The sequence below is a fragment of the Oratosquilla oratoria genome, chromosome 44 (genome assembly GCF_046742065.1).
Source record: "Oratosquilla oratoria isolate Oo_2021 chromosome 44, ASM4674206v1, whole genome shotgun sequence".
Lineage (NCBI taxonomy): Eukaryota > Metazoa > Arthropoda > Malacostraca > Stomatopoda > Squillidae > Oratosquilla > Oratosquilla oratoria.
The window spans coordinates 8596526-8740704 of NC_134820.1; the positions used below are offsets into that span (position 1 = coordinate 8596526).

General features: G+C 42.7%; 1 protein-coding gene and 1 long non-coding RNA gene across 2 annotated transcripts; both read right to left on the minus strand.

The window, feature by feature from the left end:
* Window positions 1–62782: 62782 nt before the first annotated feature.
* On the minus strand, window positions 62783–68305 carry LOC143022448 (uncharacterized). Its single transcript, XR_012966059.1, has 3 exons — window positions 68112–68305; window positions 67870–67984; window positions 62783–62835 (listed from the first exon to the last, which is right to left on the minus strand). It is a non-coding gene; the product is annotated as an uncharacterized LOC143022448 (long non-coding RNA).
* A 4612-nt stretch (window positions 68306–72917) lies between these two features.
* On the minus strand, window positions 72918–97241 carry LOC143022447 (uncharacterized). Its single transcript, XM_076180679.1, has 4 exons — window positions 97109–97241; window positions 87541–87855; window positions 84318–84410; window positions 72918–73714 (listed from the first exon to the last, which is right to left on the minus strand). Exons 1-4 carry the CDS (start codon window positions 97172–97174, stop codon window positions 73031–73033), a joined length of 1158 nt encoding a protein of 385 aa, XP_076036794.1. The 5' UTR covers window positions 97175–97241; the 3' UTR covers window positions 72918–73030.
* Window positions 97242–144179: the final 46938 nt, after the last annotated feature.

The following is a 144179-nucleotide window of genomic DNA, read 5'->3' on the forward strand; positions in this document are numbered from 1 at the left end:
GTTGTAGTTGAATAGTTTAACTGTGTGTTTACCTATTGAATTGAGTAATATGATGTCCGGTGTGTGTGTTGTGTAGTGGTTACTTAGTTGGTGTCGTCTAGGTATATTCCAGGATCTTACGTTGTGTTGTAGAATGTGTATTGTGTTCATGTGTGTTCGGTTTATTGGCAGTTGACAGTCCATTGTGGTGTATCTGTTGGTTTGTGTTTGCGTATGTCGTAGTATCCTTGTTTTGTTCTCTTGTATTTGGTTTCTGTTAGTCTTTGTATCGGTGCTTTAGTCAGGTAAATTAGTCCTTGTTCAATCATTGTCTCTATGGTCTCTTCAGGCATTTCTTTATTGTAAATGTATTTAATTTTGCCGTTTTGTAGCAGTGTGTGTGCGTTTTCATGTATTGTTTTGTCTGTTATGTCTGTGTCAGATGTCATTAGTTGTATTGTTACTGTGTTGTAGTCTGTTTTCTTTGTCTTCGTGGGTTGCTCAGTTTCAGTTGTTTGTTCAGTGTTGTGTGGCCTTTTGTTTCTTTGTTCTTCTGTTTCCATGGCTTCTGGTTGTGGTTGGCGGGGTGTTGTATTGTTTATCATGTTCAGTGTGGCTGTGGGGTTGATGACTGAAGATGGAATTATCACTGTAGGGAGTCCGTTTGCCTTGTAAATTGCGTCTAATGTGGTCTGGAATGTTCCTGGTGTTGCAGCTTCGGAGATGTTGGCATGTACAATGGCTGTGTTTATGATTGTCAAGTGTTTTAGGTTTATTGGATTGGGAGTCGGTGTGTGAGTTGACTGAGCAGGAGTTCTTGTGGTTATGTTGGCGTATGTTGTGTTCGTGTTTGTGGCTGTGTTCTGTTCTCTGGTTTCTTGAGTCTTCTTCTTAATCAGGTTCTTTCTGATAGGACATCTTGCTGCGTAAGTGGGGTGGTTTTGTCCGCAGGATATACATTTTTTTATGACATTGTGGCAATTGTTTATTCTATGTTCTCTTGAACTGCATCCGCAGCAGATTGTGTAGGTGTCTGGTTGCGTGCATTGTCTGAGCGTGTGTTCGTACGAGTAGCAGCGTGTGCATTGTGGCAGGTGTATGTAAGTTTCTTGGCAGAGTGTGTGTGGGGGGGAAGGATTGACTTAAGATGAGGATTCCGTTTTCCATACTTCGCTTGACCATTGTGGATGTCTCCATCTTGACTTTGATTATAGTCTTTGTGTTGGGAAGCTTGATGACGTTGGTTATCTTCATGTATGTGTTTAGCCTTTCCATTTCTGCTTTTATATCTTCTGTGTCTTCATTATAAATGTGTTCATCCACTTGTTTAATGATGAGTGTACGTTTGGCATTTAATTCCGGGGGGTCTACGATGTCGAGTCCTTCTTTGGCGAATGCGGCTTTGGTGGTTTTCTTGGCTATTTCCTCGATGACTTTATCTTCGGCTATGGCGGTGTGTTGGTGGCCGTTTGAGTGGAGTTTTTGAATGGGAATTTCCAGTTTAGATAGTAGTTTCCAAATAGTTGTCCTTTTGGGTTCGGTGGCCGAGGGCCGGTTCTCTCATATGGTTATTCTGCCCATTGCGCCGAGGCGCACTGGGCTCTTGAGTGTGTGTGTGTGTGTTCTGTAATGCGTGTGTGTTGGGGTTAAGAAGTGAGAGAGAAGGAAGAGGGAAATTGGTATAGCAGAGGGGGGGGGGGTCGTAGAGGTACGGTCTAGTTCTCGCGTGGTGTGATGGCCTAACGGTGGTTAAGGGAAAGCGGCAGCGCGGGCTGGTACCCGCGTGTCTATTGGCAGAGTCAGGAATGACTCGGTCGTCGGGGATTATTGGCCTATGCCGGGTCCGCTAGGTGCGGGAAAGGCCCGGGAGGGGGTTCCCTCCCCCACCAGTCGGCTGCACAAGTTTTAAGACCAGCAAGGGCAATGTGCAGTCGAAAGGGGGGTTAACGAGGGCATACACCGTCAGAGCGAGAAGGCGAGAGATGCCCTTAGCTCGGGTAACGGTTTCAGTGGTATTGGCGTCGATCGTTGGTCACTTCGTTGGAGGAGGTTCTTCTTCACACGTCCTTTCACGGTGGTGTCCAGTAGCGCTCTATGTTGCATGAAGCAATAATAATTAAAGATAGGTAAGAATGAAAGTGGGGGAGCAAGGGGGGGGGGAGGGGATGATAGGGGAAGGTAAAGTTTGTAAAGTGAAGGGAGTGTAAGAGTGAAAGTGTGGGGCGGACCCACTTGCATGGTGTATTATTGTTTCATACGGTCATCCTATCTATGCTCTAAATCAAAATAATTTCCCTATCTAGCTAATCATATATATATATTTAGTAAGAAGGAAGGACTTATTTCTGTTGTGCATTTTTCATTGACTTTAAGTTTAAATATTTATTTTATTATATTGTGATGTTATTTATGATTTAATATAGGTCCTTCCTCCATTATGCACATAATAATAAATATGTACATGAAGCAAGCATCTGGGTGTGGGCCTTATAAAGGAGGTATAAGGCTCAGGCTGATTGGCCCGGGAGGAGTGCTGAACGCTGATTGGTCGCTGGGGTCTCCTTCTGATCCCGACCTGAGCGAACCTATCACACAGCTCTGGTGACCCGGCTCAGGGGTAATGCTGGCTGCTGACTGGCTGAGCGGTGTCGCTCGTGATCCTGGGCGAGAGGAATGAGCTCTGGTTTGTCTCCTAGTCACGCAACGTGTTGGCCGAGGTTCTTGATCTAGTGGAACCGACTCACCTGAGCTAGGAAGAGGGGCTCGAATTTCTTGTGGTGGTTGCTCGTGGTGGGGCTGGAGTCCATGGTGCTCATAGGGGCGGGCTGAGGGAAGGATGTAGTCGGAAGAGAGATGCACATTAATGTTAGGGTGTCGGGAGGTGATGGCTACGGCTTCTGCGATTTGCATCCTTCTAAAGTTCGATTCTTTGAGGAGGATGGTAGTGGAATCGATCAATTTTTGTAGGGGCGGCTTCTGATCGTGGTGGTCGATGTAATGTTGAAAAATATCTCCCTGGTTTCTATGGTATAGAAGGCGCCTTCTTAAGGTGGTAGAGGTTCTACCGATGTAAATATTGGAGCCGTCACAGCGGCTCTCCTGACAAGAAAACTCGTAATATATAAATATATGTATATATATATATATATATATATATATATATATATATATATATATATATATATATATATATAAATGTGCACCCTATCCGACTCTCCTTCTGGGACAACTTTCCACCAAATCGCTCACCTTCGGATTTTCACTCAAATTCATGGGCCCCTTTGAGATTTTGGCCATTTTGGGCCATTTTGGTCAACTCCACCCATTTACCCGCTAGCACACCCACAGGTCCAGGGAGGCCTGGGATGCCCTCCAGTCCAATTGCACATCAGTCAGGCCAACGGTGTCCCTGCCACAGGCCTAAACGACCTTACTGGGCCAAAAGGCCCAACTTTGGAGGCCTGTCACCGCCACACCCTTGGTCTCAGCATTCTGATGTCTACGTTGATGTGCACTGTATCCGACTCTCTCCTTGTGGGAGAAGTTTGGACCAAATCGGTGACATTGGGATTTCCACTGAAATCCATGGGGTCCCTTTGAGATTTTGGCCCTTTTTGGGCCATTTTGGTCAACTCCACCCATTTACCCGCTAGCACACCCAGAGGTCCAGGGCGGCCTGGGATGCCCTCCAGTCCAATTGCACATCAGTCAGGCCAAGGGTATCCCTGCCACAGGCCTAAACGACCCTACTGGGCCAAAAGGCCGAATTTTGGAGGGCTGTCACCGCCACACCCTTGGTCTCAGAATTCAGAATCCTGAGACCAAGGGTGTGGCGGTGACAGGCCTCCAAAGTTCGGCCTTTTGGCCCAGTAAGGTCGTTTAGGCCTGTGGCAGGGATACCCTTGGCCTGACTGATGTGCAATTGGACTGGAGGGCATCCCAGGCCGCCCTGGACCTCTGGGTGTGCTAGCGGGTAAATGGGTGGAGTTGACCAAAATGGCCCAAAAAGGGCCAAAATCTCAAAGGGGGTACCCCATGGATTTCAGTGGAAATCCCAAGGTCACCGATTTGGTCCAAACTTCTCCCACAAGGAGAGAGTCGGATACAGTGCACATCAACGTAAAATTCACAATCCTGAGACCAAGGGTAGGGCGGGGCCCCATGGATTTCAGTGGAAATCCGAATATCACCGATTTGGTCCAAACTTCTCCCACAAGGAGAGAGTCGGATACAATGCACATCAACGTAGACATCACAATCCTGAGACCAAGGGTGTGGCGGTGACAGCCCTCCAAATTTCGGCCTTTTGGCCCAGTAAAGTCGTTTAGGCCTGTGGCAGGGATACCGTCTGCCTGACTGGTGTGCCATTGCACTGCAGGGCATCCCAGGCCGCCCCGTACCTGTGAGTGTCATAGCGGCTAAATCGGTGGAGGTGACCAGAATGACCCCAAATGGTCAAAATCTCAAAGGGGGCCATGGAATTTGGGGGGAAATCCGAAGGTCAGCGATTTGGTCCAAACTTGCGCCACAAGTAGAGAGTGGGATAGGGTGCACACCAGCGTAGGCAGCAGAATCCTGAGACCAAGGGTGTGGCGGTGAGAGCCCTCCAAAATTCGGCCTTTTGACGTTGATGCCTGTGGCAGGGATACCGTCTGCCTGACTGTTGTGCCATTGCACTGCAGGGCATCCCAGGCCGCCCCGGACCTGTGGGTGTCATAGCGGCTAAATCGGTGGAGGTGACCAAATTGCCCCCAAATGGAATTTGGGGGGAAATCCGAAGGTCACCGATTTGGTCCAAACTTGCGCCACTACGTGTGGGCACACGTTTGGAAGGCTCTGGGATGGCCGGGGAAGGAAGGTGCGAGTGAGTTTGCCTGTTACTTTGGCGGTGTTCTTTGTCCTTGGAGTGCTTGCTCTCAGTTTGCGTTTCAATGGTTCTGTAGGTTTTTTTTACTGCCGAAGCATAGGAAGTTGCTCCGGAGGTACTAGTTGGGGTAACTAGTCTTTCCATCACACGCTTCCTTGCTTCGTAAAAGGATATGCCACAAGTTGCTTTCTCGGTACAAATTTGTTTCTCTATATTGAAAGTGGGACAGTCTCGGGAGGTGGATGCATGGTTGTTATTGGAGGGACAGTTAACACATTGAAACACCTTGGCAGAGCAAGCATCCATAGGATGTTCGCCTGCACATTTACCGCATACGACTGTTTGCTTGCTGCAGAATTTGGCTAGGTGACCATATTTAAAGCATTTGTTGCAGCGCAAAGGGTTGGGGACATATGGTCGTGTTGGGACATGGATATATCCAATTTTGACATGATCAGGGAGGGTTGTGGAATTGAACGTGAGGATTATGAGAGGCGTGTTCACTCGCATGTTCTTTTCCCGGTCCAGTCGCGTGATAAACTTAACATCTAGAATGCCTTCAGATTTCATCTCTTCAAGGATGTCACACTCGTCCATGGTCATCAAATCTCTGCAGTGGATTACTCCTCTGCAGGAGTTGAGTGACCTAGGGAGGGATGTAACAACATCGAAGGAATGAAACTTCCTGGCCTTGAGAAGATCGCGTGTAGCTTTCCCAGAGTTGGTGGTAACTTGGAGGTCTCCGCTTCTAAGTTTTTTAACTTGGCTAATATCATTGGTAAATTGAGACAGACATTTTTTAAGCATAAATGGATTGAGGTCAGCTAATCGGGTTTGGTCGGAATGTAGAAACACATGTCTAGCCTTGTCCGGGTCGAAATTAGGGTCGTCAAAATTATTATTCAACAGTACGCATACAAGAAAATGGCGTACCACAGGGAAGTGTGTTAAGTCCCACATTATTTATGTTGCTGATAAACGATATTCTACCCGCTCCACCTCGGAACCTTAAATACTCATTATACGCTGACGACGTCGGAATCTGGCATTCCTCACCGAACGCCAAGTTTTCCGGCTCTCGCGTACAACTGGCCCTGGACTCGCTCCAGGACTGGTCTGACAAATGGGGATTTAAGTTTTCGGAATTAAAGTCAACAGTAATTGTATTTTCACGCAGAGCCCAGGCAGAAATAAATCTGCAATTACATGGTACTCCCATTCCAGTACAAAATTCAACCTTTTTCCTTAGCCTGAAACTGGACTCCAGGCTAAACTGGAAGGCCCATGTAAAATATCTAGTTGATGCGTGCAACAAGAGAATTAATTTGCTACGTAAACTAACGGGCACAAATTGGGGAGCAGATAGGAAATCCCTGCTAATGATTTATAAGTCCCTAATCAGATCTAAATTAGACTATGGGTGTCAGATTTATGGTTCGGCAACACCAACCACGTTACAACCCCTGAACATCATCCAAAACAAAGGCCTAAGAATAGCACTTGGAGCATTACGCTGCACAAGAATCGAGAGGCTGGAGGTTGAATCAAACGTACCCCCCCCTCCACTACAGGCGCGAGCACCTCACACTACGATACGCCGCCAAAGTGCTTCGCATCCAATAACATCCCTGCAAGCAAACGATAAAACAGCACGAACACTTCACCAACTCCAGCCTAAATCCCCTTTCCATCAGGATCCGATTCTTGTGCGAACAGTATTCAGTGCCACTGTGGTCAATAGAAAAGATAGAATATACGTACCCACCGCCGTGGAAAAACATCGCCCTGAATGTCAACACCAACCAGGACCTCAGGAAGAAATCATCTTCAATAGAAGAAACACGACAGAAGACCCTAGAAATGATCAACAAGTACAATGACCACAGGGCACTGTACACGGATGGCTCCAAGTGCGGCCACAAAACTGGGACAGGGTTATACAGCAACAAAACCCGGATGATGTTCAGATTGCCGGACCATACGAGCATATATATCGCAGAACTCTTCGGCATATACAAAGCCATAGAAAACGCTCAATCTGACACACATAGTAAGTTCGTCATATTCACAGACTCTCTGAGCGCACTTCAAACAATTAAGATAGGTAACCATATGGAAAATTTCCTCCTGGGCAAAATCATTAGCACATTGTCGACGACTAACAAGTCCATTATTCTCTCTTGGGTTCCCAGCCACATTGGGATCTTCGGGAATGAGAAAGCGGACACCTTAGCCAAATCTGCCTTAGAAAAAGACACTATTACAGACATACCCCTGGACAAAGGTACCTTCAATTCCATACTAAGAAAACAATTACACACCCACTGGCAACTCCAGTGGAACAACCTTCACATCTTGCACAAACAAAAGGAAAACATAACAGATTGGTCGACATCATACAGAAACAACAGACTCGAGGAAATTGCCATAGCAAGACTGAGGATGAACTCGACCCGCCTCACCCACCTAAACCCATACATAAACGGCGTATTTCCTCCCCAATGCAATACCTGCAACACCATACTATCCATAAGACACATACTCCTACACTGCTCAAAGTACAACACACAGCGCAAAGCGCTTATACAATATTGTAAACTTAAAAAAATTCAACTAAGCACTACAAATCTTTTGACCGATGACTGTTTACTTATTGACAAAGTAGTATTTTATTTGCGCACAACAGGACTATTGTGGAAATTATAATGGTAGATTAAAAAGGATCGCAGGTTCACACCGGGCTTAATGACCTCATTATAGGTCGATAGCCTTAAAGATCCAACAATAAAAAAAAAAAAAAAAAAAAAAAAATGTCCACCCTCTCTCATACCTTCACACCACCCTGGGTCCCACCGCTTCGACGCTGTACATTGGTGCATTGCTGTTTTGTACGCAAGTATTATTAGTGTAGGCCAACTTGGAATTGTATATCTGTGTTAGGTGTTTTCGATGTATTGAACTTTTATTTGTCTTGTATGTATTTGTCTGTTTAATGTCCCAGTGTTCGTTAAGTGTACGTAAATGATAATCAAAACTTTATTTTGTTTGTTTGTGTAAAATATAATTAGTTAAGTTTCGTGCAGACGTCTATCTTACCTCAACCATAATCCTCACCATTTCTACTCACATTCAGTCTCAAAAATAGAACTTTTTCTCGGAACGTATTTTACCTATACGTTCCACTTTTATTGTTGTGGGTTCGCTTCTTATCTGGAACTCGACTTACCCCTAGATTTCGACTGAAGTTCCACTCATTACGTTAACTCAGGCCAAACCCAGCGAGCAACCCATGACAATTTGGGGGCCTGCCAAGGGATATATGGTATTCTATATCTATGTGAAATAGATTAGTGACCCGTAGGTAAGATCGAAGTCTGCTAACCTCTTAACGTCAAATATCAGTAACACGTGCGATTGTCACTTTGTCTATTACCGTACACTCACTGTCACTGAATTATTTATGCTTTATTTAAATTTTCAATATTACGTTAGGTTAGATGGTAGGATATAAACTCATAAGTGTTCAATTTGTATCTGATATAAAAGAGTCATTTATCTTCAGAATGGGTAAAGGAGATGGAGTAAACTTTCCTTGTAATTTTCGAATCCTATTCCATACTAAGGTAGGGGAAGAGTTATATTTCAATTCGCTAATATATTTAATGAAGGATTCCCTCCTTGCTCTCTTGAAGATTTTCTTCTGCTTTGCTCGAGCTCTTCTATACGTTATCTTATTGACTAAACAAGGATATCTCCGATATCTCTTATAGCAGGTTCTTGTAATCTTTCTGCTTAAAGCACATTCATCGTTCCACCAGGGGACTACTGGGCGTTGAGGTTTACCAGCTGTCCTAGGAATGGAAGGGAAAGCACCAGAAAGTATCATGTCTACCAGGTAGTCATATGCATCAGAGTTACTGCCAAAAGCACTAGTCTTATAGTTAATCTCTGTGGATCTCCTAAATAATTCCCAATTAGCCTCTCCTGTCTTCCATTTAGGTAAGCAAGGGGATGGAGTGTTCTTTAAATATTTGATATGGATAGGCCAGTGGTCGCTACCATGTAGATCTTCATCTATTGACCAGCTGTAGTCTAGTCTTAAGGCTGATGAACAAATAGTTAGGTCTATAGCAAAACTTGAGTTGTGAAAGACATCAAACCAAGTTTTGGAACAGTCATTCATCAAAATGACATCGTTATTATCAATAAATTCTTCAATTATATTGCCCCAGGGGTCACACCTTGATTCACCCCATAGAGGATGCTTGGCGTTAAAGTCATCCATTATAATAAAAGGCTCAGGGTCGACCAAAGATTGTAAGTCATTTAACTCAAACTGACGGGGGTGGTTATATATGTCTACGAGTCGATCTTCCAGTTCAGGTTGCAAATATAAAGAACATACAGTGATCCATTTAGTGGTAAAGATTTGTATTGCACAAGCCTGCAACACCGAATGTAGGTGGACACTTCTATGGTTTACAGATTTCTTAACAAAGATACCAGTACCTCCATGGGCACGGCCCCCAATCATAGGAGGAGATCTGTAAAATTTATAATTAAGTCCAACATTAGGGGATAAATTGCCAAGCATAGTTTCTTGCAGACAAATAGCAGACATATCATGTTCTTTAAAGAAAATCCCAATATGTTCTCGATGAGAGTTAAAACCTTGAATATTCCATTGTGTTATGGACATTATACTGTTTTCTTTTTCTTTTTTGGGTCTACTGGTCTGGAAAGAGAAGTCTGGGAGAGAGAGGGTCTACAAGATGGGTTCTTTTCTAATTTTTTTTGCTTTCGCGGGTGGCATCCTCCTCTCTGACAATGGTCCGACCGACGATGTAGAGTCTGGGTTATTAGTTCCTTTCTTAGATTGTTTATCACGATTTGGGGAAGAATATGGAGATGAGGGTGGACTGTGGAGTCTTTTACTGCGCACAGCTTCAGACTCCATAGCTTTGCTTCTGTGTGCCTCAACTGAGTGAGGCACATCAGTTCGTGATCCCTTTATTGGGGAGCCCCCCAAGTTTGGAACGTTGACTGATTGAGAGGAGGCTTTATTGAAAGAACCCTGTGGGGTTTCAGCAATGGGAACTTTAGGTGCCCCTTTAGGTGGGTCAGGAGATATTTCCTCAACTGGGGATGGGAGAACCTCTGCAGAGGAGGGTTGATGAGTACTACAATTTCCAGCTTGTGGAGAAGAATGATTAGGTCTGGCAATGACTCTTTCACGCTGAGGTTTGGGTTCAGCTTTTGTTTGATCCTCATTGCTTCTATGTACCTCTACCGAGTGAGGCACACTAGTCAGCAATCCCTCTACTGGGGAGTCCCCCAAGTCTGGAAGAGAGATTGCCTGAGAGGAGGCTTCTTTACAAGAAGCCTGTGAGGTTTCTACAATAGAAACCTTAGGTGCCCCTCCAGATGGGGCAGGGGACACCCCTTCAACTAGGGGTGAGGAAACCTCCGCACAGAAGGCTTCAGAAGTACTTGAAATTCCTACTTGAGAAGAAGAAAGACCATTCGGTTTAGTAACACTTTTACACTGAGGCTTGGGTTCAGTGTTAACAGAAGAATTCATGTGGTCATTTTTATTTCTATTGCCTTCTACAGTTGGCTGATCCACTTTACTATTTGTTTTAACAACATCACTGTATCTTTTGAAATTACTTAACAGTCTTTTAGCATGTCCTACACTTATATGTTCTGCATGAGCTTTTAGTAGTATTTCCTGTTCCTTCTTATAAATTACACAGTTCTTATCTCTGGCATCATGCTCTTCTTTACAATTTATACAAACTCTTGGGCGAGAACAATCCCCATGTTCAAGCTGAGCACATATCAGACACACTTTGTCCCTTGCACATCTGCGGGAGGGATGGCCAAAACCATAGCAGTTAAAGCATTGAAGGGGACGGGGCTTAAACTGCTTCACATAAACAATTTCTTTTTCTATCTCTACATAATGAGGTAGATCTTCACCACAAAAACTTAGGATAATCATAGAAGAACGAGGGATTTTAGCAACCTTCCAAACATTAGTTGGGCACATTTCTAAAATTTCTTCTTCATCAAAGTCATACAGATCTCTATTGAAAATTACCCCTTTGGCATAACTAAAGGTATAGTGGGGTTTAACTTCCTATGTCCGATTTCTGTTTCAAGTTAAGCACCATGGCAGCTTGTTCATAAGATTTTACATGAATTAAGAAGGAATTTCTTCCAAATCGTGATACCTGTGAGTTAGTCAAATTAACAGAGCCAAGTGACTCATCAGGAATCTTCTAAACTCGAACAAGTTAGCACGTTCTTTTGCAAGAGTGATAATGAGCCATTTAGCTGGATTGGGAGGCCTCTGCACACTTTCCTTTCTTTCCTCTACCGGGATTTCTGGATAAAAGATATCCAAGTTAGGTGGCACTCTAGCAACAAGTTGGGCTGATGATTCATTCTCATTACAATTATTATAATCTAAGCAGGCAGCAGCTGCATCCTGATTAGAGAGATATGATATCCAGACTAGCCAAGCTTTAAAGTTGTCAGTTAGTTTTATTTTTGTTGGGTCAATATTGTCAACATTGTGATTGACAATATTAGGAGGGGGATCGGGGGGTTGAGGAAGAGGATCAGGTAGTGGTGGAGGTTTAGAATGTTCAGTTTGTACAGCCGCCATCATCGTGTATACTTATAAGGTCACACCATATATTGAGAAAGAAAGAGTAATGCATGGAAGATGATACTGCAGTTCCTTGAATGCCGCAAGCAATAAAAGAAAAGTCTCTGCAGAGTCGGAAAGTTCCAGAAACGACTATTTACACATGCAGGGCCTCGGAGGTGAGTTAGAGACTTTGTCAACCCGGGGTTTGTCCTCTTTTGTTTTGTCCCATTTAGGATGGGTCCGGCGTAGTCACTCTGCATGTGTACTGGATAGGGAGAAAGGAAGTCAGCAGCCTAGTGCCCACCTCACAAACATGCATTCCCCAGTCGGTGGGCTTTCGGCCCTCGCAGGGAGTAGTGACCTCTCTGTATACATCCCCACTTGACTGGGTTCAGACATGTAGCTTGGAAGGCACCAAGATACCAGAACCTTCCTTATGGAGTCCAATTGGACATCAGTCAGGACAACGGTGTGGGTGCCACAGGCCAAAATGTGATTACTGGGTGAAAAGGCCCAACTTTGGAGGGGTGTTACCGCCACACCCTTGGTCTCAGGCTTCTCATGTCTACCTTGATGTGCACTGTATCCGACTCTCTCCTTGTGGGACAAGTTTGGACAAAATCGGTCACCTTCGGATTTTCGGTCAAATTCATTGGGTAACTGAGATTTTTTGGATTTTGTGTCATTTTGGTCACCTGCACCGATTTACCCGCTATGATACCCACAGGTCGAGGGCGGCCAGGGCTGCCGTGGAGTCCAATTGGACATCAGTCAGGCCAACGGTATGGGTGCCACAGGCCTAAACGTGATTACTGGGTGAAAAGGCCCAAATTTGGAGGGGTGTCACCGCCACACCCTTGGTCTCAGGCTTCTCATGTCTACCTTGATGTGCACTGTATACGACTCTCTCCTTGTGGGACAAGTTTGGACCAAATCGGTCTCCTTAGGTCAGGTCTGGGTCACGGAAGGTAATACGCATACCTTAGGTCAGGTCAATTGGGGGCGAGGGCCCAACAATCACGTCAGTAATTTAGATGAAATGTATAACAATCTAACTGATCTAATTGCTAATGCACAAAACATATTTATCCCCTTAAAGTCAATACGGAAAAATAGTAATACTCCCAAATGGATGACGGACAGATTGAAACATGAGATCGGAATGAAAAGAGGACTTTACGTAAAAATGAAAAACGGGGAATCACGCCTTAGATCAAGATATAACGAAATGGCAAAGCTGGTTAAAAGGAATACACGTTCAGTGAAACGTAATTATGAAATCAAGGATCCCAGTCAAGTAAAATCCAACCCAAAGGGTTTCTTTCACCTCTATAGAACAAAAAATAAAGAATAGGACCAATTAAAAACGATGAAAATGTCATGATAGAATCGGAAGAAAAAATGAGTGAGGAATTTAACAATTATTTTCTATCGGTGTTTACTAATGAGAGGTTAGATAAAGTACCTGACTGCGATCCGATTTTCAGAGGGGATGAAGAAAGTAGTCTAACTAATATCAGCATTAGTAAAGAAATAGTCAAGCAGATTGACAGACTTAAAGCTACAAAATCTCCGGGTCCAGACGAAATTTTTCCAAGAATGCTTAAAGAGTGTAAATTTGAAATCTGCGACCAGTTAACTGAAATATTCAATAAATCGGTAGACACTGGTTCTGTTCCAACTGCTTGGAGGCAGGCAAACGTTGTTCCTGTTTTTAAGAAAGGAGATAGATCGTCTATATGCAACTACAGGCCAATCAGTTTGACATCGGTTATAGGAAAAATGCTTGAATCAATAATAGTAAATAGACTCAGAGAACACATTGAAGGGCATAATTCAATTCGTGATTCACAGCATGGTTTCTCCAAGGGTAAGTCATGTGTGACTAATCTTCTATCCTTTTACACTAAGGTATATAAGGCGGCAGACAACAATGAAAATTACGATGTTATTTACCTTGACTTTAGCAAAACGTTCGACAAAGTGCCACACCAGAGACTACTAAATAAAATCAAAGCCCATGAAATAGGAGGAAAAGTGTTAGAATGGATTAGAGCTTGGATTAGTAACAGAAAACAGCGGGTCACCATAAATGGAATAAAACCTAGGTGGGGCAATATTACTAGCGGGGTCCCCCAGGGCTCGGTTTTGGGTCCCTTGTTGTTCATTATGTATATAAACGACTTAGACGATGGGTTCAATAGTGATGTTAGTAAGTTTGCGGACGACACTAAAATAGGACGCCTCATTAGGTCAGGAGACAAGCAGGATGATCTTGATAAACTGTTAACATGGTCGGTGAAATGGCAAATGAACTTCAATATCTCTAAGTGTAGCGTGTTAAACGTAGGGCTACACAACCCCGAAAATAGATACAACTTAGATAACACGTTTTTAGAAAAATCAGAGTGCGAGAGGGATTTGGAGGGGTGCCACCGCCACGCCCTTCGGCTCAGGCTGCTCATGTCTACCTTGCTGTGCATTGTGTCCGACTCTCTCCCTGTGGGGCAAGTTTGGATCAAATCGGTCACCTTCGTATTTTCGTCTAAATTCATGGAGTCCTTGGAATTTTGGGGGATTTTGGGTCATTTTGGTCACCTGCTCTGATTTACCCGCCATCTTACCGACAGGTCGAGGGCGGCCAGGGCTGCCGTGGAGTCCAATGTGACACCACTCAGGCCAACGGTATGGGTACCAGAGGCCCAGGAGTGATTACTTGGTGAAAAGGCCCAAATTTGGAGGGGTGCCACCGCCACGCCCTTTGGCTCAGGCTGCTTATGTGTACCTTGTTGTGCATTGTGTTCGACTCTCTCCCTGTGGGGCAAGTTTAGACCAAATCGGTCACCTTCGGATTTTCGTCTAAATTCATGGTGTTTCCTTGGAATTTTGGGGGATTTTGGGTCATTTTGGTCACCTGCTCCGATTTACCCGCCATCTAATCGACAGGTCGAGGACGGCCAGGGCTGCCGTGGAGTCCAATCTGACACCACTCAGGCCATTGGTATGGGTACCAGAGGCCCAGGAGTGATTACTTGTTGGAAAGGCCCAACTTTGGAGGGGTGCCACCGCCACGCCCTTCGGCTCAGGCTGCTCATGTCTACCTTGCTGTGTATTGTGTCCGACTCTCTTCCTATGGGGCAAGTTTGGACCAAATCGGTCACCTTCGAATTTTCGTCTAAATTCATGGAGTTCCTTGGAATTTGGGGGATTTTGGGTCATTTTGGTCACCTGCTCCGATTTGCCCGCCATCTCACCGACAGGTCGAGGGCAGCCAGGGCTGCCATGGAGTCCAATCTGACACCACTCAGGCCAACGGTATGGGTACCAGAGGCCCAAAAGTGATTACTTGGTGAAAAGGCCCAACTTTGGAATTGAATTTAATTGAATTTATGAAGTTTGTGGCTATTTGCCACGCGCCGGAGCCAAAGGCCAATCAGCGCATATATATTGACTAGTTATCTATACATTAAAATACTAATATATAATCTATTTTAGTTATAAAATCATAAAAGTTATTATATATTGTAAGAGGCCGGTAGTGTACGAATGGAAATGAGCTAGGGCATTAGAATAATTCAGACTCGACGCCTGTGAGGGCGACGTTATGTCTATGTGAGGACGACGTTATGTCTATGTAAACACACCGACGGTGGTGACTGTTTTATAATCGATGATGTAATCAAAACTCTGTAAGCGCAGATTAGCTTCGTTTGACTAATGCTGAGGTAAACAATTTTGCTAGTGGCATTGGAATGGCTTTCCGGTTTGGTGCAAGGTGGAGAAGGAGAAAAAAACTATTGGTGCATGAATTCAAAGTCACGCCCATAAGGAGTGACATTTATTTGAAAAGTCACTGGAGATTGGATTAGAAAAATTAGTGACGTCAGACGAAGGTAGCTTAGCGTAGGATACGGGATCTCGAAGAGAGAGGATCAAGAGAGGATCAAGAGAGGATCAAGAGAGGATCGAGAGACGATCTAGGGAGACGATGTAGAGACGAGAGAAAGAGATCCTGAGTGTAACCAGAAGGTGAAATTACAGTGAAGAAGAAAGAAAATTCACCACCCTTTTATTAACCCAAAGGACGAGAGAACTAGGCACGGGGCCTAGAAAATAGTGAGACTACTGCTTAAGAGGAACTTGAATATTTAGGGAAACTCACTTAACGAAGGCAAGGGGCCTTGAGACGAGTGATATTACAAGTCAAATTTAAGTGTAATGATCGAGAACCGACATTTCCAATAAAGATGTTAAGGATAGCGGCCCCTATTGCATCCTGTCGACATCGTGATCCTTGGCGCCAAAGGTGGACGCCACCTGGAAGCACGTGACGTCGAGCAGCGACTGTGATTGGTCGAGGCGTGCTTGGCGAGACTGCGTGGGCACGCTATCCCGAGGAGGAGGAAGACGAGCAGCAGCAGGTGACGGGAGAAGGCGTCGTGGTTCTCGTTCGTATTAGTATCGCGTTTGTAAGCTGTAGCGAAGCTTCAAGTAGCCTTTCGAGGGTTGGCAAGTGACCCGAGGTGCCTCCTACAGCCCAGTATTCTTTTTGTAGTGATTCTGTGTAAATAGAAGATATAAATAAACTTGGCGTTTTCGTCGCCTTGGGAACTCACCACGGGACGAGGTGGCGGGCAGCGGGGCGAACCTCGAAACATTACCGTCACGTTGCTTGAATGCAACGGACCTCTGAATTGAAATCGGGTGACAAACCTCCAGTCTCTGGGGAGGTTTGTTACAATATGTAGATGCTATTTTTACATTCATAACAAGTAAGGTTTACTTCTCTACTCATCTACAACAAACAGAGGTATATCCTAATCATTCACAACAAACTATATAATTGAATATCATAAAATAAATTCGTCTCTTTTAAAATTTTGCAAACCTTTCCTAGAGGGGCATCCATTCCTAAAATACTTGTTAGCGGTTTATTGGCTAAATTGAATTTTCTTCTTTGATCAGAATAGAGAGGACATTCGGTAAGTATATGCCTCACTGTGATGTTAACATTACAATTGGAGCACTGGGGGACCTGTCTCTCTGCTCCACTAATTAGGAGGTACCTGTGGGTTAGGTATGTGTGCCCTATACGTAGGCATGTTAAAACTATGTTGGACCTTCTGTCCATCCCTGTATAGGTCCAGGGGCTGACAGAAGGTCTGATTGACTTTAGTTTAAGATTGTTGTTCGTGTTGGACCATTGGTCCTGCCACCTGATCCTACAGTATGATCTAATAAGAAAATTTAAGTCTTCGCAGGGAACCTTTAAAGAGCGGGAACCTGGAGTGGAAGCTGCCTGTTTGGCAGCTGTATCAGCTTGCTCATTTCCACAAATTCCCACATGTGAAGGAACCCAGCAGAACTTTATGTCAACTTGTTTTCGAGAGTGCAGGAGGACCAGCCAATTCTGCACCTCTTGGATAAGTTGATTAGAGGGTACCAATCCTTCTAGCGCTGTCAATGTACTTTGGGAATAAAAATAAATAATATATGAATCCTCATTTCTGCTTGTGTTAAAAATAAGTTTTAGACAGCTATAGATAGCATAAATTTCTGCACTGAAAATTGAGAATTGATTGGGAAGGCTCTTTTTAATTATTTTTTCTCCAAGGATGATAGCACATCCAGTTCCAGTAGCCGTTTTTGACCCATCAGTGTATACAGCAATTTAGTTTTTGTGTTCAGAAATATGGGCTAAGAAGTTACTTTTCAGTTGAGCACTTGAGTTGATCTTTTTGCTTTCTTTCATTTGGCAAATGTTTATAGGTGGCCTACACCACGGAGGGTATTTTGCAAAAGTGATTTCTATAACTAGAGGAGGAATAAGGCCTACTTCTCTTGTACTGTTGTTTAATCTCACTTCAAGGGGCTTAGGCAAAGTAGGTTTAGTGGGTGATCTGCCGATAGGTTGTTATATATACTTGTAGTTTGAATTAGAATGTGTAGTTAGTGCTCTTGACATATATCTGAGACCCTGTTCTTCCCTTCGAATGGAAAGGGGGAAAACCAGAGTCCACATAAAGACTTTCAACAGAAGTCTTAAAAGCCCCAGTACAAATACGTAGCGCCATGTTGTGTACTACATCCAGTTTTTTCAATATGGTCTTACATGCTGAGGCATAAACCTGAGAGCCATAATCAATTTTACTTAGGCATATGGCTTGGTATAATCTTAATAGTGTAGTACGGTCAGCTCCAAAATTCATACCACTGACAACTTTAAGAATGTTACATCGTTGTTTGACATTAACTGCTGTCTCATTTATATGGTCAGCAAAAGTTAATTTTTTTGTAAAAAACAATTCCTAAATGTTTAACTTTGTCTTCATATATTATAATTGAGTTTTCTAAAAATGTTGGGATTACTTCCCTTTTTTTTTTTTTTTGTTCTACAAAAGCGTATAGCTTTAGTTTTTTCGGAAGAGAATTAAAAATCCTGTATTATTTGCCCATTTAGTAGCAGCACTAATTGCATTCTAAATTTTGATACAGGCTTCAACTGCAGTAGATTTACTACATAAAAAAACAATATCATCTGCGAATGCTTGGCCAATTACTCCGACAGGGAGTTGTTCAAGTAATCCATTAATGGCAACACTAAAGAAGGCTGGGCTAAGGACACTTCCTTGTGGAAAACCTACTTCCTGTAGATATTCTGATGATAGGGTAGAGCCTATTCGCACTTTTAAATATAGATTTGATAAAAAATCTTTGGCAAAGTTAAACATATTGCCACCGATATTCCAATCTGCTAGCTGTTTTAATATACCGGCTCTCCAGGTTGTGTCAAAAGCTTTTTCCAAATCGAAGAACACTGCAATGGTCTGATTTCGAATTGCAATAGCATTTTGTATCTCACGTGTGAGATATAATAGGGGATCCAAAGTACTTCTGTTTTTGCGGAAGCCATATTGCCTCTCTGATAATAAATTCTTTGATTCTAGGAGCCATACCAAACGAGTATTTACCATTCGTTCATAGATCTCAAAAATACAGCTGGTAAGAGCTATAGGCCTGTAACTTTTGGGATCACTAGGGTCTTTTCCAGGTTACAAAAATGGAACTATAACAGAGTTTTTCCACAACTTATATGAGGTTCCTGAACACCAAAATTCATTAAAAACATCAATAAAGAATTTTTTGACTCCCAAGGTAGATGGGAAATCATTGCATATGTGATATCATCTTCTCCAGGTGCTGTTGGTGAAGATAAAGATAAGGCATGTTCAAATTCGATGATATTAAATGGAGTGTTATATGCCTCAGCATTAGTGCAAGCAGGCAGAATAACTACTGTTGTGTTCCTTATACTGTGGAATTCAGGGGAGTAGTGACTGGCACTTGAGATATTTGAGTAGTGCTGTGCAAATGTCTCTGCCACTTCTCTTGTATCTGATATAACAACTGAGTTGATTTTTAGAATGGGCAAGGGGAGGGGGAAAATTTTCCTGATAGTTTGCGTATTCTGTCCCAAACTAAAATAAGTGGGGAATTATACTTTAGTTCTGATATGTATCTTATGAACGTCTCTCTCCTTGCTTCTTTGAAAATCTGCTTTTGTTTAGCAAGGTTTCTCTTGTATATCAACCTGTTTATCAGGATTGGACGTCTTCGATAACGTTTGCAACAGGCTCTAGTAATTTTTCTACTCAAGGCACAATTACTATTCCACCATGGTATCAGTGGACGTCGAGGTTTCCCTGTTGTTGTGGGAATTGATAGCATAGCTCCTCCAGTCATTATACTAGTTAGATATTCGTATGCAGCTCAAGGACTAGGGAAATCATTAGCTTTACGAGTGACTTTGGTGGATCTTTCATAGTGTTGCCAATTTGCTTCCTTTGTCTTCCATTTGGGCAAACATGGAAGGGTATATTTTGGACATACTTTGTATGGGAAAGTGGTCACTTCCATAGGGATTATCATCCACTGACCACAGATAATCTAATCTTAAAGATGATGAACATATTGTAAGATCAATTGCAGAATTGGAGTTGTGGACTGCATCAAACCTTGTGGGGGAACCATCGTTCATTAAAACTACATCATTACAGTCTAGTAGTTCTTCAATTAGAAGTCCACGATGGTCGCATCTATTTTCTCCCCATAATGTATGCTTTGCATTAAAATCCCCCATTAAAATGAAAGGTCGAGGTAGTTGGTTTAAAAGTGATTGTAAATCGTTAACTTCTAATTGCCTTGGATTACCATCTCTGTCTACTAATCGAGATTCTAAGTCAGGTTCTAAATATAGGGAGCACAAAGTGATCCATTTATTAATGAAGATTTGTGTTGCACAAGCTTGTAGTATTGTGTTTAATTGTACAGCTTTTTGTGGTAATGACTTGGTCAAAATAATACTTGTGCCACCATGAGCACGTTCACCTACAGGAGGTGGAGATTTGTACAATGTAAAGTTGTGTCAACAGTTGGGTATAACATTGCCCATTTTAATTTCTTGCAGACAAATGGCGGCTAAAGTATGTTCTTTAAAAAGAACCCGGATCTGTTCTCTATTTGAATGGAAACCTCGCATGTTCCATTGACATAGGGCCATTATTTGTTATTGGATGTTTTTTTATTTGGTTTTCCAGGTATGGAATGGTTTGTTTTGGGAAGATTCGGTTTATGTTTTGCAGAGGAATATGACAGGTTCTCAAGAGTTCTGCTATTTCCTTTCTTTGGTGTCCTACCATGATGTGAAGATTTAGTTGATGGTGAGGGAGTACGGGGTCCCTTTTGTCTTTGAGGCTCCATCTCCACATCTTGCACCTGGTTTTGATCAAGGTGTCATTCTAGGAATCACCCAGATCAGGCAGTATAGCTGCCTGAGTGATGTGAAGATTTAGTTGATGGTGAGGGAGTACGGGGTCTCTTTTGTCTTTGAGGCTCCATCTCCACATCTTGCACCCGAGATGTACGAGCTGCTTTGATCAAGGTGTCATTCTGGGAGTTATCCAGATCAGGTGGTAAATCTGTCTTTCGTGAGGTCTGAGAAGTTCCCTGGAGGGGGTTTTGGTCAAGGGGTTATTCTGGGAATTACCCAGATCAGGCGGCAAAGCTGCCTGGGAGGTCTTTAGTGAGGTCTGAGAAGTTCCCTGGAGAGGGGTTTTGATCAATGGGTCATTCTAGGAATTACCCAGATCAGGCGGTAAAGCTGCCTGGGAGGTCTTTAGTAAGGCCTGAGAAGTCCCCCGGAGAGGGGTTTTGATCAAGGTGTCATTCTGGGAATTACCCAGATCAGGCAGTATAGCTGCCTGAGTGGCCTTCTGAGAGGCCTTTGGAGTCCCCTGGAGAGGGAACGAAGGAGCTTTCCGAGATGAGGTCTGGGAAGTTGAATGCACTTCAAGCTCAGAGGGGGAAGGCTGAAGTTTGGATTGGGATTGGATTTTATAGGTTGATTCTTAATTGAATTTCCACTTTTTAGAACATCACTATATTGAGGTCTACTGAACAGAAGTCTTTTTGCCTGGCCAATGCTTAGATGTTCTGCTTGAGCTTTCTCTATAGCTGCTTTTTCCTTTTTAAATGACTCACATTCTTTATATCTAGCACTATGATTTCCCTTACAATTTATACATAATGTAGGATTAGAACAATCATCTTCATATTTTTGCAATGAACAGGTTGCATATAGCTGATCTTTTGTGCATACCTTTGATGAGTGACCATAGCCAAAACACTTGAAGCATTGTAGTGGTCTATGCTTAAAAGTTCTGACATGAAATCTTTCTCTGTCAATGTATATATATTCTGGAAGTTGATCATTTTTAAATGTAAAGATAATCATTTTTGACTTTGGTACCTTGAAAATTTTCCAAATTTTATCATCACACATTTCAAGTAGTTCCTCATCAGACAGGTCATATAAATCTTGACTGAAAACTACTCCCTTGGCATAACTAAAATTAGAGTGTGGTTTGACCTCTTTTATTATATCTGTGTTTTTAAGTTTAGAAATCATGTGCCTTTGTCTATAAGACCTTGTAGAAACCAAAAATCTGTTCTTTCCGAACCTGGTAATATCAGAGATGTTAATTGTTCCTACCATTGATCTCAAATGTTTTTTGAAATGGAAGATATTACAAAATTCTAAATTTGTTGAAACAATTAGCCACCTGGCAGGTAGAGATGTCCTTTCAGCATTTCTTTCTGTTGTCTCCTCATTATTTCTATCTGGATAAAATAAGTCCACATTAATATTGTGGGAATTTTTTTAATTAAATTGCATTTTAAGCTCTCCGAAGATGTATGCTTAAAAGCATTAACAGCATCCTTATGAGAAGCAAATTCTATCCATATTCTTCAAGATTCAAAATTTCTAGTTTCACAATACTTTATAACTTTAATTTCTCCGAACTTTCCAAACATCTCCATAAATTTGGAACAATTCAAGTCTGAGGAGAGAGAATTAATATAAAGAATTCTCTCATCTCCATTTGGTACAGTACATGGCAGGTTATCTTCAGGTTTTTTAGGAGCTCCTACTCCTGGGGTGGCAATGTTAGGAGAGGGATCGGGGGGTTTAGGAGGAGGATCAGGTAGTGGTGGGGGTTTAGAATGTGTAGCGTTGACAGCCGCCATAATCGTATATATCTATAAGCCACACCATATATTGAGAAGGAAGAGTCAGTACATAGAAGATACTGCAGTTGCCTGATGTCGCAGACAATGAAAGAAAAGTCTCTGCAGAGTCAGGAGGTTCCAGAAATGACTATTTACACATGCAGGGCCTTGGAGGTGAGTTAGAGACTTTGTCAACCCGGGGTTTGTCCTCTTTTGTTTTGTCCCATTTAGGATGGGTCCAGCGTAGTGACTCTGCATGTGTACTGGATAGGGAGAAAGGAAGTCGGTAGCCTAGTACCTGCCTCGCAAACATGCATTCCCCAGTCGGTGAGCTTTCGGCCCTCGCAGGGAGTAGTGACTTCGCGGTATACATCCCCACTTCACTGGGTTCAGACATGTAGCTTGGGAGGCACCAAGATACCAGAACCTTCCTTAACAAATATTAGAGAAAGATGGTGAAAAAGGAGAGTAGGGTAGCGGATATGAAGGATAGGAATAGGGGAGTTCACAAAGTTCACTACCAAAAAAAAAAAAAAAAAAAAAAAAAAAAAAAATATTTTGGCACAGTTTTCGTCTGGTAGCTCGGGGCTGACCTCTCCAGTATGGTTGCACCTGGCTGGCACAGCTCAGCCCGTCCTTACTACACGGAAGCCCCCCCACTACATCAAAGTACTGGGCCTCGGGGGGGGGGGGCACGCCCTTGGGCTCAGGCTACTCATGTCTACCTTGCTGTGCATTGTGTCCGACTCTCTCCCTGTGGGGCAAGTTTCGATCAAATCGGTCACCTTCGGATTTTCGTCTAAAATCTATCCTTGGAATTTTGGGGGATTTTGGGTCATTTTGGTCACCTGCTCCGATTTATCTGCCATCTCACCGACAGGTCGAGGGCAGCCAGGGCTGCCGTGGAGTCCAATCTGACACCACTCAGGCCATTGGTATGGGTACCAGAGGCCCAGGAGTGATTACTTGGTGAAAAGGCCCAAATTTGGAGGGGTGCCATCGCCACGCCCTTGAGCTCAGGCTGCTCATGTCTACCTTGCTGTGCGTTGTGTCCGACTCTCTCCCTGTGGGGCAAGTTTCGATCAAATCGGTCACCTTCGGATTTTCGTCTAAATTCATGCATTCCTTGGAATTTTGGGGAATTTTGATCACCTGCTCCGATTTACCCGCCATCTCACCGACAGGTCGAGGTCGGCCAGGGCTGCCGTGGAGTCCAATCTGACACCACTCAGGCCAACGGTATGGGTACCAGAGGCCCATGAGGGATTACTTGGTGAAAAAGCCCAACTTTGGAGGAGTGCCACCGCCACGCCCTTGAGCTCAGGCTGCTCATGTCTACTTTGCTGTACATTGTGTCCGACTCGCATCCGGATTTTGGTCTATATTCATGGAATTTTGGGGGATTTTGTGTCATTTTGGTCACCTGCTCCGATTCACCCGCCATCTCACCGACAGGTCGATGGCGGCCAGGCTGCCGTGGAGTCCAATCTCACACCACTCACGCCAACAATATGGGTACCAGAGGCCCAGAAGTGATAACTTGGTGAAAAGGCCCAAATTTGGAAGGGCGCCACCGCCACGCCCTTGGGCTCAGGCTGCTCATGTCTACCTTGCTGTGCATTGTGTCCGACTCTCTCCCTGTGGGGCAGGTTTGGACCAAATCGGTCACATTCGGATTTTTGTCTAAATTCATGGAGTTAATCCTTGGAATTTTTGGGGGGATTTTGGGTCATTTTGGTCACCTGCTCCGATCTATCCGCCATCTCACCGACAGGTCGAGGGCGGCCAGGGCTGCCGTGGAGTCCAATCTGACACCACTCAGGCCAACGGTATGGGTTCGAGAGGTCAAAAAATGATTACTTGGTGAAGTGGCCCAACATTGGAGGGGTGCCACCGCCACGTACTTGGGCTTAGTCTGCTCATGTCTACCTTGCTGTGCATTGTGTCCGACTCTCTCCCTGTGGGGCAAGTTTGGACCAAATCGGTCACCTTCGGATTTTCGTCTAAATTCATTGAGTCACAATCCTTGGAATTTTGGGGGATTATGGGTCATTTTGGTCACCTGCTCCGATTTACCCGCCATCTCACCGACAGGTCGAAGGCGGTCAGGGCTGCCGTGGAGTCCAATCTGACACCACTCAGGCCAACGGTATGGGTGCCAGAGGCCCAGAAGTGATAACTTGGTGAAAAGGCCCAACTTTGGAGGGGTGCCACCGCCACGCCCTTGGGCTCAGACTGCTCATGTCTACTTTGCTGTGCATTGTGTCCGACTCTCTCCCTGTGGGGCAAGTTTGGGCCAAATCGGTCACCTTTGGATTTTCGTCTAAATTCATTGGAATTTTGGGTCATTTTGGTCACCTGCTCCGATTTACCCGCCATCTCACCGACAGGTCGAGGGCGGCCAGGGCTGCCGTGGAGACCAATCTGACACCACTCAGGCCCACGGTATGGGTGCCAGAGGCCCAGGAGTGATTACTTGGTGAAAAGGCCCAATTTCTGAGGGGTGCCACCGCCACGCCCTTGGGCTCAGACTGCTCACGTCTACCTTGCTGTGCATTGTGTCCGACTCTCTCCCTGTGGGGCAAGTTTGGACCAAATCGGTCACCTTCGAATTTTCGTCTAAATTTGAATTTTTGGGGATTTTGGGTCATTTTGGTCACCTGCTCCGATTTACCCGCCATCTCACCGACAGGTCGATGGCGGCCAGGGCTGCCGTGGAGTCCAATCTGACACCACTCAGGCCCACGGTATGGGTGCCAGAGGCCCCAATGTGATTACTTGGTGAAAAGGCCCAATATTAGAGGGGTGCCACCTCTACTCCCTTGGGCTTATGCTACTGATATCTACCTTGCTGTGTATTGTGTCCGACTCTCTCCCTGTGGGGCAAGTTTGGACCAAATTAGTCACCTTCGCATTTTCGGCACTTCGGCCGGAAGGTGCGCGCTAACCCCGCCCACCGTGGACCAGTAGTCGGCCGACATCACTTAGTCCGTCCGCCGTGTCTTCCGCCGGGTCGGGCGGGGTTGGGGGGCACCCACCCCCTATACTATACGCGAGATGCCAGAGTTGCGGATGTCGGGTCCAGGATTTCCCTTGCCGACCTCATATGAACGGGAAATTCGCCTTTGCCTCATCCTCCGTCACGCCGAGAAGTTGGGCTTAGCCGGGCCTCCATGTCCCAACCTTGGTCAACGGTCCCAAAATCTGGCCCAACGAGGCTAACCCCGCCTACCGTGGACCAGCAGTCGGCCGACATAATTTAGCCTGTCCGCGGGGCACGTCGGCCGGAAGATGCGGGCTAACTCCGCCCACCGTGGACCAGCAGTCGACCATCACTTAGTCCGTCCGCGGGGTTTTCCGCATCGATCAGCGGCAGGCCCGGGGCACGTCGGCCGGAAGTTGTGGACAACTCCGCCCACCATGGACCAGCAGTCGGCCGACATTACTTATCCCGTCCGCGGGGTGCTCCGACACAGTCAGCGGCCAGGCCGAGGCACGTCTGCCAAAAAGAGTGGGCAACCACGCCCACCGTGGACCTGTAGTCGGCCGACATCACTTAGCCCGTTCGCGGGATCCTACACCACGGTCAGCGACCTGGTTGGGACACGTCGGCCGGAAGGCGCGGGATAACCCGCCCATCGTGGACCAGCAGTCGGTCGACATCATTTAGCCCGTTCGCCGGATCCTACACCACGGTCAGCGACCTGGCCGGGGCACGTCGGCCGGAAGGCGCGGGCTAACCCGCTCACCGTGGACCAGCAGTCGGCCGACATCACTTAGTCCGTTTACGGGGTCCTACACCACGGTCAGCGGCGGGCTGGGGCACGTCGGCCGGAAGGTGCGCGCTAACCCCGCCCACCGTGGACCAGCAGTCGGCCAACATCACTTAGTCCGTCCGCGGTGTCCTAAGCAGGGTCGGGCGTTGTTGATCAAAATGTTGTTAAATTTAACATTTGAAGTGGATATTTTGCCCTCAATTAACTCGTTCTTTCCACCGTTTCAGGGCGTCTTTCACTTGCAACTTGTTAGCCTGGTTGGTTGCCATGATCATTTTTTATGTGGGTCACTCCACACTGAACTGTATTAATGTGTTACATAAGGTGTAGAATTGTAATCTGAGTTTACCAAAATTTTTAGTTTCAAGTTAAGATAAATCAAGTCATCATTTTGTGTTGATCACCTCTCGAACACTGGTGGAAACTCCACATTGTGAGTGTAACATGGATACCAAAATAGGCTCGGTTAATAGGTATTTAAAAAAAATTTCAAGGCCAAATCTTTCTGATGACTTGATTTTGACCTAAGAATGATATACAAAAATACATCCAATTTATGATGAGGACTTAACCAGTCAGGGAAGTTATCTATCCTTTGTCCATTTTCTTCCAGTGATACTGAATATTCTATTATCGGCTGAAAGAAACCTGCACAGCGAAGCTATAGCGATAATCCATCTGGTCATATGGCTATTTCCCGAAGGTTGAGTGTGGTTGAATTTTCCGCCAAAATCATCGGAAAATTAAAATTCCCGGCTCTGTGCAGGCATGCGCATTGTCAACCCCACCTCCCCCTCCCTTCTCAGCCGGCTGCCCGGCTTGCTGAGCCACTTTACTGCGCGGAACGGACAGAGCAATACGCCAGCAGCTGGCCTAGGGGCCAGTAAGTCCGTTCCTGCTGGTTATTCGACTGATAGTTTTCAGCGCTTTCTGCATGATTGCCGGTTTGTCCCATTCTTCGACTACCCTATTAGTGATCCTGTCGTTGCCTTCTTTGTGCTCCGGCTTGTGCCCTTTGCTGCGCTCGGAGGACAGGGGACGTATCTTCTGGTACGGAAGGCCCTATCTATATACGCGCAGTCCGCCTCCGTCTCAGAGTCGTCCCTGGTATACAACCCGGGTCCTCTCGGAGGACAGGGGGGCGTATCTTATGGTACGGAAGGGGGCGCCCTGAGGGTCATCAGGCCTCTCGGCAGCCCACTTCCGACCATCAATGGCCTTTTAATGCCTCACGGTCTGCTTCGCCAGGCCCTAGGCGTAAACTTTGTCCTTTATACGCGCGCAATCCGCACCCGTCTCCAAGTCGTCCCTGGTAATCAACCCGGGTCACCTCGGAGGACAGGGGGACGTGTCTTATGGTATGGAAAGGGGCGCCCCGAGGGTCATCAGGCCTCTCGGCAGCCCCATACCTGCAAACCATCAATGGTCCCCTCACGTCTCACAGCCTGCATAGTCAGGCCCTAGGCGTAGACTTTGGCCTTAACCACTCGTAACCCGTTCCCCATACGTCTTCAGGCCGTCCGTGGTAAGAACCCGGGCCTCTCGGAGGACAGGGGGACGTGTCTTATGATACGGTGGGTGGCGCTCCTTATGACACGGTCGAGCGCTATCTGCCGGGCACGAGGGCTTTACTCGACAACCGGCAATTTCAGCGTCCACACCCTCCACATCCCGGTCACGGCACCACCCTCCTTCCGGGTTTCTTAAGCCGATAATAACAATTCAAGAGGCACTAGCCGCGACAAATAAATATCTTACCATGTTCAAATTGATTTTAACGCTCACTGTGACTCGGGTCGAAATGGACATGACTTTTCCTATTCAACTTAAGCTAATCTACAGTCGTGATGGTCGAGAATTTTACCATGTTAAAATCAATTTCAACGCTCTCTGTGACTCAGGTCGACATGAACATGACTTTTCCTATTCAACTTAAGCTAACCTACAGTCATGATGGTCGAGAAATTTACCGTGTTAAAATTAATTACGACGTTCAATGTGACTCAGGTCGAAATGGACATGACTTTTCCTCTTCAACTTAAACTAATCTATAGTCATGATGGTCAAGAATTTTACCATGTTAAAACTAATTTCAACGCTCACTGTGACTCAGGTCGATATAAACATGACTTTTCATATTCAACTTAAGCTAATCTACAGTCATGATGGTCGAGAATTTTACCATGTTAAAATTAATTTCGACGCTCATTGTGACTCAGGTCGAAAGGAAGATGACTTTTCCTATTCAACTTAAGCTAATCTACAATCATGATGGTCGAGAATTTTACCATGTTTGATTAATTTCAAAGCTCACTGTGACTCTGGACGAAGTGAACATGACTTTTCCTATTCAACTTAAGCTAATCTACAGTCGTGATGGTCGAGAATTTTACCATGTTAAAATCAATTTCAACGCTCTCTGTGACTCAGGTCGACATGAACATGACTTTTCCTATTCAACTTAAGCTAACCTACAGTCATGATGGTCGAGAAATTTACCATGTTTAAATTAATTACGACGTTCACTGTGACTCAGGTCGAAATGGACATGACTTTTCCTATTCAACTTAAACTAATCTATAGTCATGATGGTCAAGAATTTTACCATGTTTGATTAATTTCAACGCTCACTGTGACTCAGGTCGATATAAACATGACTTTTCATATTCAACTTAAGCTAATCTACAGTCATGATGGTCGAGAATTTTACCATGTTAAAATTAATTTCGACGCTCATTGTGACTCAGGTCGAAAGGAACATGACTTTTCCTATTCAACTTAAGCTAATCTACAATCATGATGGTCGAGAATTTTACCATGTTTGATTAATTTCAAAGCTCACTGTGACTCTGGACGAAGTGAACATGACTTTTCCTATTCAACTTGAGCTAATCTACAGTCATGATGGTCGAGAAATTTACCATGTTAAAATTAATTTTGACGCTCACTGTGACTCAGGTCGAAATGGACATGACTTTTCCTATTCAACTTAAACTAATCTATAGTCATGATAGTCAAGAATTTTACCATGTTAAAACTAATTTCAACGCTCACTGTGACTCAGGTCGATATAAACAGGACTTTTCATATTCAACTTAAGCTAATCTACAGTCATGATGGTCGAGAATTTTACCATGTTAAAATTAATTTCGACGCTCATTGTGACTCAGGTCGAAATGAACATGACTTTTCCTATTCAACTTAAGCTAATCTACAATCATGATGGTCGAGAATTTTACCATGTTAAAATTAATTTCGACGCTCATTGTGACTCAGGTCAAAAGGAACATGACTTTTCCTATTCAACTTAAGCTAATCTACAATCATGATGGTCGAGAATTTTACAATGTTTGATTAATTTCAAAGCTCATTGTGACTCTGGACGAAGTGAACATGACTTTTCCTGTTCAACTTGAGCTGATCTACAGTCATGATGGTCGAAAGGAACATGACTTTTCCTATTCAACTTAAGCTAATCTACGGTCATGATGGTCGAGAATTTTACCATGTTTGATTAATTTCAAAGCTCACTGTGACTCTGGACGAAGTGAACATGACTATTCCTGTTCAACTTGAGCTAATCTACAGTCATGATGGTCGAGAATTTTACCATGTTAAAATTAATTTCGACGCTCATTGTGACTCAGGTCGAAAGGAACATGACTTTTCCTATTCAATTTAAGCTAATCTACAATCATGATGGTCGAGAATTTTACCATGTTTGATTAATTTCAAAGCTCACTGTGACTCTGGACGAAGTGAACATGACTTTTCCTGTTCAACTTGAACTAATCTACAGTCATGATGGTCGAGAATTGCACCATGTTAAAATTAATTTCAACGCCCACTGTGACTCAGGTCGAAATGAACATGTCTTTTCCTATTCAACTTAAGCTAATCTACAGTCATGGTGGTCGAGATTTTTACGATGTTAAAATTAATTTTGACGCTCATTTTTACTCAGGTCGAAATGGACATGACTTTCCTATTCAACTTAAGCTAATCTATAGTCATGATGGTCAAGAATTTTACTATGTTAAAACTCACTTCAACGCCCACTGTGACTCAGGTCGACATAAACATGACTTTTCCTATTCAATTTAAGCTAATCTACAGTCATGATGGTCGAGAATTTTACCATGTTGAAATTAATGTCGAAGCTCATTTTGACTCAGGTCGAAATGAACATGACTTTCCCTATTCAACTTAAGCTAATCTACAGTCATGATGGTCGAGAATTTTACCACGTTTAGTTACTTTCAAAGCTCACCGACTCTGGACGAAGTGAACATGACTTTTCCTATTCAACTTAAGCTAATCTACAATCATGATGATCGAGAATTTTACCATGTTAAAATTAATGTCAACGCTCACTGTGACCCAGGTCGAAATGGACATGCCTTTTCCTATTCAACTTAAGCTAATCTATAGTCATGATGGTCAAGAATTTTACCATGTTAAAACTAACTTCAACGCCCACTTTGAATCAGGTTGACATGAACATGACTTTTCCTATTCAACTTAATTTAATCTACAGTCATGATGGTCGAGACGTTTACCATGTTGAAATTTATTTCGACGCTCACTGGGACTCAGGGATGTCACGGTATGATAAGATGACGCCATTGGATAAAATGACGTCACGATGTAGTCCTATGATGTCAGTTGTGTCCCTGTGACGTCACGAGGCGATCCTATGGCGCCATGATTAAATCCGGTGACGTCACAGTATAATCACATGATGTCACTAGGTATTAAACATATGGAAGTCCGCTTGTGGGTGATGAGACGTCACAAACTGCCATAGAACACTATTGGATGAGAACGCTCGCCACGGGCTTCGAGGACTTCCCGCGGGAAGACTTGGGGTGAGTTGGATACATACCGAGGGTCCAGGCCCGTCTTAGCGGGAGACGCTCAGGGAACGTCTTCACCCAGGACGAAGTCTCTTGACTAACGCCCACGGACGAGGTCGCTCGGAAACGACCTCGGCCTCGCATACTCCCTTTCGGTCTCTCGTTTACCCCGAGGATCTTCACGAAACTAGTGAGAGTGGTAGGCGTACGCTGGACGGAAGCAAGCGTCTCCACACTCATGTTCCTAGACGGCTAATTGATGCATTTGCCCACCGGAGAGGGTGCATCGGCCGACATCTCAGTGGCTCCGAGTGTGTTGGCGGACGTGGAGTTCGGGGTGGACTGGGACGGGTCTGCCCTTGCTCTCACACAGAGACTTTATTGGCACGGGATTGAGTGGGACACAGTCAGCGCTCTTCGGGTGCTCCCCTGCGCCAAGAGAGCGTGCTTCTCTCACACGTTCTCCCTCCTTCGGTGGCGGGGGGGCTCAACTTCGCGACCCCGGCCCTTCCACTGAGCCGCTTGGGGCGCCGACGGCTGGTACGGGAGGTCGACAGGAACATACTGCTTCTCCCGCGTGGCCTCTCCGGGCCGATACCCTCAGCACTCCACAGCTTGTTGCGTCCCTGGCTTCGGTCGGGGGCCCTACGCCGGTCGCTCTATCCAGGTTTCAAGAGACCTACGTAGTGTAGCAACTACGCCCACAAGTGTTCGAGTCACTCTCCCTCCGCTACGGCACCCCAGAGGTGGACCTGTTTGCCTCCCCAAACACGACCCAGCTCCCCCTCTACCTCACCTGCATCCAAAGGACACGCACAGGAGGCTCAGACGCCTTCTCGGAGGACTGGAACAGCTGGAAGTACGTATTCATTTTCTTCCTCCAGCGACACTAGTCATCCTGAAGGTGATGCAGACCCTCAGGTCCTTCAAGGGTCAGGTCCTCCTGATAGCTCCCTACTGGCCAACCCAGCCGTGGTTCGGGGAGCTAATGAGATGGGGCCCTTCTCCCCTTCTACTGGGGTCAGCCTGCCTAGCCAACAGCCTTACCGCGCCTCTCCAAGCGTCACTCCAACTTAATACTTGGAGTTTCTACGGGGAGCTCTCAGCCAACTCTTCTCTACAGAGGCAGCAGACAAGATGCTCAGAGCTCACTTTCCGTCCTCAGTGTGGCAGTGTGGGTCCTGCTGACGGTGATTCCGGAACTACCTTCGGAGACACGCGATGGTGACCATCTCCGCCAGCACGGTTCCGGACTTCCTGACTTGGCTGGCTACCTCCACCAACAGGGCACCGGCGACTATCTTGCCTCACTATACAGCCCTCACTGATCCGCTACGCTTTGGCATGAACATCCGTGCCACAGAGGGCGCGAACCCTCCTAATGAAGGGGATCAGCGCCTCGAGAGAGCCGAGACATCAACCGGTCCTGGCCTGGTCCTTGCATCGTCTTCTGCAGTACCTGGCGTTCGAAAGGGCCATTATGGAGGAAGAACACTTCCCTCAACGTGTCGTCTTTCTGCTCGCCTTGACTACGGACTCCAGGGCTTCACAACTGGCGGCAATCACCCGCCACTCGTCCTTCTCCAAACTGGAGGAGGACAGCTCGGCACTAACCCTCTCTCCATCACCAACATTCCTGGGCAGGAACGGCCAAGCGGACGACATGATTGGCCCTCTCAGAATACAATCCTTCTGGGAGGGAGGACGCCCACATCCACTGCGCCCGGTCCGTGCGTTCGAAGACTACGTGGACCACACGAAAGATATTTCTGAGGATCATCTCTTCTACAACTCGAAATTTAGGATTCCCCTAACCCCGAGGTCCCGGGCGCACCTGCCTTTCAGCTTTTTGGGAGAGAGCCGACCCGGGCCATGCCCCGCACGCACGCCCACAGCATCAGGGACTTCGTGGCATCGCTGGCGTTTCTCCGCACCCACTCTGTGGAGCGGGTGCGGGACCTAGGGGCTGGACATCGACGACTCCCTTGGGGACACGGTGTCTCTCCCACTCGGTCGCCCCTGTCCCATGTGTCGCCATGGAAACGGCTCCACCCCTCTCATCTCAAAAAAAAAAAAAAAAAAAAAAAAAAAAAAAAAAAAAAAAAAAAAAAAAAAAAAAAAAAAAAAAAAAAAAAAAAAAAAAAAAAAAAAAAGGATGGAGGGAGCGAAGGGCGACCGAGGGATGGGGAGGGGCCAGGAACCGTTGAACAGGATACGAATTTCGTATAATTTACGCATTGTGTGAACAGTACAATGTTGTGCATGTCACATTCTTCGGCGTGGGTACTTGACGTTTCTTTCTCCCCTCTACTGAGTGATAAAATGAATAAGTCTCCCATAGGAAAGACACACGTAATAACGGTTTGAATCAGGCTTCACCTCTGCTCCCACCTGTGCTCGTCTCATGCATAGCTTCGCTGTGCAGGTTTCTTTCAGCCGATAATATTTCTTTGTCGCGACTCGTGCCGCTTAAATTGTTCTTATCGGCTTAAGAAACCTGCACAGATTTAGGGTCCCTCCCTCCTCCCACAGGCGAAGCCTTCATTTCTCATTAAAGTGGCTCAGCAAGCCGGGCAGCCGGCTGAGAAGGGAGGGGGTAGGGAGGGGGAGGTGGGGTCGACAATGCGCATGCCTGCACAGAGCCGGGAATTTTAATTTTCCGATGATTTTGGCGGAAAATTCAACCACACTCAACCTTCGGGAAATAGCCATATGACCAGATGTGTGGTATGGGATTATCGCTATAGCTTCGCTGTGCAGGTTTCTTAAGCCGATAAGAACAATTTAAGCGGCACGAGCCGCGACAAAGAAATATTCGTGCTTGTGATTGTAAATCAGGTAAATTATGCAATAGTAAATTTGCTCAAGGTCAGAAAAAGGGGCTCATCACTTAATTGTTACTGAATGTTTTGTCATAGAACAAAAGATTATGCATTCTGTATGTAACTTGTATCTTGTTGTGGATGTAACATGGACACATGTCATCATAAATAGACATTTGACTGAAATGTTTATTCTAAATGCTTTACCCTGATGAATCTTGCATTATCCAGTGCAAATGATAGTCAGAATGTAATCCATTATTACCAGTTTTCCCTAGAAATTGCTGGAGAGCTGTATTTTGACTCTCCATAGTTTGATTTCAGGAGAGTGGTCACTCTCCATCAAAGGCAGTGGTTCCCAAACTTTTTTTTTTCAGTTTTACAGCTATACCTACTAAGTTAACCTTAATCCTAAAGCCGGGTACTGCAATGTTTTCTCAATTTATATATATATATATATATATTTTTTCACCCCTCCATTACCCCCGAAAATTTGTTACCCCCCCCCCCTGGGGGTTAATTTACCGACAGTTTGGGAACCACTGATCTAAGGCAAATGCAAAGGAAATTCTGTTAACATGGGGAGGGGTTGACAGCTCTCCCGGGGGCAGTTTAAGGGAGTGATGGGGACTGAGAGTGATCACTCCCTATAAATGTAAAAGCTTAGAAATTGAAACATGTTTCCTTCCTACAAATTTGTAGCCACCAATTGACAAATTGAAGATGCTTTCTATCAATCAAGTCCTTTGCAACATTGACTTTTTCAATGACCAAACAGGTTTAGTTTAATGCACTTGTTTTGTTGATTATTGGATGCAGCAATCATGCATCATTTTCTTATCAGTTATAGTCTTCTGAGAGATTTTGTGGCTGTCATCATATTGACATAAACAATGAGCTGCAGCAGGTCTGTGGAACATAGTCAATTGTAAGAGGCCGGTAGTTGTACGAATGTAAATGAGCCTGCCTGCTCGCCTGCTGTTTTGATAACATTGAGGTGACGCCATGTCTATGTAAACACACCGACGGTGGTGACTGTTTTATAATCGATGATGTAATCAAAACTCTGTAAGCGCAGGTTAGCTTTGTTTGACTAATGCTGAGGTAAACAATATTGCTAGTGGCATTGTAATGGCTTTCCGGTTTGGTGCAAGGTGGAGAAGGAGAAAAAAACTATTGGTGCATGAATTCAAAGTCACGCCCATAAGGAGTGACATTTATTTGAAAAGTCACTGGAGATTGGATTAGAAAAATTAGTGACGTCAGACGAAGGTAGCTTAGCGTAGGATACGGGATCTCGTCAGAGAGAGGATCAAGGGACGATCTAGAGAGAGAGGATCAAGAGACGATCTAGAGAGACGATCTAGGGAGACGATCGAGAGAGACGATGTAGAGATGAGAGAAAGAGATCCCGAGTGTAACCAGAAGGTGAAATTACAGTGAAAGAAGAAAGAAAATTCACCACCCTTTTATTAACCCAAAGGACGAGAGAACTAGGCACGGGGCCTAGAAAATAGTGAGACTACAGGAAATACAAGGCATTGGGCCTACTGCTTAAGAGGAACTTGAATATTTAGTGAAATCCAGGTAACGAAGGCAAGGGGCCTTGAGACGAGTGATATTACAAGTCAAATTTAAGTGTAATGATCGAGGACCGACAGTGGTGGTGACAGTGGTGACAAGGGGTGGCGAAACAATGATCAATATAGGCACACCTCAAGAAACTGCAAGGGACAAATTTTTAGCGAGATTAACGAGTATAATAGGGACTCGGGAATGTTGAACATAACAGAAATGCTGCTATTCTGTGAGTTACTCCACTCTAAACTTTTGATATGCAAGGGTGGAAAAATTATTCTAAGCCGGAATATATTTTCAGTTTTTTTTCAGTAAATTCAGCATTTTCATTCCAAATTTTTCCAAGTTTTCAAACAGCAGGACTCTCTATTTGAATGCTTTTGTGTTGACACTATGTATCTTCGCTAACCACTGAATTGCAGTTGTCGATCATGGCAAGATAAAAAAAAAGCACATTAAATTATACCAATTTTTGAAGGAGTATATTTTTCAGGACCTACACTCCAACCGTAGCTACATGTACAATTAGTATTGAACGTCTCCCCCCAAATATTACCCGGGTTATTACTCTCTTTTCCTGAATCTCCATACTTTTGCATCAAGATATTTGTTGCCAGAACCCTGCTGAATTTGCCAGGAAGTCAGTTTTATTCAATGTAAACAGCCAGATACTCAGGTTTTATAGATTTATACATTTATAGATTTATACATTTATAGATTTATACATTTATACCTTAATTGAATACAGTATATTATGGTGCATGCAATTTCATGTTGTACTGTTTCGAGCAATAAAGTTATATTTTTGTGAAAAATGGTACTTATAGTTTTGTGTTTTAATGCTACCTAGCCCAACAGGAACAATATGAAATTCGCATGAGAATTTTGAGGTGTTCCATGAGCATCAAAAGAGATTGAATTTACATCTGGTTCATGTTGGATTTTTGTTGGAAATATGTTGGATATACATCTACAAAATGAGGGGTTCATGTTGGAAATACGTTGGATATACATCTAAAATGAAGGATTCACATCTGCTAAATGAGGGATATATGTTGGAACGTAGATCCGACATTTGTGCCAACGTTGAATTGACATTGGATCTATGTGCGTTTGCTATCTGGGAAATTATAACAAAACAAATGATATAAGATAAATGATAGTCATTACTATCAACATCCTGGAATGTGTGGGCTTATGAACAATGGGATAATATTGACTGGCATTTTGATTCGTGGGATTTTGATATATGGTTACAAAATTTGATTTTTCAAATTTCCAAACATTATCTTTCCGTCATATGCTGTTGAATATGTCCTTAGAGACGTCTAGATGTCTACAACAGAAGTCGTAGTTATTCAAATGGAGGTTGGAGGTACGAGTACATTTGCTATTGTGTTTGCGAATTTTGATGGTTAACATTACCGTATATCATCTTGATACTTGGTATCTTTATAATTACTTTTGTAAATTAATTTGCAATATCAGGTTCTTTAGGGAAGAAGGAATCAAAGACATTGTATTTAATGTAGATACTTTGCAGTAAATGAAATGCGCCAAAAAGGGTGAGTTTGGAAAATAAATATTTACATTTTGGTGGGAATATGTTGTCAGAAAATCTATGTGTAACAACTACTTAATCATACAACTGTGCTCATGCATAGATGACAAAAAGAAAAAGAAAAACACTAATTTTTAGATTCTCACATTGGGAAAGACGTCATTAATCCCACAATGCACCGCGTTCGATTGACGTCATTATTTTCGTGACGTAGAAAACGCTATTTTGTGTATGTGTGTATATATATATAAAGTTTCCTGATTATCTCCATCGAGTTTTTGGTCCTCAAAATACAGAAATATGTCTTCATCGCCAAAAGTCAAGGAAAAAGTTGCCTACGCGCGATGATACAATAGGACCGAAAATTCTTCCCGCGCTCTGATGCTGAAATTATGCCGTCACGTCGCATCACGCAGAAATGATCTTACTCGAGGGAAAATGTGAGAGTAATTTGTACAAAGAACTTGAAAATTTTAGAATCTGATGCAAGTGCTTGTTTCCAAGTGTAGCACTGGTGTGAATGGTGGCTGTCAAACACACGTTTGTCAAACGTGTTTGAAGCGATGTTTGACCGTGTGAATGGAGTATGTGGTTGTCTAACGCGTTTGTCAATAGATTATCAAACGTATTTGAAGCGATGTTTGACCGTGTGAATGGTCAAACAAGTTTGTCAGACGTGTATGAGGTGGTTTGACTGAATGGTTGTCAAACGCGTTTGAAGTGAAGTTTGATCGTGGGAATGTTTGACAAACATGTTTGAAGTGATGTTTGACCGTGGGAATGTTTGACAAACGTGTTTGAAGTGATGTTTGACCGTGGGAATGTATGACAAACATTGAATCTTCCACAAACATTTCACGTCGACACTTTTGTGAAACATTCCCACGGTCAAACATCAATTCAAACAAGTTTGTCAAACATTACTTCAAACACGTTTGACAAACATGATTGACAAACGGTTTGTCAAACATTCTCACGGTCAAACATCACTTTGTCAAATATTCCCACGGGGTCCATTTTCTATAGCGGGAAATGGACCCCGGGAGGGTCCATATTCTATAGTGGAAAGTGGACCCCAGAGTCCATTTTCTATAGCGGGAAATGGACCTCGGAGGGTCCATATTCTATAGTGGAAAATGGACCCCGGAGTCCATTTTCTATAGCGGGAAATGGACCTCGGAGGGTCCATATTCTATAGTTGAAAGTGGACCCCGGAGTCCATTTTCTATAGCGGGAAATGGACCCCCGGGGGTCCATATTCTATAGTGGAAAGTGGACCCCGGAGTCCATTTTCTATAGCGGGAAATGGACCCCGGGGGTCCATATTCTGTAGTGGAAAGTGGACCCCGGAGTCCACTTTCTATAGCGGAAAATGGACCCCGGGGGGTCCATATTCTATAGTGAAAAGTGGACCCCGGAGTCCATTTTCTATAGCGGGAAATGGACCTCGGAGGGTCCATATTCTATAGTGGAAAGTGGACCCCGGAGTCCATTTTCTATAGTGGGAAATGGACCCCGGGGGTCCATATTCTATAGTGGAAAGTGGACCCCGGAGTCCACTTTCTATAGCGGAAAATGGACCCCGGGGGGTCCATATTCTATAGTGAAAAGTGGACCCCGGAGTCCATTTTCTATAGCGGGAAATGGACCCAGGGGGTCCATATTCTATAGTGGAAAGTGGACCCCCGGAGTCCATTTTCTATAGCGGAAAGTGTATCCCGGAAAAGGAAAGACATTTCTAACCCATCTCTTCAATATTTCCTTGGTAATATTTTTGGATGCAGCATTGATATCTTGTATCATGATATAGAAAAAAAGAAGTAAAATAAAAAAAATAAAAATAAAAATACGGAGTCGGAACACTTATCCCTTCAGTTTAGACGTTTACGAAGACCTTGTTGTCAAGACTTCACATCGAAGAGAGTACGAGGAAGGATGGGTGAGAGATACGACAGGAAATTGCTGTAATAGAACGGGGAGGGGCAAGACGAAGAGGAGAAAATGGAAATAAGGAAGAGAAGAATTTTGAAGTGTTAGAGGGGGACGACGGAAGGGATTTGCTATTGTTACTTGTTACCATGGTAAATGAGTAGTACTGGCTTAAAAGGAGCAACATGGAACCAATTTCCGTAGCTCTATTGTTAGTTTGAGGGCAGGTTATTTAAGATGGGTTAGAGGGAGGGAGAGAGGGATTTGGGGGTTTAGTGTATGGAAAGAAGCGATATGGCAGGAAGTTAGAGTTGCCATAGGTGTGGGGCATTTCCACCTTTTTGGTTATTTTTACAGGCGCGTGGTCTGCTTGGTACGCTTACGGTGCATCAACACGTATATTTCCGCGATCACATAAATAATACACGATGAATACATTAATGTTCTATACAAAATATGCAAATCATGTTATATACAAATAGATTCCATGATACAATGGCCATCTTTGAATATGATATAATATTTACAATATACAGTATTGGTTAAAATTGATGTATACAATGATTTGACAAAGATTACAAATTCTATTTACAATAAAGCTATACGCATTCAGGGGAAACCGTAGCAGTGGCGTCGTGTTGCCACAAAGCAGAGAGGGCAGGGGAGGAGGAGGTGATGAAAAAGAGGAAGTAATGCACATATGGTAAGCGAAACTGTGAGTTCTAATTTGTGTCTGCACATCAGTGACGTATCGATTTAAAAACGGACGGAAGAAAAATAATCCAGGCAGAAAGGACAACAACGCGAGGTGAGGCAGTAGTGGGTAAGACAGACAAGCGATAGAGGTCTGGGTGTCAGTCACGCTGATTTGACTAGTAATAGAAACACATTCACAATCTTAATTCCACTATCCAATCCCCCATCCTCTCCACCTCCCTCCCTTCACCCCCATCCTCTCCTCCTCCTCCATCCCTCCCTCCCAGGCCCAGCCCCCCCATCCAAAAAGCACAAGAACCCTATCTTGAGCACTACGACAAAGTGATAGATTGAGAGTTGTATGGAACACTAGTGTGCTCGTCAGTATGACTATAGCGGTGGTGGAAGGTCGTGCTAGCTGTCGTTTCGTATACGTTGTGAATGTGAATGGAGTGTTTCTGCGTTACTGTGATGATTTGCATTAAGTTGTGACTTTTTGCGCCAATGAACTAACAGTGTGATGTGCAGTCTGGGATTATGAGTGCGACCATAGCAACCACCGCCTGCTTGTAGGCAACATTGGCTGCTGCACAGGATCCGAAAGGTAAGTTAGGAAGATGAAATTTTACAGGACGGTTCCAATTTTTTTTTTTTTCAGAAGTGCACACCTACGCAATTATTTTTTATTTAGATTTTTATGTTGAATTTTACCTCTATACTTATACATTAAATCTTGGTTGTTCCATGTTTTATCTAACTCTCAAATTTAATAACTGATTGTGACATACGTGGGTAGTGCATTCCGATTGTTTGCTGTTCTATTACAAAACGAGTTCTTCCTTTTATCCAATTTTGGTCTTTACTATTTTCATAGGATGTCCTCTGGTTCTGCCATTTTCCCACAGTGCCAAAATGTCTTTGCATACGTCCTCATAGTACACTCCTGTCAGGATCTTAAGTGATTCAATCTTATCGCCTCGTGCACGGTAGCTTCATTTTCTTCAATCTCTCCTCAAAGTTCAGTTTCTTAAGTTTTGGTACCTGCTTAGTCGCTCTCCGCTGCACTCCTTCCTTCGACAGCTTCAGAATCTGTCCTTCATGCTTGGTTTGTTTGCATACTCCAAATGGGGGCCGATTAGCGCCACATAGAGACTTGAAAATTTCTTCATCCAAGGAGACGAAGGTTCTTGTGATAAGTCCTACAAGTCTGTTAGCTTTATTTATCTTTTCTGCAAGATGATTTGAGAACTGGAGCTTACTATCGATTATTACTCCTGTATCCTTTTCTGTACTTATTTCTGTTATCTTTTCATTCATGTTATATCCATAGTTTCTTCCACCAGTTTCCAATGCTCATGAATTTACATTTTTTTTTTTTTTGTCAAACAGGAATGTCCTCCACGGTTTTAATTCGCATGTAAATTTTGGTATTCTCTGCATACAATTATATTTCACTTCCATCTCTTTAAAACTTCTGGCAAATCATTTATATAAGGGACGAACAATAATGGCCCCATCACAGACCCCTGAGGGACACCACTTTCCACATCACGCCATTCTGATTTGTAGATTATGTCCACTGCAGCATTCTCATCTAATATCAGAGTCCATCTGTCCAATACCCTTATTGATTGAAGAACTGTAGATCACTCTGGTAAGAATCCAAATTGCCTGTTACTAAATAGTTTATTTGATTTCATGTGTTTCATAACTTTCTGACTAGTGATTCCATTAGTTTATGCACAATACTTGAAAACTATTGGTCTGTAGTTTGCCTGGTCACAACTGGTTGCTTGTTTAAATATGGCAATTTATTTGCAATTTTCCAGTCCATCGATAATTGTCCAGTATTGTATGACCTTTCAAATAACATTTTAGGAGGTTCTACCAGTTGCTCTCCTTCCTTCCTTCATTATCCTAGGATGTATTCCGTCTGGTCCAGGTGATTTATTCTCTTTCATGGCATTTCTAATGTTCTCTATTGAGAACTCCATATTTGCCATTTCAGGCACATGTTTAAATGGAATATTTAGCACATCTCCATCTGGTTCCTCTGTGAATACTTTGTTGAACTGATTAGCCAGTACATCTGCCTTTTCCTTATCCATCTTAGTTTTGTTCATACTACCATCACCATTCATGTGTAGTTCTGGTATACCAATTCTTTTTGTTAACTTTTCTTGTACATATTTCCAAAATTATTTTGGATTTTCTTTTGCCTTTCTTTCAATTAACTGTTCTCCATTTTTTCTGTTTTCTTGTTTTATTCCTCACCTGGTTGTACACCTGTATTCTTTCTCAACCTCTTGAAATTCCCGACAAGTTGTATTTACACAGGTTTTCAGTTGTATTAGTCGTGACCAAGGCGTTTTTTCTTATTTTTGACCAAAGCTTCCTATTCATTAGTAATTCTTGATTTGTACTTTTTCTCTGACAAAATGTGTCTTTAACTACTTTAATTGACACACATTTATTTATAGTATCTGTGAGTTTAATTCTAAAAAAAAAATCCACATTTCCTCAATATTTGGTTTACCCAGGTATTGCTCCCATTTGATGTCCAATTTATTTCTCAACTCTTTTAAAGTCTGTTCTCTTGTGCAAGAATATTTTCTTTGTACTTGTTTTTGCTTCAGTCTGGGTCTTGCATGTGAAAGTAATGGTAGCATGATCACTTCATCCTATGGGACTTTCTACTTCTATTTCCTCTACTATTTCTTCTTCACTACTAAATATTAAGTCTGACACCCTCTCACCTCTCCTCTGTGCCTTGTGATTTATTGCATATGTTGCATTAGGAAGCAATCTCGCACTGTCTCAATAGAGAGTTGATGATAGCAAATACAGTGTTTAGAAAGAAAGTCAAGCATAAGTACACATGGGAGTGGGTGGTAGATGGAAGGGTGGTAGATGGAGCATTAATGGACTATAGTGGTAACCAGGAGTATATTAGGAAGAGTTAAGGGTGCCGGTTTAGTATGTGGCCTTTTTGAAACTGGTTTAGTATGTGGCCTACCCCATTTGAATGTGTCCTACCTCAGGAAAATTTAAAACAACAATACCTAACCAACCTTGTAGAGATGGGTGCGTTCCTTGGTGCATTGAATAGTTGGGCCACATACTATACCAGAGAAAAAATTCCGTAGGCCACATCATCCAAAAGGTAGGCCACATACTAAACCGGCACCGAGTTAAGGATATACATATTCAAAGGGGGGAGAGTGGGGGAATATCAGATCATTTTTTGGTGGAAGGAAAGTTGAGAGTGGAGGATAGATGGAGAAAGAGGAAAAGGACAGAAGGTAGGGAGGTGTTTAGAGTGAACTGCTTAATTGAGAAAGAAAGGGAGAAGGAGTACAAGAAGAAATTGAGAGAGGAGTGGGAGGGAGTGAAGGATAGAGTAGAGCTAGGAGTGGAGGAGGAATGGGGATGGTTCAAGGAGGGAGTCATAAGGTGTGCAAAGATGGTGTGTGGAACAAGGAGGATGGGAGGAAATAGAAGGAAGGGTAATGAGTGGTGGGATGAGGAAACAAAGAAGGTTGTAGAAGAGAAGAATCGAGCTTTCACAGATTGGTTACAAAATAGGACGAGGGAGTCATATGAGAGATACTATTGTACTCTAAGTTGCTAGCATTATGCTACATGTAGATTCAGATATATTAGAATATCTGTATGTGTGTATGTACATGCGTGTTAGCGTGAATCTTCGAGAACTTACAAATTGCCATTGGTACATCTTAAGTAATTATCAAATTAATTGTAATGCGAAAGTTGAGTGAATGGGATATAGATCCTTATTACTATCAAATTTGAAGTTGTCATGTAACTGAAAGTGTATGAATGTAAATTTCTGTGTGCGAGTGAATAATTAAAATAATTGTATAAATTAGATTTAGCAACTGTTTTTGGATCAGACCACCCGGTGCTTAGTCACGCATGCAGTGAACAGCGTGAGCTCTCGTAGGGTGCATATCAGGTCATTTTTCTTGACTGTGGTGAAAGAGTGTGAAGACGTAGATTGTACTTTTCACGTACAATATATTAACTTTTGACGTGCAGCGTTTTACTCCACCTTATTGTTAACCAAACAATAGTACAAAGAAAAGAGAAGACAAGTAAAGCATAAGATAAAGGAGGTAAAGAGGAGAGCAGATGTGAAATGAGGTAGGAGTACAACAGAAAATTTTGAAAGTAATAAAAAGATGTTTTGCAAAGAAATTAAGACAGGAAGAGAAGGGAAATCAAAGAGAAGAAAAGGTAAAAGGTGCAGATGGAGAGATGATAATGGAAAAGAAGGCAGTAAGAGGAAGATGGGTAGAGTATTTTAGAGAGTTGCTAAATGTGAAGGAGGATAAGGAGGGAAAGGTCGATGCCGTGGTAAGCGCCAAGAAAATGACAGTGATGAGTGAAGAAAATGGAGGAGAAATAAGGAAAGATGAGGTGAAGGCAGTTGTTAAGATGACGAGGGCAGGTAAGGCACCTGGGTTGCATGGGTGTTATGGAGAATGTCTAAAAAAAGGGAGGTACAGTGATGGTGGACTGGGTAGTTGAGGTTATCTAATATTTGTTTAAGAGAGGGTAGAGTACCAGAGGACTGGAGGAGTGCCTGGAAAGTTCCAATTTACAAGGGAAAGGGGGACAAGTGTGAGTGTAGTAGTTTCAGAGGGATCAGCTTGTTGAGTGTAGTTGGGAAGGCTTATGGGAGGGTCTTGATTGAGAGGATTAGGAGAGGAACAGAGGGAGTAATTGGTGAGGAACAGTGTGGGTTTAGGACAGGTAGGGGTTGAGTGGATCAGATTTTTTGTGGTAAGAGAGATGTGAGAAAGCTTTAGAATAAGGTAAGGATGTTTTTTGGGCTTTTATGGATTTGGGAAAGGCTTATGACAGGGTAAACAGGAAGGCACTGTGGGAAGTATTGCAGATATATGAGATAGAAGGAAAACTTTTAAGAGCAGTCAAGAGTTTTTACGAGAGTAGCAGAACTTGTGTTATAATTGGAAATGGGTCAGTGAGTGAATGGTTTGAGGTAAAGGTGGGACTTTGTCAGGTATGTGTTCTGTCACCTTGGCTGTTCAATTTATACAGGGATGGGGTGGTGTGAGAAGTAAATGCAAGGGTAGTGGGTCGGGGATTGGAGATGGTTAAAGAAAATGGGGGAAAGTGGGAGGTAAGCCAGTTATTGTTTGCTGATGACACTGCGCTTGTAGCAGCATCATAGGAGTGATTGAGGAAGTTAGTGACAGAGTTTGGGAAGGTGTGCAAAAGAAGGAAGCTAAAGATAAATGTGGGTAAATGTAAGGTAATGAGATGTACATGAGGAGAAAGTGGCAGCAGACTAGAAGTGAGTATTAAGGGAGAAAGAATGGAGAAAGTGGATGGTTTTAGGTACTTTGGTGTGAATGTGGTAGGAAAGGGAGCAATGGAGGTGATAGTATGTAGATTGAGAGAAGTGAGTAAATGCCTTGGAGGATTAAAAAGTGTAATGTGAAATAGACATTTGGGAATGGATGCTGAAAGGAAATTGTATGAAGGAGTGATTGTTCCAACAGCACTGTAAGGGCCAGAAATATGGAACATAAGAGTAGTTTGAATGTGTTTGAAATGAGCAGTCGTGGGCGTTGCGATAAGTAAAGCGATAATATCGCTTTAACCGGAAAATTTTATCGCTTTCAAATTTCCCGCGATAAATCTAGCGATAAAGTAGAAGACGAAAAACCGTTACGGCGGGAGGTTACAGGTTCATTGTTATGCGGCAAACAGATATGGTGTTTCAAGTGTAAAAAAAGAGGTTTTTAAATGATTAAGTAGCAAAAATAGACTATTTTTTGATTTACCACAGGATTTATCGCTTTAAGGTATCTTGGAAATTTATCGCTTTATCGTTATAGGACTAATTTATCGCTTTACATTATCGCTTCATCGCAAAAATTAACGCTGCCCACCACTGGAAATGAGATCTAGAAGTATGATAGGGGTTACTAGGCTGGATAGTGAGAAATGAGGTAAGGAGAACGGGGGTGGAAAGGGAGGTAGGTAGGGTTAATGAAAGAACATTGGGATGGTTTGGACACATGAAAAGAATGAGTAAAGAAAGATTAGTAAAAGAGGTGTGAAAGGCAGAGGTGGAAGGAGTGAACATGAGGGGGGCAACCAAAGATGAGATGGATGGATGGGGTAAAAGGGGCATTGGGAACATGGGGAATGTCTGTTGGGGAAGGATGGGAGAGGACAGAAGATAGGGGTGAATGGAAAATGGTTGTGTATGGATGATACTGTGATGTATGAGTGGGTGTGGGTGGGAGAGTATGTGTGAAAAATAAATTGACGCAGCCCAAAGTGATTTCTTCCCATCTTCTCCATTTCTGCATGAGGGGGTGGAGAGGAGGGGGTTGTTGATTTAATGAAGTGGCTTTGCTGTGGATGTGCTGCATCTCATGACACCGCTTCTGACCCAGGGCAGTGGGTGAGATACAGGGATGACCCGTTATCCAGAAGCCAAGATAAGAAGGAGGTAAGGGGGTGGATGGTAGTGAAGTATGTGGGGATGGAATGGGTAGGAGTGGATTTTGTAAAGGGGAAAAAAAGCCTTTGGTATATGTATGTATATCTATTCGACACTATTCTAGCAAATGTAGTTTAATTTGTCCACTTTATATTAGAAAGATTAAAATCACCCAGAATCATCTTATAACAAAATTGTTTGTTGCTGATTTCTTGCATCACTTTAAGCAGTTTATCATTTTCTGTCTTATTGCTACTTGGGCTTCTATATATTGAAGCAATTGATATATCTTTGTTCCTACACTTAACTTTAATGCATAGGTTTTCACAACATTGCTGTTCCATATATGGCGCAGCCAAAACTGGGGCTGCGCAGGTCAAATGGCACTTGCATCTAGTATCCGTGACGTAGACAGACTTGGGACTGAAGGTTATAGAATCACGGGGATATTTGATGCGTATTTAATGCAGATCTGATCCATCGTTCGATAAAACTGGGGCTGCGCAGGTCAAATGGCACTTGCATCTAGTATCCGTGACGTAGACAGACTTGGGACTGAAGGTTATAGAATCACGGGGATATTTGATGCGTATTTAATGCAGATCTGATCCATCGTTCGATAATACGTTGGAATTGATGAAAACTGTAAAAAGTACTATAATTACTATAGGCTAAAGGCTACACAAGAAAAAGGTATTACAAAGGATGCACTAGAATACTCTAAACCTCAAATACAAAGAGTTTTAAGACTTACATAGTTTGGCTAGGCGTGGGGTGTGTACATCTTTCTAGATCGGACCAAGACTGGCGCCTAGAGGTGACGTGACATCACACCACAGTAACCGGTTCTTACACACCTTCTTAAGTCTAATTCTTTAAGTGCACGTTGCACAAATAATGAGATGTTATCTTGCAGCACAGCTTGCAGACAACTCACAACGATAGTATTCTTAAGCAGACGAAGCTTCTGCTCGCAGCATACTTAAATTAAAGCATTACAAAAAACAAAATTGAAAACCTCTTCCGAGGGGAAACGAGCCTTACGACAAAAAGATATGTAAACATGGGGATACACGGACGTATAAAAAAGCCCCGTTACCTCTCGTAACGGCACACTCCCTTCCTAATTTTCTAGGGGGAAAAATTACCAAATCTATTGACCTAGCAACACAAGCTCAGAAATGGGTCTTACATATTCATGGGCTTTGTTGTTTACCACAACTCTTACTTGGACCTTCCTGACTAAATCATCCTTGCTAGGGAATACTTTGTTTACAATACCCAAGGGCCACTGTCCTTGGGGACACTCTTGATTTTTTACCAACACTACATCATCCACCTTTACATTTGGAGAGGAATTGACCCACTTTCTTCTGGGTTGCAAAGAGGAAAGATACTCTTTCTTCCATCTCTTCCAGAATTCCTCAGCAAGGTGATGGACATGCTTCCATTGAGATTTGTATACTGCCTTAATATCTATCTCTTCAGGAAGAGTTACAGGAATATCAGTTTTCTGAGTGAGAAGGATGGACGGAGACAAAATGAAAGGACTACTAGGGTCCGAGGAAACAGGAACTAAAGGTCTGGAATTCACGATCTTACATACTTCTGCAAAGAAGGTTACTAACACCTCATGTGTTAATGCCTTGGGGTGATGGTTAGTCAGTATCACATTCATGATGTTGCGGACTATCCCCACCATACGCTCCCATGCTCCACCCATGTGAGAAGCATGAGGAGGGTTAAACAACCAAGTGCAACCTTGACTTGTCAAGAAACTATTGACATCACCACCTTCATCGGTAATGGCAAGCAAGTTCAGTGCTTTGACAGCACCTACAAAGTTCGTGCCTCTGTCAGAACGCATCATCTTAACTGGGCCACGAATACAGATGAATCTCTTTAAGGCATTAATGAAGGAGGAAGTACTCAATTCTTCTACAGTCTCTATGTGGATAGCTCTGGAAACAAGACAGGTGAACAGAACGCCCCATCTTTTACTTTCGAGGAAGGAACTTCTAGTGCGCCGAGTTTTTATATGCCAGGGGCCAAAAAGGTCAACTCCTACATAGGAAAATGGCGGATTGGGAGTAAGTCTATCGACGGGTAAGTCTCCCATCTTCTGAACACACACCTTACCTCTTACCCTTTTACAGGTGACGCATTTGGAAATGACCTTAGAAATGGTACGTTTCCCTCCCAAAATCCAGAAACCACCTGTACGGACGGCTCCTTCTGTAATCACTCTCCCTTGGTGGTGCACTGACTCATGGTAGTGACGGATCAACAACAAGCCTAAATGGGATTCCTTTGGAATAATAATAGGCCTTGCAAGCATACCCAGTACATCACCGCCTTGACTCAACCTGCCTCCTACACGAAGTAGGCCCTTCTGGTCTAAATAAGGAGACAGAGATGCAATGGGACTGGAAGGAGGTAAACAAACTTCACCTTGCAATTTAGTCATGGCAGACGAGAAATAATCCTTTTGGTATGTCTGAACAATGAAATCAGCTGCATCTTCTAGTTGATCGGGTGACTTATGTTTGTTGCACATATGCCAACCTGAACAACACTTGTTACCTTGTTTGAAAGAACGGGCTATATGCTTAAGGAGAGCTACCGCTCTTACAAGTCTCCTCCAACAGGAGAAATTAGAGAACCTCTGAGCTAATGACGCAATTGCAGGCTCTACATTGCTTTTGTTTGCACTAACAAGGGGTTCAGACTCAATTGTGTAGTCTGATACCTTTACTTCTTTATCTGTCTCAGGGCTTACAAGAGGAAAACTTCCACTGGTGGATACAACATCCTCAAATAAGCTTGAGGGACCTGACAACCAATCACTCTGATTTAGGTCGGTTATTTCAAGACCACGGGTAGCCAGGTCTGCTGGATTACAATCTGTAGGTACATAATGCCATTGGTTAGGTTCGGTGGACGACCTAATGTGGTCTACTCTGTTACTCACGTAGACATGAAATCTACGCCTTTCATTATGAATATAGCCCAAGACAATCATGCTGTCAGAATAGAAATGCCTTGCGTCTAAGGGTTTGTCCAAGCAATCCGAGATGGAATTGCTGAGATTAACTGCCATCACTGCAGCACACAACTCTAACCTGGGAATAGTATGACCATGGTTGGGAACTACTTTCGCTTGTCCCCTCACAAAACACACCTGGTAGCTTTTGGTATCACTGAAAACCTTAAGATATGATACAGCTCCTACTGCTACTCTGGAAGCATCTGAAAAGGTATGAAGCTCTATCCTGTGAGCTTGAGACAAAGAAATACTAGCAAACTGACGATTGATGCTTATGTCCTTGAGGTCCCTTAAGGACGTTAGCCATCTGGACCATTTGGTATGGATCTTAGCTGGTATGGGTTCATCCCAACCACACTTTAGATTGGTTATCTCTCTTAGGAGTAGTTTTCCCACTATTATTACTGGAGCTAAGAATCCCATGGGGTCAAACAGACTATTTACAACAGACAGTATCCCTCTTTTTGTCGAAGGCTTGTCTGAATCCATGAACTTATAGACGAAAACGTCTCTTTGGATGTCCCATAAGAGGCCCAGGCTAGACTGCATAGGCATAGAGTCAGAAGTTAGGTTCAGCTCCTGAAGGTTATCGGCCAGCTCACTGGTGGCAAACTTTTCCAGCACTTCCTTACTGTTGGAAGTGATCTTGTGCAAGCGCAGGCGTCCTCCTTCTTGGAGTGCTGACTTAGAGTCTTGGATTAACTTGTAAGCAGTCTCCGCATCTGGCAGAGATGCTAACCCATCATCCACGTAGAAATTGTTCTCTATGAAATAGCGAACTTCAGGAGAGGCATTTTCTACAGACTTACGCAAGCCATAGGTGGCAATGGCGGGAGATGGCGTGTTCCCAAAAACGTGAACAGTCATCCTATACTCAATCAACCTTTCATCAGGGTCATTATTCTTGTACCAGAAGAATCTGAGGTAATCTCTTTGCTCAGTCTTCACTTTGAAATTGTAGAACATCTGTTCTACATCAGCTGCCACTGCTACAGCTTCCTGACGGAAACGTAGAAGAATCCCGAGAATACTGTTTGTCATATCAGGACCTGACATCAGCATATCATTTAGGGAGAACTCTCTGGATTTGGCAGAAGAGTCGAACACAACCCTGATCTTGTCAGGTTTCTTAGGGTGGTACACCCCAAACAATGGAAGATACCAGCACTTCTGATCAGACTTCAATGGTGGTGCAACCTCAGCATGCCCACGATCTAACATCTTTTGCATGAAGGCCATCATATGCTGACGTTTTTCAGGCTTTGTGCTGAGGCTACGATGGAGAGACAGTGTGCGGTGCCACACAAAGTCTCTATTATTACTGGTAGCTACAACATTGGGACGGAAAGGCAGTGGCGCGACCCAATGACCACTTTGATCCTTGCGGAACTCTGAGTTCATAACATCCAAGAACTTCCTGTCTTCAATCGACAGGGCAGCCTTGTCATCATCTTTGGTTACCTTGAACAAATCATCCTTTACTTCAGAAACATGAATCTGGTTACCACGTGGTGCGACTATAGAGGGACGTCTATCATGTACAAAGGATGTTTTGAAACTGCTAATGACAGGAGGCCTACAAGTGCCATGGAGACACACTTCCCCAATGATTGCCCAACCCAGACTGGTCTGTTGAGCTAGAGGGGCATTGACAGGTCCAATTCTCTGGTCAAAAATGTAATGAGCTGAAGGCACATCTCGACCAATGATGAGTAGAATCTCAGCTTCAGGAACCAGAGGTGGAATACATTCGGTCAGATCGGACAGATGGGGATAACCACGAGCTATGGCGGGGGTGGGTATCTCTTCTCTTACATTGGGAATGCTGTCGCATTCCACTAACTGAGGGATATGCACCTCTTGTGAGTTATGGCAAGACACGATGGTGTAATTTTTGGTGGTGCGCCCAGAAGCGCCCGTTACACCTGCACAGGTAGCTAGACGATATGAAACCCGTTTGCTCAGCTTGTCAAACAAATCGAAAAACTCAGACCTTGCTAAAGAGCAATTGCACTGATCGTCTAGGATGGCATAACACCACACTCCGAGCTCTGGCTTACTTTCAGGATAGACCTTTACCAAGAAGGTCTTGGCACAGGACTTACTCGTGGAAGTGGGGTTACTGCATATCAAGGTACATTTGGAATTGACCGCAGCATCCTCCCCTCCCTGAGTCTTTACTACGGGGGTAAGAACATTTGGAAGCGGCACTTGATTGACTACAGGGGAGCGAGGTGTTTTATCTTGAGCAACCTCCCTTCCATGCTGTGTAACCGCTTGAGTCGAACTCCTCTTCGACCTGGGTTCATCGTGATGTAAGGCAGTCACATGAGTATGGGCCTTACAGAGTTTGCAGAAAGTTCTCTCTTTGCAGCTGGAAGGAGGATGGTTAACTTTGCAACATCTGTTGCACACTCCTTTATCGTTTAAGAAAACCTTCCTCTCGCTCACTGACATGGTGCGAAAAGCCCTGCAGAAATCCAAATGGTGTACGTAGGCATCATGGTAGACGCAAAAATCTCCCTTTTCTGCCTTTCTTTGCTCGGTAGGACTAGCGGCGCCAACAAACCTGTCAGCGCCCGTGGTCGACTTACTGCCACTGGACAACATGGTGTCCGTCTTCTTCACACGCACTTGAGGAAACTTAGAGGGAGGTGGCTTCTCTGGTTTCACAAAACCATCGGCTCCAAGGCTTTGATAAGAGAAACATGGATCATTCTCGACCCTTGCCATCTCCTTCACAAACTCAATGAAGAAGGAGAAAGGTGGGTACGGCACACCGTGAGCAGTCTTGTAGTTCATGGCTCTGTCAGTCCACGCTTTCTGTATACAGGGTGGAAGTTTTGCGACAATGGGATTGATACCTGACGAGGCGTCATAATATGCAAACAGAATGTCACACAGGTCGTATAACCTTAAGGTGTCTCTAGGTGAAATCCTAGAGAAGTTGGCGAGCTTCTTTTTAATTGAAGTCTCAATGATCGAAGGGGCAGCAAACCTGTCATCCAAGCGCTCCCAAATTCTACTGCACGCCAGGATTGGATTCTTGGCATTTGAGTTTCTGGTTGTACGGGCCCATTCTTTAGACTCAGGACCTAGGTACTTAACTAACAGGTCTATTTCCTCCTTACATGAGGTGCCTAACTCTTGCACGACTTCCTTGAAACTCTCTTTCCAAACAGCATAGTCTTCCGCAGTATCATCAAACGTAGACAGCCTGCTAAGAAGTAAATCCTTCCGCAAGAAGAACTTGCTCAAATCGGCAGAATTGGAGGTTGTCCCCAATCTAGGAGATGCACTCCGGGGAGGTTTTACTACAGGTGGTGACGCATAAGAAACATGGTTAGCAACAGGTTGCTGCGCAGGTTGCACAGACCTCACCTTTACTTTTTCGATACGAGGTTCAAAACTGAATGGAACATTGTTAGCAGGCTGTGAGTTAACTCTGAAATCAGAACAGGGCTTGAAAACAGGGCTTCCAGGATTCAAGCCTACCGGATCCTTCTGACTAGCGGAAACTTCAACTATACCACCCTGTTGCTCCACATATAGTTGGGTGCGGGTAGCGACTGTACCTTTTAATTGGTCCCAGTCACTGCATGTTTCCCAATCATCGTCGGCTCCTAAGTGCCTAAGTTCGGCTTCGGCTTCTTCTAACTCCTTTTGCTGTGTCATAACTTTGAACTTGGTCTGCAATTCAGCCTTCTCTTGCATAAGCTGACCCTCCTGTTCGGCAAACTTGACTCTGATACGAGCGGTCTCCACCTTGGCTCGTTGCTTCCTTGCAACACTAACACTGGTGCTACTGGAACGACCTGACCTAACCGACCTTCTTGAACTGCCCTTCATGGAAGGGGGCATACAAAACTCAGAGTGGTCGACGAGGGATAAAGGAACTTGACTGGACTTCGGGTCATCTTGTAAAAACGGTTCAGTGTGGTGTTCCTCTTCCGTGACTTCAACTGAGGAAGAGGAAGCATAGTTACTGATTACCTGACGAAAAGATGCCTGAAAATCCCTGTCTTCGTGCTTCACTGATTCAGCACGAGCCAGACTTTCTGAAGTACGTTCACGCATTAAGAATTCCAGATACCTTTTTACAGTATCCTGGTACACAGCATGGGCCTTATACAACCAAGGACTATGATTCGGTTCTTCCAATAAGGCTTGTACTCCTTCTCTACTCGCCTTTACCCTCTCTTCATGCTGATCAGACGCTCTCTGAAAGGCCTCTTGCCCTTCAGCCGTGAGGACTCTGACCCTACCGGAGACGGGTCCTTCATCTATACTGTGGTTGGAAGACATATTGCCAAGCGAGAGAAACAGTGAGAGACAAGACAGTAATATGATAAAGAAGACAATGAAAACTCGAACTTAATCGAAAACCACGGAGTACGTTACCACACTCCTAACTATACGACTACTGAGGTAGACAACAACAGATTAAACCCTACATTTGGTTCAATCTAAAAATGCACATTAGTCGCATGCTTATATTAACATATGACAGGATCTTAGGCAAGGTAGCTTGCCTTCAAAAGGAAAAACACATGCTCAGATACATACGACGAGGTTTGTTATGTAAACACTGTTGGGACTTGGCAACCATACGTTGTGCCACATCACACTCGCGCGCCGATACGATTACTAAGACGACACAAGATCACTACACTTTGGCGCCACTACACTTAACTTGCGCCATTACGCTTAACTTGCGCCACTACACTTAACCTGCGCCACTACACTTAAGTATACACACGCAACTTATGCCAGGAAGGCGGCACATCAAGTTCATGTGGTGACGACGAGGGGAATCTAGACGTGGCAACGGCGTGCAGGGCGTGGTCTGGCCGAAACCTCATTCCTATGCTTTCTTCATCTGTTCGTTTCTATCGAACTATTTTTCATTATGGCGCAGCCAAAACTGGGGCTGCGCAGGTCAAATGGCACTTGCATCTAGTATCCGTGACGTAGACAGACTTGGGACTGAAGGTTATAGAATCACGGGGATATTTGATGCGTATTTAATGCAGATCTGATCCATCGTTCGATAATACGTTGGAATTGATGAAAACTGTAAAAAGTACTATAATTACTATAGGCTAAAGGCTACACAAGAAAAAGGTATTACAAAGGATGCACTAGAATACTCTAAACCTCAAATACAAAGAGTTTTAAGACTTACATAGTTTGGCTAGGCGTGGGGTGTGTACATCTTTCTAGATCGGACCAAGACTGGCGCCTAGAGGTGACGTGACATCACACCACAGTAACCGGTTCTTACACACCTTCCTAAGTCTAATTCTTTAAGTACACGTTGCACAAATAATGAGATGTTATCTTGCAGCACAGCTTGCAGACAACTTACAACGATAGTATTCTTAAGCAGACGAAGCTTCTGCTCGCAGCATACTTAAATTAAAGCATTACAAAAAACAAAATTGAAAACCTCTTCCGAGGGGAAACGAGCCTTACGACAAAAAGATATGTAAACATGGACGTATAACACGGACGTATAAAAAAGCCCCGTTACCTCTCGTAACGGCACACCATAACAGTTTCTCTGTAGGATAAGTTATGAAAGTGGCATTTCCCCACAAAATTTTAAGCCACCACTCCAAAATCCCGCCCTTCTTTCTTTCTTCTTCCTTTTGTTCAACAGTTGTGAGCTGATGTCCTTCACCTAGCCAACTGTTCCATCTTATCCTTAACCTTTCCTGTTCCCAGACATTTGGTCCACCTTCTCCTTAACCTTTCCTAATATTCAGTGACCCCCTACCTCCCTTCCTCTCTCCTTCCCCCAGTTCTTCTTGTTTAATCCCAGTCATGTACATTACAACTATGTACTTGAAAAAAGCGGTAATAACAAGCGAAACGTCATATCAATAAATGCTCCGTCCTTGCTTGTAGTGTTTATTTTGATAGGATAAATCCTCCATCACGTAGACAAGCAGGCCCCTGCCTTCCTCAGCATTATCAACAATTTCCTCTATTATTTCATATCCTCTAATGTTATACTCAACTAACATGCAATCAGTTCTGGGATTTTTAGGCCTGACTTCTTGCAGAGCAATAACAGTGGGACTAGTATTATCTTTTTCCAGCCTCATTACCAGTTGCCTGTGTTTATCTGGGTTGAATACATCCATGTTACTAAACATAAATCAGAGCTTGCTTATTAGCACTTTGTACATTTGGCTTGTTGCTTTGTTCAGCTAAGCCTGCGTGTCCTCCCCCACTGGGTGGTCTCCCTTTGCCATCACCTTGTCCTCTGTCATGATTTTCATTCTGCCTTTGTGGTCGTCCTTTGCCATGTATTGTGCTGCATTTGCTCCTTCTTCCTCTGTCATATTCCTGGTTCTTATCTCTGCATCTTTGTCTCTCCTCAGTCTCAACAGGTACTGGTTCCATGGGTCACCCCTCACTACAAAGAAGTTTCCCGACTCTTGTTCCTTCTTGCATTCATTCCTACGCTTATCTTCTTCCCTGAGTTGCTTGTCTTTCAATCGTTCCTCCTTATCATGTGACAATATTACTCCACTAATTACATCACTGTGCAGAGTATTTAAGTCTTTCAATTTGTAGGCATTTCTTAAGATCTTGTCCTTCATACCTTCTCTGAGCATCACCACTATTGGCCTTCCTTTTAGTCCAGCATCTCCAGCCTCTGTATTTGTTTCCCCGTTATATTTACCTATTCGTCTTATCTCAATTGAATCTTCAAAAATTTCATCAGTTACTTTCCATATTTCCTTAACAATCATTGTATCCTGTTTAGTTTTTTCAGATCTAGTAGTGAGATCATGATCCTTGATTTGTTCAGGTACTCCATATATGACCAAGTTATTCTTTCTGCCTGTCCTCTGTAGCTGCATTGTTGCCTTCTCCACCAAATCCCTTTCTACTACCTGGCTGTTTTCAATGTGTGGCAATCGACAGGACATCTCTATAAGAATCAATATCAACCTTCTTACCTGTGTTAGCTTTCTTCCACCTCTGCTATTTCAATAGACACTGGTATCTTCATTTCTTCTAATTTCTTAATCACTTCCTCATACCTATTTTCTGATTCCTGTGCTAGCACATTTAATCTAGCCTCCATTTCATCCTGCCTTTTTGCCAGAGTAGTAATCAGTGTCACTTATTTACTAGTCACTACATTACACTTGTTACAATACCAATGAAGTGATGCAACATCATGAATCACTGAAAACTTGTAAACATCTTCCACATCTGATATGATGCCACGTTTCACATAAATTACAAAGTAATGCTTCATCCTTAATATTTACATTACCTTTACGGGTACTGCATTTATATTTCAACTGGTTTTGTTTGGGTGTCCCAGTCACCAGGATTGTCACTATCTCCAGTTGATAACAGACACTTTTTATTTGCCTAAAATCTAAGCCAACTTCTACGCTAATTTTACTACACTGGTACTATTACATTAGTACACTATCACACTAGCACTAGTGCACTTGTAGGCAAGTAAACAGCACTAGTAAACTAGTATTAGTTTACTAGTACACTAGTACTAATACACAAATACTAGTACAATAGTATTAGTGTACTAGTATTAGTACAGTAATACTATTATACTGATACATGAGTACAAGTACACTAGTACACTTGTACTAGCACAATAATAATTGCTAGTAAAAAATTACTAGTACACTAGCACTAGTACAAGAGCACCATTACTAGTACACAAAATCACTAGTAAACTAGTAGTTTAGTTCACTAGTAATTTTACACCAGCATGCTACTTGTACAATAGTACTAGTATGATAGTACACTAGTACTATTACACTTATGCTAGTGCACTAGTAGAGTAAAATAATACACTTAGTACATACATACTAAAACACTAGTACATGTGCACTAGTACTACTATATTAGTGCACTAATATACTAGTTCTAGTACACTAGTAAATTATGTTTAACTAATACAAGTACAGTATACTAGAAAATTAGTACACCAGTATTAATACACAAGAACACTAGTACTAATACCCTAGTACACTAGTAGTAGTTCACTAATACTAGTGCACTAGCACTAATGCACTAGTAACAGTTCACTAAAACTAGTACATTAGTACTACTACACTCTGATTGGGAGGAAAATGAGAGTTGTAATTAGAGAACAATTCTCCAACTGGGAAGAAGTAAAAAGCGGGGTCCCGGAAGGATCAGTACTGGCACCGATCATGTTCGCTGTATACGTTAATGACATGAATGAAGGCGTGGAGTGCTATATAATTTTTTTTGCAGATGATGCAAAATTACTTAAGAAGGTAAAAACGGAAGAGGACTGCAACTCATTGCAACAAGATCTGGACACAATATGGAATTGGACTCAAAAATGGGAAGTAAAATTCAATATTAAGAAATGCAGCATAATGGAATTTGGAAAGAGTAAAAATAGAATATCAAAAGATTACAGAATTGGGGAAGAAAAAATAAATAAAACTAACTATGAAAAAGATCTTGGAGTGATGATTGGAAAGGACATGAAACCAGATAAGCATATAAACAAGATGTTCGGAGAAACCTACAACTTATTGAGAGCAATCAAAGTGGCATTTACCTATATGGACGAAGAAATGATAAGGAAAATACTTACTACACTAATAAGACCAAAACTCGAGTACGCAGCATCACTTTGGACACCCAGTACCAAAAAGAATATTAAGAAACTAGAAAGATTACAAAGAGCGACAACAAAACTAGCACCGACACTCGCCGAACTAACATATGAGCAAAGACTATCCAAATTGAACCTACCAACTCTGGAACAAAGAAGAGAAAGAGGAGATTTGCTAACTATCTACAGAATAATGAAAGGAATGGAAGTTTTAGACAGGAACGACCTATTAATGTGGGACAACGGTAAAACAAGAGGACACGGAAAAAAATTGAAAAAGGATAGTTATAGAAAAAACTTGAAAAGGAACAGTTTCCCACACAGAGCGATAAATACATGGAACAAATTAGACAACAAAACAGTATGTGCTAACACTATACAAGATTTTAAGATAAAACTTGATGCGGAGAGATACAAAGAAGGGTCACCACGAGCATAGCTCCCCTCCCGTATATTACAACTAGGTAAATACTTGTACTGCTAGACATGACCATGGAATACACAATGACCCAATGGGTCAGTGAAAACACCAGGTACAGAAACAATGAAGAGCCATCGAAACTAGATTTAATATTTACAACAGAACCTAAAATTGTGGACAAAATCCATTACAAGACACCACTTGAAAAGAGTGACCATATACTCATTGAAACTGTACTAAAGGAAGAAATAGACATGGAGAGAAATGAAAAGCATAGGAAAGGAAGATTGATGTACAACAAAACAGACTTTACAAAAATAAAGATATTCTTCTGGAATGCAAACTGGGATAAATTCTATATGGAAGAGACAACAGTGGAAGAGAAATGGAATATATTGATGGAAAATTACAATGAAGGGGTGAACAGGCATGTACCAAGACGAGAGAGGGAGTACATTAAATGTTGGTTCAACAAAAGTTGCAGTGAGGCAAAAGACAGAAGGGACAAAGCTTGGAAAAGGTGGAGAAAAGACAAAAAACAAAACAAATGGCAAATTTATATAAACTATAAAAATGAGTATGTTAATGTGAGAAGAGAGGAAAAAAGGAACCATGAGAAGGATATTATAGATAAATGCAAAGATCAACCCAAACTATTCTGTCGGTATGTGAATGGTAAACTTAAAACCAAACAGGAAATGGTGAAACTACGCCAAGGAAATATAGAATACATAGAAGAATTAGAGATGGCCGAAGTCATGAACAACCACTTTAAATCTGTCTTCACCAGAGAGAAAATACAAAATTGGGATGAAGATAATAAAAAGCAATCTCCCCACATGAGTGAGTTTACAACATCACAAAAAGAAATATCAGAACACATATCAAAATTGGATGTCAGAAAATCACATGGCCCGGATGGTATTGCAAATTGGATTCTAAAGGAATGTAAAGAAGCTAACAGACAAAATACACATCATAATAAATAGCTCACTCAAAGAAGGAAAGATACCTAATGACTGGAAAAATGCTAACATTGTACCAATATATAAAGGAGGAAACAAAGAGGAACCCACCAACTATAGGCCAGTATCACTAACAAGCACTATAGCCAAAATTTGTGAGAAAATAATCAAGAATAGATGGGTAAAACATCTGGAAGACAACAACATATTAAACCCAAGACAATATGGGTTCAGGCAAGGAAGATCATGCACCACAAACTTAATATGCTTCTACTCAAGGCTAATAGACAGTGCAAGAAAGAAATGGATGGGCTGATTGTACATTCCTAGACTTGCAAAAAGCCTTTGACAAAGTACCACACAGAAAATTACTAAAAAAACTGGAACACATAGGAGGAATACAAGGGAACCTACTAAAATGGATGGAGGACTTCCTGACAGGTAGAAAGATGAGAGTAGTGCTCAGAGAAAAATATTCAGACTGGAAAGAGATGATCAGTGGAGTACTGCAAGGATCTGTACTGGCACCAATAATGTTTGCTATTTATGTGAATGACATGGACGAGGATGTGAAATGTTACATGAGCTTCTTTGCAGACGACGCCAAACTGTTAAGGAAAGTAGAAACTGATAAGGACTGTGAAGCACTGCTGGAAGACCTGAACAAGGTATGGAACTGGAGTCAGAAATGGGAAGTGGACTTTAATACTAAGTGTAGCATAATGGAGTTTGGAAAAAGCAAAAACAGAATATCAGGAAAATATACAATTGGAACCAAGGAAGTAAAGAAGGTAGGATCCGAAAAAGATTTGGGGGTAATTATCACAAACGACTTGTCCTATGATAAACAGATTAACAAAATTGTCGGGGAGACTTACAACTTGCTAAGATCAATAAAAGTGGCATTTGCATACTTGGACAAAGACATGATAAAAAAAATATTGGTTACATTGATAAGGCCTGGATTAGAGTATGCGGTGACATTGTGGTCCCCCAGTATCAAAAAGAATATAAAGAAAATAGAAAGAATCCAGAGAGCAGCAACAAAAATGGCACCTGCACTTGCAAACCTATCATATGAGGAGGAGAGATTGGCTAAACTGGAGTGACCGATGCTGGAGGTGACCTACTGACCATCTACAGAATCATGAAAGGCACAGAGATACTTGATGGAGAGGACTTACTAATGTGGGACAAGAGGAACACAAGAGGACATGGAAAGAAAATAAAAAAACATAGCTATAGAAGAGAACTGAAAAAAAAAAAATCCACATAGAGTATTGGACACTTGGAACAAACTGGATAATGAAATAGCATGTGCAAAAACCATTCATGAATTTAAAAGCAAACTAGACACTGCGAGATACAAAGGCGGGACACCACGAGCATAGCTCCCCTTCCCGCAAAATACAACTAGTTAAATTAATACGAGTACAATAGTACTGTTACACTAGCACTGGTACATTAGTACAAATTTATTAGTACAATAGTACTAATACACTAGTTCATGTAAAACTAATAGACAGCTAGTACACATGTAATAAACATATATAAAACATACATATACCAAGGCTTTTTCCCCCTTACAAGGGAGGTAGCCAAAAAGGAAAAGGCATAAATCATTCCCACCCATTCCACCCCTGAATACACTCCACACCCATCCACCCTCCCTCTTATCTTAGCACCTCCTGGATGACGGGTCATCCCTGCACTTTGTCCACTGCCCTGGGTCAGAAGCAGTGTCGCAAGACACAGCACATCCCATGAAGAAATTTGTGAAAAGCACCCTCAAGGGGGAGCCCATAGCAACACTGTCGACCTGGGAGTACAGGTTACCTTGTGGGCAAGTAAAAGGTGCCTCACTCGTACAGCATGTTAGTAGCCATCTTAAGATATTCTCAGGGATTTCTATCTTAGGGGTGGAGTTGTCCCTGTATCTTTTATCACAAATAAAGTCAGTTGTCCTATTTACAGGAATTTGTGTAAATAGGGATTCGGCATCCAACGAAGCAATAAAATTGTTAGCGTTGTTGTGTTTCAAGATGTCTATAAAATCACTCGCAGAAGTAAGACTACAGGTAGCTGGTATGTATGGGGTGAGTAGGGCACAGAGTCTTTTACTAAGATGGTAGGTAGGCATGGGAATTTGTGCAATTATCGGCCATAATTTGTTTCCTGGTTTGTGTATCTTCACATTACCATAACAGTAACCAGGTTTATACTCACCAGTAAGTTTGTTGAGATGGATAGCATTGGTAGCCGAGTTATTGGCCTCAATCAGTTTATTGGCCTTTTTCTTTAGGTTTTCCGTGGGGTCTTGGTTCAGTCTTCTAAATTTAGTGGTATCGCTTAAAATGGAATTCAGTTTATCAAAGTAATCTTCCTTTTTCATCATGACCAAAGCAGCAGTTTTGTCGGCCTTTCTGATGATAATGTTGGGGTCTTTTTTCAATTCATTAGCTGCATCTATGTGTTTTTTCTTCAATATGTTGCTCCTAAAGGGTCCTCTATGTTTACTAGCCTCAGCCACCATCTCTTGTTTAACGTTGGTTCTACTGTGATTTTTCTTTTTCCAACTAGTTGGTCAACTTTGTTAATAAGGAGCTCACATTCAGTACATTTTTGGAATATAGAAGGTTTAGATATGACATGGCAGCTGAGGTGTAAGTATTTATCAGTGAGATTCACGAAACCTTTTGTGATTGCCTTCCGTGAGGTTCACCAGTTTCATGTGGGTTCGTGTTATGGTTGTGTTTTTGAGTGAGATCTTTAGAAAGTATCTGCAGGAAAAGTATTAATGCAGAAAACAGCATCACTTTCAACAAAATTTGTTGGAAGACTGCATTATACACAATCATGCATGCAAACAACACAACATACACTCTATAAAGGATTTGTGGGAAAACCCAGTTTCGGCTGTGGCATTCCTTGGGGAGACGGGACTGCTCGGACAGACAGTCTAGGGAACGACAACAACAACAAAATTTGTATTTTAGAAGTACGATTACAAGCTATTTGGAAATTCGTTAACAAAAGTGGATAGTGAAAAAGATCTTGGCGTAATTATCAGTAACGACCTCAAATCATCCAAGCAGTGTATTTCAGCCTCTGAGAAAGCAAATAAGATTCTAGGACTGATTGCGCGATCTTTTGATTTCAAAAGTCCATCACTCATTAACAAGCTATATAAATCGTTAGTTCGTCCACATTTGGAATATGCTGTTTCCGTATGGTCACCGAATCTCATTAAAGACATTGACAGACTGGAAAAAGTACAACGGCGAGCCACAAAACTGATTCCAAATATCAAAAATAAATCATACGAAAATCGACTAAAACACATGAATCTGTTTTCCCTAAAAAAGCGTAGACTCAGAGGTGACTTGATACAGGTCTTTAAAATTCTAAAGGGAATTGACAACATCAAGTGACAAAATTTTTACATTGAATGAGAATCAGACAAGAAACAATGGTCTCAAACTGTCCAGAAATAGATTCAATTTGGAAGTAGGTAGAAACAACTTTGCCAACCATGTAGTTAATGAATGGAATAAACTTCCTGCACAGGTGGTGCAATGTAGTTCAGTTCGAAGCTTTAAGAATCATTTAGATAAATACCAAAGTAAGATGCTGTAATGATTATCATTTATCTTATATTATTTGTTTTTGTTTTGTTATCATTTGTCTGTCTGATTTTCATTTATCATTAGTTATATGTCAATTTATTATTATTTACTATTTACCTGTTTGTTTATTATTTAACTATACCTATGCATTTATTTATGTATTTTATTTGTTATTTACATTATCATAGTTTTTATTTATTATTTTATTATTAATATGATTTTTTTTTTCGCATCCGACCTAGATATGGATCAAAAGGTCTCCTGTCTGCATGCTCCGCCTTTGTAATCCTTTGTATGCTGTACAATGATGCATGAAGCATGATAAAGAAGCTGGCTCCTGTTTGATTAAAAAAACAGGAAAAAGAAACTGTACTTCAGCTAATACTCCTGTAGACATAAATCATTTCTGTTGCAGCAATACACAGATATTGATTTCCTTTACTCATCAGCTGATACTGCTCCATACATCTAGGGGTGTGCTGATTAATCGGCATAGGCAAGAATTAGCACTTTTTTGGTGAATCAGCATTTTTTTTAGAAAGGAATTCGGCATCAGCAATGTTTTGCTGATGTCAATGCCAATTCAGTAATTCACCTATCATTCCTTGTTATGGTGGCTGCAGAGAGCCATGCAACATATTATGTGCTATATGAGATACCACTACCAAATAATCATTGCTTTATTTTATTTTCACATAGCAGCATCACAACTGTGGGGAATGAGGTGGCTTTTTTATGTATTTTGACAAGTAAACACATAACAATACATCTTTATGCTTTTTGACAATGACAGCTATGACTTTGACTCATGTTTAGACGATTTGCTGTCAAATTCACAATCACATGAGTCAAATTTGGACATAGTCAAACTTCAAAGAAAAAAAAAAAAAAACATATATCTTCATCTGTTCTGACACTACAAAGCAAAGTTGATCAGTTTTACCCCCTCCCACTGGAACCACAAGACTCGGATTCCTTGAGTTGGTGCAGAGACAACCACAACTCATATCCTGAACTTGGAAAAAGTTGCCAACAAAATGCTGTGCTGCTCTCCACCATCTTCAGTGAAGAGTGAACGGCTCTTCAGCATTGGTGGTAATGTCTACACCCCACACTGTAACCACATGACTTCAGAATCAGGGGAGAAACTGATGTTGAACTTCAATTTGCGAATGTTTAACTTTGACTATTAACCCATGGAATGCAGCAGTACTCAGGTGAGTCAGCATGTTGAAAATTAGGAGGAAAAAAAAAAAAAAAAAAAATCCTATTTGGATTTTGTGCCCCGACACAGGTTTTGAAAAAGAAATAAAAATAAAAATTGGCCATTTCCCACATTCCATGCATCAATTATTATAGAGACTGAGTTAAGTTTAGGCTTTACTGTTATGTTAGGATTAAGAAATGGATTGATACATGTGCTTTAATAAAATCTATGAAACAGGTAATATTTACCTCTTTTTCAACCAATAGAAAATAACACAACCATCCATACATTGATAATCATAAAGTGGTCAATCAATAAGCACTTCATTAACTTCATTCAATCATCAGCATCCAACAGCTCAACAACTGGCAGGTATAAATCTACACAGATTATAAAGCAAGTAATTATATAAAGTGGAACTGGCATTGGCAACTAAGAGTGAATAGGAATTGGCACCAGAAAAAAAAGTATATATATATACTGTATATACATACATATACCAAAGGCTTTTTCTCCCTTACACCTTTGGGGGGGGGGGTTAGCCAAAAAGAAAAAGGCACAGAAACCACTCCCACCCATTCCATTCCCCTCCACCCTCCCATTTGGCACCTCCTGGATGACGGGTCATCCCTGCATCCAGTCCACTGCCCTGGGTCAGAAGCAGTGTCGCAAGACACAGCACATCCACAGCAAGGCTGCTTCATAAATTTGGCGACCCCACCCTCTCCATCTCCTCATGCTGAAAAGGAGAAGACGGGGAGAAATCCCTTTGGGCTGTGTCAAATTTTTTCTCATACATACTTCCTCACCCCCCATCCCCCACCCACTCCCCCTCATGCATCACAGCATCATCCATACACAACCCCTCTCCATTCACCCCTATCTTCTGTCCTCTCCTGTCCTTCCTCAACAGACATTCCTCTCTTTTGTAAAGCCCCTTTCACCACATCCATCCATCTCATCCTAGGAGGCCCCCTCACGTTCACTCCTTCCACCTCTGCCTTCCACACCTCTTTTACTAATCTTTCTTCACTCATTCTTTCCATGTGTCCAAACCATCCCAATACTCTTTCATCAACCCTATCTCCCAGCTACCTTTCCACCCCTGTTCTCTTTCTCACCTCCTCATTTCTCAATCTATCTAACCTAGTAACCCCTATCATACTTCTCAGACACCTCATCTCAAACACATTCAAACTCCTTCTCTCTTTTTCTCTCATGTTCCATGTTTCTGCCTTGTACAGTGCTGTTGGCACAATCACTCCTTTATATAACCTCCTCTTAGCATCCATTCCCAGATATTTCTCATTACACTTTTTAATCCACCAGGGCATTTACTCGCTTCTCTCAATCTACATTCTACCTCCACCCTTACTCCTCCCTTTCCTGCCACATTTGCACCCAAGTATCTAAAACTATTATCCACTTCCTCCAGTTTCTCACCCTTGATGCTCACTTCCAGCCCGCTGCCACTCTCTCCCCTTGTACATCTCATCACCTTACTTTTGCCCACATTTATCTTCAGCTTCCTTCTTTCACACACCTTCTCAAATTCTGTCACTAACTTCCTCAATCCCTCTGATCCTGCTACAAGTGCAGTGTCGTCAGCAAACAACAACTGGCTCACCTCCCACTTTTCTCCATTTTCTTTAATCATCTCCAGCCCCTGACCCACTACCCTTGCATTCACCTCTCACACCACCCCAACCATATATAGATTAAACAGCCAGGGTGACATAACACATCCCTGACGAAGTCGCACCTTTACCTCAAACCACCCAATCTCTCCATTTCTAATCCTAACACAAGCTCTATTACTCTCGTAAAAACTCTTAACTACTCTTAAGGGGGTACGCGACACCTGGAGGTCATTTTCTAAAATATTTAGAGTAAAGAGCTGAAACTTCTCAGGTAAATAGGTATCCATATTGCCTACATTTTAGGTGAAGCAGAATGATGTATGTACACATGTACGTATACCAGTAGCGACATTTAAAAGTGCACAGCACCATAATACGTGGACCAATTTGTTTTATATTTTGGCTATGATTAGTCAGTAGGCACACCTAGGGCCGGTCATTGAGTAATTGAACAATTTTCTTTATACTTTTGCATACAGGCATTTCAATTTTAATGTCTGGCAAAAATCGTGAAAAATACAATTTTTTTTGCTCGTTTCCATTATTACTCCGAATTCTTTCATCCTATTCAAAATATTCGAAGGATCGGCCCTAGCAGTTACTAAAAGTAATATTCCCTGTAAGTTTCATCTAAATCTGATGTATATTAGATTTTTTATGATTAAAAAAAAGTAGAAAAATATCGAACTGAGATATGGCAACTTGAAATATGAATATATCTGTAACTTGCTTATAGTTTCACCAATTTGACTGAGATTTTTTCATGGACTAATTCTTATTATATAAGTAAGTACAGTAAAAATTATCAACATATTTTAATTATAAGTACTTTAAATACTGAAAAACTAAAGTATAAGTATGTCACAGTAGTGACGACGCACAGACGACATCATATAATTTGCTTTTTTGCACCTTTGGCGGTTTCTTCATATGAAACCTCTCTGCTGGGGGTCTTCAGGGTATCTAAATAATTGGAAAGAGGTTTATTTTCCAGTAGTGGGCGCCTTCTCTTTCCTCATCAGATTCCCCTCGCCAATCTATGTTGGTAGGGCACCCCCTCCAGCATCATATGATGTCCCTTCTTCTTTCTTCTTCCTGTATAGCCTTGATCTTTTTCCTCTTGCTTTCTTCTTTGGATTTAATCTTCCTCTTTGAATTGTTTAGTCTAATGTTGTCCTTTACCTCTGTCACCGTCACAGAGGTGCAGGTGAGGGCGGTGGTGGAGTGAGAGGTGGTGAGATCTTTAGTCGTCTTTGACTGCTTGCCATCTTTAACTGCTGTTTTTTGTCATTGTGATGTTCTTTTGTTCTTTTTGCTACCCATGATGACTGTACTAAAGAGTAATATGTACTAGCTAAAGTAATAGATTGCAATGAGAGCTCATGAGACATGCGTACTTCCCTTTTCAGAGCTAGCCGGGAACTAACGCTTAGTTTCGCACAAAGTTGGCGAAATATTCTCCCTCCACCTTCCTCCCTTCCCCTCCACAATCGTATTGGCCGTTGATACACTGGGCGAGTGTAAATTCAATCAAATTTCAACGTTATTCGCTGCGCCTGAAGGTCCTAAGTGGCACGCCTCCCTCTAGTGTGGGTTGCGCCTTTAAACCTCACCCAGGACCTTTAAATTGCGCGCGGCTGGAAAATTATTTGTCGGGATTTATTTCTAAGTGGTATACGAACATTTTGAACACAGTTTTGAAAAATGCCATATCTTGAGCAAATTCACCCCCCCAGGTGTCGCGTACCCCCTTAACAGCTTCCTTCCTATCCCATATATCTGCAGTATGCAGTGTCTTCCTGTCTACCATGTCGTAAGCCTTTTCCAGATCCATAAAAGCCCAAAAGACATCCTTACCTTTTCCTATAGCTTTCTCACATATCTGTCTTACCACAAAGATCTGATCTACACAACCCCTACCTGTCCTAAACCCACACTGTTCCTCACCATTACTCCCTCTGTTCCTCTCCTAATCCTCTCAATCAAGACCCTCCCATAAGCCTTCCCAACTACACTCAACAAGCTGATCCCTCTGAAACTACTACACTCACACTTGTCCCCCTTTCCCTTGTAAAGTGGAACTATACAGGCACTCCTCTAGCACTCTATCCTCTCTCCAGCAAACATTAAATAACCTCACCAACCAGTCCACCATCACTGTACCTCCTTTCTTCAGACATTCTGCATAGCATCCATCCAACCCAGGTGCCTTACCTGCTCTCATCATCTTAACCGCTGCTTTCACTTCATCTTTCCTTATTTCTCCTCCATTTTCCTCACTCATCACTCTCATTTTCTTTGCACTTCCGACTGCAACTATCTTTCCCTCCCTATCCTCCTTCACATTTAGCAACTCCCTAAAATACTCTGCCCATCTTCCTCTTACTGCCTTCTCTTCCATTATCATCTCACCATCTGCACCTATTAACCTTTCCTTCTCTACTTGATTCGCCTCCTCTTCCTCTCTTAATTTCTTTCCAAAACATCTTTTTATTACTTTCAAAATTTTCTGTCATACTCTTACCCCATTTCACATCTGCTCTCCTCTTTGCTTCCTTTATCTTATGCTTAACTTCCCTTCTCTTTACTTTGTACCTCTCATACGATTCCCTTGTCCTATTTTGTAACCAATTTCATGCCTGGAATAAAAAAAGGGAAATCAATTGATCCGTTAATACAAATGCAGTACATTTGAAGAAGCTGAGGAAACGAAGTTCTGACGCAAATTTCATGTCCACAGGTCACAAGAGACGAACAAAATCTCACCTCCAGAGTCAAGCGTCTTTCTTCTGGATTGTACTGATGCACCTCGACTAGGAATCAGCAAACTTGGACCAGACTCTCGTTTTCCTGAAGATGAAAAACAATGGCAGATTTCTTCAACCATAATTTCAAACAAGGTTCTTCCATTAGAATATATGGCACACTATCTTAAAAAAAAATAAACAAATGATAAAAACAAATAATAATACATACATACATATACCAAAGGCTTTTTGGCCAAAAAACAAAGGCATAAAATCCATTCCCACCCATTCCATCCCCAACATACTCCACTCCCATCCACCCTCCCTCTTATCTTGGCACCTCCTGGATGACGGGTCATCCCTGGATCCTGCCCTGGGTCATAAGCAATGCAGCAAGAGACAGCACATCCATAGCAAGGGCACTGAATGATAATAATGATAAAAAAATGAATAAATAAATAACAAAATAAAACATTAAAGACACAGATTCCAAAAACTTGGCTCATCCTAACAAATGCCTGCAGTCAATCACGTCTGGCGACTTGTGATGGCTCTGTCCATCTGCGGAGGGCAGCTGACTCTCTCTGTCCTCGGTGGCTGCCGTCTGCAGTTGTTCGTCCATACGGCAGAGAGTTAATCCATAATGGACGAATTCGAACTTACAAAACCATTCCGAGACCCTCTACCTTACCTTCACGGTCGTCATCACACGCTCCAACACACGGTGTATCTGCCGAGAGGTGAAGGAGGGTTTGACCTCTTCAATACGAGTCAAATATTTGCGTGCACGTCAGGTTACCTGATGTACAACGATGCATCACAATGCATGTATTATAAAATACGTAGTGGGCACATGTAAAGTATGTTGTATTTTTACATACATGCATAAATACGTATACCAAAGGCTTTTTCCCTCTTACACAGGAGGTAGCCAAAAAGGAAAAGGCATGGAAACCACTCCCACCCATTCCATCCCCACATACTCCACTCCCATTCACCACCCCTCCCTCCCTTCCTCTTTTCTTGACTCCTCCTGGATGACATGTCATCATGGCATCTCACCCGCCCTGGGTCAGAAGCAATGCAGCAAGACACAGCACATTCACAGCAAGGCCACTTCATTATATCGGCAATCCCCCCTCTCCGTCCCCTCAAGCAGAAAAGGAGAAGACGGGGAGAAATACCTTCGGGCTGTGTCAGATTATTTTTCACACATACTCCCTCACTCCACCATCCCCCACCCAGTCCCTCTCATCCATCACAACATCATCCATACACAACCATTTTCCATTCACCCTTATCTTCTGTCCTCTCCTGTCCTTCCTCAACAGACACTCTTTTGCAATGCCCCTTTTACCCCATCCATCCATCTCATCCTAAGTCGCCCCCTCATGTTCACTCCTTCCAGCTCTGCCTTCCAAACCTCTTTACTAGTCTTTCTTCACTCATTCTTTCCACGTGTTCAAACCATCCCAATACTCTTTCATCCACCTTATCTCCCAACTCCCCTACCACCCCTGTTCTCCTCCTCACCTCCTCTTTTCTCACTAAATCCAACCTAGTAACCCCTACCATACTTCTCAGACACCTCATCTCAAACACAAAAATAAATAAGTAAAATAAAGAGTCATTTTCCACCTTTTTGACAGGGCCCTGCCTGTCCATGAGCATCATTTCCTCCTGATAAGCAGCAATCCAGCCCAGCTGGTGCTGTAAAGTGACGTCGCGGTCATCCTGAAATCAGAGAAACATTCTTATTTGGCAGTGTGGCACTCTTTGGCTTTTTTCCCAAGATCTTGGGATTTTTGCCATCATCTTGGAATCTTAGATATAAATGGTAAAATATGAACAAATCTTGGTGAAAAAAATAAAAGATTTGTTACTTTTTTACAATTTATATCCAATTTTCCAAGATGATGGCAAAAATCCCAAGATCTTGGGGGAAAAGCCAAGGAGAGGCCACACTGTTTTAAATATTGGGGACGTAATGCACCTCTTATTCAGAAAGTCTCCACCCCCGTTCCTTGTACCAACTTTCACCCGAGCAAACGAGAGATTTTCTTCACTTATTAAGTCGTAGACATGCAGATTATTATCTTTTTTTTTATTCAATTATCTTGTTTATTTATTTTCTAAATCATGCCCTAGCTACAAATTCATGTGTGGTTTCATCTTAGTCTATATCTTTCAATAGACCAGTCATATAAAGATTTGGGTTATATCATCCAAGTTATTCCAAGAAGGAATATTTAAGGTAGTCTGGGGGTATTCACATTTGGGGACAGAGATGATGGTGGTGGTGGGGGGGTACTGTAAGTGAATTGGCCCTGCTGCATATGTGCTGTGCCTTGCTGCATTGCTTCTGGCCCAAGGCATTGGGCGGGAGACAGGATGACCCGTCATCCAAGAGGAGCCAAGATGAGAGGGAGGAAAGGGTGGTGGAATGGGTGGGACTGGGTGCGTGCCCTTTGATTTGGCTACCTCCCTTATAAGGGGGAAAAAGCTCTTGGTATATATATATATATATATATATATATATATATATATATATATATATATATGTATGTAGATCAAACTGAGTAAATACAACAGGCATGATAGTGGGGGTCAGGGGGTCCGCGGGCCTAGGCTGAATCCCTAGTAAACAAATGCATGCAAGCTGTTCCGCTGATGTTGCTATCGATATAATTCAGCCAAAATAAAATCTACCCCAGTCATCACCTTTCTATACGTACATGTGCGCACCACGCCACGCAATGCTACACAAAACGAATCACTTGCGGGCCAGCACAAAATAAACCGCTTACACACAGGTACAGCCGACATACGAATCGCCCACAACTTCACATCAACCAAAAATCATTCGACCACAATTTTTTTTTATCAAGATCATTTATTAAAATCATTAATGACAATGGGTGGGAATGTTTTTGTGTCTTGTCCTTTTTGGCTATCCCCCTGGTAAGGGGGAAAAAGCATTGGTATATGTATGTATGTATTAATGACAATCAGGAATTAATGACAAAAAATCGAGATCATTGTCAGGAAAAGAAAAAAATCGGAATTCCGATTTAAATCTGAAGAATATCATGCCTGATACAAGATAAGTCAACAACCCACCATAGGATAGCTCTGTAGAACTCTGTGCCCTGGGTCCGTGGAGGAACTTGTCGAGTACCTCTTCTCTAAGTTGTCCCACTCCAGTCGAAGATTCTGCTGGTACAAACGGACTTCCCTGTGGCTCAGGATTTGGCTCGTGCTGTACGGAGGAGGGGTGTGGAGTGTATTTAGGGATGAAATGGGTGGGAGTGTTTTTATGCCTTTCCCTTTTTGGCTACCTCCCTTGAAAGGGGAAAAAAGCCTTGGTATATGTATGTATGTACGGAGAACCACAAGAATTATAAGGCACCTTAACTTACACTCTCTGGAAAGACGCAGAGTGCGGGGTGATCTAATAGACGTGTTCAAGTGGATAAAGGCTTTAACAAGGGTGATGCAAACAAGGTCATCATATCAAAACAACAGGGCAGGACTCGCAGTAATGGTTATAAACTAGACAAAATTAGATTTCAGAAGGAAATAGGCAAGAATTGGTTTACTAATAGGGTGGTCGACGAATGGAATAGACTTAGTAACTATGTAGTGAGTGCTGAAACTATCAGTTGTTTTAAGAAACGGTTGACAACTTTATGGATGGGGATGACAGGTGGAGATGGATACAGAGCTGCCTAGTGTAGGCCTCATGGTCTCTTGCAGTCTCCTTCATTCTTATGTTCTTATGAGAACCATGCAGATTCGCAAATCAATGTAAATGCACTTTGGTGTGGCTCAGCTTTTGGCTCGTGCTGTACAGAGAACCACAAGAAGGTCAAGAATTAGGAAGACATAATGTAGCAGCACGTTTGTAAAATGAGACTTATTAACTCACTGTCGGAGAACGAGATAAGACAGAAGATCCGTATATTTCGACCGCTATCTGTGGTCTCCTTCATTGATCTAATGAAGAGGACCACAGATAGTGATCAAAATATACGGATCTCCGGTCTTTCTTATCTCATTCTTCGACAGTGGGTTAATGAGTCTTGAGGACAAGAATGATGAAGATTTGCAATACCCTCAATCCCTTCCACAAATTGGCAAACTTATGCGGTTTAATCCAGTCCAGCTTATGAGACAGCAATGACGATATGGTTTAACGTCACAAACTTGCCCCCTATCAGGAGGCTAGGAAGGGCCCTGTAGTGGACTTTGTAGCGTGGAATCTAATGAATCATGCCTTTGCTTCAACTCACCCTACACCTTCCCAAATTCTTTCACTAAATTCCTCAATCCCTCCTCTGATCCTGCTACAAGTGCAGAAAATGAGATGACAGAGAGAAATCCTTTTGGGCTATGTCAAATTATTAGTCACACATAATATATATATATATATATATATATATATATATATATATATATATATATATATATATATAAATCGTATACTGATGAAACGTAACTAACCTCAAGGGAAGAACCTGTGGTGTAGAAAAAGGTACGACTCACCTGACCTCCAATCCAGTTTCTTGTACGGTACGGTACACTTCGGAAGACTGCCTTTTGTTACGCTGGCTCCTGAGACTGGGGTCACTTGCGGCAGGTGCCCCGTGCCAGCCAATGAGCGGTTCCTTGGTAAAACCCTGAGGTCTCTGAGGATGAGTCAAGTGTCTGCCTGGTCCCTTCTTCCCTTTGAAGTTGTACCTGTCTTTGGTTGTCATTGGTGAGGCCTTCTGGCACGGGGATGTGGATCGCACTCGAGAGGAGCAGGTTTCTGATGGTGGGGAGACACCAGGTGGATGGGACGGTTGGACGACAAGACCCTGGGATGGTTCTTGTGCACACTGCTGGGCCAACACTCCGCTTGGCTGAGACGGCAACGAGCACAGTCGGGACCGAGGTTCACAGGAATGGACTGAAGACAACGGTGCGAGCTGCTGAGTCGGTGACACATGAGGCTGAGGCAGTGAAACAAGTGGCAGTGGTGGGGACACGTACGGTTGGTGTGACGAGAGAGGAGCTTGAAATCGGGGCGACACACAACTTTGGAATGCTGATGCATACCCTTGGGACGAAGGCACGTGTAGCAGAGGTGGCGGGGGGCACAGGTGCGAGGGTGATCCGACGGGGTTGGGTAGAGGGGGGCAAGGCTGACCTGTCGTAATATACCCCTGGTGTGTCGGCATGCACGGCTGTGGAGAGGACCCAGAGGGACGAGGGTGTACTGTGGAGGGCTGGGATGAAGCCTGTGGCTGTACTCCATCCTCCTCCTCCTGGAGCAACACGATATCCGGAGAAGAAACAGTACTCCCATCCCTCAGTTGGCTCTTCGTATGCCACACAACTCTCTGTAACAGAACAATCGTCTACTGCAGCCATCTGTCCGCTACGATCCGGGAGATTCGTGTCCAAAGGTGGCGGCTCCTCATGTTGCGGTTCCTCTCCTTCCAACAGGTCCTCTTCTGACTGGGTAGGTTCCTCCCAGCCTGAGTACAAGTCCATCACCAAGGACTCTGGTGAAGGAGGACCGCCGCTCTGCCCGTCCCCGTGGTCGTCCGATGGAGGTTGGAAGGTCAAGGTGTCCACCTGAGGGAGATTTTAGATATTGCCATTAGGTCTCTATATACCAGGGGTGGCCAAACCGTGGCTCTTTGACCTTTAATATGCTGCTCATGGAAATATGATGGCTGATTTTTTTTTTATCACATACATATACCAAGGCTTTTTCCCCCTTCCAAGGGAGGTAGCCAAAAAGGGAAAGGCATAAAAACACTCCCACCCATTTCATCCCCAAATACACTCCACACCCCTCCCACCCTTCCTCTCATCTGAGCACCTCCTGGATGACGGGTCATCCCTGCACCCCGCCCACCGCCCTGGGTCAGAAGCAGTGTCGCAAGACACAGTACATCCACAGCAAGGCCGCTTCATTTAATCGGCGACCCCCCCTCTCCGTCCCCCTTTGCATATAAGGAGAGGACGGGGAGAAATCCCTTCGGGCTGCGTCAAAATTTACTCACACATACTACCCCACCCCCCACCCCCCGCCCATTCCTCCTCATGCAATCACAACATCATCCATATACAACCATTCTCCACTCACCTCTGTCTTCCGTCCTCTCCCTTCCTTCCTCAACAGACATTCCCCTCTTCCCCAAAGCCCCCTTCACCCCATCCATCCACCTCATCCTAGGACGTCCCCTCATGTTCACTCCCTCCACATCTGCCTTCCATACCTCTTTTACTAGTCTTTCTTCACTCATTCTTTCCATGTGTCCAAACCATCCTAATATTCTTTCATCAACCCTCTCTCCCAAATCCTTTTTTACCCCTGTTCTCCTCCTCACCTCCTCATTTCTCACTCTATCTAGCCTAGTAACCCCCGCCATACTTCTCAGACACCTCATCTCAAACACATTCAAACTCCTTCTCTCTTCTTCTCTTATGTTCCACGTTTCTGCCCCATACAGTGCTGTTGGCACAATCACTCCTTCATACAGTCTCCTCTTCGCATCCATTCCCAAATGTCTATTTCTCATTACACTCTTTAAACCACCAAGGCATTTACTCGCTTCTCTCAATCTACATTCTACCTCCACCTTCACTCCACCTTTTCCTGCTACACTTGCACCCAAGTATCTAAAACTATCCACTTCCTCCAGTCGCTCTCCCTTAATGTTCACTTCCAGTCTACTGCCACTTTCACCCCTTGTACATCTCATCACCTTACTTTTACCCACATTTATCTTTAGCTTTCTTCTATCACATACTCTCCCAAACTCTGCCACCAGCTTCCTCAATCCCTCCTCTGACCCTGCCACAAGCGCAGTGTCGTCCGCAAACAACAGCTGGCTCACCTCCCACTTTTCTCCATTTTCTTTAACCATCTCCAATCCCTGACTCACTACCCTAGCATTCACCTCTCGCACCACCCCATCCATGTATAAGTTGAACAGCCAGGGCGACATAACGCTCCTTGACGAAGTCCCACCTTTACTTCAAACCACTCACTCTCTCCATTTCCAATCCTAACACATGCTCTACTACTCACATAAAAACTCTTGACAGCTCCCAAAAGCTTTCCTCCTATCCCATAAATCTGCATAACCTCCCACAGTGCCTTTCTGTCTACCCTATCATAAGCCTTTTCCAGATCCATAAAAGCCAAAAAAACATCCTTCCCCTTTCCTATAGCTTTCTCACATATCTGTCTTACCACAAAGATCTGATCTACACAACCTCTACCAGTCCTAAAACCACACTGTTCCTCACCAATTACTCCTTCTGTTCCTCTCCTAATCCTCTCAATTAAGATTCTCCCATAAGCCTTCCCTACTACACTCAACAGGCTAATCCCTCTGAAATTACTACATTCACACTTGTCCCCTTTTCCCTTGTAAAGAGGAACTATACAGGCACTACTCCAGTCCTCCGGTACTCTACCCTCTCTCCAGCAAACATTAAATAATCTTGCCAACCAGTCCACCATCACTGAACCTCCCTTTTTCAGACATTCTGCATGACATCCATCCAGACCAGGTGCCTTACCTGCTTTCATCATCTTTACAACTGCCTTCACCTCATCCTTCCTTATTTCTCCTCCATTCTCCTCACTCATCACTCTCATTTTCTTCGTATTTCCCACTGCAGCTATCTTTCCTTCCCTATCCTCCTTCACATTCAGCAACTCCCTAAAATATTCTGCCCATCTTCCCCTCACTGCCATCTCTTCCATTATCAACTCTCCATCTGTACCTTTTACCTTTTCTTCCCTACTTGATTCGCCTCCTCTTCCTCTCTTAATTTCTTTCCAGTTAACTTCTTTCACAGTTAACGTAAAAGGTACATACAACATATACTAAAGGCTTTTTCCCCCTCACAAGGGAGGTAGCCAAAATACAAAGGGATAGAAACCACTCCCGCCTATTCCATCCCCATATACTCCACTCCCATCCACCCCATCTCCCTCCCTCCCTCTTATCTTGGCTCCTCCTGGATGACGAGTCATCCCTCACATCTCTTGTGTACTGTAAGGTCTTCATTTACCACCAAGGGCCACTTGTCACATTCTGTTGACTCCAAACAGTTCTTGGAGTTCTCCACCCCAGCCCCAATCCCACAGAACCCGAAATGGAGAGGAACCTGTACATTCAAACTCCAAGCTGTTCTTGGAGCCTCCAAACCGTTCTTGGAGTCTCTGCCCCAGCCCCCATCCCACAGAACCTGAAATGGAAAGGAACCTGGACATGCAAACTCCAAACCGTTCTTGGAGTCTCTGCCCCAGCCCCAATAACACCCCCACACAACCTGAAATGAGGACGAACCTCCGCATGCACAATAGGCAGTCCTGCTCCTCAAAGTGCTGTCAATAAATACCTGGAGAGAGAGAGACAGAAAGAGAAGGTAATTTTTCCTTTCTTAGCTCAGGAAAGCTCTTTTGAAAAATTTTGAAGTGAAAGGGGGGAAGGAGGGAGGGAGGGGGAGAGGAGGGGAGGGAGGGGGAGAGAGGAGGGGAGGGAGGGGGAGAGGAGGGGAGGGAGGGGGAGAGAGAGGGAGGGGCAAGAGGGGGAGAGAGAGGAAGGGGGAGAGTGAGGGGATGGGGAGAGGGAGGGGCAGGAGGGGGAGAGAGAGGAAGGGGGAGAGTGAGGGGATGGGGAGAGGGTGGGGGAGGGGGAGAGGATGGGGAGGGGGAGAGGAAGGGGGTGGGGGAGAGGAAGGGAGTAGGGGAAGAGGGAGGGGTGGGGGAGAGGGATGGGGAGGGGGTGGGGGAGGGAGAGAGGAGATAAAGGGGGGAGAGAGGAGGGAGAAGGGGGGAGAGAAGAGGGAGAAGGGAGAGAGGAGAGATAATGGGAGAGATGGGGGAAAGAGGAAAGGGGGAGAGAAGATAGGAGGGGGAGAGGGGGGAAAAAGAGGGGAGAGAGGAGAGGGGGGAGAGAGGAGAGGGGGAGAAGAGAGGAGAGGGGGAGAAGAGAGGAGAGGGGGGGAAGAGAGGAGAGAGAGGGAAGGGGGAGAGTAAAGAGAGGGGGAGAGAGAGAAGGGAAAGAGGAAAGAGAAGGGAGAGAGGGGGAGATAGGGGGTGAGGAGAGAGAAGGGAGAGAGGAGAGAGAAGGGAGAGAGGAGAGAGAGGGGGAGACAGGAGAGAGGAGAGAGAGAAGAGAAGAGAGAGGGGGGAGATAGGGGGTGAGGAGAGGAGAGGGGGAGAGAGGAGAGGACAGGGGGAGAGAGGAGAGGAGAGGGGGAGAGAGGAGAGAGGGGGAGGGGAGAGGAGGGAGAGTGGGGGACGGGAGAGGGGGAGGGGAGAGGAGGGAGAGGGGGAGGGGAGAGGAGGGGAAGAGGAGAGGGAGGGAGAGACGGGGAGGGGAAAGGAGGGAGAGAGGGGGAGGGGAAAGGAGGGAGAGAGGGGGAGGGGAGAGGAGGGAGAGAGGGGGAGGGGAGAGGAGGGAGAGAGGGGGAGGGGAGAGGAGGGAAAGAGGGGGAGGGGAGAGAGGGGGAAAGGAGAGGAGGGAGAGAGGGAAGAGGGGGAGGGAGAGAGGGAAGAGGGGGAGGGGAGAGGAGGGAGAGAAGAGGAGGAGGGAGAGAAGGGGAGGGGAGAGAGAAGGGGGAGAATGGAGACGAGGGAGAAGGGAGAGAGGAGAGGGGGAGAGCAGAGGGAGAGGGGGAGGGGGAGAGAGGAGAGTAGGGGGAGAGGGGAGAGTAGAGGGAGAGGTCGGAGAGGAGAGACAGGGAGAGAGGGAGAGAGGAGAAAGGAGAGAGAAAAGAGGGGGAGAGAAAAGAGGGGGAGAGAAAAGAGGGGAGAGAGAAAAGAGGGGGAGAAAGAAGAGAGGGGGAGAGAGAAGAGAGGGGGAGAGAGAGATGAGAGGGGGAGAGAAGAGAGGGGGAGAGAGGAGAGAGGGAGAGAAGAGGGGGGGAGAGAGGAGAGAGGGGGGAGAGGGGAGAGCTAGAGGAGAGGGGAGAGGAGAGAGGGAGAGAGGGAGAGGAAAGGGGGGGCGAGGAGAGGCGGGGGAGAGGAGAGGGGGAGAGAGCGGGGGGGGGGAGAGGGGGAGGGGGGAGAAGAGAGGGGTGGGGGGAGAGGGAGAGGGAGAGGGGAGGGGGAGGGGGGAGAGGGGGAGAGGAGAGGGAGGGGGGAGGGTAGAGAGAGAGAGGGGGGGAGAGGGGGAGAGGGAGAGGGGGGGGGGGGAGAGGGAGAGGGGGGGGGGGAGGAGGGGAGGGGGGGGGGGAGGGGGGGAGAGGGGGGGGGAGAGGGGAGAGAGAGGAGGGGGGGGGGGAGAGGGAGGAGAGGGGGGGGGAGGAGAGAGATGGGGGGGGAGGGGATGGGGAGAGGGGAGAGAGGGAGAGATGGGGAGAGAGGAGACGGGGGGAGAGGGGGGAGGGGAAGAGGGGAGAGAGGAGGAGAGGGGGAGGAGTGGGGAGGGGGAGAGAGGGAGAGGAGAGAGGGGGGAGAGAAGGAAGGGGAGAGGAGACAGTAGTGAGGAGAAAGGAGAGAAGGGGGAGAATGGAGAGAGGGGGGGAAGGGAGGGGAGAATGGAGAGAGGGGGAGAGGAGGGGAGGGGAGGAAAGAGATGGGGAGAGGAGAGAGGGGGAGAAAGGGGAGAGGAGGGGGAGAGGGGGTAGAGGACAGGGGAGGAAGAGAGGGGGAGAGGGGAGAGAAGGGGAAAAGAGGGGGGATTGAGAGAGGTAGGGAGGAGAGAGGAGAGAGGGGGAGAGGTCGGAGAGAGGAGAGGGGAGGAGAGGAGAGAGGGAGAACGAGGAGAAAGGAGAGAGGGAGGAGGAGGAGAGAAGAGGGAAAGGGGGAGAGGAGGGAGAGAGGAGGGGGGGAGAGGAGGGAGGGAGGAGAAAGGAGAGGAAGAGATTGGGACAGAGGAGAGGAAGAGATGGAGAGAGAGAGAGAGAGGAGAGGGAGAGAGGAGAAGAGAGATGGGGAGAGAGAGAGGGGGAGAGAGAGAGGGGGAGAGAGTCGGGGGGGAGAGAGGAGGGGGTGGAGCGAGGAGGGGGGAGTGGGGAGAGAGGAGAGAGGGGGAGAGAGAAGAGGGAGAGGGGGAGAGGAGAGGGGGAGAGAGAAGAGGGAGAGAGGAGAGGGGGAGAGGGAGAGGGGGAGAGAGGAGTGGGAGAGAGGAGAGAGAGGCGAGAGGGGGAGAGAGAAGCGAGAGGGGGAGAGAGGGGAGAGGGGGAGAGAGGAGAGGGGGAGAGAGGAGAGGGGAGAGGGGAGAGAGGGGAAAGGAGAGGGGGAGAGGGGAGGGGGGGAGAGAGGAGGGGGGAGACAGGAGAGAGGGGAGAGAAGAGAGAGGGAGAGAGGGAGAGGGGGAAGAGAAAGGGGAGAGAGGAGGGGGGAAGAGAGAGAGGGGGAAGAGAAAGGGAGAGAGAGAGGGGGGGAGAGAGGGGGGGAGAGGGGGAGAAAGGAGAGAGAGGGGGAGGAGAGGAGGGAGGGGAGAGAGGGGGAGAGAAGAGAGGGGGGAAGAGAAAGGATAGAAAAGAGGGGGAAGAGAAAGGAGAGAGAAGAGGGGGAAGAGAAAGGAGGGGGAAGAGAAAGGAGAGAGAAGAGGGGGGAGAGAGGAGGGGGAGAGGGGGAGAGAGGAGAGACAAGAGGGGGAGAGAAGAGGAGAGATGGGGAGAGAGGAGAGAGGGGGAAAGAAGAGAGGGGGAGAGAAGAGAGGGGGAGAGGAGATAGTGAGAATAAAGGAGAGAAGGGGAGAAAAGAGATAGGGGGAGAATGGAGAGAGGGAGAGAAAGGAGAGGGGTGAGAGAGGAGAGGGGTGAGAGAGGAGAGGGGGAGAGAATAGAGGGGGAGAGAGGAGAGAGGGGGAGAGAGCACAGATGAGGGGGGAAAGAGGTGGGAGAGAGGAGATGAGGGGGGAAAGAGGTGGGAGAGAGGAGAGAGGGGGAGAGAAGAGAGAGAGGAGAGAGGAGGGGGGAAAGAGGTGGGAGAGAGGAGAGATGAGGGGGGAAAGAGAGGTGGGAGAGAGGAGAGAGAAGAAAGCGGGGAGAGGAGAGAGTAGTGGGGAGAAAGGAGAGAAGGGGGAGAATGGAGAGAGGGGGAGAAAAGAGAGAGGGGGGAGAATGGAGAGAGGGGGAGAATGGAGAGAGAAGAGGAGGGAGAGGAGAGGGAGGAGAGGAGGGAGAGGAGAGGGGGAGAAAAGAGGGGGGAGAGAGGAGAGGGAGGAGAGGGGAAGAAAAGAGGGGGGAGAGAGGAGAGGGGGAGAGAGGAGGAGAAAGGAGAGGGAGGAGAAAGGAGAGGGAGGAGAAAGGAGAGAGGGGGGAGAAAGGAGAAGAAGGGGGAGAAAGGAGAGAGAAGAGGGGGGAGGAGAGGGGGAGAGAAGAGGGAGAGGAGAGAGGGGGAGAGGAGAGAGGGGGAGAGAGGAGAGAGGGGGAGAGATGGGGAGAGATGGGAAGAGAGGAGAGAGGGGGGAGAGAGGAGGGGGAAAGAGGAGGGGGAGAAGGGAGAGAGGAGAGGGAGAGGGGGAGAGGACAGGGGGAGGAAAGAGAGGGGGAGAGGGGAGAGGGGGAGAATGGAGAGAGGGGGAGCAAGGAGAGAGGGGAGAGGGGGAGGCAAGGAGAGAGGGGAGAGAGGAGAGGGGGAGAGAAGCGGGAGAGGGAAGGAAAGAGATGGCGAGAGAGGAGAGAGGGGGAGATGTGAGGGGGAAAGAGGAAAGGGTGAGAGAGGGGGAGAGGAGAGAGGGGGAGAGGAGAGGAGAGGGGGAGAGGAGAGAGAGGGGGAGAGAAGAGAGAGGGGGAGAGAAGAGAGAGGGGGGAGAGAAGAGAGAGGGGGAGAGAAGAGAAAGGAGAGAGGGGGAAGAAAGGAGAGAGGGGAGAAAGGAGAGAGGGGGAGAGAGGAGGGAGAGGGGGAGAGAGGAGGGAGAGGAGAGAGGGGGAGAGAGAAGAGGGGGAGAGAGGAGAGAGAAGATGGGGAGAGGGGGGGAGAGGAGAGAGAAGAGGGAGAGGGAGAAGAGAGATGGGGAGAGAGGAGAGAGGAGAGGGGGAGAGAGGAGAGGGAGAGTGGAGAGAGGGGAGAGAAGAGAGGGGGAGAGGAGAGTGTAGTGAGGAAAAAGGAGAAGGGGGAGAATGGAGAGAGGGGGGAGAAAGGAGATGGGGGAGAATGGAGAGAGGGGGAGAAGGGAGAGTGGGGTAGAAGGTAGAGAGGAGAGATAGGAGAGGAGAGATAGGAGAGGAGGGAGAGGAGAGGAAGAGAAGAGGGGGAGGGGAGGAAAGAGAGATGGGGAGAGAGGAGAGTAGGGGAGAGAAGAGAGAGGAGAGTAGGGGAGAGAAGAGAGAGGAGAGAGGGGGAGAGATGAGGGGGAAAGAGATGTGGGAGAGAGGAGAGAGGAGGGGGAGGGGAAAGAGTAGTGAGGAGAAAGGAGAGAAGGGGGAGAATGGAGAGAGGGGGAGAAAGGAGAGGGGGAGAAGAGAGAGGAGAGGAAGGAGAGGAGAGGAAGGAGAGGAGAGGAAGGAGAGGAGAGGGGGAGAGAAGAGGGAGAGGGGGAGAAAAGAGGGGGAGAGAGGAGAGAGGGGAGAGAAGAGAGAGGGGGAGAGAGGAGAAAGGGGAGGGGGGAGAAAGGAGAGAGGGGGAGAAAGGAGGGGGGAGAGGAGAGAGGGGGGAGAAAGGAGAGGGGAGAGAAGAGACATGGGGGAAGAGAAAGGAGAGAGAAGAGAGGGGGGAGAGAGGAGAGAGAAGAGGGGGGAGGAGAGGGGAGAGAAGAGGGACAGGGGGAGAGAAGAGGGAGAGGGGGAGAGAAGAGGGAGAGGGGGAGAGGAGAGAGATGGGGAGAGAGGAGAGAGGGGGAGAGGAGAGAGATGGGGAGAGAGGAGAGAGGGGGAGAGGAGAGAGATGGGGAGAGAGGAGAGGGGGAGAGTGGAGTGAGGGGGATAGAGTAGAGAGGGGAGAGGGGGAGCAAGGGGGGAGAGGAGAGAGAGGAGGGGGAGAGGAGAGAGGGGGAGAAAGGAGGGGAGAAAGGAGAGAGGGGAGAGAGGAGAGAGGGGGAGAGAGGAGAGGGGGAGAGAGGAGAGGGGGGAGAAAGGGGATAAGGGAGGGGGAGAGGAGAGGGGGGAGAAAGGGGATAAGGGAGGGGGGGAGAGGAGAGGGGGGAGAAAGGGGATAAGGGAGGGGGGGAGAGGAGAGGGGGGAGAAAGGGGATAAGGGAGGGGGGGAGAGGAGAGGGGGGAGAAAGGGGATAAGGGAGGGGGGGAGAGGACAGGGGGAGGAAAGAGAGGGGGGAGAGGGGAGAGAGGAGAGGGGGGGAGAGAGGAGAGAAGAGCGAGGGGGGAGGAAGGAGAGAAGGGGGAGAAGGGAGAGAGGGGGAGAGACAGAGAGGGGAGAGTGGGGGGAGATGGGGGAGAGAGGAGAGAGGGGAGAAGGGGGAGTGCGGGGGGAGAAGGGGGGAGTGCAGGGGGAGAGGGGAGAGTGGGGGGAGAGGGAGGGAGGAGAGATGGGGAGAAAGCAGAGAGAGGAGAGAGGGGGAGAGGGAGAGAGGAGAGAGAAAGGGGGGAGAGAGGATGCCGGCAGCGTAAGTGTCTTGATTATACATTTTCTTTTTTGTAGTTGTACACGAGTTACCCCCAGATTCTGTGAGCTGGTTTGATCACGTTTCCTGTGTTTATTATTACTCGGAGTTAAAGAGAACAAGTAATATGGCAGCAGTGGCTTTATATTTTAGAATGCGTGTAGTGTGATGCATCGTACATATGACAGCCAATGCTCCATGTGAGAATTTGACTCGTACTGATGTGGTTAATACCTATCTGGGGACGACTGCTGAGGGCACTGCGCTCAAGAAGACTTTGTATTTGAATGCGGCAGAAAGGAAGATCAGGGGGGTGAGGGAGTATGTGCGAGAAATAAATCTGACGCAGCCCAAAGGAATTTCTCTCCCATCTTCTCCCTTTCTGCATGGGGGAACAGAGAGGGGGGGGGTCACTGAATTAATGAAGCAGCCTTGCTGTGGATTTGCCGTCTTGCAACACTGCTTGTGACCCGGGGCAGTGGGTGATGCAGGGATGACCCATTGTCATCCAGGAGGTGCCAAGATAAGAGGGAGGGTAGAGGGTGGAGGCGAGTGGAGTGTATCAGGGATGGAATGGGTGGGAGTGGTTTCCATGCCTTTTTCTTTTTGGCTACCTCTCGTGTGAGGCCTGTGGTAGATGTATGTAATGTATGTATGTATAGAAAGGAAGATCCATAATACGGGGGGGGATTCAGAGGAAGGAAATGGCTAACCTCTTCAATAGGAGTCAAATCCTCTCTCGCGCAGCATCGGATGCCTAATGCACGATGCATCATACTACTAGTGTCATAAAACATGAAGTCACTGCTGGTATTAATCACTCTCTTTCACCGAGTATTAACAAATGCAGAAAACACGATCAAACCAGTTCACAGAATGTGGGGTTCACTCAGCTACGACTACAAAATGAATATAATCAAGACGCCGACATCCTCGTATATCCACTCACGCCTCATGACGCCTACGTGGGCGTCATCACATCGAAGAGGTTAAGAAGTACGGGGTGCAGTGCAGGTTACGAGGATAGATACGAGAAGAAATGTGGAAGTGAGAGCAGGGGGTCAGTACATCCGATAAACTGATAAAGGTACCTAACGCAATATAGCAATACATACATACATATACCAAGGCTTTTTCCCCCTTACTAGGGAGGTAGCCAAAAAGGAAAAGGCATAAAATCATTCCCACCCATTTCATCCCTGAAAACACTCCACACAATATAGCAATAGGAAATTAGATTTTAATTTTGTAAATCATAATACATCAATGTAATATATGGTCATTCTTGGCGGAAATTAATAATAGAAAAGGCTGCTAAAAACTATAAACAAACGTAACCACTTTGGTTAGTTGAGACACCATCTTTGTTTTGGCAGTGGAGGCTGAAGAAATTAAAGTATGATATTTTCGTCTATTCTAGCCAAACCTGCATTTAGTAATGCAATACCTGTAATTCTTGAGGTCATTAGGGTTGTCATCATCTCAGACCTCCGAATCTATCAAAACAAAGTTGGCATCTAAAGGAGTCAAAGCGACTTTGTTCATTTCTGTATAGGTTACAACGTTTTCTGATAACGATTTCTGCCGAGAAAAATATCTATTACATTGATGTATTTCAATTAACAAAATTAATTTTTTTTTCTGATGCTATACCACTTCTAAGAAAAATTGCGTATGTCCGTGTTACGAGAACTTACCTGGACAATGCCGTCTCTGTAATCTGGATTCCAGATGCAATGAAGCTCCAGCTCTTTGCCTCCTCCGAGCCTCTCCGTGAGCCATTCCCGTCCCTGCGTGGTGAGAGGAGGTCGTGGTGAAAGACAGTGACGGTGTCCAGAAGTGATGGGGATTGTTCACTTCTGGCATCGTAACTCTTATGGCCATTGACGTTACGCCCCAAGAAAACCATGCAGGAGGGCCCTCACATGGGGGTGCATATGCCATAGGACGGCACATTTAGTGGGGTGGCGGCAATTCTAGTCTGGACATGCCACCCAGAAGGCTGACAAAATAATCATAATAAATAAAAAGGTCAAAGGAACCCTCAATATTTTACCGTAATATACGAATTTTGCGTTAGACTCAACAGAATACGAAATATTTTTCCCTTTTTAACCTTTCTGCAATAGGGACATTAAATAATATTTATAAATCTGTTTAATTATTTTGCGAGCCAACAGCTATAATAGGCATTAAGGGATGGTGGAGATGGTAAGTGGTGTTGATGGGGGAAAGGAGGGGGGGCATCCCTGAGTCCTTTTGCCCGGGGGTGGGGGGCACTTGGGCACGTAATGGCTCTGAAACTACGAACTTTGTTCCAACTTGAAACAAGGCATCGAGAATCGAGAGGGGTAAATGCCACACCTCCTCCTCTGCACGGAAGTAGGGTTCTTAAAGCGTCTGACGTTAACCTCTTCAATACATATTAAGTACTCGTGCCTGACGTACAACGATGCATCACAATACTTGCACTTGAATTTGAATTGAATTGAATTTTATTTGGATACAATTATACATACAATAAGTACAATGCATATAAGACTCAATATTATACATAGTACATATAATTGTACATCCGAGGATGGCACAGAAAGTCAAAAGACTTATTTCCACTGTGGTCCTCATATAAAAACTAGGAAAAGATTGTCATAGTAAAAGCTAGGTTATAAGAAGTGTAAATTAAACATATAAACTATTTTCTTCAGAAAGAACAGAGTCAAAAAGATAACATTTAACTGATTTTTTAAAACTACTTTTAGATACAATTGATTGAATGTTGGTTGGTAAAGAGTGATCAAGCCTGTTCACAAAATACAGGTAGTCGTCGACTTACGACCTATGCGACTTACGACTGATCGACTTTACGACCACGAGATAGTGCAATAATCTTTAACATTTAATAGATTAATAGAATTGCAATGTTATGCCTGGCAGTGCAGTACAATAACTTTGCACGCTGCGAGACGCAAGTACGATAGTTTTGGCAGGCTACCGGCAGCGTCAGCTTCCCTCTCATTCAGGAGCATGTGGTATTTCTGACTTCATTCATTACATGGATTATATCTTTAAATTTTTTTGTGCTTTAAACCCCCCATGAAGATTAAACTTTATGAAGGAGGGAAGAAAGTTAATGTGATAGCACGTGAACTTCAGTTATCACATTCTACAGTGTCGATAATTTTAGAAGACAAAGAGAGCATCCCAATTTTGCCTTGGATTTTATATTTTTATATTTTTTGCAATTAATAAAATGTAACAGTAAAACTTTTTTTATGCCTAGTCTGTTGTCGATAACAATATGTTCGGTACAGCAGTTTGTATTTTTATGTTTAGCAATATTTTCGGTACAGTACATAAACCAAAAAAAATGTTTTGAAATATTTTTTTCCTAATTTTGCCTTGCATTATGTATTTTTATGTTTTGCAATTACTAAAATGTAACAGTAAACTTTGTTTAAGCAGTCTGTTGTCGATAACAATATTTTCGGTACAGTACGTAAACGAAAAGAATGTGTTTTGAAATAAAAAAATTCCTAATTTTGCCTTGCATTTAGTATTTTTAATGTTTTGCAATTAATAAGATGTAAACTATACAGTACAATGATTTTAATTTAACCAACAAAAAAGTATTTGTAGGTCATAGATGACAGGACTTTATTCAGTATGCGTAGGCCTAGGCTACGTTTCCTAACGACAATTATAAAAAGAATAATGAATATTAAACAACGTAGCTCAAAGATGATAAGATTTTATTCAGTATGCATATGTTTCCTAAAGAAAGTCTGATGATAGAATAATAAAAATGTTAAAAAATACAGTATTAAATATCATAGGTCAAAGATGATAGGATTTTATTCAGTATGCTTAGGCCTAGGCTACGTTTCCCAAAGAAAATCAGATAAAATTATAAAAAAAGGTTTAAAAAATACTATACAACATAGTTCAAAGATGCTAAGATTATTTCAGTATGCTAAATACAATATAGAATATACATGTATACAGTAACAAAAATAATATTTAAAGGGTAATATATACTGTATATATATAAAGTCCGACTTGCGTCCAGATCGACTTACGACCTGTCTGTCGGAACCGAACTCGGTCGTAAATCGACGACTACCTGTACTGGGGTCACTAGTCGACTACATCTAAAAAATAGATATTATCAGGACAACCACAGCAGCATCTTTGTATACTCATGTCTCATGACGCCTATGCAGTCACATCGTATTCTAGGAGTTGAGAGGCAAGATGTCTTACACATGATGCCCGCATTTTCCCCGATTCTAGATGCCTCAAATGCATTCGTGATCTTTGCCAATTCTGCATTTCCCTCTTTCTATTCTAGACGCCTCAAATGCATTCATGACCTTTGCCAATTCCGCCATTACTGTCAAAAGGTTTTCCTCATTTGATCTCTTGATTATCAATCACTGTTGCAGTGTTCAACTGTGATTTTGCAGGGAAGGAAAGGAGGGGGAAAGGGAGGGAAGGAGACATGAGGGAGAGAGGGAGACAGATAGGTAGGTGTTTGATAGTAAGAGAGAGGTGAGAGGCATAGAGATAAGAGAGAGAGTGATTGTGATGATGCGATTCGGTTCAACATCACAGACTCCCCCCTATTGGGTAGGCTAAGACAGTGCCCCTTACGGTGGGCCTTGTAACATGGAATCTAATGAACTATACCCCGGGGCAGGGTTCAAATCATCATCATCTCTACCTTTGCTGCAAGTAATTTGGTTTAACGTCGCAAACTCCCCCTATTGGAAGGCTAGGACGGTGCCCCTCACAGAGGACTTTGTAGCGTAACGACACCCTAACCCACTTGGCTAGTGAGATACAAGAGAGATAACACATTATGACATCAACCCTTAGAGCAGACTTTATACAGTCAAGGAAGTCCATAGTGGGTTGCGTTACCTGCCGCAGAAGGTCTGGATCTGCCTTGCGTAGGGGGCTGACGTTCTTGAGCGCCAACTCCGTCAGGAACAGAGTGAAGTCCTTCGTGCTCCTGGGCAGGAGGGGCAAGTCGTCCTTCCTCGCGACAACCGAACGACCGTTGTCGACCAAAGTCACCAAGAACTCCTCCACTTCCCACAGCTTCTCTTCCAGTTCGCCTTCCTGCCCTTTCCCTTCCTCTCTGTCATCCTGCTGCACCTCCTCTTTACGATCCTCCATCCCAGGGGGCAACAATTCGCACTCATTCCAAGTGTCCTCGACCTGGAGTCCATAAATCTGGAAAAAAAAAAAACCCACAAAGGTTACATATCTACCTAATTGTACTTTATGGGACGAGAGCTATGCTCGTAGTGACCCACTTTCGTATCTCTCAGCATCAAGTTTATTCTTAAAATTGTGTATAGTTTGTTCCAGACATCAATCACTCTGTGTGGAAAGCTATTCTCTTTCAGGTCTCTTCTGTAACTGTCCTTCTTTAGTTTCTTTTTGTGTCCTTTTGTTTATCTTCTGTCCCACTTTAACGTCTCTATAGAGAATTTCCATCCCTTTTATAATTCTGTAAATGGTCAACAAATCACCTCTTTCTCTTCTCTGTACTAGTGTTGACAGATGTAATTTCTCCAATCTTTGTATGTCAGATTTGACAGTGTAGGTGCCATTTTTGTCGCTGCTCTTTGGATTCTTTCTGAAAATATTTGTGCTCTTTCTCCTCCGCCCAACTTATGATGTACCAAATTCCTCACCCCACTATTTGTATAAATGACATGGATGAAGGAATTAAATGCTACATAAACTTTGCAGATGATGCAAAACTACTGAAGAGAGTGAGTAACGAAGAAGACTGTAAATCTTTTCAGGGAGATCTGGACAATGTCTGGAATTGGAGTATGAAGAACAAAGTGAATTTCAACATTCAAAAATGTAGTATAATGGAATTTGGAAAAAGCAAAAATAGAATATCCGGTAAATACAAAATTGGAACAAAAAAAGTTACAAAAGTAAATTCAGAAAGAGACCTAAGAGTGATCATTTCAAATGACATGACACTAGACAAACATGTGAACAAAATAGTTGGAGAAACCTACAACTTAATAAGATCAATGAAAGTGGCTTTTGACTACATAGACGAGGAGATGGTGAAGAAAATCCTAGTTACACGACCAAAATTAGAGTATCCAGTACACACACACACACACACACACACAAAAAACTAGAAGGAATTCAAAGAGCACTAACAAATATGGCACCAACACTCAGTATGCTGACATATGAACAAAGATTGGACAAAATAAAATTAATAGCTCTGGAACAAAGAAGAGAAAGAGGAGATTTGATATCCATATATAGAATTATGAAAGGGATGGAAATCCTTGACAGGGATGATCTACTTAAATGGGACAATAGAAATACAAGGGGACACAAGAAACTTAAGAAGGACAGTTACAGAAGAGATATGAAAAAGAATAGCTTTCCACATGGTGTGTTAGATACATGGAATGAATTGAAAGAGAAAACAGCAAGTACTAAAACTATACACGACTTTAAGAAAGAACTGGATGCGGAAAGATACAACTGCGGGTCCCTACGAGCATAGCTCTTCTCCCGCAAAATACAACTAGGTAAATACACACACACAATAGAATATAAGGACAATATAAGATTGGAACTAAGGAGGTAAAGAAAGTGGGATCCGAAAAAGATTTGGGAGTAATTATCTCAAACGACTTGTCCTATGATAAACAAATAAACAAAATTGTCAGAGAATCCTATAACTTGTTAAGATCAATAAAAGTGACATTTACATATTTAGACAAAGAAATTATTGAAAAAATATTAGTCACACTGATAAGGCTAGACTAGAATATGCGGTGTAAGGTATACCTCTACTAACCACCTATTACCACCTAACAACCACTACGACACTTCTGAATCACACCCCGCCACGTCGCACCATGTTTCATCGAGCCGGCTTCAAACCCTCGAAGCACCTGAGGTTTCGACTCTCTCCTATAAAATGAGGGTTCACCGCCCCATGAGTCAGTCTCAGCTGTAAGCTGAATACACTTGCTTCTAACCTGGTGTTGGTGGACGAGAGACGATATCGGACTACTCATCATCCCTTCGGTGCTGGTAACGTAGGGCGTTGCGGAAGGAACCAAGTTCTCTGTGTACTCAAGTTCTTAATTTGTTCAAGTTCCTAGTGGTCAAGTTGAATAGTGTTAATTTAAGATAAGTCTAATTTAATGTTAAGTTTAATTGTATTTGTTGGGAATGTCAGTTGGTAATAAATATTGTTAAATGTTATTGTATGCTTTAAATTCATTCACTTCGAAATGTTATGTATGTTCCCCCCTTAGACTAACCTTGACGTACGTAACATTTGTGGGGGCCTGACCGGGATCTGACTCGTTGATCGTAATAAGTCATCGTAATCACTCTGATTCTCTCTAATAGTTTAATAATTGTATTTAACTTGAAATTGAAAAATATTTTCACCTGGAACTTGACTTCTCTCCGCAACGTCTCTATACCTTGTGTGCATTTATTGTGAATCCTGCTTGTACCTGCTTTAAATTCTCTATAAATGGCCAAATAGGGGTAGTTAGTACAGTAGGTTGTTCTATGTATTGTTCTTACCGACAGAAGTGGTGTTCTCCCACATACAGCTTGCAATTGTGACTCCTTTTCCTTGCTTACTATAACTTATGTGAATTTACTTTATGCACGATTACGTCGCTGTAACTTGACCAACCCAAATACTCTACTTTTTACTTAAACTACAGAGTATACCTATGAATAGGGCCCTTGTTTTACAGTAGTGTGGGCTGCTGTCCCCCTGTTTCCTTTTGGCTTGTTACGAGTAGAACGTACCTTGCAAGAACCTAATTCGGTCTTGCCACTTAAGTTTATGCCAGGTGATAAACTTCATGATACCTGTAAGGCCTTTAGCTTATTCTCGAGTTAACTTGCCAGGCTCTAAGCAGGTTTCACTTATATATATATATATATAGAGTACGGAATCTTTTAAATTTAAACCATGGCTAAGCAGAGTGATTTCAAAGCGACTGAGTTTGTGGGTAACCCAGAGATCCAAGAATTCAAAGAGACTAATATTTGTAAGGACAATTTAAAGTATATAGCAAGGACCTTCAATATCTCTTTCAAACCTGACTTAAGGAAAGATGAGCTACGTGCTCTAATTCTAGCTCACTTAGGGGATAAAGATGTCCTCGAAGCTTCACGTTCGTTACAGACTTCAGATCCTAATCTATTACTTGAACTAGAGAAAGTGAAGCTAATGTCTCAACAAATGCAAATAGACTATGACAGAGAAGAAAGAGAAAAGGAGAGAGAAGAAAGAGAAAAGGAAAGAGAAAAGGAGAGAGAAGAAAGAGAAAAGGAAAGGGCTCATGAACTTCAACTTAAGCAATTAGACATTCAAAACAATGCCAACTCTCCTAAAACTAAGACTGATTTGCTGAAGTATGTCAAGCTTATACCTACATTTCTTGATAGTGATCCTGAGTCTTTCTTTAGGGAATTTGAATCCACAGCTCTACACTTTGAAATTCCTAAACCTGACTGGGTTTGGCTTATTGAACCTAAGCTGTCTGATAAAGCACTTAAAGTATGTAATAATGTGGACGATAACACTAATTATGACGAGGTTAAAGTAGCAATTCTAGCTTCGTACTCAATCAGTACAGAAGGATACAGACAAGCATTTAGGTCACTTAATAAACTTCAGTATCAAACTTACCATGAATTTGCCTCTGAGAAATTAAGGGGTCTTAAGAGGTGGTTAAAGTCAGCCAGTGTTAATACTTTTGATGAACTTGTTAATGTTATAGCATTAGAGGAATTTATAAGAAAGATTCCCTACTCTATCAAAATGCACCTCATCGATAGGGGAGAAAATGACCTGATTAAGGCCGCACAGTTGGCTGATGTGTTTTCCCTGGTCCATCGTTCGCCCACCAGGGAGAGGAGAGTGCTCCAGCATAATGTAAAGTCTAATAGTGGGTTTAAGGATGGTGAGCTGGTAGATCAGAGTAATTTAAAAACAAATCTAACCTGCTCATTTTGTAAAAGACGTGGACACCGCATAAAACAATGCCCAGACCCTAAATGTAAAGTGTCACAAACTACTGCTCCCAGCAAACCTGTAGCTGCAATTCTGTCTGTGCCAACCAGTAAAACTGCCGATATCTTTCAGCCTTTCCGTTCACTTGGTGCCGTGTCTCTGGAGGATGGTGGCGAGGTGCACCCCATTCGTATCGTGAGAGATACAGCTGCTGCCCAGACGGTTATACTAAAGTCATCTGTTCCTGGTATAGACAGCAATTATACCGGCGAAAGTGTGTACCTCCATGACTTTAACAGCCAATTTCCTTTGAGACTAGCTCGGGTGCATCTCAGCTGCGGCATTGTTCAGGGACCTGTAACGGTGGCGGTGAGCGAACAACCTTCCCTTCCTATCCCAGACTGTAGTTTACTTCTTGGTAATGACATAGCTGGTGAACTTGTACAAACTCCTGCTCCTATAATTTTGAGTGACACTCCCTTAACGCATAACCCTACTGATGAGTTAGAGCGAGAACAGCCAAATTTGTTCCCTAGTTGTGCGGTAACCCGATCCCAAAAATTAAAAGACACACCTACACATTCACCCCTTCCTCCTCCAAGTGCTATTCCACAAATATTCACTGAACAGAGTTTATTAGAAGCACAACAGAATGACACTACTCTAACTCCCTTACACTCTAAAGTAGTTCCCAAGGAAGATATTCTACATCCTCCATCATTCTACTATCATGATAACATCCTCATGAGACTTTACAGACCACCGCAATTATCAGATGATGACACCTGGGCAGAATGTCACCAAATTGTATTACCCACCAGCTTGAGAACTCCTATAATGGAAGTAGCTCACCAAGGTCTCTCAGGTCATTTAGGAATAAGGAAGACATATCTTCGCCTTCTGAATGAGTTTTATTGGCCTGGCATGAAAAAAGATGTAGCTGAATTTGTTAAGAATTGCCACCCATGCCAGATTGTTGGGAAACCTAATGAAACTATACCACCATATCCATTGCAGCCTATTAAAGTACCTTTTGAGCCTTTCAGTAAATTAATTATAGACATTGTTGGACCTCTCCCAAAGACAAAGAAAGGCAACCAATACATTCTCACCACACTTTGCCCAACTACAAGATACCCTGATGCTTTTCCTCTTAAGAATATCTCTGTTAAAACTGTTGCTAATACACTCACTAACTTGTTCACGACCTTTGGAATCCCAGAAGAAATCCAATCAGACAGAGGTAGCAATTTTACCAGTGTTCTATTTGCAGAAGTTCTAAAGCTGCTCGGTATTAAACAAACTCTATCAACAGCTTACCATCCTCAGTCGCAGGGGGCCTTGGAACGTTTTCATCAGACTATGAAATCTATGATTAGGAAGTTCTGCTATGAGGAAGACAGAGATTGGGATGAGGGCCTGCAATTTCTTCTATTTGCCATAAGGGAAACACCATCAGAATCCCTAGGGGTCTCACCTTTTGAGTTGCTCTTTGGACGCAAGGTAAGAGGACCCCTCAAGGTCATCAAAGATCATTTGATCTCCTTGCCTTCTACAAAGTTAGTCACGGTAAACAATTACATTACCTCTCTTAAATCTAACTTGGATAAAGTTCGTTCTTTTGCCAAAACTAACCTAGCTCATGCCCAGTCTGTAATGAAGACTAACTTTGACTCAAAAGCCTTGGTCAGAGAGTTCAAAGAGGGGGACTTAGTCCTGGCATACATCCCTATCTCTGGTTCACCTCTTAGCGCTAAATATCATGGACCATACAAAATTTCTAAGAAACTATCAGATTCTAACTATGTAATTTCAACACCCGACCGTCGCAAGGCTACCCAACATATTCATGTGAACCTAATTAAACCATATAAGACCACTGGCCCACTACTAGACTATGAGAAACAAGTGTTAGCGGTGAATACTGTACCTAATGTTATGTCTCATACACCTAATAATGCCATGTACATTAATTTTGACAAGATTTTACCGAACATTGACTCCCATCCTACCGATAATTCGCATATACTTGGTAACCTAGTTCCCTACCTTAGTCATCTCACGAATGAACATGCCAATGATGTAACTGAAATCATTCACAAATATGACTCTCTCTTCAAAGATGTGTCCGGCATCTGCAACATTGCCACTCATGACGTGAAGCTTGTACCTGGATCTTCTCCTATTAGGCACAATCCTTATAGAATCCACCCCCAGAAGCGAGAGCAGATGAGGAGTGAGGTCAACTTCCTGCTCGACCACGGATTGGCCAGCCCGAGTCAATCCCCCTGGGCTTCGCCGTGCCTGCTGGTGCCGAAGGAGGGAGGTCAACTTCGCCTGTGTACGGACTATAGGAGAGTCAACTCTATAACTGTTCCTGACGCATATCCATTACCCCGCGTTGACGACCTAATTGACGAAGTGGGAACAGCCCAGTACATTACTAAAATAGATCTAATGAAAGGTTACTATCAGATACCTTTAACAGAAGAAGCTAAATTGATCTCTGCTTTTACAACACCATTTGGCCTCTATCATTATAATGTCATGCCCTTCGGAATGAGGAATAGTCCGGCCACCTTTCAGAGGGCAATGAACTACCTATTGCAAGACTTAAAGGGTGTGGGGGTGTATTTAGATGACATCTTGATTTTTTCTCATGACTGGCAACAACACCTCCAACAGGTAGATGCTGTGCTATCCAGATTATGCCAAGCCAACCTGACTGTCAAACTCTCCAAGACCAGCTTTGGAAAGGCTACAGTGACGTATCTTGGACATGAAGTTGGGCAAGGCATCGTTCGACCCAAGACTGCTAACATCTCTGCTGTCATGGAGTACCCTGTTCCCGCTACCCGGAAGGCGCTCATGAGGTTTATGGGTATGGCAGGGTACTATCGGAGATTCTGCCCGAACTTCGCCGAAGCTGCACTTCCTCTCACCAAGCTGACCAGCGGTTCTGTTCCATGCAAGTGGACACAAAATTGTCAAGCCGCGTTCGAACATCTTAAGGCGATGCTTACAAGGGATCCAGTTCTACGGTCACCAGACTTCACTAAACCCTTCGTTCTCCACACCGATGCTAGTGATGTCGCTATTGGAGCTGTACTTCTCCAGGAGAACACAGACACTCTTCACCCAGTGGCCTACTTCTCTGCAAAACTAGACGTCCATCAACTCAACTATTCTACTGTAGAGAAGGAGCTACTGGCTATAGTGGCTGCTATCAAGAAGTTTGAGTGCTACCTTCAACCTAGCATAAAACCTCTCAAAATATACAGCGACCACAACCCTCTGACCTTTCTACACCGTAACAAAACTTCGAACCAAAGGATGCTTCGGTGGTCTCTGTTCCTTCAACCATTTAACATAGACATCCACCATATCACCGGATCCCAAAACGTGTTGGCCGATACCCTGAGCCGTATATAAACCATCTTATTCTCACTCACCGCCTCTACATCCCGATGTGGCGGCGTCTTAATGGTGGGGGAGTGTAAGGTATACCTCTACTAACCACCTATTACCACCTAACAACCACTACGACACTTCTGAATCACACCCCGCCACGTCGCACCATGTTTCATCGAGCCGGCTTCAAACCCTCGAAGCACCTGAGGTTTCGACTCTCTCCTATAAAATGAGGGTTCACCGCCCCATGAGTCAGTCTCAGCTGTAAGCTGAATACACTTGCTTCTAACCTGGTGTTGGTGGACGAGAGACGATATCGGACTACTCATCATCCCTTCGGTGCTGGTAACGTAGGGCGTTGCGGAAGGAACCAAGTTCTCTGTGTACTCAAGTTCTTAATTTGTTCAAGTTCCTAGTGGTCAAGTTGAATAGTGTTAAGTTAATTTAAGATAAGTCTAATTTAATGTTAAGTTTAATTGTATTTGTTGGGAATGTCAGTTGGTAATAAATATTGTTAAATGTTATTGTATGCTTTAAATTCATTCACTTCGAAATGTTATGTATGTTCCCCCCTTAGACTAACCTTGACGTACGTAACAGCGGCGACATTGTGGTCACCCAGTACCAAAAAGAATATAAAGAAAATAGAAAGAATCCAGAGAGCAGCCACAAAAATGGCCCATGCATTTTCAAAATTGTCATATGAAGAGAGACTGGCTAACTTGGAGTTACTGATTCTGGAGCAAAAAAGAGGGAGAGGGCATAGAAATACTTGATAGAGAGGACTTGTTAAACTGGGACAAGAGAAACACAAGAGGACATGGAAAGTAAAAAAATATAGATATACAAGAGATCTTTAAGAAGAACAGTTTTCCACACAGAGTGGTGGATACTTGGAACAAACTGGACAAAAAAATAGTGTGTGCAAAAGCCATTCATGAATTTAAGAGCAAACTAGACACTGCGAGATACAAAGGCAGGACACCATGAGCGTAGCTCCCCCTTCCCATAAAATACAACTAGGTAAACTACAAAGTCCTCTGTGAGGGGCACCGTCCTAGCCTTCTGATAGGGGGTTGTTTGTGATGTAATACCATATCATCATTATTATTTCTAATTAATGTAGGCCTAATCATACTTTATATCAAATCTTCTAGTTTGCGGAAAACTTTTGACTGCCTTGGGGCCTTTTAAGGGTTTTTACTGCCATGCAAAACTTCTTTTGACATTCCCGGTAACAGATCATACAATTCCCAAGTAAATGCTCTTCAGGGCTCTGAAGTCGTGAACACACTTAAAACAAGTGCTCCAAAGCCGGGGATGTTACTTATTTTCTTTTCAGATAATAAGACAGTGCTGTCACTATTGACTTATCATTTGTTTCTTTACAGAACTGAAGAAAAGGTGAAAGAATCTAACTAAAAATATTTGCATTAAGGGAAGCAAAAACCTACCCAAATCCATAAATAGAAATTATTCCCATACCATATGAGCAAGTTTAACAATAACCACAAACTCAATAATAAAAAATCAAATAAACTAAGGAACAAAATACAACATACTAATATAAATGTGCCATTTACCTTATTTTAAAATTAGACAAGACTGGATAACCTTCCATGTACCACTCTCATTGATAACTGCAACCTCTACCATTTTTGTACAAAGATTTAATTTAATCGAAATAATCTTACTTTGGTAAATTGTACCGACAGTCACCAGTAGAAAGGTACTGGGCAATGCAGCCAATACAATACAGAATTACTGAATTCACAAAATACATATTTCTGCATTGCATTACTTTTACATGTCGTAAGCCAAATCAGTGTATTATTCTTATTTTTCTCCCTATATTCAGTATTTGAATCATGACTTTAAGTTTTATATGAATTGATCGACACAGCAGTCAACTGGTCCTCCATTAAATATTAAATTATATTTTCAAATTTTGTTACAAGTAGTTCCATAAATTTTCAGTTTTGTTGATAATAATTCAACTTTACGTTAGCTATTGTTGATGTCACTATTTCTTACCTCTGTAATATCCGGGGGAAGGTTTTCAATCTTAATGCTTGGGTATTTGTACCATTTTCTTTCCATTTTGAATAATTTTGTATCCGTCCACCTACCACTTTCGGCCCGTCACTCACTTTCGCCTGCATTGTTTCTTTGCGCAGCCGCATTTGCCAAAAATGCAACGTTTGATATATGAAATTAAATAGTTCATGAATAGTTTTCACTGTGAAGAAATACTTGGAAAAATAAGAGGAGTTATCTATTAGACTGAATAAGATAGAGTGACAAAAGTAAAATAATATTAATGTGTACACACACACACACACACATTTTTGAAAGAAATAGAAGAGGACACGGAAATAAAATCAAGAAAGACAACTATAGAAGAGATCTGAAAAATAATAGCTTTCCTCACAGAGTGAGAGTAATAGACATTTGCCAAGTGATTTGGAACAAGTTGGATGAGAAAGTAGTGTGTGCAAAAACAATACATGAATTTAAAAATAGTTTAGATAAAATGAGATATAAAGACGGGACACCACGAGCATAGATCCCCTTCCCGTAAAATACAACTAGGTAAATACACACACACACACACACACACACACACACACACACACACACACACACACACACACACACACACACACACACACACACACACACACACACACTCACACACACTCACTCACTCACTCACTCACTCACTCACTCACTCACTCACTCACTCACTCACTCACTCACTCACTCACTCACTCACTCTCACACACACACACACACACACACACACACACACACACACACACACACACACTAATTGTTTAGATAAAATGAGAAATGAAGACGGGACCCTACGAGCATAGCTCCCCTTCCCGTAAAATACAACTAGGTAAATACAACTAGGTAAATACACACACATTCACTCACTCACTCACTCACTCACTCACTCACTCACTCACTCACACACACACACACACACACACACACACACACACACACACACACACACACACACACACACACACACACACACACACACACACACACACACACACACTTCAGCGAATGGACGGCTTGGATGACGTTCTGAAGAAAACTGAAGTCTGTGGATCCCAACGCAAAGAGAAGTGCCTAGTGTTTTTACAGGGTGGGGGGGGGGGGAATTGCTCGTGGAGTAGTGGGAAAGTAGGGAAAGAGGAAAAGGGGAGGGATTACTGAGGGAAATGGAAGGAAATGAGGAGGGAGTAGACTTGGCCCAGACAGACAAGCGAAAGGTAAACAAAAGATTGAGTGAGGATGAAATGTCTAATAAAAATGTAAAGATTAGAAGTATAGAGAGGAGCAATACAGTAGAAAGTGACGAGAATATGTTCCAGGGATTTAAAGAGGGTGGGGGGGGACACAACCCCCCCCCCCCCGACTGATAAGACTAGAGGAGAGAGTTGATAAGGTGATCGAGGACTTGGAACGTAAGTTAGGTAATGTAGACTCCATTTTCCAGAGAATTGAAAGGTTGGAACAACTAGAGAAGGCTAACAGAAACTTAACTGAAGAAATAGAGGACCTAAAAAGACAGTTAGGAAATGTAAAGGAGGAGAATGAGAAATTGAAGAAGAATAGTAATGAAAACAGAGAGAAAATAGCTACAGAAGCTAAAAATTGGAGAACAACCCAAGAAGGGAATAAGGTTTCATTCACTGACATAGTCAAACAACAATTGAAAGAACATAATGAAGACTCAGTTATTAAAGTGATGAGACAGAAGGAGAATATAGTAAGAGAATTAGCTGACAAAAAGAAATATATAATTATATTAGGAATGGAAGAGAAACATAACCCAGATAGAACCGCAAGAATCAAGGAGGAAAATGAAAGAGTAAGCAGTTTATTAAAATTAGTCCAGGAAGATGAACCAGAAATTATAAAGGAAATTGAGGAAAAATTCAGACTCGGAAAATATAGTACAGATAAGACCAGACCAATTAAGATTAAATTCAGGTCACAAACAACGGCAGAGAAAATTCTATCCAAGACAGGGAAACTAGCAACAAATGATCAATATAAAAAGGTATGGATAAAAAGAGAAATGAATAAGGAGGAAAGAGAGGCAGAAAAGCAGAAAAGAATTAAAGCTAAGGCAAAAAACGAGGAAAGAACGGAGTCAGAGAAAGAGAGATTCTATTGGAGAGTAGTGAACATGAAAATAAAGCAGTTCGACATACTAAAGAAAAACATAAGGGAAACAGAGAACACAATGGAAGTGGCAGAAAACTAAGAGTGTCTTACACAAATATAGATGGATTGATAACAGGATTGAATGAACTGAATGATTATTTGAAAGAAAAAGAACCGGACATAATGGGAATTGTAGAAACAAAATTAAAAGGCCCACTACCACCCAACAGTGTAGGACATGATACATACAATTATTGGATTAGAAACAGAGAGAAAAAACAAGGGGGTGGAGTTATGTTCCTGACTAAGAAGGATATAAACGTGAAAGGTGTCATATATGGAAAGAATACAGTAGAGATGATTATGATAGAAGTGGAAGACCGAGATAAGAAGAGCAGAAAATTTGTGATCAATTATGTGCCTCCGAAAACAGCCTCATGGGAGGAGAGTGAACATAAAAGTATGTTAGAGGACACAAAGATAGCATTAACTAAAATAATGGAAGACGGAGGAAGAATAGTTATGATGGGCGACTTTAATTGCAAAGAAATCTGCTGGGAAGAAATGACAGTAAAGAGTGGTGATGACTCATGGGGAAATGCTCTACTTGAGATGATTACTGACCATTCAATGACACAATGGATACAAGAGAACACTAGGTATAGAAATGAAAAAGAACCATCGAGGCTAGACTTAATAATTACATCTGAACCTAGAATAGTGGACAAGATTGAATATAAAACACCAATAGGTAAAAGTGACCACATATTGATTGAACTGGAACTTAATGAAGAAAAATATATGAAAATAAATGAACAATATAGAAAAGGAAGAATGATGTATGAAAAAACAAACTTTGATAAAATAAGAGAATTCTTCCAACAAGAAAACTGGGAAGAAATATACAAAGAAGAAACATCAGTGGAAGAGAAATGGAATATTTTGACAAAAATTTACAAAAAAGGAGTGGAAAAGTATGTCCCAAGACAAAAACAAGAAAAAGAATATGTAAAATGCTGGTACAACAAAAGTTGTAGGGAGTTAAAAGACAAAAGAGACAAAGCCTGGACCAGATGGAAAAAAGACAGAAGACCTGAAAAATGGAAAATATATACTGGTTATAGAAATGAATATGTACAAAAGTGCAGAGAGGAAAAAAGAAAATATGAAAAAGATGTTATAGAAAAGTGTAAAGATCAACCAAAACTATTCTACAGATTTGTAAACAATAAACTGAAAAACAAACAAGACTTGGAGAAATTAAGACAAGGAGGAGTTGAATACACTGAGGAAATGGAAATGGCAGAAATTATGAACAAACATTTTAAATCAGTGTTTACAAGGGAAAATATACAACCTGAAGAGATTGAGTGGAAGGAAAAAGTCCCCCCTATGGAAGAAATAGAAGTAACAAAGAATGAAATATTGACACACTTGGGTAATTTTGATGTCAGAAAATCGCATGGGCCAGATGAAATAGCAAACTGGATTCTGAAAGAATGCAGGAATGAACTGGCAGACAAAATACATAGCATAATAAGCAGTTCCTTAAAAGAAGGAAAAGTTCCAGAAGATTGGAAAAAAAGCAAATATAGTACCTATATATAAAGGAGGAAATAAAGAAGAACCTACCAACTATAGACCAGTCTCTCTAACAAGTACAATAGCAAAAATATGTGAAAGAATTATCAAAAGTAGATGGGTAAAATACTTGGAAAAAAACAACGTACTAAATCCAAGGCAATTTGGATTCAGACAAGGACGATCATGCGTCACCAATTTAATATGTTTCTATTCAAGGCTAATAGATATAATACAAGAAAGAGATGGATGGGCTGATTGTGCATTTCTAGACCTAAAAAAAGCTTTTGACAAAGTACCACATAAGAAGTTGCTTAAGAAATTAGAATATGAAGGAGGAATACAAGGTAAATTGCTAAATTGGATGGAAGACTTTTTGCAAGAAAGAAAAATGAGAGTAGTGATAAGAGATCAGCACTCAAAATGGAATGAAGTAATAAGCGGTGTCCCGCAGGGAACAGTTCTGGCCCCAATAATGTTTGCTATATATATTAATGATATGGATGAAGGAATTGAAAGCTATATGAGCTTCTTTGCAGATGATGCAAAATTACTGAAAAGAGTGAAAACTGAAGAAGATTGTGAATCACTACAGAGAGATCTAAATAAAGTACAAGAATGGAGTAGGAAGTGGGAGATGGAGTTCAATACAAAAAAGTGTAGTATAATGGAATTTGGAAAAAGCAAAAACAGAATAACAGGATCATATAATTTGGGAGAAGAAGGAATAAAAAAAGTAGAAAATGAGAAGGACCTGGGAGTCATTGTTATGAATAATATGTCACCTGAGAAACATATAAATAAGATTTTTGGAGAAACTTATAATTTAATAAGAACAATCAAAGTGGCATTTACATACCTGGATGAAGAAATGGTGAGGAAAATCCTAATCACCCTGATAAGACCAAGATTGGAATATGCAGCAACGATATGGTCACCAAGTACAAAAAAATGTATAAAAAAACTTGAAAGAATACAAAGAGCAATTACAAAATTGGCACCAACACTCTCAAAACTATCATATGAAGAGAGACTACAAAAACTTAAACTACAGACACTAGAGCAAAGAAGAGAGAGAGGAGATTTGATAGCTATTTACAGAATCATGAAAGGCATAGAAATTACTGATAGAGAGAATCTGATAAAATGGGATGACAGAAATACAAGAGGACACGGAAAGAAAATAAAAAAGACAGCTATAGAAGAGATTTGAAAAAGAACAGCTTTCCTCACAGAGTAATAGACAGTTGGAACAAGTTAGATGAGAAAGTGGTGTGTGCAAAAACAATACATGGATTTAAAAATAGTTTAGATAAAATGAGATATGAAGACGGGACCCCACGAGCATAGCTCCCCTTCCCGTAAAATACAACTAGGTAAATACACACACACACACACACACACACACACACACACACACACACACACACACACACACTTCAGCGAATGGACGGCTTGGATGACGTTCTGAAGAAAACTGAAGTCTGTGGATCCCAACGCAAAGAGAAGTGCCTAGTGTTTTTACAGGGTGGGGGGGGGGGGAATTGCTCGTGGAGTAGTGGGAAAGTAGGGAAAGAGGAAAAGGGGAGGGATTACTGAGGGAAATGGAAGGAAATGAGGAGGGAGTAGACTTGGCCCAGACAGACAAGCGAAAGGTAAACAAAAGATTGAGTGAGGATGAAATGTCTAATAAAAATGTAAAGATTAGAAGTATAGAGAGGAGCAATACAGTAGAAAGTGACGAGAATATGTTCCAGGGATTTAAAGAGGGTGGGGGGGGGACACAACCCCCCCCCCCACCGACTGATAAGACTAGAGGAGAGAGTTGATAAGGTGATCGAGGACTTGGAACGTAAGTTAGGTAATGTAGACTCCATTTTCCAGAGAATTGAAAGGTTGGAACAACTAGAGAAGGCTAACAGAAACTTAACTGAAGAAATAGAGGACCTAAAAAGACAGTTAGGAAATGTAAAGGAGGAGAATGAGAAATTGAAGAAGAATAGTAATGAAAACAGAGAGAAAATAGCTAAAGAAGCTAAAAATTGGAGAACAACCCAAGAAGGGAATAAGGTTTCATTCACTGACATAGTCAAACAACAATTGAAAGAACATAATGAAGACTCAGTTATTAAAGTGATGAGACAGAAGGAGAATATAGTAAGAGAATTAGCTGACAAAAAGAAATATATAATTATATTAGGAATGGAAGAGAAACATAACCCAGATAGAACCGCAAGAATCAAGGAGGAAAATGAAAGAGTAAGCAGTTTATTAAAATTAGTCCAGGAAGATGAACCAGAAATTATAAAGGAAATTGAGGAAAAATTCAGACTCGGAAAATATAGTACAGATAAGACCAGACCAATTAAGATTAAATTCAGGTCACAAACAACGGCAGAGAAAATTCTATCCAAGACAGGGAAACTAGCAACAAATGATCAATATAAAAAGGTATGGATAAAAAGAGAAATGAATAAGGAGGAAAGAGAGGCAGAAAAGCAGAAAAGAATTAAAGCTAAGGCAAAAAACGAGGAAAGAACGGAGTCAGAGAAAGAGAGATTCTATTGGAGAGTAGTGAACATGAAAATAAAGCAGTTCGACATACTAAAGAAAAACATAAGGGAAACAGAGAACACAATGGAAGTGGCAGAAAACTAAGAGTGTCTTACACAAATATAGATGGATTGATAACAGGATTGAATGAACTGAATGATTATTTGAAAGAAAAAGAACCGGACATAATGGGAATTGTAGAAACAAAATTAAAAGGCCCACTACCACCCAACAGTGTAGGACATGATACATACAATTATTGGATTAGAAACAGAGAGAAAAAACAAGGGGGTGGAGTTATGTTCCTGACTAAGAAGGATATAAACGTGAAAGGTGTCATATATGGAAAGAATACAGTAGAGATGATTATGATAGAAGTGGAAGACCGAGATAAGAAGAGCAGAAAATTTGTGATCAATTATGTGCCTCCGAAAACAGCCTCATGGGAGGAGAGTGAACATAAAAGTATGTTAGAGGACACAAAGATAGCATTAACTAAAATAATGGAAGACGGAGGAAGAATAGTTATGATGGGCGACTTTAATTGCAAAGAAATCTGCTGGGAAGAAATGACAGTAAAGAGTGGTGATGACTCATGGGGAAATGCTCTACTTGAGATGATTACTGACCATTCAATGACACAATGGATACAAGAGAACACTAGGTATAGAAATGAAGAAGAACCATCGAGGCTAGACTTAATAATTACATCTGAACCTAGAATAGTGGACAAGATTGAATATAAAACACCAATAGGTAAAAGTGACCACATATTGATTGAACTGGAACTTAATGAAGAAAAATATATGAAAATAAATGAACAATATAGAAAAGGAAGAATGATGTATGAAAAAACAAACTTTGATAAAATAAGAGAATTCTTCCAACAAGAAAACTGGGAAGAAATATACAAAGAAGAAACATCAGTGGAAGAGAAATGGAATATTTTGACAAAAATTTACAAAAAAGGAGTGGAAAAGTATGTCCCAAGACAAAAACAAGAAAAAGAATATGTAAAATGCTGGTACAACAAAAGTTGTAGGGAGTTAAAAGACAAAAGAGACAAAGCCTGGACCAGATGGAAAAAAGACAGAAGACCTGAAAAATGGAAAATATATACTGGTTATAGAAATGAATATGTACAAAAGTGCAGAGAGGAAAAAAGAAAATATGAAAAAGATGTTATAGAAAAGTGTAAAGATCAACCAAAACTATTCTACAGATTTGTAAACAATAAACTGAAAAACAAACAAGACTTGGAGAAATTAAGACAAGGAGGAGTTGAATACACTGAGGAAATGGAAATGGCAGAAATTATGAACAAACATTTTAAATCAGTGTTTACAAGGGAAAATATACAACCTGAAGAGATTGAGTGGAAGGAAAAAGTCCCCCCTATGGAAGAAATAGAAGTAACAAAGAATGAAATATTGACACACTTGGGTAATTTTGATGTCAGAAAATCGCATGGGCCAGATGAAATAGCAAACTGGATTCTGAAAGAATGCAGGAATGAACTGGCAGACAAAATACATAGCATAATAAGCAGTTCCTTAAAAGAAGGAAAAGTTCCAGAAGATTGGAAAAAAGCAAATATAGTACCTATATATAAAGGAGGAAATAAAGAAGAACCTACCAACTATAGACCAGTCTCTCTAACAAGTACAATAGCAAAAATATGTGAAAGAATTATCAAAAGTAGATGGGTAAAATACTTGGAAAAAAACAACGTACTAAATCCAAGGCAATATGGATTCAGACAAGGACGATCATGCGTCACCAATTTAATATGTTTCTATTCAAGGCTAATAGATATAATACAAGAAAGAGATGGATGGGCTGATTGTGCATTTCTAGACCTAAAAAAAGCTTTTGACAAAGTACCACATAAGAAGTTGCTTAAGAAATTAGAATATGAAGGAGGAATACAAGGTAAATTGCTAAATTGGATGGAAGACTTTTTGCAAGAAAGAAAAATGAGAGTAGTGATAAGAGATCAGCACTCAAAATGGAATGAAGTAATAAGCGGTGTCCCGCAGGGAACAGTTCTGGCCCCAATAATGTTTGCTATATATATTAATGATATGGATGAAGGAATTGAAAGCTATATGAGCTTCTTTGCAGATGATGCAAAATTACTGAAAAGAGTGAAAACTGAAGAAGATTGTGAATCACTACAGAGAGATCTAAATAAAGTACAAGAATGGAGTAGGAAGTGGGAGATGGAGTTCAATACAAAAAAGTGTAGTATAATGGAATTTGGAAAAAGCAAAAACAGAATAACAGGATCATATAATTTGGGAGAAGAAGGAATAAAAAAAGTAGAAAATGAGAAGGACCTGGGAGTCATTGTTATGAATAATATGTCACCTGAGAAACATATAAATAAGATTTTTGGAGAAACTTATAATTTAATAAGAACAATCAAAGTGGCATTTACATACCTGGATGAAGAAATGGTGAGGAAAATCCTAATCACCCTGATAAGACCAAGATTGGAATATGCAGCAACGATATGGTCACCAAGTACAAAAAAATGTATAAAAAAAACTTGAAAGAATACAAAGAGCAATTACAAAATTGGCACCAACACTCTCAAAACTATCATATGAAGAGAGACTACAAAAACTTAAACTACAGACACTAGAGCAAAGAAGAGAGAGAGGAGATTTGATAGCTATTTACAGAATCATGAAAGGCATAGAAATTACTGATAGAGAGAATCTGATAAAATGGGATGACAGAAATACAAGAGGACACGGAAAGAAAATAAAAAAGACAGCTATAGAAGAGATTTGAAAAAGAACAGCTTTCCTCACAGAGTAATAGACAGTTGGAACAAGTTAGATGAGAAAGTGGTGTGTGCAAAAACAATACATGGATTTAAAAATAGTTTAGATAAAATGAGATATGAAGACGGGACCCCACGAGCATAGCTCCCCTTCCCGTAAAATACAACTAGGTAAATACAACTAGGTAAATACACACACACACACACACACACACACACACACACACACACACACACACACACACACACACACACACACACACACACACACACACACACACACACACGTGAAACTAAGTTGCAGATAAAACCACTGGGAAATAAGTTTCTTAGTCTCGTCTATTTAAGACATTATCAAGGAATACACAGTTACAGAGACATACGTGGATATATATATATATAAATATATATATATATATATATATATATATATATATATATATATATATATATATATATATTAAGTAGTAGACAAGCCAGGAAGCATGGTAAGGACACACAAAATGCTTAATAACCAGGTTATTAAGCATCTTGTGTGTCCTTACCATGTTTCCTAACTTGTCTACTACTTTTTGTGTATATATATATATACAGGTATATATATATATATATATATATATATATATATATATATATATATATTATATGATAGGCGAGTGAAGAGTGATAGGCGAGTGAAGAGTGTTCTCTTTATTGATGAGTGACGCCTACTGGCGACCGGCGTGGATACAATGGGTAGGCACGGTAGTGGTGCCTGCCTGGAGCCCAACTTATCCTACATCCCCCTCCCAAGACAATTAAATGTACCATATGGTATATAACAAAACTAGCAATGTTAAGTGTTCACAATTCCGAGAAAACAATATGTTCAACACAAAAGCAAAAGTGAGGGATATCTACTGTTCCTTCGTGAGAGGAACACATACACACACACACACACACACACACACACACACACACACACACACACACACACACACACACACACACACACACACACACACACACACACACACACACATACACACACGCACACACACCAGGCAATCAGTCACAATCGTCGGTTGCATAATCTCGCAGCCACATCGGCTTCCTTGAGCTCCTTTTAGGGTGGCTATGAAGCGTGTTGGATGACGGCGGATTGGACGTCTGTGGTGCTGGTGACGGTGACAGCGTTTCTTGTAAACTGGTGTCCGCAGCGACCCGCAGGTGCCTGCGGTTGCGTAAGGTAATGCGTCCACTCCCATCCAACTTGACAGAGTATTGGCGGAATGGTAGGACCTCTGTGACCACGCCTCGCCTGTCCCACAACTTACTGGCCTGGTCCTGTATCAGCACTTGGGTGCCAATCGATAATGTGGGAAGAGTCTTAGGTGTCCCTTGGCTGATCATCCAAGCTTCCTGTTGCCTCGCCGCCTCGATTTCCCTTGCGCGTAGCGCCTGCTGCCAGTGCACATCCACCTTGTAGTGCTGCTTGTGCACCGGTATCCCATCTCGTAGCTGTCTGCCCATGGCTAGCTGCGCTGGTGACTTGTCCACCCCACTGCAGTAGGGCTACTGATACCTTATCAGCATCCAGGCTGCCGCCCGGACCTGTGTTGTCTCGGAGCAGTCTCTTGGCGGACTTCACAGCTGTTTCTGCCCTCCCGTTTGACTGAGGGAAGTGAGCGGACGAGATCCGTCTCTCTACACCCCATTTTCTGAAGAAGGCACGCATCTCTTCACTGGTGAGGTTTGTCCCTCCGTCTGTAGAAATAGACACGGGCGCACCCCACCTGTGGAAGAACTGCAGGAACACTGATGCTAACTTGTTTGACGTGGCTCCACTTGGGAAGTGTGCTAACTCCATCCACCCGGTGAGCCTGTCGGCGTATGCCATATACATTCTCTCGTCAAGTTGGAACAGGTCTGCCACGGTGTGCTGGAACGGGTACTCAGGCGTAGGGGTGAAGGCAAAGGGTTCCGCGGCTTGTGAAGGCGAGTGAGTGTTGCAGGTGGCACAAGCATCCCGATGTTGTTGCAGGTCGCCCTCCATGCCAGGCCAATATACCGATTGCCTCGCCCTTCGTAACATTCCGTCTAGGCCTTGGTGACCCGCGTGGAGATTACTTGCAATGCGTCGTCGTAGAACTTCCGGGATCACTAATCGCACGGCGCCTTGGTCGTATGTGTACGTCACCAACCCGTGTGACACTGCCAACCTCTCCCTGACGGCATAGTACTGCCGAAGGCTGGTCAACTCTTGTGCTCGGTGAGGATGCCAATCGCCTGCTGTCACCTTAGCCACTAGTAGCTGGTAGTCTGGATCATCTGCAGCTGCCCGCACCACCGCTGCATTATCGAGTACGATAGAGTCAGCGACATCGAGCGCGGCAACTGCTGCTGCTGCCACAGCGGCCTCCATGTCATTTGAATCCTCTTCGTCCCCAGCCTCTGGTGGTGCACAGAGCGCAGGATAGCGGGACAAAAAGTCTGCTGCACAGTTCCGCTTCCCGGGCAGGTACTTGATCTGAAATCGGTAAGGAAGAGTTTTTCCTTCAAGTAGAATAACCTTGGGTTCACTATGTCTTTCAGCGCCCTGTCCCCAAGAAGCTTGACTAGCGGGCGATGATCAGTGACGATCAGGAGGTTGGGGCATCCGAGCAGGAACAGGCGGGCCTTACGGAGACACCAAGCGACCGCCAACGCCTCCCCCTCTACCGGGGCGTAACCCGCCTCCGCAGGTGTGAGGTGGCGGCTGCCACAAAGTGCGAGGCGCCACCCACTCTTGCAGCAGAATGGACTCTCTCTCATCGGGCACTGACAATGCTGCTGCAGCACCACAAACCCGATGCCCACCTTACTCCAATCGGTAATCACCGCTGTGGGCTTGTTCTTATCGTAATAGGTTAGGCCCTCCTTAGCAAGGCTACAGATAACCTCCTTTGCCTGCTGGAATTTCTCTTGCAGATTTCCATCCCAGTACACCTTCCTGCCTTGAGGTTTCCGTAGCAGCTCACGAAACGGCTCCATAATTGGTGCAGTAGCGAGGAAAGGTGCCATTTGATTGACGAACCCATGCCAGGCATACTGAAGTTCCTGATGGCAGCCAGTCTTTCGTCTGTCGGCTTGTAGGCGTCCCACCCGACATGAAACCCGACGAAGTCCACCTCTCTCCTTCCGAACTTGAACTTCTCGGGTTTGAGGGTCACTCCTTTCGTGGCGCAGGTTTCAAGGAAGTTATACGTATGCCAGAATGCGTCCTCAACGCTAGCGTCAAACAGTAGGGTGTCGTCAACACACTTCACTTTTCTCTGAATCCCTGCAATGGCCTCGTCAAACCTTCGAGTGTAAGCGTCGGGGGCGGCACAGTGACCCATGGGGGCCCTGCAGTATCTGTAACGGCCCCAGGGTGTGATGAAGGTTGTGAGTTTCTTACTGGCTTCCTGAAGCTCGACCTGGTGAAAGCCCCAATGTGCATACGCGATGGTCTTGTATGTGTGGCGCGGGATGCCGGATACCATGTCAAATGGTGTAGGGGTGTGATGGGTCTCCCTTCTGCATGCAGCGTTGAGCTTTTGGTAATCAATGGTGCGCCTAGGTTGACCTGACTTCTTAGCCACAACTACCATTCTCGCGCACCACTCCGTGGCCTCCCCCACAGGCACTGGCTCTATAATTCCCATCCTGACGTCGTCGTCGAGTTGCCTCTTCACCTCTGCCTCCCAGTGTCTAGGTACCGAGGCCGGTGTGTGACATGCGTAGGGCTTGGCGTCTGGAAGCAGGTGGATGGTGTGCGGTTCACCCGCCATTGTTGGAAGGGGACTTCTGTCTGTGTTAAATGTAGATCCCGAAAAATGACAGAGGAGCCATTCCTCCAATCTGGACACGTTTTCTTCAAGGGGGGGAAACGGAGGGGAGGATGGGCGTGGGTGCATGGTGTCAGCTGACTGTGTGGCAGCGTCGCCAACGCCGCCAATAGCCGCTCCTGTGACGACAGTGTGATGAGGGAAGGTCTCATGCACCAGTCCCAACTCCCTGCACGCCTGTAGCGATATGTAGCACTGTGTGGCTGTCTTCACCACAAAAATCTCCTGCAGTGTCGACTTGTCACCATACTGCAGTCGACAGGGAAAAGAGCCCAGAGGTTGCAGCTTGACGTTCGCCACATCTCGCAGTCCTCCCCGATGTGTCAGCGATGCTACCTTGACGCCCAATGAAGTCAGTAACTCCAACCCAGCCACACACACCTGAGCTCCCGTGTCAGGTACGGCCTGGATTTTTGCGGATTTGTTCTTCCCTTTCGCATGACTGACCGTCACCCAGATGCGTGGTTGACTTCGAGCTGCGCCTGCAGCTGCAATCACGATGCCAGACGCTTCCAGATCTTCAGCTGCCGCTGCTGCTGCTGGTTTCACTTTACTCCTGCACATTTTCTGCACGTGCCCAACTCTACCGCAGCTGTGGCAGGCTAGTGTCTCCGCGTAACACAGCCCTCTGCCTTGCTTGTGTTTTAAACCACAGTTGCCACAGCGTTTCAAAACCTGCTGCTGTTGGCGGGCTGCCTGCGGCATGCGAGTGGGTTGTTGGTGGCGGGCTCCCGCTACCTGAGGGTAGGAATCTGCTTGCGCGTCTGGCAGCGGCGTCACCCCAGCCACCGCGGCCAGATTTTCCCGCCCGAAACTCCCGCCCAATGTGTTATGGCGGGCGTCCTTTTGTGCCGCCTCGAAGGCAACACAGAACCTGCGTAACGAATCCACATCATTGAAGGATTCACACTGACGAAATACTTCCTCTTTCAACCCCACACTATGTAACCCACACACTAGCTTACGGAGGAGCATGTACTCAGAAAGGCTACACTGACACTGGGGACACGAAAACTCGCAATCCGCCGCACACTGTGTGGAACGAGTAAAGTAATCACTTATGGACTCACTGGGTTCTTGCACCGCCGAGAAGAACTTGAGCCACTCCGCCGCCTGGTTGGACGCCTGCACGGCCATGCACCCAATAGCGTCCAGTGCTCCTTGGATGGAGAGAGCCTCCCATTGCTGCGTGGTGAATCTAGAGTCCAAAGAGCGTTGTAGGGTCGGCGTGCAGAGGAGACGGATATGAAGGACCGCCTCAGCAGGTGCAAAGTCGCTGAGGGCCAGCCAGTACTCCATGGAGCGCCTCCAGGATCGGAAAGCTGCCGTGGACATACTTACGTCACATTTCTCGGGTGCTGAGGACCGAGGAGCCGATGAGTGGTGTCTGGGCTGTGCCGCTACCTGGCGTTGCAGGGCTGTGATGGCTTCCGACTGTGCTAAGAGAAGCCGATGAGCTTGCCCCAGGGCTGCGGATGCTTGAGGGGACCCACAGCTGGACCGTGGGGTCTGAGCAGGTAGCCGAAGACGACGTCCGGCCATGTTGAGTGCGTAGGTCGTGAACCGGTCACTGCGCCATATATGATAGGCAAGTGAAGAGTGATAGGCGAGTGAATAGTGTACTCTTTATTGATGAGTGACGCCTACTGGCGACCGGCGTGGGTACAGTGGGTAGGCACGGTAGTGGTGCCTGCCTGGAGCCCAACTTATCCTACATATATACTGTATATATATATGTATGTATACCTATATATATATCCACCTATGCCTCTGTAACTGTGTATTCCTTGAAAATGTCTTAAGTAGACGCAAACGTTCTGACTTTCTTTTTTCCCTGTGGCTTTTTTCTGTAAAACACACACACACACACACACACACTTCAACGAACGGACGGCTTAGAGGACGTTCTGAAGAAAAAGTGAAATTTCGTGGATCCCAAAGCAAAGGAAGTACCTATTGTATTTACAGGGTGGGGGGAAATTGCTCGTGGTGTAGGGGAAAGTAAGGAAAAAGGAGAAGGGGAGGGATTACTGAGGGAAATGGAAGGAAATGAGGAAGGTGAGGACTTGGCACAGGCAGGCAGACGAAATCTAAACAAACGAGGTCCGGACCAATTTAGCGATGACGAAATGTCTAACAAAAATGTAAAGATTAGAAGTATAGATAAGGGCAATACAGTAGAAGATGATGAGAATATTTTCCAGGGATTTAAAGAGGGTGGGGGGACACAACCCCCCCCCCCCGATTAACAAGACTAGAAGAGAAGCTCGATAAGATGATCGAGCACTGGGAATTTAGGTTCGGTCACGTTAACAACATTGTGCAGAGGGTTGAAAAATTGAAAGAACTAGAGAAGGCGAACAAAAACTTAACTAAAAGGAAATTGAAGAATTAAAAAATCAGTTAAAAGAAATAAAAGAAGAGAATAAAGTCTTAAAGGAGAATAATAAGGAGAACAGGGAGGGTTGAAAAAAAATCCAAGAAAATAGCAAAGTTGCATTTACTGACATAATCAAACAGCAAATGAATGAACAAACTGAAGACTCAGTTATTAAAGTGATGAGACAGAAGGAGAATATAGTAAGAGACTTAGCAGATAGAAAGAAATGTATAATTATATTAGGAATGGAAGAGAAACATAACCCTGATAGAACCACAAGAATCAAAGAGGAAAATGAAAAAGTAAGAAATTTACTAGAATTAGTTCAGGAAGATGAACCAGAAATAATGAAACAAATCGAAGAGAAATTCAGGCTCGGGAAATATAGTACAGACAAGACCAGACCAATTAAGATTAAATTCAGGTCACAAACTACGGCTGAGAATATCTTATCCAAAACAGGGAAACTAGCAACAAGTGAACAGTATAAAAAGGTATGGATAAAAAGGGAAATGAATAAAGAGGAAAGAGAGGAGGAAATAAGGAAAAGACATGAAGATAAGAAAAAAAAACAAGACCAGAACGGAGACAGAAAAACAAGAATTCTACTGGAGAGTAGTGAATATGAAATTGAAGAAATGGAACATAACAGAGAGAAACACAAAAGAAACAGAATACAATGGAAATAACAGAAAGTTAAGAGTGTCCTACACAAATATAGATGGATTAATAACAGGACTGAATGAACTGAACAAATATCTGAAAGAAAAAGATCCGGACATAATGGGAATTGTAGAAACAAAATTAAAAGGTCCACTACCACCCAACAGCATAGGACACAATACATATAATTATTGGATTAGAAACGGAGAGAAAAAAACAAGGGGGTGGAGTTATGTTCCTGACTAAGAAGGATATAAGCGTGAAGAATGTCACATATGGGAACAATACAGTAGAGATGATTATGATAGAAGTAGAAGATAGAGATAAGAAGAGCAGAAAATTTGTAATAAACTACGTGCCCCCAAAAACAGCCTCGTGGGAAGAGAATGAACATAAAAGCATGTTAGAAGACACAAGAATAACACTAAACAAGATAATGGAAGATGGAGGAAGAATAGTTATGATGGGCGACTATAATTGCAAAGAAATATGCTGGGAAGAGATGACCGTAAAGGGTGGAGAAGACTCATGGGGTAGTGTTCTACTTGAGATGATTACTGACCACACAATGACACAATGGATCCAAGAGAACACCAGGTATAGAAATGAAGAAGAACCATCGAGACTAGACCTAATATTCACATCAGAACCTGAAATAGTGGAAAAGATAGAATACCAGGCACCAATAACCAAAAGTGACCACATATTGATAGAACTAGAACTAAATGAGAAAAAATACATGAAAAGAAATGAACAATATAGAAAAGGAAGATTGATGTATGAAAAAGCAAATTTTGATAAAATAAGAGAATTCTTCCAAAATGAAAACTGGGAAAGAATACACAAAGAAGATACAACAGTAGAAGAGAAATGGAATATTTTGACAAAAATCTATAAAAAGGGAGTAGAAAAGTATGTCCCAAGACAAAAACAGGAAAATATATATATAAAGTGCTGGTACAATAAAAGTTGTAGGGAGATAAGCGACAAGAGAGACAAAGCTTGGGCCAAATGGAAGAAAAACAAAAGACCAGAAAAATGGAAAATATATACTTGTTACAGAAATGAATATGTACAAGCGTGCAGAGAGGAAAAGAGAAAATATGAAAAAGATGTCATAGAAAAGTGTAAAGATCAACCAAAACTATTCTACAGATTTGTAAACAACAAACTGAAAAACAAACAAGATTTGGAGAAATTAATACACAGAGGAAATTGAAATGGCGGAAATTATGAACAAACATTTTAAATCTGTGTTTACAAGGGAGAACATACAACCTGAAGAGATTGAATGGAAAGAGAAAGTCCCCCCTATGAAAGAAATAGAAGTAACAAAAAATGAAATATTGAAACACTTGAGTAATCTTGATGTCAGAAAATCGCATGGACCAGATGAAATGGCAAACTGGATTTTGAAAGAATGCAGGAATGAACTGGCAGATATAATACATAGCATAATAATCAGTTAATTGAAAGAAGGTAAAGTTCCAGAAGATTGGAAAAAAGCAAATATAGTACCTATATATAAAGGGGGAAATAAAGAAGACCCTAACAACTATAGGCCAGTCTCTTTAACAAGTACAATAGACAAAATTGTGAAAGAATTGTAAAAAATAGATGGGTAAAATATAAAAAAAAAAAACAAAAAAACATGCTAAATCCAAGACAATTTGGATTCAGACAAGGACGATCATGCGTCACCAATTTAATATGTTTCTATTCAAGGCTAATAGATATAATACAAGAAAGAGATGGATGGGCTGATTGCGCATTTCTAGACCTATAAAAAAGCTTTTGACAAAGTACCACATAAAAAGTTGCTTAAGAAATTAGAAACTGAAGGAGGAATACAGGGCAAACTACTAAATTGGATGGAAGACTTTTTGCAAGAAAGAAAAATGGGAGTAGTGATAAGAGACCAACACTCAAAATGGGATGAAGTAATAAGCGGTGTTCCACAAGGAACGGTTCTGGCCCCAATAATGTTTGCTATATATATTAATGATATGGAGGAAGGAATTGAAAGCTATATGAGCTTCTTTGCAGATGATGCAAAACTATTGAAAAAAGTGAACACGGAAGAAGATTGTGAATCACTACAGAGAGATCTAAACAAAGTACAGGAATGGAGTAGGAAGTGGGAAATGGAGTTCAATACAAAGAAGTGTAGTATAATGGAATTTGGAAAAAGTAAAAACAGAATAACAGGATCATATAAATTGGGAGAAGAAAGAATAAAAAAAGTAGAAAATGAAAAGGACCTGGGAGTCATTGTTATGAATAATGTCACCTGAGAAACATATAAATAAGATTTTTGGAGAAACCTATAATTTAATAAGAACAATCAAAGTTGCATTTACATATCTGGATGAAGAAATGGTGAAGAAAATTCCAATCACCCTGATAAGACCAAGATTGGAATATGCGGCAACGATATGGTCACCAAGTACAAAAAAATGTATAAAAAAAACTTGAAAGAATACAAAGAGCAATTACAAAATTGGCACCTACACTCACAAAACTATCATATGAAGAGAGACTAGCAAAACTTGAACTACAGACACTAGAGCAAAGAAGAGAGAGAGGAGATTTGATAACTATTTACAGAATCATGAAAGACATAGAAATTACTGATAGAGAGAATCTGATAAAATGGGATGACAGAAATACAAGAGGACATGGAAAGAAAATAAAAAAGAATAGCTATAGAAGAGACCTGGAAAAGAACAGCTTTCCTCAGTTGGAACAAGTTAGATGAGAAAGTGGTGTGTGCAAAAACAATACATGAATTTAAAAATAGTTTAGATAAAATGAGATATGAAGACGGGACCCCACGAGCATAGCTCCCCTTCCCGTAAAATAGAACTAGGTACAACTAGGTAAATACACGACTCGGTGGCGCGATTGATAGAGTACTGGACTGTCAGTACGGAGGTACTGCAGCATCTGGTTCGAATCCTGCTCAGGGCCGAAATTATTTCGGTATCGCTGCGCTTCGGGTCGTTACTCCGACTCTCGTGGGCGGGAAGTTGGGTGTGTGTGTGTGTGAAAGGTCATAGCATTATCCATAGATCGGTCATACGAGCTCTGAGCTCTCTTCCGGGATGGAAATAGCTGTCGATCACGAGTCCAACACGTGATCCAAAGACCAAGGTGAACACACACACACACACACACACACACACACACACACACACACACACACACACACACACACACACACACACACACACACACACACACACACACACACACACACACACACACACACACACATATATATATTTATATATATATATATATATATATATATACATATACATATATATATGCGTGTACATATATATATATATATATATATATATATATATATATATATATATATGTATACATATATATATAGCCCAAAGGCGGTTGCTAATTATTAATTTTCTACACTTATTCCTTGCACACAGAAATTGACCTTCATTCGTATTTCAGTTATACAACAATTCAAATTTTGATAGTAATAAAGAACTATAGGCATATAAGTTTGACTTCAATCGTAGGAAAAATAATGGAAACTATCATCAGAGATGCTATCGAACATCATTTTGAAAGTAACCGTTTGATAAATGATAGCCAGCATGGTTTTAGACGGAAACGTTCTTGCGTGACTAACTTACTCGAATTCTACAACACAGTTATCTCGAATTATGACAAAAGAAACAATATAGATTCAATATATCTAGACTTTGCAAAAGCTTTTGATACCGTCCCACACGAAAGACTAATTACTAAATTAGCTTTACAAGGAATAAGTGGTAGTTGGACTAGTATTTGGTTGAATCGTCGAAAACAGAGAGTTGTTTTAAATGGGAAAACTTCTGGATGGAAAAATGTTACGAGTGGAGTTCCTCAGGGTTCCGTTCTTGGGCCACTTCTATTCATAGTATATATAAATGATATAGACCATGGACTAAAATCTAATGTTTCCAAATTTGCTGATGATACAAAACTGTGCGGAGTGGCAAATGATCACTCAAACCAATTAGATATTCAAGAAGATTTAGATAAATTACAGCAATGGTCTGAAAAGTGGTTAATAAAATTTAATACAAGTAAATGCAAGGTAATGCACATAGGTAAAAATAACAGTAAGCACGATTGCAAGTTATCTGGAAATTCGTTAACAAAAGTGGATAGTGGAAAAGATCTCGGCGTAATTATCAGTAACGACCTCAAATCATCCAAGCAGTTTATTTCAGCCTCTGATAAAGCAAATAAGATTCTGGGACTGATTGCGCGATCTTTTGATTTCAAAAGTCCATCACTCATTAACAAGCTATATAAATCGTTAGTTCGTCCACATTTGGAATATGCTGTTTCCGTATGGTCACCAAATCTCATTAAAGACATTGACAGACTGGAAAAAGTACAACGGCGAGCCACAAAACTTATTCCAAATATCAAAAATAAATCATACGAAAATCGACTAAAACATATGAATCTGTTTTCCCTAAAAAAGCGTAGACTCAGAGATGACTTGATACAGGTCTTTAAGATTTTAAAGGGAATTGACAACATCAAAAGTGACCAAATTTTCACATTGAATGAGAATCAGACAAGAAACAATGGTCTCAAACTGTCCGGAAATAGATTCAATTTGGAAGTAGGTAGAAACAGCTTTGCCAACCGTGTAGTTAATGAATGGAATAAACTTCCTGCACAGGTAGTGCAATGTAGTTCAGTTCGAAGCTTTAAGAACCATTTAGATAAACACTTAAGCAAGATGCTGTAATGATTATAATTTATTCTATATTATTTGTTTTTGTTTTGTTATCATTTGTCTGTCTGATTTTCATTTCTTATTAGTTATATGTCAATTTATTATAATTTACTATTTACCTCTTTGTTTATCATTTAACTATACCTATACATTTATTTATGTATTTTCTTTGTTATTTACATTATTATAGTTTTTATTTATCTTATTATCATTATGATTTTTTTTTCGCACCCGACCTAGATATGGATCAAAAGGTCTTCTGTCGGCATGCTCCGCCTTTGTAATCCTTTGTAATCCTTTGTTATTTGTACTGACCATCATACTTATAATGAACTCGATTTTACCATTGATGAGCAAAAAAAAGTTTTACGTATGAAAAATATCTTGGCTAGCGACCTCAAATTAGATGAAAAATGCCAAATAGGGGAAAAATAATAAGGTTTTTATATTTGGTAGAAAGACTCCTCAAGGATCACAAAACTAAGATTTAAAGAGTTCCCCTCCGGCAGATGGGTGCAACCCCCTTTTTTGGGGGGGTAACAACCCCCCCCCCCTTGGGAGGGTACTTTTCCCCATATTTACTGTTTTTTCTCCAAAGGGGTGCATCGCACGGATAAAAAAGTATAGGGATCAAAGAAATGAAAAATTAAATTCTGCACAAGTTTATTTCAATGTCTTTTTACTCTAAATATTATAGTTTTTGCGCAAATAAGCCCGAAAGTAGGAGACGCATTTTCGCCGATATGTAAAAAATGCATTTCGCCCTTCCTTACATTTTGTTCAATAACTGTTAAACTACTAATTTCTCGTCAAAATACAATATAGATGACATTGTTGAGTGAAGATTTCTCATTCATATGGTATCCTTGTGTTTTTCTATGTTATCATTATTATCTTTTTTCCGGAATCAAACTGGAGAGTAGAAGACCCGTTTTACCGTAAATAAAAACAAAAAAATCCATGCCACAGTCAAACGAATAGATTCTTGCGAAAATCGCATGTAAATGTAATTGAGGTATATTTTTGTAAGGATACATTTTAGTATTGATGTATAGGAACATAGCATGTATTGTAGACTCATTTCCACACCACCCATGAGGTAGAGTTTCTGGCGCGGTTTTTTTTTTCCCCAGCTGCAGCGATCTCATTAGAGGATGGAATACTTGGCAATTTATTAATTTCCTGACTTCTTACAGTTCTTGATGGAGTTACGCACTTTATTCCACCCATTGAGTGAAACGTTCCCTTGCCAGTCAAGGTTTGAATGTTAAAGTCTGCATTACACTGAACAACAAATTAAAAAAAAAAATTTTTTTACTGGAGATGTGTAAAGTGATTTAGACTAATTTGGGTACGCTGATTTAAAAAATCATAACCGTTTTGCTGTATCACGTCAGGATTTTCAGTGACAGAAATATTCCCATTGCCTATAAGTCAGGATTTCAATGAAATTTGCATATGTCTTTAACATGTCTATTTCGTACAATTGTTGTTAACTTGTGTTATATTTCTTTCAGATAAAGATGAGTAGGCGTTCCTGTACCAATCATCCTGACAACTTCTGTTATGTCTGTGGTCGGTATACCAAAAAAGATCAACGGCGAAGTATATCTACAGCAGTGAAAATGAAGGCCGCCTACTTTCACTACTTCGGGTGTAAGGTGGGGGACCAAGAACAGAGCTGGGCACCACACATCTGCTGCACAAGCTGCCACACAGCCTTGACTCAGTGGTTGGTGGGCAAGCGCGCGAGCATGCCATTTGCGGTGCCCATGATATGGCGTGAGCCGCAGAATCATCATGATGATTGTTATTTCTGCTGCACAAGCATCACCAGCTTCAACAAGAAGAATAAAGGCCACATCAAGTACGCTGACTGCGTCTCTGCTCGTAAACCTGTGCCTCATGATGACGAGAACCCCGTTCCAACACCTCCAGCTGATCAGAACATAGCTGTAAACAGTGGTGAAGAGGATGGTGATGATGAACCTTTTGAACCCGACACTCAAGAACCACACCTTCTGAACCAGGGAGACTTAAATGATCTTGTAAGAGATCTCTCGCTGTCAAAGGCGAAGGCAGAGCTGCTTGGATCAAGGCTGCAGCAGTGGAATCTACTTGAACCTAACACCAAGATATCCTTGTTCAGAGCACGTCACAGAGACATGGCTGAGTTCTTTGAGATGGAAGACACGATGACATTCTGCAGTGACATCAACGGTCTGTTGGAAGAACTTGGGTGTGATCACGATCCTGCAGCCCGGATGCCTCTTCATCGACTCGGGGAAGAACAGCTTGAAGGCTGTTTTGCTCCACAATGGCAACGAGAAACCATCAGTCCCACTGGCTCACGCGTTCGGCATGACAGAGACCTATGAGACTATGCGGCAGCTGCTTGATTCCATCAAGTACAATGACTTCAACTGGCACATCTGCGGAGACTTGAAAGTGGTGGCGCTGTTATTAGGGCTGCAGTCAGGCTACACGAAATACATGTGCTTCCTTTGTCTCTGGGATAGCAGAGACGACAAGAATCACTGGACGAAGAAAGATTGGGAAGAGCGAAAGGAGCATGTACCCGGTCGACACAACGTGAAGCATGTCGCCCTTGTCGACCCAGCCAAGATTTTCCTTCTACCACTCCACATAAAGCTCGGCTTGATGAAAAGTTTTGTACGGGCAATGGATCTGAATGGGCGTGGGTTTTTATACCTCAAGGAGAAGTTTGGCAACACCTTGTCGGAGGCCAAGATCAAGGCTGGTGTCTTTGTTGGACCGCAAATCCGACAGATTATGAAGGACGAAACTTTTCCGACAACTCTAAACCCCAAAGAGCTGGCAGCGTGGAGGAGCTTCAAAGCTGTGACGGACAACTTCTTGGGGAACGAGCGCGCGGACAACTATGAAGAAATAGTGCAGCAGCTGCTGGAGTCCTTCAGGAAACTTGGCTCCAGGATGTCCCTGAAAATCCATTTCCTACACCAGCACCTGAACTTCTTCCCTGACAACTTGGGAGCTGTCTCGGACGAGCACGGCGAGCGATTCCACCAAGAGATTTCACTCATGGAGACGCGTTACCAAGGGCGGGACAACCCGAACATGATGGGCGACTTCTACTGGTTCCTGCATCGTGAAACTGACACAGAGCAGCACAAACGCAAAGCCAAATGCCTAAAGCATTTTTAATTACATTCTAGTGGATTTTTTTTTTTTTTTGTAATTTCTATAATTTTGAAGCATTCATGATGAAATAAATGAATAAATGAATTTTTGTAAATTTCATTGAAATCCTGACTTCTAGGCAATGGGAATATTTCTGTCACTGAAAATCCTGACGTGATACAGCAAAACGGTTATGATTTTTTAAATCAGCGTACCCAAATTAGTCTAAATCACTTTACACATCTCCAGTAAAAAAAAATTTTTGTTCAGTGTTATCAAATACATACTGACAAAATGAATCTCCTTCCACATCTGGTTTCCAAGAAGTTGTAGCAGATGACTCAAACAGCGTGACATCATTATAGGCAGAACAAAATCCAAAGTTTGATACCGTGTTGACAATGGTTCTACAGCCAGTTATCCGAAATAAAAACACAGCCAAACCAATAAGCAGGACAAAAAAGATCGTGGACGAGTTGCCGTAATTATTGCATGGGCAATTGCTGTACACTTCTTTTCTAGTTTTTCCTTTTCACTCTTTTTGTCTTTTTGAATAACTAGTTCTAAAAAGGCACGCAGTGTCTCAGGCACTACATCGTTTGCATTCTTCATAAAGTCTGTAGCATCTGGATAATCTGTGATATTGTAAGGACTTGTTCTAATATCCTCACGAATTACTGTTGCTGCAGTTTTTACAATTCTTAATCTTTCATCCTTCTCACTTCTCTCTCTCTCTGTGTACCAGGTATTGATCAATTGTAGTCCAGAACCACGGAAACAAACTACTGTTGGTCTTTTCTTCATTTGACAGAACATAACTCCATCTCCATATGTGTTCATTAACCTATTTTTCAATGTTTTCTCTGTTACAGATGAACTTTCTGGCATATTTTCTTCAAGATTTCTCATTAAATCATGTAAAGTGAATTGACATTCCTCTGAATCATCAATGTACCTTTTGTGAGAAAGCGGAATCACACATGTCACACTACAGCGGATTCTCTCCTGTGTGGCTCATCATGTGACGTTTGAGATCACCCTTTTGTGAGAAAACTGAATCACACGTATCATACTGGAATGGCTTCTCTCCTGGGTGGGTCATCATGTGACTTTCGAGATTACCCTTTTGTGAGAAAGCGGAATCACACATGTCACACTGGAATGCCTTCTCTCCTGTGTGGGTCATCATGTGATATTTGAGATTACGCTTTCGTGAGAAAGCGGAATCACACATGTCACACTGGAATGGCTTCTCCTGTGTGAGTCATCATGTGACTTTTGAGATGACCCTTTTGTGAGAAAGCGGAATCACACATGTCGCACTGGAAAGGCTTCTCTCCTGTGTGGCTCATCATGTGACGTTTGAGACTACCCTTTTGTGAGAAAGCGGAATCACACATGTCACACTGGAATGGCTTCTCTCCTGTGTGGGTCATCATGTGATGTTTGAGATCACGCTTTTGTGAGAAAGCGGAATCACACATGCCACACTGAAATGGCTTCTCTCCTGTGTGGGTCAATATGTGACGTTTGAGACCACCCTTATGTGAGAAAGCGGAATCACACATGTCACACTGGAATGGTTTCTCTCCTGTGTGGGTCATCATGTGACTTTTAAGGAGACCCTTACCTGAGAAAGCGGAATCACACATGTCACACTGGAATGGTTTCTCTCCTGTGTGGGTCATCATGTGACTTTTGAGGAGACCATTACCTGAGAAAGCGGAATCACACATGTCACACTGGAATGGTTTCTCTCCTGTGTGGGTCATCATGTGAAGTTTGAGATCACCCTTTCGTGAGAAAGCAGAATCACACATGCCACACTGGAATGGCTTCTCTCCTGTGTGGATCATCATGTGACGTTTGAGATCACCCTTTCGTGAGAAAGCGGAATCACACATGTCGCACAGGAAAGGCTTCTCTCCTGTGTGGCTCATCATGTGACGTTTGAGACTACCCTTTTGTGAGAAAGCGGAATCACACATGTCACACTGAAATGGCTTCTCTCCTGTGTGGCTCATCATGTGACGTTTGAGGAGACCCTTACCTGAGAAAGCGGAATCACACATGTCACACTGAAATGGCTTCTCTCCTGTGTGGGTCATCATATGATCTTTGAGATGATGCTTTTGTGAGAAAGCAGAATCACACATGTCACACTGAAATGGCTTCTCTCCTGTGTGGTTCACCATGTGACGTTTGAGAACACCCTTTCGTGAGAAAGCGGAATCACACATGCCACACTGGAATGGCTTCTCTCCTGTGTGGGTCACCATGTGACGTTTGAGATCACGCTTTTGTGAGAAAGCGGAATCACACATGTCACACTGGAATGGTTTCTCTCCTGTGTGGGTCATCATATGATCTTTGAGATGATGCTTTTGTGAGAAAGCAGAATCACACATGTCACACTGAAATGGCTTCTCTCCTGTGTGGTTCACCATGTGACGTTTGAGAACACCCTTTCGTGAGAAAGCGGAATCACACATGCCACACTGGAATGGCTTCTCTCCTGTGTGGGTCACCATGTGACGTTTGAGATCACGCTTTTGTGAGAAAGCGGAATCACACATGTCACACAGGAATGGTTTCTCTCCTGTGTGGGTCATCATGTGACTTTTGAGGAGACCCTTACCTGAGAAAGTGGAATCACACATGTCACACTGAAATGGCTTCTCTCCTGTGTGGGTCATCATATGATCTTTGAGATGATGCTTTTGTGAGAAAGCAGAATCACACATGTCACACTGGAATGGTTTCTCTCCTGTGTGGGTCATCATGTGATATTTGAGATTACCCTTTTTGAGAAAGCGAAATCACACATGTTACACTGGAATGGCTTCTCTCCTGTGTGGATCATCATATGTTTGAGATGATGCTTTTGTGAGAAAGCAGAATCACACATGTCACACTGAAATGGCTTCTCTCCTGTGTGGATCGTCATGTGACGTTTGAGAACACGCTTTTGTTAGAAAGCAGAATCATACAAGTCACACTGGAAAGGCTTCTCTACTATGTGGGTCATCATGTGATATATGTGACAATCTTTTGCAAAATATAGGTCACACTAGAAAGGCTTCTCTCCTGTGTGGGCCATCACTTGATGTTTAAGATGAGTTGTGAGATAGCCGAGCTATCGATGATACATCGGGTTTTCTTTGTTGATACCTTTCTGAAAAAAAAAAGAGATTAACTTTTAGAAATATGTAATAGTAGGACTGTTGGTGTTTTGCACACAAACCATTTCATACATGCCATCCTCTATTATAAGAATAATTTGCCTAAAAACACATAGTAAAATCGATTATCAAAATGGTCAACTGGTCATTATAGCGGTGTTTGCTTTGTTAGCCTAGTTGTGGGTTGAAATTCCATACTTCTCCCCTACTCAAAAGAGTAATTATTAATTACCTACGATGCACTTCGTAGTGTGCCTCTCTCACCTACATGGAGGAGGTGTGGGTTAGGGTGGATTCAACCCTGCCCCTCAATCAACCAGTACTAAAACAAACTTTTTAGATTATCTTATCGACTAACGGTTTATGTCTATAGTAATTGCATGTCTGACATGAGAGAATGTAAACACTGAACACGTTTGATACGTCACCTTATTTATATCTATCAATTTGGCAGCGGCGATCAGAACCAATGAAAAACTACACCAATTGAAGCAACCTTTAACGCAGAGGCACACTACTTGCTTTGCTGTCGAAATCTTGCGTACGTCACATAGGGAGTGTTTTGCAGATGACTTTTTGGGCAAACAAAAAGGAAGACAAAGCGTCCCGCCGAGCTTTCTCCTATGTTAACAAAAGAATAAATACAATAAAATGCAACTTGTACAAGTGAAATACACACTTGCACGAAAAAAGGAAATAAATTAAATCACGTTCATACACACTGTGACCTTCGTTCACCTTGTACTCTCTCACTATCTTTTTCTGTCATTGTGTTCCTAGTGCCCAGGTACATTGGATTTAAGTCTATGCACCTATTCTTTTGTCGTCCACACTTCTATGAATAATCTCCTTTTCTTCGAGTTGCCTCTGTGTACCACTGTCGCTTCTTACCAATCAATGTTGTGGTGTAGTTTGTTCATATGCTTATATAGTGCTGAGGCTGCATCTTTCCGATTAACTGCCCGTTTATGTTCTTCAATTCTAGTGGCGAGTTTCTTATGCGTTTCTCCTGTGTAATCTGCATCACAATCCAAACATCCAATACGGAACACTACGTCCGCCTGCTGAGTGGGTGCTTCCATGTCCCACCCCTACACCAAACCACTTCAAGTTTAAAGGACTACAAAGGAGAAGCATGCCGACAGGAGACCTTTTGGTCCATAACTCAGTCGGATGCGAAAAAAACTATAAATAGGTAAAGTTAAGTTATAACCTATCAGGTAAATACATACATACATATACCAAGGCTTTTTCCCCCTTACAAGGGAGGTAGCCAAAAAGGAAAAGGCATAAAATCATTCGCACCCATTCCATCCCTGAATACACTCCATACCCCTCCACCCTCCCTCTTATCTGAGCACCTCATGGATGACAGGTCATCCCTGCACCTTTTCCACTGCCCTTGGTCAGAAGCAGTGTCGCTAGACACAGCACATCCACAGCAAGGCCGCTTCATTAAATCGGCGACCCCCCCTTGCATAAAAGGAGAGGACGGAGAGAAATCCCTTCAGGCTGCGTCAACTTTTGCTCACACATACTACCTCACCCCTACCCCCCCACCCATTCCACCTCATGCAATCACAACATCATCCATATACAAACATTCTCCATTTACTCCTGTCTTCTGTCCTCTCCCGTCCTTCCTCAACAGACATTCCCCTCTTCCCCAAAGCCCCCTTCACCCCATCCATCCACCTCATCCTAGGACATCCCCTCATGTTCACTCCCACCACATCTGCCTTCCATACCTCTTTTACTAGTCTTTCTTCACTCATTCTGTCCATGTGTCCAAACCATCCTAATATTCTTTCATCAACCCTATCTCCCAACTCCTTTTCCACCCCTGTTCTCCTCCTCACCTCCTCATTTCTCCCTCTATCTAGCCTAGTAACCCCCACCATACTTCTCAGACACCTCATCTCAAACACATTCAAACTCCTTCTCTCTTCTTCTCTTATGTTCCATGTTTGTGCCCCATACAGTGCTGTTGGCACAATCACTCCTTCATACAGTCTCCTCCTAGCATCCATTCCCAAATGTCTATTCCTCATTACACTTTTATAATCCACCAAGGCATTTACTCGCTTCTCTCAATCTACATTCTACCTCCACCTTCACTCCACCTTTTCCTGCCACATTTGCACCCAAGTATCTAAAACTATCCACTTCCTCCAGTTGCTCTCCCTTAATGGTCACTTCCAGTCTACTGCCACTTTCACCCTTGTACATTTCATCACCTTACTTTTACCCACATTTATCCTCAGCTTTCTTCTATCACATACTTTCCCAAACTCTGTCACCAACTTCCTCAATCCCTCCTCCAATCCTGCCACAAGCGCAGTGTCATCTGCAAACAACAGCTGGCTCACCTCCAAGTTTTCTCCATTTTTTTAAACCATATCCAATCCCTGACCCACTACCCTTCCATTTACCTCACGCACTACCCCATCCATGTATAAGTTGAACAGCCAGGGTGACAAAACGCATCCTTGACGAAGTCCCACCTTTACTTCGAACCCTTCACTCTCTCCATTTCTAATCCTGGCACAAGCTCTACTACTCTCATAAAAACTCTTGACAGCTCCAAGAAGCTTTCCTTCTATCCCATATAACTTCATAACCTCCCACAGTGCCTTTCTGTCTACCCTGTCATAAGCCTTTTCCAGATCCATAAAAGCCAAAAAAAAATCCTTAACTTTTCCTATAGCTTTCTCACATATCTGTCTTACCACAAAGATCTGATCTACACAACCTCTACCCGTCCAAAATCCACACTATTCCTCACCAATTACTACCTCTGTTCCTCTCCTAATCCTCTCAATCAAGACCCTCCCGTAAGCCTTCCCAACTACACTTAACATGCTAATCCCTCTGAAACTACTACATTCACACTTGTCCCCTTTTCCCTTGTAAAGTGGAACTATACAGGCACTCCTCCAGTCCCCTGGCACTCTACCCTCTCTCCAGCAAATATTAGATAACCTCACCAGCCAGTCCATCATCACTATACCTCCTTTTTTTAGACATTCTGCATGGCATCCATCCAGACCATGTGCCTTACCTGCTTTCATCCTTCCTTATTTCTCCATTTTCCTCACTCATCACGGTCATTTTCTTAGCATTTCCCACTGCAACTATCTTTCCCTCCCTATCCTCCTTCACATTTAGCAACTCCCTAAAATATTCTGCCCATTTTCCCCTTTCTGCCTTCTCTTCCATTATCATCTCTCCATCTGCACCTTCTACATTTTCTTCTCTACTTGTTTCGCCTCCTCTTCCTCTCTTAATTTCTTTCCAAAACATCTTTTTATTACTTTCAAAATTTCTGTCATACTCTTACCCAACTTTACATCTGCTCTCCTCTTTACCTCCTTTACCATTTGCTTTACTTCTCTTTTCTTTTCTTTGTACCTCTCATATGACTCCCTCGTCCTATTTTGTAACCAATCTGTGAAAGCTCACTTCTTCTCTTCTACAACCTTCTTTGTTTCCCATCCCTATTCCTTCTATTTCCTCCTGTCCTTCTTGTTCCACACACCATCCTTGCACACTTTGTGACTCCCTCCTTGAACCATCCCCATTCCTCCTCCACACCTAGCTCTACTCTATCCTTCACTCCCTCCCACTCCTTCAGCTTCTTCTTGTACTCCTTCTCCTTTTCATTTAAAGAGTTCACTCTAAGCACCTCCCTACCTTTTGTCCCTCTCATCTTTCTCCATCTATCCTCCTCCACTCTCAACTTACCTTCTACCAAAAAATGATCTGATATTCCCCCACCCTCTCCCCTTAGCACATGTACTAAGGGGAGAGGGTGGTTTTAACCAGGTTACAACCAGTAAAATGCTTAAAAGGTTGAAACTAGGAATGAAAATCTTGGAACCAATCTATTAATCATTGCAAGGACTAATAGAAAGTCAGTTAAAACATTAGATAAGGCTGACTTTTATGTTATTTTGTATAAAAAAGAAAAAGAGAAAAAAATGAGCACTTGTACATTCTGGCGATAGTTGAAGAAGAATCAGTCTTCTCAGATCTATTGATAGGATTTGCAACATTGAAAAAAGGAGGGCATGACAATATATCAGGCTGAGTAAGGGATCTTAGTGAAATCACAGTTAAATACAATGAAGAGAGATATTCACTTACATATTGACAATTCCTTGAGATGTACGGAGGTAAAAGGAAATACACATAAGTGTGCTCCTGTGCTATCATATCCTATACCACATAAACCTCGGAAAAATTTCACTTAGATACACTTGAGTTGTCGGAAAAGGGATATATGTGTTCCTTCCCATTGATTATCTGTCAAGATTGCTTCTGAATTTAGATTCAACCTGTACAAACTGGTGCCCTTCCCAATGAAAGTAAATAATTCAATTTTTAAACTTGACACACAAGTAATAGATCCACTAAATTACATCCTTTCTTTAGATAACTTAACAGAGAGTACAATCTTTAATGATAACCTTAAAAATTGTAAGATCCCTAACAATATTCTCTACTTGTGCCATGCTTTTATTCTATTTTTGTTTTAATGAAGCGGCCTTGCTGTGGATGTGCTGTGACTTGCGACACTGCCTCTGACCCAGGGCAGTAGACAGGGTGCAGGGATGACCCGTCATCCAGGAGGTGCTAAGATAAGAAGAAAGATTGAGGGGAGTGGAGTGTATTTAGGGATGGAATGGGTGGGAATGATTTTATGCCTTTTTCTTTTTGGCTACCTCCCTTGAAAGGGGGAAAAAGCCTTGGTATGTGTATGTATGTGTATGTATTTTTATTTTATCTATTTATTTATTCATTTATTTCTTTTTGTGCTCCATGAGGCATTGAAATAATTTTGTGAAATTCTACTGGCTAAGAGTAGTAGTAGTATTGTATGGCTCTCTTACACCTCCAACTTTGTATTTGCTAGCCAGTCTATGAATGTTTGATTTGCTTCGTAGATAGTCTGGTAACCCCCAGGCACTGCCGGATCACCACCCTGTCATCGTGCAGTTGCTTAATGCCTAAAGATTGGGGGAAAACTAAGAGTGATCCCAACGTGGCATCCGGACATAGACTCGATCTATCACCTGGATACACACCTCCACTATCATGAACTAGCTAAGAAAATATCAATAATACAGAATTGTCACTACAAAATAGATATTTGTAAACCAGGTTACTCACAGAATATCATCACAATATAAAATCGGTACAAAGGAAGTAAAGAAAGTAGTGAGTTCTGAAAAAGACCTTGGAGTGATTATCACAAAGGACATGGCACCTGATAAACAGATAGAAAAAACTGTTATGACCAACAAAGGGGGCCTTTACCTACTTGGACGAAGGAATGGTAAAGAAACTAGTAATCACACTGATAAGGCCAAAACTGGAGTACAGTATGCAGCAACATTATGGACACCCAGTACTAAAAAGAATATAAAGAAAATTGAAAGAATCTAAACAGCATAATTACAAATATGGCCCCAACACTTTCAAAACTGCCATATGAAAAGACTGTTAAAGTTGGAAACGCCAACTCTGGAACAAAGAAGAAATATAGGTGACCTACTGACCATCTATAGAATCATGAGAAAAATGGTCATTAATACAGAAACTGACAAGCTGGAAAGGATATGCAACAAAATACCACATGACAATGTCCACAATCCTACATTTTCTTGCTTATTATCATATAACAATTTCTATATATGTAGAATAAATAATTCATATTATGCATCAAGCATAAAATCACCATTATATTTTGCACTTCTATTCTATTTATTAAAAATTGCACAAAAAACATATTTTTGCACCTCTATTTCATATATACATTAAAACCATACAAAAATTAAGTGGATATAGTATGATAACAAGAATAAATAAAACAAATTTAGACCATTAGAATTGTCCAATAAGAAATGAAGTCTTAAATCAGAGTATGACCAAAGTAATATAAAGCCATCATGCACAGTATAAAAAGTACATCATACATATACCAAGGCTCCTTTCCCCCTTATCAGGGAGGTGGTCAAAAATGACGGGGCACAAAATCACCCCCACCCATTCCATCCCCGAAAACACTCCACACCCCTCATCCCTATCTCCCATCTTAGCACCTCCTAGATGACGGGTCATCCCTGCACCCTGTCCACTGCCCTGGGTCAGAAGCAGTGTCGCAGGACACAGCACATCCACAGCAAAGCCGCTTCATTAAATCGGCGACCCCCCCCCCCTCCGTCCCCCCATATAAAGGAAAGGACGGGGAGAAATCCCTTCGGACTGCATCAAAATTTTTGCTCACACACACTACCTGCCCCTCATTCCCCCATCCATTCCACCTCATGCATCACAACATTTTCCATATACAACCATTCTCCATTCACCCGTCTTCTGTCCTCTCCCGTCCTTCCTCAACAGACATTCCCCTCTTCCCCAAAGCCCCCTTCACCCCATCCATCCATCTCATCCTAGGACGTCCCCTCATGTTTACTCCCTCCATATCTGCCTTCCATACCTCGTTTACTAGTCTTTCTTCACTCATTCTGTCCATGTGTCCAAACCATCCTAATACTCTTACATCAACCCTATCTCCCAACTCCCTTTCCACCCCTGTTCTCCTCCTCACCTCCTCATTTCTCACTCTATCTAGCCTAGTAACTCCCATCATACTTCTCAGACACTTCAACTCAAACACATTCAAGTTCCTTCTCTCTTATGTTCCATGTTTCTGCTCCATACAGTGCTGTTGGCACAATCACTCCTTCATACAGTCTCCTCTTCGCATCCATTCCAAAATAATAATAGTAATAATAATAGAATAATAATGATAAAATAAAAAATTGAATAATAGTTGTTCCACTTTTCATACTGGAAGTGAGCATTAAGGGAGAGCAACTGGAGGAAGTGGATAGTTTTAGATACTTGGGTGCAAATGTGGCAGGAAAAGGTGGAGTGAAGGTGGAGGTAGAATGTAGATTGAGAGAAGCGAGTAAATGCCTTGGTGGATTATAAAAGTGTAATGAGGAATAGACATTTGGGAATGGATGCTAGGAGGAGACTGTATGAAGGAGTGATTGTGCCAACAGCACTGTATGGGGCACAAACATGGAACATAAGAGAAGAAGAGAGAAGGAGTTTGAATGTGTTTGAGATGAGGTGTCTGAGAAGTATGGTGGGGGTTACTAGGCTAGATAGAGGGAGAAATGAGGAGGTGAGGAGGAGAACAGGGGTGGAAAAGGAGTTGGGAGATAGGGTTGATGAAAGAATATTAGGATGGTTTGGACACATGGACAGAATGAGTGAAGAAAGACTAGTAAAAGAGGTATGGAAGGCAGATGTGGAGGGAGTGAACATGAGGGGATGTCCTAGGATGAGGTGGATGGATGGGGTGAAGGGGGCTTTGGGGAAGAGGGGAATGTCTGTTGAGGAAGGATGGGAGAGGACGGAAGACAGGGGTGAATGGTGAATGTTTGTATATGGATGATGATGTGATTGCATGAGGAGGAATGGGCAGGGGGGTGGGGGTGAGGTAGTATGTGTGAGCAAAATTTGACGCAGCCCGAAGGGATTTCTCCCCATCCTCTCCTTTTATGCAATGGGGGACGGAGAGGGGGGGTCGCCGATTTAATGAAGCGGCCTTGCTGTGGATGTGCTGTGTCTTGCAACACTGCTTCTGACCCAGGGCAGTGGACAAGGTGCAGGGATGACCCGTCATCCAGGAGGTGCTTAGATAAGAGGGAGGGTGGAGGGGTGTGGAGTGTATTTGGGGATGAAATGGGTGGGAGTGATTTAATGCCTTTTCGTTTTTGGCTACCTCCCTTGTAAGGGGGGAAAAGCCTTGTTATATGTATGTATGTATTTGTTCATTCTGTTTCTTGTATTCGATACGAGATAAGTCAATACAAGATCATTTTCATTCTCTTCCATACATATATATCTTTTACAATAATGCAGTTATGATTCTACATAATTTTAAGTATTCACATATATGTTTGCCAGTCTGCAGCCCTTCCCTACATCATCTGCCAGCTTATGTTTAGATACAGTAAATTCATAGGAACATCAGCAACGATTTTCAAAACACTAAGACAAGCATCTTTACAGTTACCAACAATTAGGTTAGGTTACATTATGTTAAATCTCAAGTCTGCAATTCTTACCTGTATCATGACTAGCTTTATCATTCTGAGTATTTTCAACCCTAGATATGAGTACCACAAATCAACAGTAACATCAGCAGTGATTAGAAAAGACTAGCATGCATCTTTACATATACCTAATTCTACACCCAATTCAAAATTTTTATTCAGTATTTGGAATTGTTCTAAAACATCAGCATATACTGTTAACTACTTCCTAGATCTTAAGGGGCTATTGTTATTTGACAGCTCCCTCTGCGATTTTTTAAACGCTGGGGTTTTTTTCAACAGAACAAGACCTAGACAGCTACAGCCATAATGGCCTACAACTTCCAGGTATCAATCTAATCATAAAGTAGTTAGGTCAACATGAAAATGGAATTCCTTATATTTGAGCTGAAGTAGTTCGCATGGGATGCAAAAAGTCGCTATGAGTATAATGCAATTTGAATTATCCATCTAGCTGTCCTAGTTCTCGAGATATTGCATTTTGAATGGAATTAAATCGGGCCTATTTTGTCCCCGGAAATCGGGCCGAAACGTGCGGTCTGACTAATCGTCGATCGAACGTAAACAATGACGGTTTTTACTGACAGGCACAATTTTATATAAAAATTTAGCATACGGTTGCATTATTTGACCTATTTTCTTTAAGATGTGTGATTTCCATGTAACTTGATCATAGAATTACGTTTTTATCCTCTGCAAAATTACCCACCACAGCTACGAATACCGTCAAATTACATGAAAATCACACATTTTAAAGAAAATAGTTTGAATAATTCAACTATATGCAAGCTATTACACTAATAACACAATAGTAACAAACTTAATAGTGTAGTTTGATCCATACCACCAGTGATCATAGATAGCGGGCATGACGAATCGTAGCTGTGGTCCGTAATATTACGGAGGATAAAAACGTAACTTCTCTTTGATCAAATTACATGAAAATCACACATTTTAAAGAAAATAGCTCAAATAATTCAACTATAAGTCTATTACACTAATAACATAATAGTAAGAAACTTAATAGAGTGAAGTTTGATCCATACCACCATACGATGGTGGGATGGATGTTGATGTTGTTATCCGATAATCCGACCCGATAGAAAAAAAAACTAATTAAAATCACCGATTTCTCAGCTCTACCGTAACACGCTGCCTTTATTTTGGTATTAGAATAATCCGCGATACTAGTAGTTTTTCTTTATTATGGTCAGTTGCCACAACCCTAAATATGTTAGCTCATTTTTTACGTTGAAACATATACCAATTTTCGATTTACTGCTGAATGCAGGCCGCCATGTTTATCTTATGTTTTTATTGACCGACATGTAACTGATGATGTGAATGTTTAAAATTTACTACGATCGTAGTAAATACACTCGCACAACATTTTTATTAATTAAATTTCCCGCGGTATGTAAATTTGGCCGTTTGAATGGCGTGCGCATAAAATGACGCGCTATTGTGCTCGTCATCGACGGTGGCGCCTCTAGTGGTGTTTGACCTACCTACATAAAGGCTCTGTCTGGCAAACGCCTACAATAATCTTTTCTTTACCTGTGTGGTTTCCTTCTTTGCTTACAATTTTTGTGACACAAATGTCTAAACTATTTCAAACATTCTTGCAAATGTACAAAGGCACTTTTAGATATGTTTTGACATGGTTTATCCCTACTTAACGAAAATATTTGAAATCATAAGCTCTATCAAGGGGTAACTAATCTGCTTTGGTTTCATAATCCAGAAATCCACCTCCTTACGATCTGACCGTTCACAAGCTGTGGCATACTTAAAAGTCCTGCTCAATGTAGGAAGTAATGGTGAGATGATAGTGGTACTGGTGTTTTTTTTTCATCCAAGATTGGGCATGTGTGAAATAGAAGTCTTGCTCACAGGCATACTAAAGCTGTCTAAGAACATGGGTTATGATGTGGAGTTATGTGGGGTTTGATTGCTAATGTAGGATTTGTTGGATATTGTTCGTAGCCTATATCAATATATTTAACACTGCTGATTGAAGCACTGGAAAACAACCTGTTACGTAGAGATGTGTATGCACCTTGACTTACACTGGAAAAACGAAGAGGGCGACGTGATCTAATATGTATTCAAACGGGCCAAGATTACCATTTAGACAGCAGGGCAGTACTCATAGTAATGGCCTCTTGCAGTCTCCTCCGGTCTTCGGGGGGCTGTGTCGTCGATTGGTTTTCCTCCTCTCAGGGCGATAGTGTCGTTGCACTCTAGGAGGAAGTGAAGGAGGGAGTGGTTGGTCATACCGCAGTACTCGTAGTCTCTTTCCTGCCGTCCGTCCTACTACTTTCCCTCAGCACTTGTATTCCAACCCGAGTCTTGTGAATCTGACGATTGCATAGGATGCAAGCGAGGGAACGGGGACTGACCGCTCTACCATGTGATTTACAAAGTTCTACCTTAGCTACAACAGTGAAGCCAATAAAGGCTTTCATCTAACTCGACTATTCTTCGCGGGTGGGGTCGGGAGCTGCGTGAAAAGATATGGCAGTCGCCTTCACTACTGAGTAAGTGTTATCAAACTGCAACCCCTTTTTGTATATAATCATAAGTAACGTAGGTGTCGTAAAACATGAATAAAATAAAACGTGAACCCACTCTCGGAGAAAGATAAGCTGAGATACAGAGTAAACCGTATATTTCGACCACTAACTGTGATCCTCTTCAGCAGTAACAATTATAGGGCACATAGACAAGGTATTATATACAGAGGAGGAAGTAACATTGGGGAACTCAGTGAGCCTCAGGTCACTTGCCCTTGGTGAGGTCGGACGTTACGTCCTGTGGAGATGAATTTGTCAACTGCCATACTAGTTATGGCATCAGGTGACCATTGACCTTTGGAAGTATTATAATTTGGATACTTTTTTATTAAAGAGGATTCAATAATTTTTCTTTTGAAACTACAATGTGAATTGTATACTATAGCTGCATTCTTCCAATCTATTCTGTGATCTAAAAGGCTAGAATGGAGGCATACAGCTGGGCTTTCTTGGCCGTATTTTAAAGAATTTCTATGTTCTTTGATCCTAGTGGATAGATCCCGTCCCGTTTGTCCCTAGTACACTTTTCCACAATATAAGATACCATGTCTCGATTGTGAAAAAGTGTACTGAGTTCCCCAATATTACTTCCCCCTCTGTATATAATACCTTGTCTATGTACCCTATAATTGTAACTGCTGAAGAGGACCACAGGTAGTGGTCGAAATATACGGTTTACTCTGTATCTCAACTTATCTTTCTCCGAGAGTGGGTTTAAGTTTTATATAATCATAAATCACCGAAATATTTATTTTCATTTTATTGGTGTAAGACTTAATAATAATGGGTATTTCATTTTCATTAATATTCTTTTCAATACATTGATTTCTGATTTTGAATTGTGATATCCATAAGTCACAATATCCTTAGCGCACATTGATAATTATCATGAAATTAACAAAATGTTGGAAGCTGTCCTCTTGTATGTGATAAATTGACAATGGCGGAAATGTGGGGAACTGTCTCTACACTTGTATGAGGATGCCGGCATCTGCGACATGATTATATCTATTTTGTAGTTGTGGCCGAGTGACTCCAAAACTCTGTGAATTGGCCTGATCATTATATTTCCTGTGGTTATAACAGTCATAGTGGAAGAGAACGAGCAATACTGCTGTATAACGCGAGTATGGTGATGCATCATCGTGCATCAGGCAGCTGATGCTTCCCACGATCATTAGACGCGTACAAGAGGTTAATAGAAAAATATCACAACAGTTCACATTTATTTAAATATAACTTTTTACATCATGCATACAACATAAGAATAAAGGAGACTGCAAGAGACCATAAGGCCTACACTAGGCAGCTCCGTACAAACCATCATATTTTTTATTCCATATAGTACATACAAGAAATACAGGCGAACATCGAAAATACAGGCGAAAAGCGAAAATCTCGATATAATAGGAATTACCGAGACATGGTTAGATGGTGGAGAGTTTGAAGCTGAACTTGATATTGCGGGATTTGAACACTTTCATCAAGATATAAATCACAAGAAAGGTGGGGGTGTTCGGTTGTACGTTAAGAGCAATGTCCATGCTTCTGTTTTAAAGTGAAAGAGGATGCATGTGATAGTTTGTGGGTAGAACTAATCCAAACAAATGGACAAAAAATGAATGTAGGTGTAATATATAGGCCAAAAACATAATCATTAGCAGACGACAAGCTGTTGTTTCAAGAACTGTCTAGTTTCTGCAACCGGGACTTATTCATAATGGGTGATTTCAATTCTATTGAAATTGATTGGATGACCCTACACGGCCATATAGGTAGTCGCTTGATGGATTTTCTCGCAGACAAATACTTAGTTCAACATGTAAAAGAAGCCACAAGACATGGAAACTTACTCCATCTATTGATCACTAGAGGCGAAAGCGGGGGGGGTCACAAAATCTCGAGCTAGGCCTTTATACTCGCTGTAGTTGGCAAGCACAGTTCGCAGACTTTGTACATGTCCTCTCGGGGGATTCCTACATTTTCATTCTTCTGGACAGTAGATTATAACTAACAGAAGTGAGTCGCCATATCCACAAGGTGAGGATTACAAGGGCGGCGACGGTGGTAGCATTTACATCTGTATTTTCATGCATACTACTCCAGCTGTATACCGCTTCCTCCAAGCTATAACTGATCGCCATCCCATTACTCTACCTTGACAACGGCTTCGTCCTTCCTCCGTATGTCGTCACACATCCTAATTGTCCCAATCCCCGTCTCTTACGATCTAAGTGGGAATCCTTGGCGGCAGCATTCTGTCCCCCACCACAGGGAAGGTAGGCGAAAACAAGGAAATGAACATTCAGAGAAGTGGAACAGGACAGACAGTAACAAGGGGTTGGGGGGAGAGCATAATGGACAGTCGCAGTATAATAAAAGTGTCATCATATCTTTGGTATCTCGGGTATTCCTAATTATATTTCCGGTGTTATGGGATTATTCAAACTCTTCCAATTTCTCCCGTAATGCTGAAATTTCTGGTCACTCCCCAGTATAAAACTTTGTCTTCACTGAAGAGTAGATAACCAAGCTGGGGACACGCCATCCTTTCCCGCTAAAACCTGGAGGATGTGGTAGGGGTGAAATAACAGGGTGATTCCGTTGGTATGGAAACGAATTATCACCTGTGGCATTTGAAAGGATCTCGAGAGAAAGCTGTATCGCACAAGAAGACAAGAGAGGCTTCTCACCTGCGCTCATTATCATATGCTGTTAGATACTGTTCCTTCAAGCTGTTGGAAAGGCCTTTTTTCGGAATGGGTCATCACGTGCTATTTCAAATCACCCTTATATCAGAAAGCTTCATCCCCACAGGACACACTGTAAAAGCCTTAACCATGTATGGATCATCTTGTGACATTTGAGAACAGGTTTTTGTGAAAAATATTTATTGCACTGGTCACACTGCAATGGGTTCTCTCCTGCATGGGTAATCATGTGACGTGACGTTTGAGAAAACCCTTACGTGAAAAGAAGCTTTATTGCACAGGCCACACTGGAATGTCTTCTCTTCAGCGTGGGTAGTCATGTGCTGTTTGAGAACACCCTTTTGTGAGAAAGCAGAATCACACATGTCACACTACAAGGAATTCTCTCCTGTGTGGGTCATCATGTGACGTTTGAGATCACCCTTTTGTGAGAAAGCGGAATCACACGTGTCACACTGGAATGGCTTCTCTCCTGTGTGGGTCATCATGTGACTTTTGAGATCACCCTTTTGTGAGAAAGCAGAATCACACAGGTCACACTGCATTGGCGTCTCTCATGTGTGGGTCATTATAAGATATTTGAGAGCATTCTTTTTTGAGTAACCTGCGTCACACAGGTCACACTTCTCTCCTGTGTGGGTCATCATGTAACATCTGAGGTGACTCGTTGTATGAAAAAAAATGGAATCACACAGGTCACAGTAAAATGGCTTCTCTCCTGTGTGGATCATCATTCGACATTTTTGAGACCACCCTTTAGTGAGAAAGCAGAATCACACAAGTCACACTAGAATGGCTTCTCTCCTGTGTGGGTCATCATGTGACGTCTGAGGTGACCCTTTTGGGAGAAAGTAGAATCACACAGGTCACACTGGAATGGCTTTTCTCCTGTGTGGGTCATCATGTGATGTTTAAGATCACTCTTTTTTGTGAAAGCGGAATCACACAGGTCACACTGGAATGGCTTCTCTCTTGTGTGGGTCATCATGTGACGATTGAGAGCACCCTTTTGTGAGAAAGCAGAATCACACATGTCACACTGAAATGGCTTCTCTCCTGTGTGGATCATCATGTGACGTTTGAGATTATGCTTTTCTGAGAAAGCAGAATCACACATGTCACAATGGAATGGTTTCTCTCCTGTGTGGGTCATCATGTGACGTTTGAGAACAACCTTTTTAGAGAAAGCAGAATCACACATGTCACACTGGAATGGTTTCTCCCCTGTGTGGGTCATCATATGATTTTTTAGATCATGCTTTTGTGAGAAAGCATAATCACACAAGTCACACTGGAAAGGCTTCTCTCCTGTGTGGGTTATCATGTGACGTTTAAGAGCATCCTTTAGTGAGAAAGCGGAATCACACATGTCACACTGGAATGGCTTCTCTCCTGTGTGGGTCATCATGTGACGTCTGAGATCACGCTTTTCTGGGAAAGCGTAATCACACATATCACATTGGAATGGCTTCTCTCCTGTGTGGCTCATCATGTGACGTTTGAGATCACGCTTTTGTGAGAAAGCGGAATCACACAAGTCACACTGGAATGGTTTCTCTCCTGTGTGGGTCATCATGTGATATTTGAGATTACCCTTTTTTGAGAAAGCGGAATCACACATGTCACACTGGAATGGCTTCTCTCCTGTGTGGATCATCATATGATCATTGAGATGATGCTTTAGTGAGAAAGCAGAATCACACATGTCACACTGGAATGGCTTCTCTCCTGTGTGGGTCATTATGTGACTTTTGAGATTAACTCTTTCTGGAGAAAGCAGAATCACACATGTCACACTGGAATGGTTTCTCTCCTGTGTGGGTCATCATATGATGTTTGAGATTATTCTTTTGTGAGAAAGCAGAATCACACATGGCACACTGAAATGGCTTCTCTCCTGTGTGGGTCATCACATTATATTTGCGATAACTCTTTTGTGAGAAAGCAGAATCACACAAGTCACACTGGAAAGGCTTCTCTACTATGTGGGTCATCATGTGATATACGTGACAATCTTCTGCAAAATATAGGTCACACTAGAAAGGCTTCTCTCCTGTGTGGGCCATCACTTGATGTTTAAGATGAGTTGTGAGATAGCCGAGCTATCGATGATACATCGGGTTTTCTTTGTTGATACCTTTCTGAAAAAAAAACGAGATTAACTTTTAGAGATATGTAATAGTAGGACTGTTGGTGTTTGTACACAAACCATATCATATATGCCATCTTCTATTATAAGAGTAATTTGGCTAAAAACACATAGTAAAATCGATTATCAAAATGGTCAACTGGTCATTATAGCGGTGTTTGCTTTGTTAGCCTAGTGTGTTGAAATTCTATACTTCTCTCCTACTCAAAGGAGTAATTATTAATTACATACGATGCACCTCGTAGAGGGAACGTCACCTGCATGGAGGGGGGGGGGGTGTTAGGGTAGACTCAACCCTGCCCTTCAATCAACCAGTACTAAAACAAACTTTTAAGATTATCTTATCGACTAACGGTTTATATCTATAGTAATTGCATGTCTGACATGAGAGAATGTAAACACTGAACACGTTTGATACGTCACCTTATCTATATCTACCAATTTGGCAGCGGCGATCAGAACCAATGAAAAACTACACCAATTGAAGCAACCTTTAACGCAGAGGCACACTACTTGCTTTGCTGTCAAAATCTTGCGCACGTCACATAGGGAGTGTTTTGCAGATTACTTTTTGGGCAAACGAAAAGGAAGACAAAGCGTCCCGCCGAGCTTTCTCCTATGTTAACAAAAGAATAAATACAATAAAATGCAATTTGTACAAGTGAAATACACACTTGCACGAAAAAAGGAAATAAATTAAATCACGTTCATAAACACTGTGACCTTCGTTCACCTTGTACTCTCTCACTTTATCTTTTTCTGTCATTGTGTTCCTAGTGCCCAGGTATACTGGATTTAAGTCTATGCACCTATTTACGCTAATTTCTTTTGTCGTTCACACTTCTATGAATAATCTCCTTTTCTTCGAGTTGGCTCTGTGCACCACTGTCGCTCCTTCTTGGTCAACGTTGTGCTGTAGTTCGTTCATGTGTTTATAAAGTAATGAGGCTGCATCTTTCCGTTTAACTGCCTGTTTATGTTCTTCAATTCTAGTGGCGAGCTTCTTATACGTTTCTCCTATGTAATCTGCATCACAATCCAAACATCCAATGCGGTACACTACGCCCGACTGCTGAGTGGGTGCTTCCATATCCCACCCCTACACCAAACCACTTCAAGTTCAAAGGACTACAAAGGAGAAGTATCCCGACAGGAGACCTTTTGGTCCATAACTCGGTCGGATGAGAAAAAAACATATATATATATAGGTAAAGTTAGATTATAACCTATCAGGTAAATGTTAAATAATAAATGGACAGATAAATAATAATAAACAAATTGAGAAATAACCAATAGTGTGAAATAATGTCACTTTTTAATGTTGTCAATTCCCTTCAGAATCTTAGACCTGCATCAAGTCACCTGAGTCTACGCTTTTAATGGAAAATAGATTCATATGTCTTAATTGATTTTCGTATAATTCCTTTTTGATATTTGGAATCAGTTTTGTGGCTCGCCGTTGTACTTTTTCCAATCTGTCAATGCCTTCAATGAAAGTCGGTGACCATAAGGAAACGGCATATTCCAATTGTGGTTGAAGTCATAAGATCACGCAATCAGTTCTGGAATCTTGTTTGCTTTCTCAGAGGCTGAAATATACTGTTTAGATGATTTGAGATCGTTACTGATAATTAGCCCGAGATCCTTTTCACTATCCACTTTTGTTAACGAATTTATAAAAAATAAAATTGTAATCGTACTTACTGTTATTTCTACCCATGTGCATAACCTTGCATTTGTGTAAAATTCCATTAGCCACTTTTCAGACCATTAGTTTAAGTGATCATTTGCCATTCCACAGTTTTGTATCACCAGCAAATTTGGACACGATAGATTTCAGTATGTGGTCTATATCATTGATATATACTATGAATAGAAGTGGCCAAAGAACGGAACCCTGAGGAACTCCACTTTGTAAGAACATCTTTGCCTCTGCGAGTTCGGTGGATTATATCAGAAGCATAAAGGTAATGATGCCTAGAAAAGAGAAACCAAGTATCAAGAAAGTGGTATTCCAGCTGCTTGAACTGTGATATCCTCTCATTGATCCTTATGGCTTTAACACAGGCTGTACTACTCTTGTAGAAAAAAAAACTTGTCTGCTGTTAACAGCTTTCCTCCTATCCCATACATCTGTAAAACCTCCCACAGTGCCTTTCCGTCTACCCTGTCAAAGCCCTTTTCCAAATACTGAAAGGTCCAAAATCATCTTAACCCTTTGCTAAAGCTTCCTCACATATCCATCTTACCACGAAAATCAGACTTTGCACATCATGTAAACGCTCTCAATGAGCAGACGCTAAGTCATCGACTTGAACCCAAGTTGCTGGTTCCTTCTGAGATTTTGATTTCTAATAACTAAAGATGCTCCCCGGGTGAATCGAACTTGACTTGATCGCACATTTGTTTGTTTAACTTTACCCATTCATTATTTACGTTACTATTATTTCTATTTATTTGTTAATTTATAGTTATGTTTTCTCCCACCCGGCCTAGTTATGGGCCAAAAGGTCCCCTGTCAGCATACTCCTCTTTTTCAATCCTTTGTAAATAGAAATGGTTACTCTCATAAACATGTATGCACATCATATCCACACCGTTGACAGTGTCCCAGCCCTGTCTCCCATAGCAAAATACTGCTTAACACGCCTAACCTTGAGGAGGTGCACATGCATGTATCCGTGCTACTCGCCAACAACCACCACTTGACTACTGTTGATGTTGGTCACTGATTACTTAGTTGGTCATATCAATACAAAACCATATGAATTTCATATATTGGAAACTCCCCAAAATTGGAAAACTGCTCATTATAATGGTGTTGGCTACTACCCTTTTCTATTCTTTCACTACAATATAAACAAACACATAGTTGCCAGATCAACTCCGACATGAGCCACTGTCCAATCCGTGTACCAGCTATAACTGCTAGCAATATTACAAACCAATACCGAAGGTATATTGCCCTAAGGCTCACTCGAGGAAAGATATTACATAAAAACAGTCAAAAATTATTTTATACAGAACTGTCAGCGACACTAGAGCTCATGGAGGACTCATATAACCCAACCTGTCTAACACAAAAGTTCTCACGACTCATGCAGATAATCAGGTGGAAATTATTGCACTCAATCAAATGCCCGTATACAAATCAATTATAAACTATTATCCGTCACAAAATGATCTTGCAAATTTCACGAAGAAAACAAATTCAACAGAACAAGAGAAGAGATCACCACTCGACAAGGAAATATTGACAGCCTTTTTATAGAAATTAAACCAACAAAGAAATTCCATCATTAGAGCTAACCAAAAGAAATGTATTAATCAGAATGGCGGCCATATTATCCATGCCATTTCTAGATAATAGGCCTACTATTTCATTCCTTCAGACCTTCATCCGTTGATACAGAAACTGACAAGCTGGAAAGGATATGCAACAAAATGCCACATGACAATGTCCACAGTCCTACATTTTCTTGCTTATTATCATAAAACAATTTCTATAGATGTAGAATAAATAATTCATATTATGCATCAAGGATAAAATCACCATTATATTTTGCACTTATATTTCATTTATACAAATTGCACAAAAAGTATATTTTTGCACTTCTATTTCATGCATACATTAACACTACACAAAAATTAAATGGATATATAGTATGACAACAAGAATAAATAATAATTTTTTAAACCATTAGAATTGTCTGATTAGAACTGAAGCCTCAAATCAGAGTATGACCAAAGTAACATAAAGACATCACACACAGTTTGAAAAATTAAACAACTGTTATTCTATCTTATTATTACTATTTTTTTTTCTGATTGGAAAATAATCACTCCTCGGTATGGACACCCTAATAAATTCTCTAAAAAGGGAAGACAATAATGTGGCCAATAACTGCACAGGATACAACCTGCCAACCTACATAGAAATGTCGGAGATGGGCATAAAAGAATATTTAAAAAAGTCTCCTGAGATCAAATGAGGAATGCTTTGCAGGTACCAGTTTCAACATTCAATCAACTTGGATCATCAACAATCTTAATGTCATCAGCCTAATTTAACTTAACATTATATGTACAGTTTTCTATTTCTGTATTGGGAAATAAAATAGAAGTGCAAAATATGCAATTATTTGTGCTTTTATACAGGGATTACCTTTGTCTTGTGGCATTTTGTATATAATACCTGACTTTAGAAAATATCACCTTACTGGTTTACAAGAGCTTCACATAATGAACTTGAGGTAAATTAGGTGAAAAAACAATGTATTATATTATCCAAAGTCACACTACACATAAGGATGTAAATCCTGATATCCAGAAAGCACCAAACAGGCTACTAGATTTGATTTTTTTAACAACAGTTTTCCTGTTGATTTCATTAAATTGGGTGTTCTGTATCAATC

Bases quoted from the DNA above. Each gene is read 5' to 3' on its own strand.
- LOC143022447 (XM_076180679.1), bottom strand. From the start codon at position 97,174: ATGGAAAGAAAATGGTACAAATACCCAAGCATTAAGATTGAAAACCTT. The intron at 87,856-97,108 runs GTAAGAAATAGT...TTTTTTTTCCAG, and splicing joins TTCCCCCGGATATTACAGAG to ATTTATGGACTCCAGGTCGA. The intron at 73,715-84,317 runs GTAAGTTCTCGT...AATCTCCCTCAG, and splicing joins ACAGAGACGGCATTGTCCAG to GTGGACACCTTGACCTTCCA.